The sequence below is a fragment of the Nuphar pumila genome, chromosome 2 (assembly GCF_984573655.1).
Source record: "Nuphar pumila chromosome 2, dmNupPumi1.hap1.1, whole genome shotgun sequence".
Taxonomy (NCBI): Eukaryota; Viridiplantae; Streptophyta; class Magnoliopsida; order Nymphaeales; family Nymphaeaceae; genus Nuphar; species Nuphar pumila.
Window position 1 is genome coordinate 28,873,773 of NC_143250.1, and position 144,179 is coordinate 29,017,951.

The following is a 144,179-nucleotide window of genomic DNA, read 5'->3' on the forward strand; positions in this document are numbered from 1 at the left end:
TTGCACATATTTTTACAAAATTTGCATATATAGAATGAACTTCACAAAAATGTATCGGTGAACTTTTTGTAATTGAAATATGTCAAAACTTTACAAATAGTGCACAAGAGATTCACAAATTTACTGAAGATTTAAATGCAAACCTCCTCATATTTTTGCGAAAACCCTACCAACATTAACTATGGTGTTTCAATTTTTATGTTGCTTCGATAGTAAAAAAGCGATAATTTGTATTTTAGGGTTTGTTTTTGCCTTTCAAAAGTGACGGTGGAGAAGATTTTGGAACAACGAGGGGAGGATGTCATGATTGAGGTGGACAAGATTTTGGAGAAGATGGTTTATTCTTTGGCTTCTTAATGTCAGTCAGGTTATTGTCTTTGTTTTCAAACCTATAGAAAAAAAAAGTTCAGAATAAAAATAACAATATGCACATATATTGTTCGTATAAAACTCAACTTTTGACCTAACTACGGAAGTCAATGTGAAGGATGATAATGCAACCTCGACGAAATGTAGCAATTTTTTTTTACAGGACTCACCCCAAGGGGAGAAGGAAAATGCTTAGGATTCTAGAGGAAAAAAGGTTATGGTTTTCTCTAGAAACAAACAAAAAATAGAAACAAAATGAACAAAAACAAACTTTATATATGATTCAACAAAGCATGCAAAGTTACGCAAGTTCACATGCCAAAAATTTGCACATATTGATATGTATTTGTGAATATCTTGAGAAAAAATTAACACATTTTGGAGAAACTTCTTATATTTAGAGGAAGTTTACATATTAGAAGAAACTTCACATATTAGGATAATATATTTCAGGACTTAGGTATTTGCGAAGTTTTGAGGTTTGGGCTTAAAAAGATGTTCACAAATATTATTATACGAACTTTGTGATGCTTGCAAAAAAAAATGTGTGAACCTTATTTTAAAGTAGGAGTTTGCGATACCTGATGAATAGAGATATATATCGTGCAAATTTTGTGACTTTCATACATGTGAAAGGTAAAGAGGTCCTAACAAAGTTGACAATTTACGATTTTAGTCATCGAGCATATTTTGACAAATTATGAGGATTTTAAGGAAACACAGAATTTTTACCGTACACTACGATCATTTTTCGTTATATAAATTTGCTGAACTTGGGTTGGTCCACGGGTTATTGGGCCAACCCAATGACTTTGAGCTATATAATAATTGACTAATTAATAATATGAAAATAAAAAAGAATTTGTGTAGGAGGACTAAGATTCTAGATTGTGCTTATATTATTTTAGTATGTATGGTTGGATATTTTAGACATTCTCTAATATAGAATTTTAAATTTTATGAATTTTTAATTATTTCATATGAATTAATTTATTAGCTTAGCAAGCAAAGATCTGAGTTAGCCAAGTCTTTTTTTTTTGTAAATTATTTTATTAACTTAGGCACCCGATTGTAGAATTTGAAACCTTAGGCAGATCTTTATAAATAGGTTAAAAGCCAGGTGGAAAATTCCCAAAGTGCTCCTCACTTCCACAAGTGTGATCCTTCCCCTCCTCACGCTCTACACGTGTCGCGACTTGGGGCGTTGGATGGCAGCCTTCGTTCGTGTTAAAATGGTCTTCCTCGCACGGCCGCACACGAGGGAACCCTAGAACTCGCAGGCGTGCACAAGAGGACTTTCTCTCTCCTCCCCGCCCTCCCAAAGCCCGCCGGAAAACACCGTTTCCCGGTCATTAAGTGCCCCGCTCCTCGACGGAGCCCCGACCTCCGGGCCCTGGATCTCGCCGGAAAACCGCGCTCCCGGCCGGATTTCGCGCTGGAGAGCCTCCAACCCGCCAGATTTAGGCCGTCATATGAGTGAGAACGATCGGACGATGGAAATGACGGCTCCAAGGGGTTAGCCGTCGCCGGAGAAGTCGGCCTCCAGCGGGAATTGGGCGCTGGAGAGGTGGCACGATCGGAGGGGCGGAGGTTGTGGATGGGGTTTTTCTTCATCTTCTTCTTCTTCGTCTCTTTCCCTTTCGTAGTTTCTTTCTGAGTTTCGAGAAGAGGGCGAAGATCCTGCCCTTACCCCGCCGGAGGACGTCTAGCGGTGGCTGGGAAACTGATAGGTTGAGCGAACGGGTTGGGGACGCAGGAGACACGCTGGAAGCCCGCCGGATAATTGAATTACAGAGTATCGAACGAGATTTTTTAGCAGGAGTGCATCTTTTGAAGACGCATTTAGCTTCTAACCTTCGCCGGAATTGCTCGAGATTTAGTTTTAGATGCCGGAGCCCTAATTTCTGGTGGAAGTAGCACACTCGGAGCTCGGTAAAACTGTAATTTGCTGTAGACTTCTCCATGAGATGCTCTCAGGAGCCCCGTGAAAACCATATTTTATGCATCGTTCTTTCTCTTAAACCCTAATTGCGTCGACAGAACCCAAAGAACACCACAATCTCGACCCCTAGGACCTAATTCTAAGGAAGGATTCGAATTGGGATTCGCCGAGATGTCACCGGAAAAGTAACGGGTACGAAGGTTTTGACAAAAATCTGAGGGAGGACAGGTTGCTGCGAAGTGGAATGGCTCAGCAGATGGACAGATTGAGGGGAGGGGAAGGGATGACGCAAGAGGATGAGGATGAGGACGATATGGACATGGGCATGAAGGAGGAGGAGGATGACGATGAAGATGACGATGACGGTGAAGACGAAGAGGAGTTGGAGAGGAAGAAGAGGATGATGATGATGGGGATGGAAGGGATTAGTGGGGCAGCAGGGCAGCATCATCACCACCACCACTTCCAGCAATTGCATATACAGTCTAGTGGTGGTGGAGGTGGGAGGAGGAGCAGGCCCAAGGAGGAGAAGGAGAGGACGAAGCTGAGGGAGAGGCACAGGCGGGCCATCACGGCGAGGATCCTGTCCGGGCTCAGGCGACACGGCAACTACAACTTGCGGGTACGGGCGGACATCAACGACGTGATCGCGGCGCTGGCGCGGGAGGCCGGCTGGATGGTCCTGCCTGATGGCACCACACTTCCCCCGCCCAACAGACCCTCACTTGTATGTTCTCTCTCTCTCTGGTTAAAGGCTTAAAGCTCCAGCCTTTCCCTGCTTTCTAGGTTAATATTTCTTCTGGTTCTTGTGTGTGTGTCCGTGATTATAGTGTCTTTCGACTGATCGTCATACAAAAAAAAAAAAGACTATGACATGCTGATCGATGGAGTGGAACTTCGAGTGCGACCCACCTTTTTTTTTGTTAGATTTGGTGAGTTCGAGTTGGCTCAGGAAAGTGATCGCGAGTCTCTTGACGACTCGTCTCACCAAGTTATCGAGGAGAGTGGGACCCACCTTTCCTCGACCTTTTCTACGTTGCTTTCATGATTCATCCAGTCGTTGAACTTTGGCTAAACATGAACTTGGTCACTATTGGCGTGAACCTCCAAACGGGGCCTTTACTGCATCTGATAGCAATCTTGGTAATGATCTCTTCTAGTTGTAAGGGTTTCCAGATTCCGGGATGCAATTCTCTCCGCAGCCGGTTTCGTTGACGGATTCCGGTGTTTGGTCACTTGATCTATGATGGGGTCTTGTGATTCTCTGTAGTCCTTTTCTCCGTGCCCTTTTTGTAAATCTTACCTCTGTTGGTTGCCCGTGATTCATTTCTTCCCTCCCTATCTTGCTACCCTCTACATCTCCTCCCTCGGGCCTCTGTTCTGCTAGTTCTCCGACCACCATCTTTTGGGTTTTCTACCTATTTTTCGAGTTCTCATGTTCTCCTTTTCCAGAGCGTGAGGCCTGCTGCTCCTGCGCAGCCGGCCACAACATCGCCACTCGTGGTTGCCTCGCAGGCGCCTCCTGCTTCTTCTCTGAGAGCGGTGTCTGGATTCAAGAATTCAGTGGAGTACCGGCCATGCCGGTTAAAGGGTGTTTTTGTGCCAATGGCAGTCACTTCCTTTGATGGATCTTCTGGTGATAGGCCTAGAATAGGAGACATGATGGAGGATGGAGGTGATGATTCCTTTCTCGTAGGGAACTGCATGGAGGGCGATGAGAAGCAGGTAAACTGGCCATACACTTAGCTTTGTTTCATTTGGGTTTGAGCTTGTTTCTAATCTTTACTACTGTGCACTTCACTCCAAAGACTTGATAGTTATTATTTGTGCTATCCTCATATCATATGTAATATGAATTGTTTTATGTAGTTCCTTTACTGTACATTGTCATTATTCAGTATTCACTGCTCATCTTGAATCTGGGGCAGATATTCTGATCTTACTGACTATATCACATGGATAGGGCTGTGGATACAGGGATGCGACCGTTTTTATGAAGGTTTCAATGAGACTAGTATATAAGGGGACATGATACACAGGCCAAAATGGAGTTTCCATGTGACATAGCACACTGGTCCATGTGATTATTGTTTCTACCTTACCTGATAGGCAAATCTGGTGTTTTCCAGAGGTTCAACAACTTTTGCCCAACTTTTGATAATTGGTGGGCTTCTGTGCTTTACCCGGCCTCAAAATCCTCATTATTCGTTGTAACCTTTATTATCCTGCAAGCATACTGGTCCATGTGGTTATTGTTTCCAGCTTACTTGATAGGCAAATCTGGTGTTTTCCGGAGGTTCAAGAACTTTTGTGTAACTTTTGATAATTGACGGACTTCTGTGCTGTACCTGTACTCAAAATCCTCATTATTCATTGTAACCTTTATTATCCTGCAAAAGAACTCTCATCTTTTTCTTTGTCAGATATGCCGTTAATTGAATTGAAGGTTTTACTAAGGTGTATTGTCATTCAATGTTTTAGTTGAGTGGTCACACATGAAACTATAGGCTGATTGGACTCTTACACAGAACCTGTTGACATAACAGCAGGGTTGCTTTTACTACCTGCAATTGAACTCAAATGATGCCTTCTGTTTGCATGTAAATCCGCATATGGGGCTAATTGCAACCAGTTTGTGTGCATGTCCTATGGAGATAAAACATTGAGAGAGTGGCTTCTGTGAATAAACATAGCTTGATCATCTGTAGGCTGATTTGACCTCATCATTCACTGAGACTGCTGCAGTAATAAAAATTTTCAGTCACATAGGGATACAGAACTAGCACTTAATGCAGTTAATATTCAATTTGTTGTTCTCCAAATAGAAAATCTGCTGGTTGAATCTTGGTCCCGTCAGACAAAATGGTGCATAAATACAAATGATCTGCTATTCAATACACTGACTCTAGGTTGAAAATCCTATAAACTCAATAGGTCTACAATTGGATGCACTAAGGCTTTGTTTGGGAGCCGTTGTTGGGAGCAGTGATGAAAATTGGTGGATTTGTCAACAACATCCTCCTGAGGACGTTTTTGAAATCCACCCATTTATAACACCATCTCCCCCTCAACATCATTCCCATCTCCGTCTCCCCTCCCAAAATGGTGACTCCAATCAAAGGAGATGCTTGGGATTTAGTGAATTCCCCCATCACCGCTCCCAACTACGACTCCCAAACAGAGTCTAATTTGTACTTGAAATGGTGTTGCCAAAGCATGCGGCTGTGCGCATGTGGATGCATGTGCATGTGTGCATGCATGCATGGGTGTGTGTGCCTGTGTGCATGTGCATGTGTTTGTGTGCATGCATGGGTTTGTGTGCCTGTGTGTGCAAACACATGTGTGCGCCTGTGCATGTGGATACATTTGTGGTGCATGCAGACATGCAGGGGTGCATGTACACATGCAAAAGACACCTGTTAAGGGCTGCCACAATGCCCTTTTCTACGTTTGACATGTATAGAAGTGTAATTTCTTAGCATAGTTTCATCAAAGAAGTATTCGTCAGTTTGCAAAAACAATAACTGTTTATCCTGTATGAGCTATCTATCAGTTGAAGCCTACCACGTGAAGGATTGTTCCCTAAGAATGTGTGGTTGGCTGGTTACTCTTGTTTGACTATATTGCTTTCTGAAAGCTTACTTTGGTAAGATATGATGTTTCAGTTTATCAAAACAACTATGAGGTGGTGTTTACTGCTAATTTGTTTTTGTAAGCGTCGAAGTATTGAGGCATTGTACTGTTCCTTATTATGGCTTTCTTGATGTCAAATAATTGAGTAATAGCTACTTGTAATTTCTGTTAATTGGTTTTTAAGTTAAAGCTTGGATGATCTTGCCAACTTGTGGGTGGACTCATTCCTTTGCTAAGATATGCTTATATTTTCACTGGTGGTAAGGCATACATGGTTGTTCTTATTGATTTTACACTTAATTGATGATGTCTTGTTTTATATATCAATACCATTGTGAAACTGCATTGTTCATCCACACTTCGGACCTAGATGTTTATCTTTAATACCATATTCTATGTCCATAGCTAGTTAATCTTATCATGTAATTCATTAATCTGTGATGTTTTATGATAAATAGTATCATGGACTAGTAACTTTCGCATGAAGTACTGTTTCATTTCTCTATTTTTCCATTTATTTCCTTTTTCTATTTTAGTGAGTTTATGTGCATTTTTTTTCTAGATTCTGGAGCTGCCTCCAAGGGTAAAGGAGCGTGATTTCACTGGCACACCATATATTCCAGTTTATGTGATGTTACCTGTAAGTTGCATATGCTAAGAATATGATGAACTGTAATTATACCAAGGTTGTAAAAAATGTATTGTAACCCGGACCGGCCGGGCCCAAAATAAGATACGTATCATATCTGGAAAAAATCACATGTTTTAAATAAAAAATCAGAAAAATATAAAAAAACACAAGAAAAAATGATGAATTGGATAAGATAAAACTGTAATATCATATATCAAAACAATTATGTGGTATGAATGCATACATAAGACATTGAACATTCAATAATCATGATAATATGATATAAATGACATGCATATCTCACAAGAAAAATGCAAATTATAAAATAATATGCATATTAAATAACAAATCTAAGCTAATAAGTCACAAGATTCAGAATAATATGTGATTACATAAATAAAAAATATCATAAAGTGTTTTTTCAATACTGAAAATTTTTACATAATAAAAAATTTTCAAAATTCAAATAAAAATGAATTAGATAACGTCAATCATGAGTATCATCATCATCATCTTTTTTTTTGCAAAAAATCTCCTAAATCACTCTTAAGCTCTTTAGGGAAGAATATGAACTAGCCCCAAGGGGCCTTATATGTTTTCGATTTTTTTTTAAATGAGTGCACTTAAACTGCATTTATAGTGTATCTTAAGATACACTCTGTATCGGAGTGTATGTATCTTAAGATATAGGAGCATATCGTAAGATACACAACCATATCGATATACATGTGTGTATTGTATCAGAACACCCCATAGATATGATACATATAGTATGATACACTACGATACTGACTACATTGGTTCATACTATAAAATATTTTGAGTTCTGATTTCCTGTGCCTTTTGCTAAATGACAGCTTGGAGTTATCAATTTGAAGTGTGAGCTGGTTGATCCTGATGGTCTAATAAAGCAGCTGAGAACTTTGAAATCTGCTAATGTTGATGGTGTTGTGGTTGATTGCTGGTGGGGTATTGTTGAAGCCCATTCTCCACAAATGTACAATTGGTATGGTTACAAGAGGCTCTTCCAGATTGTACGTGACCTGAAGCTTAAATTGCAGGTTTGATCTCTTCCTTGCATTCAGCTGCTGCCTTCAAAAAACACAATGAACAAATTAACAAGTGCTCATGGTAAACAAACCACTTGGTTGCTCTTGTTTTCAAGGGAGCTATCCATGAAGAAAAATCATTCAAACACTTGGTCTTCCCTATCAAGTATCAAACTATACATTAGTAATATTCTTCTTGATGTATTCTCTATAATGGAATATCTTAGGGCTTTAGAAAAAAATTTATGATTTAGAACAATGAGGAAAAGTCAAGAAAAAAAAACCTAGAAAGCAGTTCTTGTCTTCTTTATCCATTCATTCTTTGTTTTGTTCATCTATAATTTCCTCTATTTACTGTATATGCATCTCTCTCTCTATATATATATATGTATGTATGCATGCATGTATGTATGTATGCATGTGTGCATGTATGTATGCATGCATGTATGTATGTATGTATGTATGTATGTATGTATGAACATTGCACATGTATGTATATATTGTAGTCACAAACATCACATATATTTTGAAAATATCATGTTTTAATCCAATTGCACAAAAGAAATATACTCTATTTTTATATGAACTAATATTTTCTCAAGATTTTCTAAACAAAAACTAGTTTTTTCAAAATATCGATATATTTTGTTTCACTGATATTTTCTTGAGAATGAGATTTATGTGTAATATCCTAATTTTTCTAATTTTGGGCCGTCATTTTACTTTAATTATAGCGATTTATATAAAAGTCAAATCCGAGCCCTTATCTGTTCAAGTGCTGTAACGGGTGTTTATACAAGGAAATCATTTTTACTAATTAAATTATGGGAGATTTTCTTTCGAAGATTTAAAACAAGGTAATCATATATAAATCTTCTGAAGATTTAAAAGAAGGTAATCATATATAAAGAGAGAATTTAAAAAAATATAAAACCAAAGAAAATCCTTAGATTTAGAGATGATTTTGGGCTCATTCATAAAGTTTTGTAATTTGTACTAGAGCACATGAGATGGATACCTGAGGTCCTTGAAGCCTTGAGTTGAGGTTGTTCTATACACACATCTTCCAATAAATGACCATGTAGAAATGCATTATTAAAATCAAGTTGTCTAATGGGCTACCCTTGACTGACAGCAAAAGCAAGAGCTAACTGAACTATAGTAGGTTTCACCACTAGGCTAAAAGTATCAAAATAGTCAAGTCCCTCTTATTGGGTGTAGCCTTTCACTACCAATTGAGCTTTATGTTGTTCCAACATACAATAAGCTTTTCTCTTAACTTTGTATATCCATTTGCATCCAATAACCTTTTGAGATGGATGAGGAGGAACAAGTTGCCACGTGCCATTATGAATAAGATCCTTAAATTCGCTTGCATAGCTGAGTGTCAATAGAAGTGCTTATTAGCTTGGATGAAACAGGTGCATTCTTGGTCTTGGATAAATTCAGCTGAGAATGCCATGGGAATGGGATATCTGTTTCTTAAGAAGGTTTTTAGTTTAAGGGTTCTGTCATAGAGCCTAGTAACCATAGATTGTGTGTGGATTGGGACAAGAAGAGGCAGTGTGGGTGATGGAGAACTAGAAGGGGAGATCATAGGATTTGTCGCCACATTAGCTGATGAGGCACTGGGGTTTGGGGTTGGTTGAAAGAAACCAACATTAGTACTTTGACGCGAAAGGGGAAGCTGCAAGGACAAGGATGTCACCAGGGTTTGGGTTGGCAGGGGCGGGGCAACCATTGGAAGAGGAGGAAGAATAATAGGTGGTGTAGATGATGTCTGAGAGGGAGGCGTCTCATTTACCAATGAGGGTTTTAATTGAAGCCAAGAGGATATTTTAGTTGCTGTGAGAGGAGGATGGGAACTGGCAAAAAAGGAACTTATTTTCATAAAAAATAACATTACAAGATATATATGTTCTATTTTTGATAGGATTAAGACAAAGGTATCCCTTGTGGTTAGCATATCCTAAGAAAAAATAGGCTTTGGTTTTTGGTTGAAGTTTATGGGAGTTGTAAGGAACTAGGTGAGGGTAACAGGTGCAACCAAACACTTTATGAAAGGTGTAATAAGGTTTTCTTTTAAATAAGATTTCAAAGGGTAATTTTTTTTCTTGGTTAAAAGAAGGTAATCAGTAAATGAGGTAGATGGTAGTATGAAAAACATCAACCCAAAAAGGCACTAGCAAACTAGAACATGACAACAAGCTTAAGCCTGTTTCAACTACATGACAATGCTTGTCTTCAGCAAGCCCATTTTGCTACTGCCTATGATGAGTGGAAATGCAGTGCATAATACCACAAGATTGTAAAAAGTCTTGCAAAAATCTGCCAGTAAATTCTCCACTACCATCACTTTGAAAATGTTGAATACAAGATCCCAATTGTTTTTCTACGATAAGCTTAAAATTCTTGAAGCACATAAAAGCATCAGATTTTCACTTTAATGGAAAAATCCAAGTAAACCAAGAGAATTTATCAACCAACGAAAAATAATATCTATATCCATTTCTAGAGATCACAGGAGATGGACCCCACAAATCAAAAGGCGATCTTGTGACTTTGCAATAAGACAATGTTCACATAACTTATTTAACAAATTTTTACTAGAGAAACTAAGTTTCAAATTTCAATAAATGCAACACTTTAGATTTGGGATGATCCAATCTTTTGTGCCATTGATCCAACAAAACTCGGACACCAATAGAAGTAAAAGCTTGAGTTGATAGCCAACCCTTATTCACCTCATCTATCTCGATAGGATATAAGCCATGCTCAATCGCATGGTTCGCAAACTTGGCGAGTCAACTTGTGACTTGGTTGAGTTGTCTTGTATCGGCCAGTAGCCGAGTCAAAAACTTGATAAGACTTGATAAGACTCGATAGAGACTAAATTGAGCTCAGCCGAGTCAATTGAGTCTCATCTACCTTCTTTTTTAGTAATGGCTAATTAAGTTCATTCTTAACAAGCTTAGCACTGCCCTTGCACCCAATTAGAACATGCCTCTTTTAATTTATATTGAATGTAGTTCTCATTTTTTAAGGTAGATTTTGCTTTCTAATTGAGTTTAACTAAGTCCATTCTCTTTTAAGCATTTAGGCACTGTTCTCGGACCCAATCAAGTTGCCTTATTTAACGGCTTAACTCTTTTTGTTGCATGGAGCTCACTAATTTTTAGGCATTTTTGCATTCTAATTAAATGTAATTAAGTCTATTGTTTTTTAATCACACTAGCCGTTACATCCAATTAAGCATGTTTTCTTTAATGGTCCATCACTTCATTTACAAGCTCAATATATAACGTCACTCCCATTTTCTGTCATATTTATTTCCCATAAATATAAGTTTTTTTTTTCTTTTAATTAGTGGAGAACTATGTCATATGGGTGCGGCAAAAAAAAGTATATATATATATTATATAATTTTTAAGTTTTATTAGTTAACAACATTAATGAGCCATTCACAGTTTTACAGTCTGAATTAGTTCATACTTACACATGCATGGCTTAATCTTTGAGATAAGCATATGACTACTGGCAGGATCAACCAGGTAGCATCCCTCGTAAACGTCGCAGCACTGGCTCGAAGGCCGGGCAACTGCGAATCGTCAACCGTCGATTCCGACATTGAAAATATTAGTGCAGGAAGGAGAGCTGTTTCGACTCCCCACCTGAGCCAACACATACTGAACATCCGAAAGCCCACATAGCGGCAGGGGAACCAACAATGACAGAACGTTGAAGTGTGGCCTGCCAAACCGCATGTCCAAGCCCTCTGGCAAGATGCACAAGAAACCTTGTAGTTGAGTCGTTAGCATCGAGTAGGGACACAATTCCGTTGCGGCAAAGGGAAAACAAACACAGAGACCCAAAAAAACACAAGCCGTGCGCACAACCATGTGCACGATGGACATGTTGAGAAGCCGAGCACCCAAGCACCTTGTGGCAAATTAGCACCGCTTGCAGCCACGACGACGTCGGGCCCCTCCCGGACATTCTAAGAGGGAGAGAGGGAAGACAGAGAGGAGAGGAGGAGAGCAGAGGGAGTCAGAGAGGAGAGGAGGAGAGCAAAGGGAGTCGGGGGCATACCTGAAGAGGTCCGGCGGAGCGGTCGGTGGAGGCGGCAGGGTCGGCGGAGAGCAGAGGGAGTCAGAGAGGAGATGAAGGGAGGATTAGGGTAAAAAAAAATTTCTCTAATCCTCCCCTCTGCAGCCCATTTCATCGGGCAGATTTTTTTTAATCTAAAAACTGGACCAAAATGACCCTAGGTTCATTGACCGCACCGAGGGTCGGGTTAACCGCACCGGGTGCTGCACGCGCACCCGCATCGCGTCGCATCGACGCAGGTGCGGCACCTGGTTGGCTGAATCCCTGTGGCATAGGTGGAGAAGCATGAAAGTTTTGAAATAATAGGTGCTTGTCCTATATATATATATATATACCTATAAAATGGGCACCGTGCTAAATGAAACATGCTATTGGATTTCTGGTGTTTTTTTTGAAATTCCGACCCCATAAATGTGTTCAACATGATTGATTTACTAGAAATCGACACTTGGATCATGTATTTTAGATGGATAAAATAGTATTTGGAGCCTTGAAAATTTTAGTCCATTCATTGGAATCAAAAGTTCCAAGAAGTGATTCTTATAAAAACAAGCATATAGAAAACATCAGTATGCTCATAATTTAAAAAAAACACCGAAAATCCAATAACATGTTTCATTCAGCACTGTGACCATTTTATAGCTTTTCATTTCCCTATATATATTACAATAAATCCGTATTTCAAGTAAATATATTTTTGAAAAAAGTTTTTATATTTACATAAAAAATGACTCGCCCAAGTCACCAAGTCAAGTGTGGCCGATCTGACACCGAGTCCCACGAATGCCAACCATTCTCAATTGGCCTTCTTAGAAGATCCTTCCTTGTTAACATGCCTACCAATTGGTCATATGCGTGATGTGGGTAAAATATTTGTTACTAATGAAGGTATGGGGCTAAAAGTCATAGATGCAAGTTGTAACAACTCAATCTGACTGACCACATTAATGTGTTCAATGTAGTTTTTTTCCTAAATATTGGACATTGGATTTCATTTTTCCAATGTAAATGCATTGATTTTTTGTCATGAAATTTTGGCACATTGTGAGCTATTGATTTTTAAAGCACTTGAAAAACCTGTTTATGTTACATCACATGATTCAGAACACATTTTCTACTTAAAAAAGCTTGTAGATTACATTTGTAAGGACTGCTCTACAAAAAATCAATAAAACAAGAAAATGAGGCGATCTCTACTCAATAGTTCCATGCATACATGCATACATGCATACATTCATACATTCATACATGCATACATGCATACATAGTAGATAGGTAGATATTGCACAGGGCTATGTCTTTCTTCCAATTCATTCAAATGTACACACAGACTCGCGCACACTCACTATCACAGAAGAGGCAAATCGTAAAAATCAAAATCTGAAATTAGATATAAAATGAAGTTTTTCAATATAACTAAGAACATGTATATAGCAAGTTTTCTTGTATATACCTTCTAATCTTGCTTAAAGAAAAGCTAACACAGAGTTTCTGTAAAAAACAGACCTCTTTCCGTTTGTATAGTGTGACTCTTTAGTGGACTGCATTTTTTTATCTGTGAAAACAATTACAGAGTTGAACGTTGGTGGACCGGCTTGTCATCCTAGGCTCTGAGGTAATTGTTACACCACAGAATTGTGAAACTGGTTTTGTTTATTGGTTTGTGGAAAAAATCAAATTAAAAAAGGGAAATTAGGAGGCTATCATGGGTTTGTTGGATTTTTTATTGGGAGTTTTTTCCATGTTCTTTATAACTTTAATCATTGTTACTACTATTGGAGGTCAGCATGCCTAATTGATGATTCCATTACTATGTGCATTGTTCCAAGGGAAAAAGAAAATGAAGAGTATTATCTTATTTCTTGACTGTCATAGATGGTTTTCCCTTTTTAAAGAAATCTTTACATAATGTTCCAAGTCTTTAGACACACCTTTCTATTCTGACATTGCTGCAGGTGGTGATGTCCTTTCATGAATGTGGGGGTAATATTGGTGATGATGTATGCATTCCCTTGCCTCACTGGATAGTGGAAATTGGAAGGTCAAATCCAGATATATTTTTCACAGATTGTGAGGGAAGGCGTAATCCTGAGTGTCTCACATGGGGAATTGACAAGGAAAGGGTTTTAAGAGGGCGATCAGCAGTTGAGGTATCGATATTCAGCAGTTTCATATATATGCTGACTTCTTGATTTATAGTCCTGGCATTATATTTTTATAAACACGTTGCTTGCAATATGCTTTCTTCATTTTTTCTAACATGAAAAGTGATATCAATCTGCCGATTTGACTGTTATCCTACAGTCTCTCTCTTAATGCTTCAATTATGGCGTTCTTAATTTAATGGTATGACTTCCCTTTTTTTGCTTTGTTTATGACTTGTGCACTTCTTCCTATTAATTTTTCAATGTATTTTGTTTCTTCTAAATGAAAAAAGTTTATTAAGCGTTATGGTTTCCTGCTTCTTGAAAATATGTTCTGGCCTTTTGAGGTTGTTCCGTTTTTCTGTTTTGTTGAAAAGCTGCATTTCATATTGTTATGTTACATATATTCCAAAATCTTAATTTTCTCACTGTAGCATAGTAAAATTTCTCCATTGATGATCTCACATTGTCATCAATATATTAGAATATTTTTTGTTGCAAACTGCAATCACTTGGTTATTCAAGCCATATGTAGGATTGATAGGGTCTGATCAGTGCATTCTGTCTGGCATATAACTATTCATACCAAGTATTTTGATATTGTTGATTGGTGTCATGTAGGTTTACTTTGACTACATGAGAAGTTTCTGTGTAGAATTTGATGAGTTTTTTGAGGATGGTGTCATTTCGGAGATTGAAATTGGTTTAGGTCCCTGTGGAGAGCTGCGTTATCCATCTTATCCTGTGAGGCATGGTTGGAGATATCCAGGGATTGGGGAATTCCAGGTAACTTGCAGCTATTTAGTTATATTTAACTCTTGCAATGCTATTATAGTTGTGCAACCAAGATGTCTTCCATGTCATCATTGGGGCCTCTACATGTAGTTGTTTGCTCTATTAGTTAACGTTCAATTTTCATTTGCTGATGTCACATAAACCATTGGAGCAAGGATGCTAGTGAGCCCCTTCAAGCTTAGTACTTCATTTGATTTCACTCCAATAGGGGACACCATTAGGATGTGAATCTTCATTGAAATTCGTGCAATACCCATGGATTTGATGAAGGTGGGAGAAATGGAAGAGAAGCTTGGGAAAAAGAGCCGCCACCTCTACTTTCTTTTCTTGGGTAGAGTTGCTTCCATTAGAAACTTTATTAATACGGAAGCCCTAAAAGTGTAAGATACAAAAGTGATAGGAACAATAAAGAATAAGCTGAAAATGTCCTCAATCAAGAAAAGAGAAGCTTGGGAAAAAGAGCTGCCACCTCCACTTTCTTTTCTTGGGTAGAGTTGCTTCCATTAGAAACTTTATTAATATAGAAGCCCTAAAAGTGTAAGATACAAAAGTGAAAGGAACAATAAAGAATAAGCTGACAATGTCCCCAATAAAAAAAATAATCACAAAATACAATGTATTATCCATCTTACAATATCATTATGTAAAACCAACTTTGTCAGTATCGTACTGTATCGTACGATACGGTATGATACATATCGTTATTATTTACTTTAATGATTTGATACACACTCGTATCGTGATATGAGTGTGTATCGTACGATATACCCCTGTTACCCTGTATTGTATGATACATGGTACGATACACTTCAGGTGCACTTTAAAAGGCCTTTTTTTTTGCTTTGGGTTTTAAAGACCTTCCTATGGCCGATTTCTCCACTTGTGTAGATGCCATTATAGGGAAATCCATGCACTCATAGGAGACTTGAGAGCGTTTTGGAGTCCGATTCTTGTGCAAGGAAGAGGCCTTTGTGGTTTTCTTGCGTAAGAGTGCATTTTCATCTAATTTCCACTCAAGGAAGTGAGATAAGTTAAAAAAATCTTCATTTTTGCTTCATTTGTATATGCTTGAACTTGAAGGAGGGTAAAGTCCTTTCTTTTTTTATGTTTTTAGAATATATTACTTTTAGTTTTTTACCCTTAATCCCATTTTTATGCCCTTAGAATTCAAAAATTGTCCTAAAGTGTGTTATTGAACATTGTTTTACATCTTTGTAATTATTAGATTTGGTAATCTATGCTCTAAGAGGTTGATGGAGGGTGGAGGTCTTGGAGGATGCCTCTCAAAGGATCCTACATTGAAATATTGGACACCAATTGACTTGAAAATGTGTTTGAAAGAAATAGTGAAGTGTAACTTTTGTGGTTTTATAATACATGAAGGATTGTATAGATTTAAATGACATATTGTGGGTCATAGCAACTCCATCATGAAATTATGTACACATCGCATTTCTTTTGATATTCGTGTTGAGATTTTTACTAGTCTTATAGAAGATGATAAAAGAAAGGCACGAGAACATGCAACATTTATGAGAGAGAAATTGTCAGAGGTGATCCCTGATTCAGAAGTCGAAAATGACCTATTATCATCTCAAGCCACTGAACAATGCAAGAAATGAAAGAAATCATTGAGCTGAAGTTTGATACTGAAGATGACTTTTATATATAGACATATGTTTATGATCTCTAGCTTGTATGCCTTTCCCTTTAGCATGGCATTCTGTAACTAAAAAATGTAACTTTAATTTTGTAAGGAGTTATGAAAACCTTTTGGCTTTCGAATGTATCATTATTTTGTCTTAGCTTATTGTATTTGTGGTGATTAGATTTATTAATGGCTCGACATCCCCAACGTGTTGATTAGTCAGTGTGGTCATCATGTGAGATTCATGACATTTATAGAGGGTGTGTGACTTGGAAATGTAGGTTTTGCCAAATATTGCTGCAAGAGGACTTGCACTGCATGCACGAGCATATTGCAGCAATTGGTAGAGGAACACCACAATTCCCATTGGCTACAAATGAAGCACACACTGAAATACGTGCTGTTATAGGAAAATTCAGAAATATGAATATTAGATTAAGGGAGTGAGCAACACAAGCAATGACATGCTACGTTAAGATGCATATCTTACTTTGGGCCTGACTGATATGGGTTATGATATGCTACTTACAACCTTGTGTAAAACAATTAAAAATAACAATCCTTTCCTTCAAGTTGGCGCTCTAGCATGATGTAAAATGATCGAAATACCTTTGCATGTGAAAAGTCCATTTTGTCCTTAATGTCTCAACATGCCCTCTCAAATTGTACATGATTTTCAAATATGTACAACTCGTACTTCAAGAATTGATGCCTTTGTTTTAAAAGTCCCTTTGTTAAAATGTTAACCATTTTATATTCTAAGTTAATGAACTTTGCTTCTATTTCTTTTGACTCCATTCTTTGACAAAAGTATAATCAATCTGAAAATGCTCGAACCTATTATGAATCATTGGATTTTGCACAAGAGCCAATGCACTTTGATTATCACAATACTTACAATCTGTTGGTACTCCTCACATCACCATTCTGGTTCTCTTTGAGCCACTTTGAGGTGTTGATGAGGTAAAAGTAGAAGAATAGAAATGTAGAGGACAAAAGGAGAAGAGCTGATCAAGAGAGAGTATTAGGGCACAACATAAAAGCTGCTTTCTCCTTCTACCTTCTACAACTTATACACATCATTTACAAAGAATAAGAGATGTGACCAAAATGCCCTTATAAACAAAAGTAAAGCCTACTTTACACAAATGTTAAAAAAGGAGAACTATGCCCTTTATAAAGAAAATAACTTCTTCAACACTCCCCCTCAAGTTGGGGAAAATATATCAAACATCCCAAACTTGTTGCTAATATCTGCAGTGTTGATTTATTTACACCCTTAGTTAAAATGTCTGCTAGTTGAAATTGAGTGCGAATGTGGCAGAGAACAACTTTGCTTTAACTTTCTCTTTTATAAATGACAATCCATCTTAATCTGCTTGGTTCTTTCATGGTAAAGTGGGTTGTCACAAAATAAAGAGATAGGTTAACTAAGTTCAACCTTCAACTTGAAAAGTAGTGATATTAACCATAAACCTTCACAAATACCTTCTACCATAGCATTATATTCAGCCTCTACACTTGACCTGACTACAACAGATTGTTTCTTGCTTTTTCATGAAACTAGATTTCCACCTACCGAAGCATAGTAGCCGGAAGTAGATCTTCTATCCTCAACAATCCTGCCCAATCAACATTGACATATATCTAAATATTGAAGTAATCATGATCGGAATACAAAATTCCTTTTCCTGGATTTTGCTTCAAGTATCTCCATATGAGCTTTTGTGGATGCTGTTAAAATGTATATACATATAATATGTATATATACAATATATATGCATGTATCTATATGTATACATACTTAAGTATGTATACATATTTGTATACGTATATACTGTATATGTATGTGTATACATATATATTATATATGTAAATATTATAACTAGTAACTAATTTTCTCTTTTTTCTTCTTTTTCTTTTTGCACTAGTCAACATACTGTTGACTAGTCAAATAGAGTTGGAACAGTCCCAACCAGGGTTTCCGGAAGCGCCTAGCTAAAAGGGGAAGCGCGCTTCGGAAGCGCGAAACGTCGCGCTTCCGAAGCGTGGGGGGAAGCGTCCCCCTTTTTTGGGAAGCGCGTTTCCCTTTAATGGGGGACGCGCTTCCCTTTAATGGGAAGCACGCTTCCCATCACGCTTCCCCCACGCTTCCCCCTCGCTTCCCCTGTTTTTTTTCAATTTTTTTGTATTTTTTATTTTTATTTTTTTCGCTTCCCCCTCGCTTCCGAGTCGCTTCCTAGGTCGCTTCCGAGACACTTCCCGAATCGGTCCTAAGTGGTTCCACGCTTCCCCGCTTCCTAAAATTTTGAAAGTGCCTCGCTTCCCGCTCCCACTTCCTCAACTGGCAACCATGGTCCCAACCGCTCTATTCGTAGCCGTTGGACTGTTCCAACAATTCTATTTGAGACTACCTCTTGGGTATAAATAGGGGTGAACCCCCTCATTATTTGCAATGATTTCTTTGCATTTTGGTGATTAATAAAATATATTTTGTATACTTTGTTGTGGAGAACCCCTTTTGTGGGTTTTTGTGCGTGTCCTTAGTGACACTTTTTGTGCTTGCCCATTTGATTTCTTGGTGAACATTTTGGTTCAGAATTGGAGGATCGTATTTTCTCACATGGTATAAGAGCAAGGTGCTCTTTGAGATTGAAGAAAATTCCTTGGCTCGTGAAATCGCGTCTCTCTCATGCTTATGTTGGTGGTTGCAAGACAAGCTTTCTTTCTTTTCCGTGAATCATCTCAAGTGTTTGTGTGATCATGTTGTGCTCTCTTAAAAGGTTGATTTGTTCATTGTGCTCGTTGATCTACTCAAAGTTCGTGAAAGTGGTGCTCGTACTTTTTGTGTTCTCTTTCTTGTCTCCTCTCTTTCTATCTCTTCTTACCTTTGTAAAAATAGGGATAAAAGTGTCACCATGATGCCCATGAAACTCAATGATACGAATTATGTTATGTGGTCTTCAATTATGAAGCATCATATTTGGGAAAAAGGGTTGTGGGGATTAATAGATGGTTTCAATCGAGAACCTAAACTAGTTCTCACTAAGGTGGACGGAGAACGAAAAAGAAACCCCTCTTTCCGATCTAAAGATATAGCTAATTATGAAAAAAGTGGAAAGAGTGGAGTAGGGTATGCCAAGATTATGTCTTGAATCATCAACAAAGTTGACATCAAAAAGTGCTATAGCCTTGTGAAATTAGAGCATGCCAACAATGCTTTGGGAATACCTCAAGAACATGTTTTCCCTTAAGGATATTGCACATGTGTACAATTTACATGACAAAGTTCAAACTATGACTCAAGGCAACAAAAATATTAGAGAATACTATAACGATTTATTCGAACTATGGGAATAACTGACCCTACTTGAACCAAAGTGTCATTCTCTCGAAGATATTGGGCTCTGCCAAAGGTAAATTGATGTATAATATTTTTACCAATTTGTGAATGGTTTGAGACTGGAATTTGAGTCTACTAAATCGTCTCTTTTGCATAGAGACAAAGTTCCCTCTATTGTTGATACAATAGAGGAACTAAGCATGGAAGAAAATAGGTTTAAGAAAAATTCTCTTAAGAATGATGAAGAATTCGTGTTGGCCGTCTTTAGGCCCAGATCTTACGCTCGTACTTATAGACCACCTCCCTTTGGAAAATAGACAAATGACTATGACAACAAAAGAAAATCATTTGTCATTATTGTCATGAACCAGGGCACATTAAACTTGTGTCCCAAGCTAAGGAGAAGGGATGAAACATACTATAGAAGAAAGTGGCTATGGTTGAAACACTTCAAGAGACTAAGGATGATGAGACCTCTCTGAAATGAAATGGGGATCTTCGAAACACGAGCTTAGATTAACAAGAGCAAGTGTCAAGAATGACACTAAAGCATAACCCTTAAAAAGGGTATAACTGGAAACAAAATAAAAATAAAAATGTATTCTTTATTGATATGAAAAACCAATTGCTTAAGAAGCATTGGAGTAAAATACAAGAGGGGCTGCACCCCTTTATATACACAGCTGAAAGAGGACTCAATAGAGCTGTTGGGCACAGTTCAACAGCTCTATTTAGAGCTGTTGGAATGTGTCAGTCCAACAGCTCTATTGCTAGTCAAGTCTGGACAGGACTTGACTAGCAACAGTCATTCTAGTTCAAACTGAACTAGATAACATAAAGACAAAATAAAAATAAAGGAAAAAAAATTACAGAAAAGAAAGAAATGAAAAATGTATTTATATATATATATATATAATATTATTATATATACATATATGTACAGTTTTACATTTTAACACTCCCCCTCAAACTTACGGTACAATGAGCGAAAGTTTGTCTAAGAGAAAGTAAAATCGGGGAGCAGCGAGAGGCTTTGTAAAGAAGTCTGCTAACTGATATTCTGAAGTGACATATGGCAGATCAATTATCCCGTGTAGATATTCCTCTCTGACGTAGTGACAATCCATTTCGATGTGTTTGGTGCGTTTGTGGAATGTTCTGTTACTGGCAATGTAGATCGCACTTTTGTTGTCACAACACATTTGTGAAGCCTTTGTTGCTTCAACTCCCATGTCAGCAAGCAGTCGTCGGAGCCAAACTACTTCCATGGTCGTGGTTGCCATGGCTCTGTATTCAGCTTCGGTGGATGAGAGAGATACTTTCTGCTGCTTTTTACACCTCCACGAGATTAATGATTCCCCTAAAAAGACACAAAAGCCAGTGGTTGAGTGTCTGTTATTGGGATCACCTCCCCAATCAGCATCAGTATATGCAATTAAATCAAGAGAAGAGGAGGAAGATAAGAAAAGTCTTCGTGAAAGAGAGGACTTGATGTATCTGATAATACGCATGACTGCTCCCATATGAACAGAAGTAGGAGCATGTTGAAATTGACTTGCTGTATGAACAACATGTGCTATATCTGGTCTGGTAATGAATAGATAGGAAAGTGCCCCGACAAGCTGTCTGTAAGGAGTAGGGTCTGCAAGAAGTTCTCCATCATCAATCTTCATTTTAACATTAACAACTTCTGGAGTGTCGACTTTCTTATCATCAGTAATACCAGACCTGAAAACAATATAAAAAACAAATTTAGTCTGAGATAATAAATATCCTCTAGGAGAATAAGCAACTTCAATGCCTAAAAAATATCTCAACAAGCCCAAATCAGTCATTTCAAAATGAGATTTAAGAAGTGTTTTGATTGTTTCAACTCCCTGTTTATCGCTTCCGGTGATGATCATATCATCCACATAGAGAAGAAGCACAATGATTCCTGCATCAGAATTCTTAATAAACAAAGCAGTGTCAGTTAAACAGAATTGAAAACCAATATCAATCATAACACGACTAAACCTATCATACCAAGCTTTTGGTGCTTGTTTAAGTCCATAAAGAGCTTTTTCTAAGCGAAGGACTTTACCCTTAGGAATACTTAGACCAGGAGGGGGTTCCATATATACTTCTTCAACTAGCTTTCCATTTAAAAAAGCATTTTTGACATCCATTTGAAAAATAGACCATTTTTTGATAGAAGCTAAGGCAATTAAGGTTCGGACAGTAGTCATACGAGCCACCGGAGCAAAGGTTTCTTCATAATCAATCCCATATTCTTGGGCATAACCTTTGGCTACTAAACGGGCTTTATATCTTTCAAGAGTACCATCACTCTTGGTTTTAATTTTATAAACCCATCGACATCCTATAGTTTTCTTCCCTGGAGGAAGATCTTGAATATTCCATGTAGAAGCCTTTTCAAGTGCATCTAATTCAGCTTTCATGGCTTCTATCCATTTGATATCATTTTTTGCTTGAAAATATGTGGATGGTTCTTCATATGAGTGAATTAATGCAATAACTGCCCTATATGTGGGTGAGAAAGACTCGTATGATACAAACTTTCCTGGAGGCCTCGAGATTCGGGTTGATTGTCTAGTTGGAATGTTAGAATATTTCTCAAGTGCACATGGAGGATTAGACTCTTGTCGCCTGGAATATTGAATACTAGTATCTCTATGAACTTCTTCATTTTCAACATTAAGATCAATAATTCTTTGATCATCATCAAAGTTACAGTCAAGGTCATATTCATTAGATGTTGATGTTAGATCTAGCAAAAAGGAGTACTCAGTGACGTCTTTTAATTTTCTAAAATCAAAGAAGCTCTCCTTTTCAAGAAAGGAAACATTTCTAGACACATATAGTTTATTATTTTTGAAGTCAAAACATTTATAACCTTTCTGGTTTTCAGCATATCCTAAAAAGGCACAGGGAATCGCACCAGGGGAAAGTTTATCATTTTTGTCAGTAAATATGAAACATTTGCACCCAAATATTCTTAGTCTAGAGTAGTCTGGAGAAATGTTCATAAGTTTTTCAATGGGAGTGATATTTTGTAACGAAGAAGATGGCATCCTATTAATGAGATATGTGGCAGTTAAGGCAGCTTCTGCCCAAAAGTCTTTCGGGACTTGATTTGCTATTAATAAAGTCCTAGTGGTTTCTATAATATGGCGATGTTTTCGTTCTGCCAGTCCATTTTGTTGAGGTGTATAAGGACAAGATCTTTGATGTGTGATGCCATGCAATTTAAGATAATTTTGAAAATCTGTGGATAAGAACTCTCCCCCTGAATCTGTGTGAAAAATAGTAATATCATTTTGAAACTTGTTTTTAACCATATTATGAAAAGTTTGAAAGTATGAAAATACTTCAGACTTATGTTTGAGAAAGTACATCCACGTATGTCGGGAGAAATCATCGACAAAAATAACATAGTAAACAAATCCTCCTTTAGAAATTACTGGTGCAGGACCCCAAACATCCGAGTGTATTAATTCAAGTGGTCTTGAAGAGAAAAAGGTTCTGTTCTGAAATGGTAATCTTTTCATTTTGCCGAGAATACAATCTTTACAATCAAATGATTCAGAGTTACAAAATTTTCCTAGATTTGGAAAATGTTGGATTTTGGCTATATGTGGGTGACCAAGTCTCTTATGCCACAGTTCCAACTCTATTTTTTGAATATTATAACAAAAAGCTTTCTTCGGCATTTCCAAAAAATCCATGTAATAGAGTCCTCCTTCTCTATGGCCTTCCCCAATCAGCTTGCCTGACTGACGATCCTGTACCCAACAACCATGAGAAGAAAAAGAAATATTACACCCATAATCAGAAATTTGAGATACAGATAAAAGATTTAAATTTAATTTGGGAACATGTCTAATTTCTGGAATAATTTTTTTTTTTGTTTTATAAATTTTTTCAAAATTTCCTATTTCTTCTATTTCAAGAGAAGTCCCATCAGCAGTAAAGACCTTTGACACACTTGTTTTATTTTTAACACATTTGGATAGACTTTGATTATTTAGGGTCATATGAAAAGATGCACCAGAGTCAAGAAGCCAAGAAATTTTACCTAGATCAGAAAAAGATGAGGCTGCTGCGCCGGTTGAAGCTTCAGATGATGAAGAGGCACCTTTGATGAGAGGCTGAAGAATCTCCATTAGTTGGGCCAGGGAAATTGGTGCATCCTGATCTTTAGGCTCCGATCCAGCAATTGCAGCTTTTTTTTCTCTCAGCTCCTTAAGTTTGGGACATTGTGGCCTATAGTGTCCCGGTTCATGACAGTGATGACAAATAACTTTCTTCTTATCATAGTCACCTTTTTGTCGGTTAAAGTGAGGAGGCCTATATGATCGAACATGATTCCCTGGTCTAGACACGGCTAAAACGGAATCATCTTCAATTTTTAAAGAACCTTTCCGGAGACGATTTTCTTCCATTGTTAACTCTTCAATAGTTTCAACAATAGAAGGAATTTTTCCCCGGTGAAGTAGGGCCGATTTAGTGGTTTCAAATTCCGGCCTTAATCCAGTGATAAACTGGTAAAAATGTTTGGCATCGAGTTGTTTCTGACGAAGCTCGATGTCTTCGGCACAATGCCACTTTGGTTCTAAAAGAGAAAGTTCTTCCCAAAGTTCGGACAACCCATTGTAATATTCACGAATAGTTTTGTCTCCTTGTGTCATCATTCGAACTTTTTCTTGGAGGTTGCACACGTGTGCAATATCTTTAAGGGAATACATATTCTTAAGGTATTCCCATGCCTTATCGGCATGATCAAATTTAGCAAGACTTGAGCATTTTTTAATGTCAACGCTATTGATAAGCCATGACATTATCTTCGCATGAGATATTCTCCATTCTTTCCATTTCTTCTCGTATGAGGCAATAGCCTTGATTTTCTCTTCTTCCGATAGAGGGACCTCTTTATCTCCCTCCTTTTTAGTAAGAGATAGCTTAGGTTCCGAATTGGAACCATCCACAATCCCCCATAAGCCTTTTCCCCATATATGGTGCTTCATGATTGAAGCCCATGTTACATAGTTCGTATCGCTTAGTTTCATAGGCATGATGGTGACTTTATCATTGTCATCCATCGATTACAAGGAGAGAATGAATAGGGATAGAAGAGAAACAAGAAGGAAAATGAAAAAGAAAGAAAAAAAAAACAATACAACAAGATGTGAAATCTTCTCCAATGAAGTGATAAAACACTTCTCTTCAAGTGGCGAACACTTTTGCAAACGGGCACGAAAACCGAGGCAGCTTTTCTTCAAGATTTAGTACTTCCACGGCTCTGATACCATGAAATGAAATGGGGATCTTCGAAACACGAGCTTAGATTAACAAGAGAAAGTGTCAAGAATGACACTAAAGCATAACCCTTAAAAAGGGTATAACTGGAAACAAAATAAAAATAAAAATGTATTCTTTATTGATATGAAAAACCAATTGCTTAAGAAGCATTGGAGTAAAATACAAGAGGGGCTGCACCCCTTTATATACACAGCTGAAAGAGGACTCAATAGAGCTGTTGGGCACAGTCCAACAGCTCTATTTAGAGCTGTTGGAATGTGTCAGTCCAACAGCTCTATTAAGAGCTGTTGGACTGTGTCAGTCCAACAACTCTATTGCTAGTCAAGTCTGGACAGGACTTGACTAGCAACAGTCATTCTAGTTCAAACTGAACTAGATGACATAAAGACAAAAAATAAAAATAAAGGAAAAAAAATTACAGAAAAGAAAGAAATGAAAAATGTATTTATATATATATAATAATATAATATTATTATATATACATATATGTACAGTTTTACATTTTAACACTCTCAAGATACATTCATTGGAATAATTAAATCCTTATCTCAATTAGTGGAAGCTCTTCAACCTTTTATAGGATCTTCTTTTTCAACTGGAGCAACGATCTCATCCTACACCAACCCCGGTAAATTTTATTGGTTTCTTGATTTTGGTCTATCTTTTCACATTACCTCAAATCATGATATTTTATCCAAATGTTGTAATAACTCAAGCATGCCAAATGTTTTCGCTGTCGATGGTACATCTCTTGAAATCAAAGGAATAGGAAATTTTGAGAAAAATCTTTCAAATAAAAAAAATTCAAAAATTAAATACATTCTCAAATTAAATTTAAATATTCTATCTGTCTCCCAAATATCTGATTATGGTTGTAATATCTCATTCTCTTCGAATGAATGTTGGGTGCAGGATTGCTAGTTAGGAAAGTTGATTGGGTAAGGCCATAAAAGAGGTATCTACTATGTGGTTTTTTTGGAGATACCCAAAGATACATTTTGTTGTAATGTCCAAAAATTGGATTTAAATTTATGGCATATAAGATTAGGACATCCCAATGTATCAAAAATTCAATATTTTTCAAGATTAGAAAAAAAATGTAATACTAATGACTTGTGAAGATTGTGTTCTTGGAAAGATGATGAGATTACCATTTAATAATAGAACTTTTATTTTTTCTAAACTACTTGAGTTAGTTCTTTCGGATGTTTGGGGTTCTGTGCCAGTTATGTCTAAAAATGGATATGCATATTATGTTATATTTGTGGATGAATTCACTAGATATACTTGCATTTACTTAAACATAAATTTGAAGTTTTTTCTTTTAAAACTTTCATATGTTGGTTAAAAATAAATTTAGTAATGATATTTATATATTTTACTGCACTTGGATGGTTTGTGCCTTGTGGTTGTGATATTTCTTAAGACTCATGGTTCCTTAATGAACATTATCTTGTTTTTTATATCATGTTACTTCATATGAGTTTTAATTTTTGTGCTTTTTGCATACTTGGTATTAATAAAATTTGTGTGTTTTTTTAGAACCTTCCCTGTGTTTTCCCTTTGTGGGTTTTGAAAGTATACTCTTTGTGGTTCACTTTTGTCCTTGTCCATTTTATATCTATTGATGGACATTTTTGTTAGACTTTCATTGGTGGGACATTTTCTCTTGTCATATGATTGCATTTATTGCATACTTTTACTAAACTTATTTGAGGATTTCACTTGACTTGAAATTTTTGTCTAGGTTCTTGTTCCTTGGAATGTGTCTTTCAAGGATTTCCTATTTGCCTCTTTATATGGCTTTGTTAGTTCATCACTCTTGTTTTGATACATCAATTATTATTTGTTCGGCCTTATTGAGGAGAGTTGTATGCACTTCTGTGTTGTAGAACCAGAGTTAATTTTTGAGGTGAGTTATGTCATATGTGTGCACCTCTGTCTTGTCAGTATAGATTGTCAATATTTTTGGCTCTGACTGATAGTTGATTGACCTTTGGTTCTATGAGTGTGTTGTATCACTCAGTTGTTTTTTTTATGCACCTCGGTGTTGTGGAACTAGAGTTGTTGAGGTGAGTTATGTGTGCGCCTTTGTCTTCTTGTCAGTATAGATTGCCAATATTTTTGGTTTTGAGTGACAGTTGATTGACATCTGAATCTGTTGTATCACTCAATTGTTTTTGTGCTCGATGTTGTGGAACCATAGTTGGTTGTTGAGGTGAGTTATGTGTGCACCTCTATCTTATTGTTAGTATAGATTGCCAAATTTATGGATGTTGTATTGACACTTGTCTTGGTTCTGACTGATAGTTGATTGACCTCTGGTTATATGAGTGAGTTATATCACTCAATTGTTTATTTGACCTTTATTGTTTATTGGATGCTCGTATCACTTTTTGTTAGTGATGGCTCTATTGTTATTGCTTGTGACCATTTTTTGATCTTTGGATTAAGTCTCATATTATTGCAAAATTTATTGCTTTGATTTGAATATTGTTTTCAAATCTTGTTCCTTATTGACATCAATTTGTCTTCATTACAATATATTTGCCCATCTTGCTTTCTCCACTCTTCCCTTTTATTTGAGTGATGTTTTTGGATAAGATATTTTTTTATCAGTTTTACAACCATGGTTGTGGTGAGTTATGTGCACCCATTGTAGCTGAAGTTATTATTTGCGGTTTTACAATCATTTGTGAGGTGAGGGATGTGCACCTCTTGTGGTTGTAACTAGTTTGTATTGTCAGATAGCCAGTGTTGCTGGTGCATGGTCACTGGTATAGTTATTGTTGACATTTGTGTTTGATCTCTTGTCTTATGTGCTGATACACTTGAATTTTGGGTTGGAGGTCAAAGAGGTGGTTGCTTGTGGTGAGCTAATTGGGGTTTAGATTTGCAAATATCATTCATTTTGTTATAATTTATTGAATGTAGGATTTTAAAAATCTCTCCATGAACTTTCTAATCTTTTTGGCTGCTTGTTTTTCTTGTATGGAAAATATTTATTTATTGAAAAAAATTTCATGCATTATTATGTGCATTGAATATGCTTTAATTGCATATTGGATATATATGTTAAAGATATTTAGATTTGTTTCATGTTGGTTATCTTGCATTTTTTTGATGAATTTAATTAATTCTTGTTTTTTGTGAGGTCCTTTGAGTTGTTATATTTAATATATTTGTTGTCGTATGAGTTGTATCTTATTTGAAATATGTTCAAAATTTATGTTTTCTTGAAAAATATGGTGTTCTTATGATTATAGTTGTCTAATTGTGAAATTCTTAAAAATTGATTTTGAAGTATATTCTTTGTGTTTATCCCTAATGGCTATTGGACCTTGCTTGAATTGTTACTAATGTTTGTAAAATCTCAAAATTATTGCTTAAGGTACATATCTTATTCATTTTTAAAATTGTTTAATTTTATATTATCTGTATGTTTTGTTGAGGAACTTAACCATCCTCTTTTCATATATATGAATTAATCATATTTATTCTTGCTCAAAATATATATATATATATATATTTGTTTTGAATCTAAATACATGTATTTTATATATATTTTTAAACGGTTGGGTTAAAACGTTTTTTGTTTAATAACGATTTGGTAAGAATATCTTCCTTTGTGTAGTTAGAACCTTTGTTTTGTTCTCTCTATGGGTTGAAAAAGAAATTATATCTTTGATGCATCATGAAGATGGAGATAGCTGATGGAGGCATTTAGAGAAGATTGTCATTGAAGACTTGGATCTTTCAATTTGTTTTTTTTTGTACTTTCAAACTTTCGGTGTTTACACCGTAAGTTTGAGGGGGGTATATATATATATATATATATATATATATATAATTTTGTTGTATCAAGTCATGCCCATCAGGGGCATTCTAGTTTTTTTACTTTTGGTATATAGGTCTGTCTTATAGGGACAATTTTGTTTTTATTTTTATTTTTTATATTTTTTGTAATTGCCTTGGCTTTGAGGTGCTCTTTTATTTAGGTTCTTTTTGGACTAGTCAACATAGAGTTGACTAGTCAATAGAGTTGTTGGAACCATAGTTTAAAAACTTGTCGGGTCAACCCAGTGACTCGGTTGACTCAGCCCGGATCACCTGGGTAAAAAATGAGTACAAACTCGTTTTGTACAAAACTCGGTCTAGTCACTGAGTTGACCTGGCTGAGTCATGGACGAGTCAGCCGAGTCATGAGCGAGTCATGCATATATACATATATTTTATATACAATTACATATATTATATGAAATATACTATAAATATTATGTATATTATATATAAAAATATGGTTATACATATATTAATAAAATTATACATTAAATACATTATAAAAATATCATATAATGCATATTATATAACATATTGATAAAATACTATAAAATATACATGCTATATACATATATTTATATATTTTATATAAAATATAAAGTTAACATGACCCAACCGAGTGATCGAGTTGACCCGGCTGAGTCACGGGCCACTCTAGAACGCGCTGAGTCGACAAGTTTTTAAACCATGGTTGGAACAGTCCAACAACTCATTTTCTAGTTGTTGGACTGTTCCAACAGCTCTATTGAGACTATCTCTTGTGTATAAATAGGGGTAAAAAACCCCATTTGTTTCTAATTCTTTTCTTACGCATTCTACTCAATAAAGATAATATTTTTTTTATGTTCTTGTGTTGTTATTTTGACTCTTTGAAGTCTTGTATGTGCGCTTTGTGCCTTAGTGTTTTTCTTTTTGTTCTTTATTGGACTTGTAATAGTGCTTGTGCACTTTGTATTTGTTTTTCTGCATATTTAGGATGGTATTCACAAGAATGTCATGGTCGCTATTTACTTTAAATTGGGCCAAGCTTCTTGTATTTTTCATAAATCATTTGGTCAGTTGATGTTTTTAATGACGAAGAAAAGATCCATCTGTTAAAATTCAAATCATCAAAACGAGTTGATCCATGAATAGATCGTAGTTTTTTTTCTTTTCTTTTGGCATCTTTTATTTGTGGTAGACTTTATTTGTTGCAAATCTCTGTGGATATGTCTATTTGTCCTGTTTTTATTGATTTTCTCATTGCCTTTGCCTGCAGTGTTATGATCAATATTTATTAAAAAGTTTGAGAAAGGCTGCTGAGAAGAGGGGTCATTCTTTCTGGGCAAGAGGACCAGACAATGCAGGAACATATAATTCACAACCACAAGAGACTGGATTCTTCTGTGATGGAGGTGATTATGACAGCTACTATGGGAGATTCTTCCTTGGTTGGTGTTCTCGAGTTTTAATTGATCATGCAGACCATGTACTGTCTCTTGCAAGATTGGCATTTGGAGGCACCTCTATTGCGGTAAAAGTACGTAAATTTTTGTGCTAGTTTTTCTTTATACCCATTCAAACTTTTTATTTTGTGAAGTCTTCTTTGGCTAAGATAACTAGTTGACTATCTTGACATTTTTCTGATAAGAGAAAAGATATATTCCTTCATCATTTGTTCTGGTTGTCTGACATTCCAGTGTGTAGTAAGTCCAATGGATCGGGTATACCGAAACTCACCCAAATAACTAGTTGCAGGATTCAGGTTTGAGTTCCAGTTTTGTTGGGTCAAGAAAATGAAATCCCAAATCCGGTTCCATATAATTTAAGGAGCCTGCATTTGCTAAAAGTACATATAAATTACTTGGGTCAAGCCGGGTTGGGTTGGATATCTGGAAAGAATCTGAACTGAAGCCAGACCTGCATAGTGCATATTACTCGGGTTAGCTTCAGGTTAACCAGGATAATATTCTGGTCAGCATTTTTCATGCCCCAAGTCAGTGGCAGCTTTGTCTCTCTCTCACAGACACACACACACAATTTATGTGGCCAACACTGTGCACTTTGATGAACAGCTATCCGGTGTCCATTGGTGGTACAAAACTGCAAGCCATGCTGCTGAGCTGACTGCTGGGTTCTACAACCCTTCCAATCATGATGGCTATGCTCCGGTTGCACAGATGCTGAAGAAACATGATGCCACACTTAATTTTACATATGTGGAGTTGCGCACACTGGACCATCAAGATGACTTTCCAGAGGCATTGGCAGATCCTGAAGGATTGATCTGGCAAGTGAGTAGTTGCATCCTTTTACTATTGCATAGTTCCCTTGTTAAAGCACTAAGGTTGCATTCTTTCCACATTCACCTAATTGGGGAATGATGATGACTTAAGATCTCTCAGCTGGAGTGGGGGGAGAACCCCATGACAGTGGAGATTATAAACTTGATCAACTTGGCTTTGTGAGACCCTAATTTAATGTTGTGAATTTTTTTTGGGTATTCCACTTTGTTCGATTTTCAAGTCTTCAGTTTTAATCATTGGTAAAGATTTAAACTTTATCTTGGAGGTGCACACATTTAATATTTTTACATTCATTTTTTAAAGGTAAGTTTTTCATTGCTGACGAAAACCAGAACTATTCTTTTCATCATAGTTTGAGGAAGAGCTAAGCATTTTAGGTCTGTCCTTTTTTTGTTTTCCTTTCATTACTGCAAGAGAAGAATGTGTATTTATTGTTATGAGTGTTTCAGGTGCTGAATGCTGCTTGGGATGTTAGCATACACGTGGCTAGTGAGAATGCTTTGCCATGTTATGATAGAGATGGTTTTGACAAGATTTTAGAGAATGCAAAACCTCTAAATGATCCTGATAAAAGGCATTTGTCTGCATTCACCTACCTTAGACTGGGCCCAGCTCTGATGGAGAGACACAACTTCTTAGAGTTTGAGCGCTTTGTGAGGAGAATGCATGGTAAATACTATTTTGTTATCTTCCCTTTACCTTTAACCATACTGGTGTGCAAAAGTATTAAATGAATACGGAACATGCGCTCTTGAGAGGAAGGAGTTTAGTATATGTGGTAGTTTTTTTCCTTCCTAGTTTACTCTCAGGCATCTTATTCTCTAGGATGCCAGAAGCCACAGTTGCTTCTTGAGGTTATATATATATATATATATATATATATATATATATATATATATATATATATATATATATAGAGAGAGAGAGAGAGAGAGAGAGAGAGAGATTTTCTGGCTTGTGCATGCGTGTGTGTGTGCCCATGTGTGGGTGTTTTCGTGAGGTTCTGGGTTAAGTTTAATAAAGTTTACCCTTTTTTCTTGCATGAAAGGCTTATCAATAAGTTGAGTGATACCCAATGTAGCTGTCATCGCAAGTGCTTGATTGCTTGCTGCGTCTCTGACTGATGCTGCTATCAATTTCTGTGCTCTTGGTAGGTATTCGCTTTCTGAATTACTCTTTTGTTGTTATCTTGTGCCTTTAATAGTTTTCCCTGTTTGCACATTTTGGGAAAAAGCAAGTCCTTTTCATTCATTTCATTTTCAGACTTTTCTTGCTTATTTTGCAAGCAAACCAATTATCTCTCATTAAGTACTTTGATTTTGCTTCTGAAAAACGAAAGCTGACTCATGATGGCTTTCTGATTTACAGGGGAGCAGATGCTTGGCCCCAACCATAAACAGAAGGGTACGAGGTTCCCCACATACGCTAAGTCAAATTAGAGGATTTTTTTCCTTTTATTTTCACCCTACAAGATGCTTGAGAATCTTAATGACCTCCCATTTGTAAAGAAATTTGCAGCCTCAATAGAAAAGTTTAATTTTTCTGTCAGTAAATCCCAAACTTTGTCTAAGATGGTATATGACGATGGTGCGTACGTGTGTTGGACCGCTAAGTGCTGCTCTGTATTCCTGTGTTCTCTCTACTGTTTCTTACCGTTCCATGCGCTGATCTGGTGGTATCTCTGTAATCCTATCCTTCTCCAACATCAACTGTTCTAAATAGTACGTATGAAGCCAACAAGAACGACCACGGAAAAGATACAGAAAAAATAATAATACAGTAATACTAAAATTACAAGCATATTGAAATTTAGGCTCTCAGGGAGCCTTCAATCAGAGGTTGTGTTGCGGTTTCCGCCATGCTCTCACACTCTTGCTATTTGGGATCTGTGGTGTTGCTGAAATAATGAGTTGGGACTGGTGTTGGCAGGTCCAACACCACATTTCAACCCCTTTCACGAGGATGTTTTTGGCAACTCCATCTCAACATCACGTCACGCATTGACAAATCGATCTTTTGGTAACACACTGAACCGTGTTTCATCCCATTGCAAGGCACCCAAACATAGCCTTAGTGTAACGCCCCAAAAATTCAGGACTTGTAACTTTTAGAATAGTTTAGAAAGCTTTGAAATCATACAATAATCAGAGTTTAAATAGTACTTCAGCGGAAAATGATATTTTTAAAACCACAAGTCAATGGACCTTGAGCGCATTACATCGTAAACTTTCTTTTGCCGAATTCCGCACAACTATTGAAATCAAATGGTTTTGAAATGCATTTTCAATAATTGAGAATTTGTTCGTGGGATTTTACAACTCGTTATATTTGTTGAAACCAGAAGAAGTTTACTAAAACAGTTTTAGTAACTCAAGGTTTAATAAAAAAAGAAATTTTGAAATACACTTTATACCAAATTTACCAACATGTCCTCAGGAGCGAAACGTCAGGGAAAGAGCTCTATTTTGATCTTATCACGCCATCGTGTCATCGCAGAGTGTATCACTTATACATCACCTGCCCATAAAATGGGTCAGTTTCACTAAAAACTGGTAGGTGCACATACAAGACAATATTGAACATAATTAGGCAAAATAACTTAATATGTCAAGTAGACAGGCAATTATATAGCAATTTAATTCCACCAGATTCACGGAGCAACTATCATGATCACAATGCTAAAATTAGTACAAGCATTTTACTGGCTCAAGGAGGCTAACTATTACAAGCAAAAAATTGCATAAGAAATTTAACTAGCAAAATACAAGGCTTCATCAACCACATACACACACAATTCCATAAGTATTGAACCTGTTGTACACTATAATTTTCATACTCATATAACTCAACAAATTGTGTGATCGGATTGAAATTATGTTTCGATATTAACTGGCCAAGTGGGTACGCACAAGGCACGACTCTAGAAACAGCCTAGACTGATCCGGGGGTTTATTATGCTATGTATTTTAAGATAACCCGGATAGCTGACTTAGTTCGCACCTAAGGGGACGATCAGTGACCAAGAGAGAAAATCCCCAAAGCAGCATAAACAATGGATGCATCCCAAACATGGAGAGTTACCACCTAGGATAATTATGGTAGTCCCATTCCCCTAACTCCGATGACTGGGGAAGCCAAGTCTTTTGCTCGTAACTGCCATTAATGGCTTGTCCATCGAAGTTTTTGTACATTCCCGTCCTCTCTCCTAACAGGAGTCAGCGGTTCAAATGAGTACATCAGGGGTAGTTAACTGAAGACCCATTCTACATACTCTGGTCTTTCGACCAAACTCGAGTATCTTTCCGGTGAAGGCAGAATCATCACCTATTTAGGTGCTCTTAGCATTTTGTTATTTGCACTCATAGAGGTTGCCACAACCTACTCATCCAATCATTGCAACGTAAGAAGACGTACTTGTCAAAAAGTACGATCGTACATGTCATAAGTACGACTACGATGAAAGGAATACGGTTTCACCACAAAAACCCCAACAGATATTATCTGCATAAGAAGTAACACAACACATTTTGGCAAGATAAGTCTTGAATTCATTTCAACAATATTTTGCATATTTCATGATACAAGGTCGTCTCAGACCTCTCGTCCGATCAATAAAGTACTTAACATGTCGTGCATGTCTAAAAGTATGCTATACTGAACAAGGGAGGTGTGTGGGCTTCTCAAAAGGAACACCCAACACACAACTTCATAACGATCCAAAGAATATAGGAGTGCTCATTTCGCACGATTCATCCTTAAAAGCCATAATGCCACATTAAGTAATTCACACGAGGCACATCACTATCAATCTTGCATCCAAAATTTATCTTAGTATCAACCTGATTCGCACGACACGCGACACTAGGTTTAATAAATAAAGAATGAGTCCTTTTACAGAACCCCACTCACTCATAAGCTCATGACTACATTTATGTAAGAACATATTTACCATACATATGAGCATATGCAGGTTATAACATGACAACAAGCAACTCTCGACTTGCGACGCCGCACATCGAGCGAAAAACACATAAGTAACACACGAGGTGCCAAAACCATACCTTGACCACTTAGATAGGCAAACACATAAGGTCATAAGTAATTCATGAGACACGAAGTCGTACCTCACTCAAAAGAAACATGCAGGCAAAAATGTATACAAGCAAACAAAGGCATAGGTATTACACAAAGTACGAAATCACACCTCAAACTCATAAGCAACTATGCAAAATAATGATCGAAGAATGAAATTGTACCTCGACCCATGAGCATGTAAACAAGAAAATACGCAATACAGAAGCAATATAACTCTAAGCATGTCTAGCATGGGCATCTTAATTATTTCAACTTAAATAGGTTCATTTATTACCCTTTGTGCTACTTTACCCTACCTCAGAATGTTATGCAACCGCGTACGCATATGCGTGAGGATAATACGAGAGTCAGGCCGCGGAACACGAACAGGACCTGTTGCAAAAATCTGCAAGAGTGTGAAATATTCAATTATGCTAATATAATTAATGGTGAGACGGGGGAAAGGGTAGGATTAGGCGACCTGGAGTGATCCCCCGACTGCTGACGACAACAGGGCGGCAAAGAATGAGGCATTGTCAAACATAGCGAGGCAACAGGGGGCGAGCCCCTGCAGACAGTACTGAAGCGGCAGGGGTCGCACCCCTGCTGACGGCACTGAAGCGGCAGGGGTCACACCCCTGCCGACAGCACTGAAGCGGCAGGGGTCGCACCTCTGCCGATGACAGTGAAACGGCAGGGGCTAGCCAATGCCGACAGCACTGAAGCGGCAGGGGTCACACCCATGCCGACAACATCGAAGCGGCAGGGGTCGCACCCGTGTCGACAGCATCGAAGCGGCAGGGCTCGCGCCCCTACCGACAGCACTGAAGCGGCAGAGGTCGCACCCCTGCCGACGACAGCGAAGTGGTAAAGGGCTAGCCCATGCCGACAACAACGAATCGGCAGAGGGCTAGCCCCTACCGACAACACTGAAGTGGCAGTGGTCGCGCCCCTGTCGACAGCACTGAAACGGCAGGGGTCGCACCCCTGTCGACGACAGCGAATCGGTAGGGGTCGAGCCCCTGCTGACGACAGCGAATCGGCAGGGGTCGAGCCCCTGCCGTCCGACGAAAGGACGATGGCAGGGGGACAAACCCATGCTGCAGAGAGAGAGAGAGAGAGAGAGAGAGAGAGAGAGAGAGAGAGAGAGAGAGAGAGAGAGAGAGAGAGATCGGGGCGAGGGGGTGTCGCAGGGGCCATTGGCCCCCTGCCGGCACTCTGGCGAACCCTTCCATGGAGGAAAAAGGGTACGATAGGGGCCCGTAGGCCACCTGTCAGGCCTCCGATGGGCACAAGAGAGGTGGGAGGCACGACAGGGGTCGTGCGGCGCTTGTCAGCCTCCCGACGAGGTGATAGAGAGAGAGAGAGACGAAGAGGGAGGAGACAGCGTACCTGGGAAGAAGCCGACGACGATGGCCGACGTCGTCGATCGGCGTCGGCGTGGGTTGCAGCAGCGGCGGCACTGGAGGCATGCGCAGGGAAGAAGGAGACGCAAGGGGGAGGTGTGCCTCCCCTTGTCCTCCACTGGTGCTCTTAAAGAGCTCGGTGGAGGAGGCGTGAAATCGGGAAACCCCGATTTCCATCCTTATCGGGTTGAAAAAGGGGGGGGGGGGGCGCACAGAGGAAAGGGTTTTTCTCAAAACCCTTTCTCCTATGTCGGGTTTTAAAACCCTAACGACGATGGGCTCGGGTCGGGTCCCGACCCGACCCCGCCCGGGTCTGATAATTTTTTTTTTAAATGCGGGTTTTACATCCTACCCTTCTTAAAAGAATTTTGTCCGCAAAATATCATTAAAAGATTATCTGCAACAATCTGGTTATTAGTTAATCGTTGTTAATGAGGATGCACTATATGTGTGAATGATCTGAAACACGTATGCTATTAAAGTAGTCAGGACAACACATAATAAATTCCTGAGAAAGGTTCGAAGCCAACAACTCGATCGAAGAAAATGTGGGCAATTTTGTTAATAATTGATGTCTTCGCAAGAGTTTATATGGAGCCACATCAAGGGTTTGACAGAAGACTGTAAGAATTTTATTCATCACCTTCTACTAGATTCGATACGAATGAAGAGACACAACAAGATATTGCTCTAGTTTGTTTACGTTCCTTGAATGGGGGTTTCTGTACTTTATCATAATCAGGTTGTCGTTCGTTACCCTTATTATTTCTAACAGACTCCTAGTCCGGAATAGCCTCAACTTATCCCCATATCTTAAGGCTTTACATGGCCAGTTGTCCTATCTTCGCTTAAGTTATCCTTCTTAGAATGGCCCTAACTTTCATAGAAGACGAAAAACATAACCTCGTATCAAGATCTAGATTTAGTAAGGATCTGATTCTCTAATCTAAAACCAGTATATAATCATGCTACAACAGAAAGCCAAATTTAAAGATTCATAATTGGTTATATCAAATGCTCTCAGAAGAGCATCAAAACACACCATAATTCTCTACGAAATCAAAATCTACAAGTTCCACGCTGGATCACCTGGTCTGGGAAATGTATGACCTCACAAGGAATTACCGCCCTAGGTGGTTTACCTGGTCTTGGACAATATACTTCCTTACAGGAATTCACCATCTTTGCGGCTACTCGATCTTGGACAGTGTACTTCCTCACAGAGATTCACCACTCTAGTCGGATTACCTGATCTTGATCATATATTCCCTCGCAGAGAATCCTTTGCGAACAAGGTCCTCAACTGGTACCCTAATCAATGATGCATGCATCAAAACAAACGACCACTCTCAGGGTCGATAGCCACCAATAATGGGCACCAGTGTATATATCATCAATGAGCATCACATCACTTCATCTGGCATTCAATTCATAAAATCACTCATTTCACCAATAAGGTTTCATGAACCATAGCTCACTTAAACATATAACACATACTTTCAAAATTTCAGATCACATGTATTTCAATCATATCATACAAAAGTATATTATCCTATGCATTATATCATTGCCACCAGGAGCATTGCATTATCCAAATCTAACCTCAAAACATGAGTTCTATACAATGTGATCATGTATATATTAAGAATCTTACTAAACCTCAAGATACGTAACTTGCACACAAGATTCAAATCATATATGCATCTAAGACATCCAAATCAAGGCACCATCATATGCATATTTTTTTTTACCTCAAAGCACATCGCATTCGACCATATCAGTGTGAAACACACGCACAGATCTACAAGACATTTTAGTCCAATATGATATCCATCAATCATGCTATACAAGTATGATATATTCTCACAAACAATCATAATGCAAACCTCTGCAACACAACTATGTAGGCGTGATGTATCATAAAAAACTAAGTATTTGTAGTCGTGAGGTGTCATTCCTCTAAATAGTCTAACTAATGATTTGTAGGCGTATAAGTTAACCACCTAAAAGTTAATCATTTGTAGGCGTAACAAGTCAACTACTCAAAAACTAATCAGTTGTAGGCATAACATGTCATTTACCTGCATAAGCATCATAATCATAAGGGTCTGGGTTGGACAAAATTCATACATAATTTCATTAATAAACTTTTACTACAAGATCCATACTAGAAAATAAAGTCTTACCCGAACTTATTAAAGTGTCTATTTGCTAATTCTCTACCTAACCCGTCATGACGAAAATAAATATGGTTCTCTACTTTCATTGCTACTAGTGAGACAACTTGGGTTGTTGCTGACTTTCCTTCGCGGTTCGCTTCTTCAGATCTGCTTCCTTCTTGAGACAAACTCTGGCGAAATGCCCCATCTTTCCGCAATAGAAACAACCTCCAGTGTCTCGAGGGCATAGTTGTTCAGGATGATCATAATTACACTTCGAGCATTTACGACTAGACAATCGATGTAGCTTGATTCCTTTGCCTTGCTTTTGTTTCTTAGGTGGGGATCCCTGCATTCTATCATTGGCAAGTCGGCATTTGCTAACTTCCTTACTACCAACTGACTTTTTGTTCTGAATATCTTTAACTTTCATCCCTTGCTCCAAGCCTTGTGTGGCCAGTAGCCACCCATCGTACTTTCGATTATGGCGGCATTCTTTCACTGAATGGTCTACCTTACAACAGAAAGAGCAAACACCAGAATTTTGGGGGTACAATAGATTCGGGGGAACTTGATGGTTATCCATCTGATTATCGCACTGACCCTGGAAGGTGTTCTCGCAAGTCACACTATGACTCAGGTTCTGGACCATAGATTGGAGATGAATAACGGCTCCGGTCAAAACATTTATTGCCTCGCTCATCTCATTATACGACATCTAAATCGAAGTAAAATATTTTAATCAAATTAAGTACAAAACAACAAAATCAATAGTACTTACTGTGCGATGCAGATGTCAGATGGTCAAGAATCACTATTTTCCCTGTCGCTCTGAATTCAAGTTGTAACGCCCCAAAAATCCAGGACTTGTAACTTTTAGAATAGTTTAGAAAGCTTTGAAATCATACAATAATCAGAGTTTAAATAGTACTTCAGCGGAAAATGATATTTTTAAAACCACAAGTCAATGGACCTTGAGCGCATTACAGTGTAAACTTTCCTTTGCCGAATTCCGCATAACTATTGAAATCAAATGGTTTTGAAATGCATTTTCAATAATTGAGAATTTGTTCATGGGATTTTACAACTCGTTATATTTGTTGAAACCAGAAGAAGTTTACTAAAACAGTTTTAGTAACTCAAGGTTTAATAAAAAGAGAAATTTTGAAATACACTTTATACCAAATTTACCAACATGTCCTCAGGAGCGAAACGTCAGGGAAAGAGCTTTATCTTGATCTCATCACGCCATCGTGCCATCGCAGAGTGTATCACCTATACATCACCTGCCCATAAAATGGGTCAGTTTCACTAAAAACTGGTAGGTGCACATACAGGACAATATTGAACATAATTAGGCAAAATAACTTAATATGTCAAGTAGACAGGCAATTATATAGCAATTTAATTCCACCAGATTCACGGAGCAACTATCATGATCACAATGCTAAAATTAGTACAAGCATTTTACTAGCTCAAGGAGGCTAACTATTACAAGCAAAGAATTGCATAAAAAATTTAACTAGCAAAATACAAGGTTTCATCAACCACATACACACACAATTCCATAAGTATTGAACCTGTTGTACACTATAACTTTCATACGCATATAACTCAACAAATTGTGTGATCGGATTGAAATTATGTTTCGATATTAACTGGCCAAGTGGGTACGCACAAGGCACGACTCTAGAAACAGCCTAGACTGATCCAGGGGTTTATTATGCTATGTATTTTAAGATAACCCGAATAGCTGACTGAGTTCGCACCTAAAGGGACGGTCAGTGACCAAGAGAGAAAATCCCCAAAGCAGCATAAACAATGGATGCATCCCAAACATGGAGAGCTACCACCTAGGATAATTATGGTAGTCCCATTCCCCTAACTCCGATGACTGGGGAAGCCAAGTCTTTTGCTTGTAACTGCCATTAATGGCTTGTCCATCGAAGTTTTTGTACCTTCCCGTCCTCTCTCCTGACAGGAGTCAGCGGTTCAAATGAGTACATCAGGGGTAGTTAACTGAAGACCCATTTCTACATACTCTGGTCTTTCGACCAAACTCGAGTATCTTTCCGGTGAAGGCAGAATCATCACCTATTTAGGTGCTCTTAGCATTTTGTTATTTGCACTCGTAGAGGTTGCCACAACCTACTCATCTAATCATCGCAACGTAAGAAAACATACTTGTCAAAAATTACGGTCGTACATGTCATAAGTACGACTACGATGAAAGGAATACGGTTTCACCACAAAAACCCCAACATATATTATCTGCATAAGAAGTAACACAACACATTTTGGCAAGATAAGTCTTGAATTCATTTCAACAATATTTTGCATATTTCATGATACAAGGTCGTCTCAGACCTCTCGTCCCATCAACAAAGTACTTAACATGTCGTGCATGTCTAAAAGTACGCTATACTGAACAAGGGAGGTGTGTGGGCTTCTCAAAAGAAACACCCAACACACAACTTCATAACGATCCAAAGATTATAGGAGTGCTCATTTGGCACAATTCATCCTTAAAAGACATAATGCCACATTAAGTAATTCACACGAGGCACATCACTATCAATCTTGCATCCAAATATTATCTTAGTATCAACCTGATTCGCACGGCACGCGACACTAGGTTTAATAAATAAAGAATGAGTCCTTTTACAGAACCCCACTCACTCATAGGCTCATGACTACATTTATGTAAGAACATATTTACCATACATGCGAGCATATGCAGGTTATAACATAACAACAAACAACTCTCGACTTGCGACGCCGCACATCCAGCGAAAAACACATAAGTAACACACGAGGTGCCAAAACCATACCTTGACCACTTAGATAGGCAAACACATAAGGTCATAAGTAATTCATGAGACACGAAGTCGTACCTCACTCAAAGGAAACATGCAAGCAAAAATGTATACAAGCAAACAAAGGCATAGGTATTGCACGAAGTACGAAACCACACCTCAAACTCATAAGCAACTATGCAAAATAATGATCGAAGAATGAAATTGTACCTCGACCCATGAGCATGCAAACAAGAAAATACGCAATGCAGAAGCAATATAACTCTAAGCATGTCTAGCATGGACATCTTAATTATTTCAACTTAAATAGGTTCATTTATTACCCTTTGTGCTACTTTACCCTACCTCAGAATGTTATGCAACCGCGTACGCATATGCGTGAGGATAATACGAGAGTCAGGCCGCGGAACACAAACGGGACCTATTGCAAAAATCTGCAAGAGTGTGAAATATTCAATTATGCTAATATAATTAATGGTGAGACGGGGGCAAGGGTAGGATTAGGCGGCCTGGAGTGATCCCCCGACTGCCGACGACAACAGGGCGGCAGAGAATGAGCCATTGTCAAACATAGCGAGGCGACAGGGGGCGAGCCCCTGCAGACAGTACTGAAGCGGCAGGGGTCGCACCCTTGCCGACGACACTGAAGCGGCAGGGGTCGCACCCCTGCCGACAGCACTGAAGCGGCAGGGGTCGCACCTCTGCCGACGACAGTGAAACAACAGGGGCTAGCCCCAGCCGACAGCACTGAAGCGACAGGGGTCACACCCCTGCCGACAGCAGCGAAGCGGCAGGGGTCGCACCGCTACCAACAGCACTGAAGCGGCAGGGGTCGCACCCCTGCCGACAACACTGAAACGGCAGGTGTCGCACCCCTACCGACGACAGCGAATCGGCAACGGTCAAGCTGCTGCCGACGACAGCGAATCGGTTGGGGTCGAGCTCCTGCCGTCCGGCGAAAGGACGATGGCAGGGGGACAAACCCCTGCCGCTGAGAGAGAGAGAGAGATCGGGGCGAGGGGGTGTCGCAGGGGCCATTGGCCCCCTGCCGGCACTCCGGCGAACCCCCCATGGAGGAAAAATAGGACGACAGGGGCCCGTAGGCCACCTGTCGGGCCTCCGATGGGCACAGGGGAGGTGGGAGGCGCGGCAGAGGTCGTGCGTCGCCTGTCGGCCTCCCGACGAGGTGATAGAGAGAGAGAGAGACGAAGAGGGAGGAGAAGAGGGAGGAGACAACGTACCTGGGAAGAAGCCGACGATGATGGTCGGCGTCGTCGATCGGCGTCGGCGTGGGTTGCCGCAACGGCGACATTGAAGGCATGCGCAGGGAAGAAGGAAACGCAAGGGGGAGGTGTGCCTCCCCTTGTCCTCCACTGATGCTCTTAAAGAGCTCGGGGGAGGAGGCGTGAAATCGGGAAACCCCGATTTCCATCGTTATCGGGTTGAAAAAAGGGGGGGGGGGGTTGCGGCGCATAGAGGAAAGGGTTTTTCTTAAAACCCTTTCTCCTGTGTCGGGTTTTAAAACCCTAACGACGATGGGCTCGGGTCGGGTCTGGACCCGACCCGGCCCGGGTCCGATAATTTGTTTTTAATGCGGGTTTTACACTTAGTATTGGATTTCATAAAGAGAACATTTTTTGGCAATATAAACCCTAACCATTCCTCGTGATTATGAATATCCTTGGAATTAAAGTGATTTTTTTTTCATTTACGTGAAGATCAACGTCTATGCCACAGGAAATACTATAGTTCGCAACTAAGAAGGCTTGTGAAATACGTTGTTCTTTGGATGGGGTTCTATTCTGTCATCTAATGAGGTATTATTATTATCACCAGGCCTATATGGTGGAGAGAGAAAGAAACCATGTAACAAGAAAGTCAATCATTTTATACTCATGGATATTGTACACTCAAGTCCAATTAGCGTACTTTGTTAAATGGTCCAATCTATTGATGATATCTTGCTCTTCTTAATGTTGAGTTGAAACTTAGCTACAAGAGACATCTCTAGCAATAAATGAGAGAGGTGTTGACAGGACGCATACCATTCACCAGACAATCAATGGCAACAGTCCTGCTAAGAAATGTGACTGCATTTTGTTGTCTAGGATATAGTGTCAATATGTTTCATGCTTATTTAAGTCACAATTAGGTCTTACTTGTTCACCACCAGATCACTTGGATGGTTAAGTACTCTCTTCAAAGGAACAATATTGCTATGTCAACTCAATGTTCTAGGGGAGTTGTCTCAAGTCGGCAGTGGCGGAGCCAGAAGTTTTTCGTTGGGTGGGCAGGTGGGCAGACTTCGGGTCTTAGGGACAATGCCAGAAGTTCCCGGTGATGACTCCATCGTAGGTGGGCTTGTCGAAGGTGGGTTTGTCCGGGTCCTCGGCGGAAGGGAGGGCCGCCCTCTTCGAAGATGGGTGGTCGTTGATCTCCATGGCGAGGGGCTGACCACCGTCGTCGGCAGACGATCTCTTCCGCTTGTTGCTGTTATGGTCTCCCAGCCCTTCATCTAGACGCCGAAAATTGATGGTGCAGGCCATCGGTTTCAGAGAGAGAGATGGTCGTCTTCGCCTGTTCTATTTCGGCCTTGGCGGCAGAGGGAGAGCGACATATAGAGAGGGCGAAAGAGAGAGTCTAAGGCTGCATACAGGTCGGACTACAGTCCAGACCCGCGTGAATTTAGGTCCCAATCAATTCATTTATGGGCTAATCAAAGACTCTTTTAAGCTAATGTATGTAAAAATATAAGGTAAAGTAACAGAATTATTGGATAATATGCAAAAAACTATTACTGATATTATACCTGACACTTGTTGGAAATTTTTTTTTTCGGTTTCTAATTTTGGGGTGGGCGACCGCCCACCCCTGACTCCGCCACTACAAGTCGGGGTTACTTATTTTTTCAGAAAATGATCATACTGTACAAAAAAAGGACATGTTTCTAAAAATGCCCTACAATTTATCAACTTTGCCAAATGGACAATATCGCAAGTTCCCAATTTTTTCTTGATGCTTTTACCTCTCATAGGTGTGAACTTTCGATTTTCACACATCATGACGCTAAAATAATACACCCATGAAACTCATCAACAAAATTGCATATATAGATCTTAATCCTACAAACACCTAAAAACATTTTTGAGATAAACCCCAATTTTGGCATAGATTCAAGGATTTTCCCAAAATAAATGGTGGATCAGATTTGTAAAGATTGAATTAGACCTATATATGGTTGTAAAGAACCATACCAGTTCCATGGACTGGTCGATTCTTATAAAAATTCAATTTGGAAGAGAAAGATTAAGTCGTTTAGGTGTCAGATTCATATATCAGGCTTACACGATTAAGCAGTTTCATTGATACAAATATGAATAGGGTCATGAACTGATTTATTCGTAGATTGGTTCTGATCCAACTCCATCTATGGTTTAGTTTAGTCCTAAGGTATTCTAGATGAGTTTGGTTTAAAAAAAAATATACATGTGTTTCACAATTTGCGAAAAAAAGAAAAAGTTTTCGAAAACTCTACTTGGGAAAAATCGGGTAAGGGTACTTGGCCTTGTTCATATCGAGGGATGTGATGCAAGGGGGTGGACCAACCCCAAGTTATTCCTAAGTGTTTTCTCGACTTGAACCAGATTAGTTCAGCCCTGATATACATACGAGATTGTTGGTTTTCAAAAAGAGATATTTTCTAAGAAATTCATCATAATTTTTGCATGTTGTTGACTTATATAGATGCACAATTCCATTATAGCATGAAAAACTCTGTTTTAGTATAGATATAAGCAAATTGCGCAAACTGGTGGTCCCCAAACCCTATTTTTGCAGAATCTAAAGCTTCTTATGGTCGTCAAACTGTAACGGCCCAAAATTTTAATTTGTGATTTTGAAAACATTGAGGAAAACCCTTTCAAAGTTTAGGATTTTGACTTCTTTTTTTAAAAAGATTGTCAACAGAAGCAATTTAGAAAGAAAAACAAATTGTCATATTTTGGACATGTTAGCTTTAAAATCGTCACCATCAATAAAATAACTACTCTAGGAAAGTGAGGAAAAAACCCATAGATTATTAATAGAATTTTTAGTTTATTACAAAAATGAGCATTTCTTTCATAGTCCAAAGATCTAATAAAAACTCAAAATACAAAGCTAGAACGCCAACAGAAAGAAGGAAATCTCGAGCCAAGTTGCATCGCGCCGTCGACCATCAGTAAGGTCCTACTTGTCACCTGCCTATGAAATGGGCCAACTTTATAACAAACTGCCAAGTACACGAACGAACAATGAAGATTAAATAAAGTAGGACATTCATGAGATAAACAAGTTATTAAAAGCAATAATTAAAATGTAAGAAAGTAAATCTATTATAGCATGAGCAACATATGCAAAGAACTATTGTACTGAAAGAGATATTCATCACAAGATATAAGCAACATCGTAAGCAGTATGAATCTCATTAATCTAAAACTATCGTGAATAAGATATTCTTTAAGTTCTGATATTAACTGGCATATGGGTATGCACAGATGTAAAACATAGAAACAACCGAGACCGATCTGAGGGTTTATTATGTCAAGTATTTTTCATTAACCCGGGCGACTGACTGAATCCGCTCCTAAGGGGACGGTCAGTGACTAAGAGAGTAAATCCTCAAAGGCATTCGTAGCCCATGGATGCATCCAATTTCTGCAGAAGTACCTAAGAGCTACCACCTAGGATAATTTATGGTATTCCCATTCCCCTAACTCCGACAACTGGGGAAGCTGAATCTTTTAACAGTGGGGTAGTTGTTAACAACCTGTCCATCAGAGTTTTTGTACTATCCATCCTCTCTCTTGATTAATCGTGAGAGTCGAATGGGCACGACGAAGGTTTCTTAACCATCACCCCATTTTACATGCTCTGGTCTGCTAGACCCACTCGAACATTTTGCCTGTGAAGTCGAGTTATCACCATTTATGTGCTCTCAACATTATGCTATAAGCATGCTTCAAGGTTGTCACAACCTCATCATCCAAACATCGTAACACCAACGTGACATACTTGTCCAAAAGTATGGTCATACATATCTAAATGTATGACTAGGATGAGAGGGTAACAATTAATATGTTGAAATTCATTTGGTTCAAACTTGTCATGCATTGCTTTTTGAGCATTTGACCTATAGAGACGAACATCAATATCTTTATTTATTTTAATAGAGTGCTCATTGCATAGTTCGAGGTTCTCAACGACCTCTCAAACTACTCATCGTAGTGTACATACCGTACATGTCTAAAGGTCCGGCTATGATCTTTGACCTCAAGAAGTGGAAGTGGGGGGCAAGAGCGCAGCCCCTGCCGATCAAATGGATTGGCAGGCTAACTCCAGCTAGAGCGACATTCGGTAGGGCAAAGCCCTTGTCAGGAAAACGAATGGCAGAGGGCAAGCCCCCTACCGGGTATTAACCCTAGTAGGTATGTGGATCCAGATCCGACCCATGTTTGTTTGTTTTTTTATTGTGGGTTTTACATCCTACCCCTCTTACAAGAATTTCATCCGCAAAAAATGTAATTGCATTCAAGACTTAAAGTACAATTCATGGTATTTTTCTCTAATATCATTTTCAGGTTTCCAAGTGCATTTGTCAATCCTATTATGTTGCCATCGAACCTTCATAAAAGAAATGGTCTTTGATCTCAGCACTTGGTCACAACGATCGACGTTCTTCACTGGTCTTTCTTCGAATGTCAAATCTCCATGAATGTCCACATCATCGTAGTGAATGATCTGCGATGGATCATGAACGTACTTCCTTAGCATGGACACATGAGAAATATCATGGATCTGAGCGTACAGAGGAGGTAACGCCATATGATAAGTTGCTTCTCTAATTTGTTCCAAGATCTCGAACGGTCCGACATATCTAGGACTTAGCTTTCCCTTTTTCTCGAATCGGAATACGCTCTTTGTTAGAGATACCTTAACGAAAACCATCTCACCAATCACAAAGGTAAGCTCTTATCGGCGTCTATCGGCATAGCCTTTCTGCCGGCTCTGAGCGGTATGGAGTCGTTCTTGAATCATTTACACCTGTTGAGTATAATGATGCAGAATAATAGGGGCCTCTAGCCTTCATTTGCCGACCTCGTCCCAGTAGACAGGTGATCGACAATGCCTCCCGTATGAAGCTTCGTATGGAGCCATCCCGATGCTGGTTGGGGTTGTCTCTTTTGGCAGGGGGCTTGCCCCTTGCCATTCATTTTCCTGTCAGGGGCTTTGCCCTATCGACTGTTGGTCTAGCAGGAGTTAGCCTGCAGATCCATTTGATAGGCAGGGGTTGCGCCCTTGCCCCCCACTTCCACTTCTTGGGGTCGACCTCAATGTGGTCAACGTGTCTTACTTTTTAATAATCACCTTTATTTGTTTACAACTCACACGATGGATCCCGCTCATGCTCCGCGGTATGAGTCCTACATCACCTACACTCGTAGGCACTCGCAGTAACACAACCTTCTGAGGTAGGAGAAAGTTGCACGAGGACTTTTGATGAATTAAATAAAGTATTAGGATCCTGAGATAGAATAATTGACATTTCATGCATGCGTATATGTAGATAAAAACGACTTGTGACTGCTTGTTTTTATTTTCCTGTAGTCTATATGTTTCTCTGTATTCTACATGCATTGGCTTGCTCTATAGTAAAATCCTGTTACTACTTTCCTGTACTTACTTTTTGTTGACATCACACCGTAGTTACTTAGTTTTTCTAGTACATGTTTATTCTTTTTCCACCCTCAAGCAAGCCTCGCAGGGTGTGCAGGTGCACATACAACATGTGGTACCTTTCAAAAGGGGTGCAAAATTGAGTACATACACTATAGTGTCGAGAAGAGAACCTTTTTTATACATGACTCAACTTCTTGAACACGAAAGTCTACTTTTAAAGTTGGTGTTCTCTCTGTAAGTTGCTAGATGCAATTATCTGCACCCCGAGTTGGTTACTTGGGAGAGATCCTTAGACTTGTGTTATTGTTTCTTAGAAACTAAGCTTGCTAACTGAAATCACTTATATTATATCCTACAGAACACAGTGTAGGGTTATCCTTCAAGAAACCCATGATGTACCATCATAGCCAAACCTTTAGACAGGTGTGATATGTACACTACGATAAGTAGTTTGAGAGGTCATTGAGCACCTCGAACTATGTAGTGAGCACTCTGTTGAAATAAATAAAGATAATGATGTTCACCTCCATAGGCCAAACACTCAAAGAGCAATGCATGCCAAGTTGAACTAAATAAATTTCAACATATTAATTGTTATCCTCTCATCGTAGTTGTATCTTTAGATAGATATAACCGTACTTTTGGACAAGTACATCATGCTGATATTATGATATTTGGATGATGATGTTGTGGCAACCTCGAAGCATGCTTATAGCACAATGTTGAGAGTACATAAATGGTGACAACTCGCCTTCACAGGCAAAATGCTCGAGTGAGTCTAGCAGACCAGAGCATGTAGAATGGGGTGACGGTTAAGAAACCCCCATCGTGCCCATTTGACTCTCAAGATTCATTAAGGGAGATGATGGATGGTACAAAAACTTTGATGGACAGGTTGTTAACAACCATCTCACAAGCAAAAGACTCGACTTCCTGAGTTATCAAAGTTAGGAGAATGGGACTACCATAAATTATCCTAGGTGGTAGCTCACAGGTACTTCTGCAGAAGTTGGATGCATCCATGAGCCATGAATGCCTTTAAGGATTTACTCTCTTGGTCACTGATTGTCCCCTTAGGAGCGAATTCAGTCTGCCGCCCGGGTAGGGATGACAATGGATCGGGGCAGGGGATAGGGTCTCTACCCCTGCCCCGTCTCAAGATTAGAACCTCTATCCTCGCCTCCATCCCCGCACGAAGGTGAATTTTAACCTCCACCCTCCCCTTCATCCCCGTTTCATGTCCTCCATCCCCGGTTCAAATGGGGATGAGGCAGGGCGGGGCCCCGTTTGCCCGTAGTCTATTTCCATCCTTTAGAAGGACTGGGGATGGGGCGGGAGAGGGCTAGGCAGAAATCGTGGCAAGGACGGGGCAGGAAAAAGTGTAAGTCTATCCCCGCATTCATCCTCGAATAGGGATGGATTTTAACTTTCGTCCCTGCCTCCATCTTCGTTTCATACCCTTCATCCTTGGTCCAAACGGGGCAAGGCGGGCCCCCACTTTCCCTTGGTCTACTACCATCCCTACATCCGGGTTAATAAAAAATACTTGACATAATAAACCCCTGAATCGGTCTTGGTTGTTTCTACGTTTCACATCTGTGCATACCCACATGCCAGTTAATATCATAACTTAAAGAATATCTTGTTCACAATAGTTTTAGATTAATGAGATTCATACTGCTTACAATGTTGCTTATATCTTGTGATGAATATCTCTTTCAATACAATAGTTCTTTGGATATGTTACTCATGCTATAATAGATTTACTTTCTCATATTTTAATTACTGCTTTTAATAAAATAACTTGCTTATCTTATGAATGTCCTGCTTTTATTTAATCTTCATTGTCTGTTCGTGTACTTAGCAGTTTGTTATAAAGCTGACCCATTAAATGGGCAGGTGATGAGTAGGACCTTACTGACGGTCGATGGCGTGATGCAACTTAGCTCAAGATTTTCTTCTTTCTGTTGGCGTTCTGGCTTGGTGTTTTGAGTTTTTATTAGATCTTTGAATTGTGGAAGAAATGCTCATTTTTGTAGCAAACTAAAAATTCTATTAATAATCTATGGTTTTGTTCTTCACTTTCTTAGAGTAGTTGTTTTATTGATGGTGATGATTTTAAAGCTAATGTGTCCAAAATATGACAACTTATTTTTCTTTTTAAATTGCTTCTGTTGATGATTTTTTTAAAAAAAGAAGTCAAAATCCTAAACTTTGAAAGGTTTTTCTCTATGTTTTCAAAATCACAAGTTAAAATTTTGGGGCGTTACAACTTGGTAATGGTAGTCTCCTAACCTCTTCCTCCCTAGCAAAATTTTGGGTGATTATTTTTGACAATGACTACTTTCAGCGACACTTGATCGATAACTGTCTCCACTTCATTTTGTGGTCCCCAAGCGGTGGAATCCTTTGAGTTTTTATGGTTAGGTCATTTTTTTGATACAGTGCCAATATTTGCATAAATAGTTGTAAGGTTTTGATGTGTTTTCCTGGTAAGGTCATTTTTCTGAATTTAGGATTTTGTTATGGTGTTTTTAGAATGACATAAATGGTTAGTTTATGGTTCTAAGGGTTTTTTGGTGTATTTTTTAATTACCATTAAATACAAATCGATGAATATTGTGTTATTTGATTTTGGTTAGAATTAAAGTTTTTTATTAATTAATATTAATGAATAAATTTTTATGCTTGTTAGATTTCAGATTTTTTTGTGTTTTTTCTCTAATTACTGTTAGGCATGAATCCATGCATATTGTATGATTTTATTTTGGTTAGAATATTAAGAGTTTTTTTTTATCAATTAACATGCAAGCATAATGGTGATGTTTAAGTATATGAACTATGTAAAGCATAAACATAATTTTTCTATGTTTGTAATCCATGATTGTTTGTAGAAATTAGGATTGTGTGTGTAATATTTTTTGCAAGATATACAAGTTTCAGTTAATTATGTTAGTACATGTTTATATAAACTGATAGTTTATAGAAGCACTAAACAACATAATCATATTTTAAAAGAAAATTACAAAACATAGCTTGTTTGTACAAACCATTCTAAATGAAATTTTATGGTAGTTGTTTGTACAAAATAAGAGTGCAAGTTATTCAAAAATAGGTTATTAGTCCTTAACCATTTTAATACATGATCTATTTTGAAATGTTAGGTCAGATATTGTCCTATGTACATAATACTGTAATTGAATTTGGTAAATTTAATTATATTTTGTTCATTTCAATATTGTTTGTCAAGTAGGAGAAAATGAAATTATGTTCATTTCGATACTGTTTGTCATGTATTTTTAGTTGACTATTCCTCATTTATGTTATTATAGGAATATTTTATTTTGAGAATTGCAATATGGCACCCAAGAAGAGAAAAAACTCAACCTACAATAATAAGCTTTGCAAAGAAGAGTAATTGTACTTGATAATCATTATGCAGTGGGTCATAGTTCCTATATAGAAATATTCAATAAGCTTGTCATCTGGGTAGAAAGGGAGTCAGCTACGTGGCCAACAATGTGGATATTAGATATAATGCATAGAAAAGACACCCTCACCAGGCTTGAACATAAAAATCTTCACTCAACCCACCAATTGGTAGCACTTCTAAAAACACAACTAGTTTTAGAATGATCCAAAGATGTTAAAGCTTCAAAAAGGGTTGATAAGGTTGTTGCCAAAATATTGGATGATAGTGAGGCTAGGTTGCAGAGTGCACAGAGGGTTCCTCCTTCCCAGAAGAATGCGAGGGTGGGGAGTAGAGTGGAGGAGAGTTCAGACCCGAAAGTGGGTGAGAGTGCATAGAAGATTCCTCTTCCCTAGGACCCAAAAGTGAAGGAGAGTGAGGCTCCGAGGAAGAGTGTGGCTCTTAGGAAGAGATCACAGCGACCAATAAGGTTTGGTGCTTGTCTAGAGGTATATTTCTCCATTGTGTAAACACATGACTTTGACTTTAATCTTATTCTTTTGTTAGCATATATATATATATATATATATATATAAACTTGTCTGCTCTTGTACATTTCATATTGTTTAAAGGTATCATACAATAGATGATTATATTGTTAGGCTTGGTTGAAGTTTTTTATTATGAGTTGCACATCAATTGCTGCACAAATTTTTATTATTTCAATGTTTTGTATCCAAAGTCCAAATAAACTTATGAATTTGAATCTTTAAAATGTTATATTGGTTTATGTAAGCATAGATACTCAAACATACTATTATTCGTACTCTTAACATGACAAAAGTAATTATGAATGCAGGACTCATAGGTCCTAAAAGATTTAGAGGGTCTAGCATCCCTCATGCACTGATTCTACTAGTTCCAAACCCACTCTTGACTCTAAACACTAACAGAGAACACAAAAGATTGGTTGGATCAGATGCACTTTTAAAAATTCTTGAAGATAGAACAATGGTACACTAGTCACAATCTCCTAGTGTTCGTTGTCATATTCTGGAATCTATCAGCAAATACATTCAAGTTTGAAAGTAATGAGATGACCATTACATTGGAGGACATGATACAAATCATTGAATTTAAGTTCCACGGGAAGCCAGTGACAGGACGTTAGTGGGTAGATTTCAAGCACTGCTCCTAGATGCAAGGAATGATGCATTCATAGGTGACAGGTTCAGGTTAGTTTGGTTGAGGAGCCACTATGACCCTGCCATTTCACAAGGTTCGAGTGCAAAGCTACCATGTTTTGGAGGGAAGGGCTATAGTCTGGACAAGGAGGTGGGAGCATTCTTGCTCTACTTTTTTGACACATGTTTATTCTTCGACACTGGTGGTAAGATGATCCATGAATCATACTTAGAATGCTTGTAATCACTGGATCAGGTCAATGAGTACGCATGTGGAGCTGCCACACTTACACATCTATATGCAAGTTTGAATGAATGCATGAATGGCAGAAAAAACCTTACCAATTTTTTGGTATTGTTCAAGGTATTCATTCTTTCATTTTTTATTAACTTTTTTAATTTATATTCGAATATTACATAGAAATTATTGATGTACTTGTGTGTTAATTAATCCTCGTATTGATCCTTGCAGATCTGGATATGAGAGCACATATCCATTGGAAGCCCCCTTAAATGTGAACTTTTTCCTAAATTTTCTCGTACTGCAATGTGGAGACATGTTCGGAAAGATGAGGGTACAAATGCGCAAAGACTATTGGGTCATCGTATTAGCAAAGAAGTTAGCGATAAAGAATTACACAAAATTACCATAACACATGTAAGTATTCTTGAAACAATTTTTTACTTTTTTGCTATAATGTAATATAAGACCAACCATGAATGAAATGTTATCATAGATAACGTGGTGCTCTTATGTAGACGTGGTGGATGGGGATAATCAGGATGTAGTTGTAGAATCGAAGGCCTCACAAGGAGGGATATTTGGTTGCACAATATGAATGAAGTTGAGTACCAACTAGCCAGTCGACTGGTCTGGCAATTTGGTTATATTCAACAGCAACCACCCGATCGCCCTAGTGTAGTCAGAAAAACCGTCCATGGCACATACAAGGATTTAAATAAGGATTACATGACGTTGTTTCAATTTGAACTTAAAGGCTGGTATGATGGCGGAGAAGACATCGACACCATCGTACCTGATGACAAGGAAGTTAAGGTTCAGACTGAGGAGGAAGAAGTTAGGGCAAGGAGTCTGAATATTCTTATTGAGATGGCCCTTTTAAGGGAAGAAAACCAAAGGTTATGGAAGTTGCTTAAAAAACATAATGTTGTAATAATAGGTCAAACTTTTCTTATAAAAAACAGAGAGAATATCAACATGTTAAGGTTGTGCCCAAAGGAGTGATTTTGAAGTTGTAATTAATTTGTTGGAATGTATTGGACTCTTATGTATATTTTTGTATATGAAGTTGTAATTAAATTGTTGGACGGTTTTGGACTATTGTGTAATAATTTCTACGATAATTGCTGAATTGTGTGTAAAATTGCTGTAATAATTATTAATATGGATTGTTTTTAATTATATATGCTTGGTAATTTGAATTGAAGAGCAGTTTTTGTAATAATAGAGAAATCTGAAATTTGAATTGAAGTTTGAAGTGTGTTTAAAGTATTCTATAATAGCAGAGTTTGAGGTTTGTTTGGAGTGTATTAGAAATTTTCTGTAATAGCAAAGTTTAAAGTTTTTTTGAAGTATTATATGTTTCTGTAATAGTTGAAGAGCCATTTAGGGAAATTCACATGATTCCATGCGAATTTCTCAAGAATTGAGTGACTTTTCATATAACTATGCAAATTTTTTATAAAAATTTACATGATTCTATGTGCATTTTTTTCTAATTGAGTGGATTTCTGTCAAACTATGTGGAAGTTCTATGCAAATTCACATAATTCCATGCAATTTTCATTCTAATGTAGCAAATTTCCATGAAACTATGGGAAAGTTCTATACAAATTCTAACTATTCCATGTACATTTCCTTCTAATTGTGTGAATTTTCATAAAACTATTTAAAATTTCTAATCAAATTTGCATTTTATCATGCACATTTCCTTTTAATTGTGCGAATTTCCTCAAACTATGTGAAATTTCATGTATCCACCTGTTTAACAATTTAACTGTTACAAAACTGATCCATTTAACAAACAGTTGAAATTTACATAGCAACAACATAAAGGACTTTACATCCAAATTCATCATCTAAAATAGAAAATCTAAGATTTATAATTAAAATTAATGCACAAACATAAATAAATAAATAAATATAAATTTCAACCACGAATAAAGTTTACATCAAAATTACAACCAAGTTTTTAAATACAACCATGAATGAATTTTATATCAATATTATATCCATTATATATCAAATTATATCCAGAGCCCAAATAAGTTTTCGTCACCATCCGATAGCTCATCATTCGATGGCCTCTCTTCCTCTCCTTCATCATGATCTTCCTTAAGGTTGTTGCCTACCTTATTTTCCTACCCCTCAACCCTCTCTTTCTCCTCATCAACATGATCTTTCTTAAGGTCATTGCCTTCTTTTCCTCTTTTCCAGCCATCACTTTGGCCCATTGCTGCCAAACCTTCTTTCTCTCACGTTTGTACAATTTCATCATTTGCTTCCTGTATGTGCCTGCATCAGTCTGCAATAAGAGTTATATTAGTAACTTTCTAACAATAGCTTAAAATATAAAATAAAAATAACAAATATTCTACAATCGATGCATAAGCCATAATAAAATAAAGGTTATTAGTAACCTTTGTAAAATTTAAATCTTTGCTTAAGCCCAAGCAATTTATGTGTATGAGGAAAAATATTTCATAATCATAGCTTAAAAATCATATAGAAAGATAATAACATGAGCACATATCAATTGAGTTAACAAACATGTGCAAAGTCTTTATGAGTATGCTTGCTTAGGGATATCTTTCATGACAGTGGCCTTCTAGTTAGTATAAACATTGTAGCCAAACCACCCTGTAAAAAAATGAACCTGCAATACAATATTTAACCCAACAATTACTTGAGAAAAATAAGCACATTATTGAATAAGTAATGTTATCGTACAATATCTCCAAGGTTTTGATCATCAAGATCTATAGACCTCATGAAGTTATATAATATAAATTCATCGCATTCATATCCATTTCCCAAAGAACCTAATGATAATTGCCCAAGTTGATAGAAATCAAGGTGTACAACATAAATCAAGTTTAAGGTCATTGTGCAGTTGAAAATTTATATTATGTAAATATAAACATTAAGCATACCTTGTCACATTCACTTAATGGATACAATAACTGGTTAGTATCAAAGCAAATGTGTAATGACCCTAACTGACCCTAGAAAAAAAGTAGATTTTTTTTTTAAATAATTACAGAAACAACCCAAAGATCCGAGGCCTCACATATTTAATATACCAAACCACAAACAAACTGTGTATTGAATCAAAGATGAATAAATCAAGCTTTATTAATCAATAAATAAATGTCAAATACACTCAAAACAAAAATCATCTATCGTATAAGAGCCCCTCCGTCAAAGAACCCATAAACTAGTCACAAAGCTCGCAGTCTCCAGTAAGTCAGTCGAGACATTATTGAGCATATAATATTATAAAACAATTTTATGAAAATGGGTAAGAACAAAAGTTCTTTGTACGAATTCCTCTAAAAATCCAAATAGTAAAGAAATAACATAAAGAAAATTCATGCATAAATTTCAGAGAAATGTCACAATAACACTTTACCATAATCAACTTAGTATTCAAGCATTTAACAAAATATCATGCAATAATAAATATAATGCGAAACAGAATAAGCATGAATGCATGAACCAATGCAGAATAATAAATATGCATGATTCAATGCACATACATGAATAACTTATTAAGTTATTTATCAGAGTTGCTTTTGCATGGATGTCCTTATTAAATGCACACAAATTTAGTTTTTGCTTTTTCTTAAACCCACAGATACTCAAAAAGGAAAAAAATTCTCAAAATCCAAGTTAGGTTCTCAGTTGTAGCTTAACACACAATTTATATTTTATTATTGGGTTTTATACTTGTTTCTCGACCGATATCAGAAATTTTTACCTTCTATCAGAACATTAGGAATCATCACCTAATGCTAGGACATCAATAAAAATCCTCAACCATTGATGTAACTTTCTTGGTATACTAAAAACTACATATGAGTTAACAACAAAACCCCCAGGCAAAGTAGCTAAAATCTTTTTAAAACCGTGGCCAGGAGGTGAACCACCACATCGGGTTTAAAGGCACAATCACACACAAAGTTTTAGTATCCTCACGGAAGATTTCTATCCAAGATTCTCACACTCTGAAAAGGACATCAAGGAAAATATAAATTACACAGTTTGGTCTTTTTTACCTTTTCAAATAATTTCAAGTTTTTTACATAAGAATCGTTTTGCAAATCTACATACAAAACCAACTTCGGGCCCTAGTCTGCACAAATTTTAACAATGCAATTAATTTTTTGAAAAACCAATAATTTACAAAAATAAATTTTGCAATGCATAAATAAAATAAATGCAAGTAGAGCAACACATGCTTCTGGCCTACACGACCCACAGTGGTTCATATCTGACCACCAACAAATTTCAAAAGTGATTTATGCATCTTTTGCAAAATTTTAGTGAACATGCAACATACACCATGTTCCAAAATATATTCACAATGCACATTCAAACATACAAAATGAATGCACATAACGCCAAACATATGTGCATGCGAACAAATGCTTGCAACATACATTATCATGATAAATTGCATGCATAAAAATACAAACATGCACATGATCATATTTATGCAAACATCAACATTTGCAACATGTCATTTGACTGCATGAGCATATATAACCAAATCAAAACAAATAATCAGATACATAACCGTGCAACCAACATGAATATGAGCCAAACATGACAAAACTATTCAGAATTACAAATTATAAGATTTAGCAAATCTGGTCAACTTTATATATATCACGAACTTAGCAGATCTAATCAGATTTGCACACAAGCAAAACTCTGCAAGTCGGATCAAATTGCATACACCCAGTCCATCGACATATCTGATCATAATACTCACTCATAGCACACTAGTAAATATGATCAGATTGCAAGCACACAACCCACTAGCAAATCAGATCAGATTGCAAATATAATACTCATTGGCAACTCTGGTCGGCTTGCACACAGCACACAATGGCAAATCTGATCATATTGCTCACAAAACACAGTGACAAATTTGGTTAGATTAAACACACATGACACATCTACCAATCTGATCAGATTGCACACACACCACATATCGGTAATCTGATTAGATTGCACATGCACAACATATTGGAATACTAATCAGATTACTCATACACACACATCGATAGTCTGATTTGATTGCACTTAAACACACACACACAGATTGGCAGTCTGATCAAATTTTATCGGCACACACACACATTGACAATCTGATCATATTACATATGCATACACATCGACAATCTAATCAGATTGCACCTGCACACACATACATTGACAAGCTGATCAAATTGCACATGCACATACACACATCGACAATATGATCAGATTACACATGCAAAACATGGTAGCAGATCTGATCAACTCACACACATAACATATAGTGTAGATCTGATCAGATTGCACACACATAACATAGTATAGATTTGATCTGATTGCACACACTCAACATAGTGCAGATCTAATCAGATTGCACACATGCTAGATAATGCAGTTGCACTCATGCAACACAGTGCAAATCTGATCATAGCATAAAAAAATAACCTATGGGCACATCTAATAATAGCAACAAAAAATATCATATTGGAAAGTCTGATAACAACATAAAGAAATAACATATTAGCAGGTCGGATCACAATATCAAAATAACATATAGGCAAGTCTGATCAAAGCATCAAAATAACATATGGGCAATTCTGATTGAACTGCACACACATAACAAATCGACAAGTCTGAACAAGCTGCTCACACAAATATATTAGCAGATCTGATCAGACTGCTCATAAAAATATATCGACAGGTCTGATCAGATTGCGCATATGCTAAAATTGACAACTCTAATCATATCAAATTCGATCCAATCAATGTTGTTTTTTTCAGAACATGAATAAAAAATCATCAAATCAAGAAAAATCGATATCTATGAGAACCAAAAATCATGATATTTCAGAACTTAATATTCTAGAGAAATCGAAACCTAAAAAAATATTCACATATATGTATATATGCATGAAAACAACACTTTATATATATATATATATATATATATATATATATATATATATATATTGAATCAGATTTCCCTTTTCTATCTAAACTTATATATGAAATTAGTTCACACATATTTTTTTCCTTATGAATTTAGAGAAAAACCCATACCTTAATTGTAGCGTAGAAGGATCAGAAAAATCGATGAATGTATGGTAAAAAATGAATTTTCTTCTTCTTTTCTTTTTTTTTCTTTCTTTTCCCTCTTTTGTTCCTCTTTCTCCGACACAAGTTTGTGTATCTTTTTTTTTAACTAACTCTCTCCCTCTCTCTCTAGAATCACGATTTCTAGAGAACGGGAGAGATCTACCCTTTTTATATGTTTTCTAGAATTTTTATCTTTTTATTTTTATTCTTTTAACTAAGATTTATCTAGAGGGTGACATCCCCTCTAGAGTACTTTTTAGAGGGTAGAGTTCTACCAAAGGTAGAACTCTACCTCTCCTAGATAATACCCCTTTTAATTAATTATTTTAATTATTTATTTATTATATTTTTTAAAATAATATTCAAAAGAATATTTCAGAGGGGTCACCCCTCGTCTGGAAGTCTCTCTAGAGTAGAGTTCTACATACACAATTTAAATTTTAAATTGATTTTAAAGTTTTAAATTGACCATAGATGGATTTTGGATCCATGTCTAGATCCAAGACTCAAATCCATATGGATACTACCTGGACCATATCTTAGTTAATATGGGTCCTGGACTGTATCCAGATCCATATTAACTTGGATCAAACTGAGTGTATTCAATCCAATCTAGAAAAAAACAAAAAATAGAGGCAAGTTATTTTTGAAAAATGCAATTGTTAGGCCAACCATAACCCAAATTTAGAAAACAGGACACTAACGTGCTCAGAATTACGAGACGCATCTAATGGTATACATACTTGATTTTCACCTATGAATTTCACTTAAATTTAACCTAATTTTTGTTCAAGTTTAAATGTTAAAAATGAAAAATTTCTTAAATTATAATTGGCTCATCTAGGTCTTATCAGTGGGCTCTGACGTCACCTATATTTAAATATATTTTTTATATTTTGTTATTATTTTAATTAAATATTAAATTAAAAAATCATATTTTTTAATTTAAAAATCATAAAAAATATAAGATATTACAAATTGCGAGCTCCTTCTCATTTTTTTGGCCTCTTGAATATTTGTTGTGAATTTTAATGTTTACTGATTAGTTTCTATTAGACGATAGAAAACCAACAAAAACACTGCTTTCAAGACTTATAAAAAAGAATAGGGTAAGGTAAATGGTCTTTAGCAATCGTGCATCATTTTTGGAGTTCTCCATGTACAGCTTTTAGAGTCTCTATATGAATCTATCTAGGTGTTGCATCATCAAAATAAGTGATACATTGATGTTAGACTTAAATGAATCCACATACAAACATAACAACCAAATGACATGTGATATACTTCACTAACCAACAATATTTCTTCTCCTAACAAAAGCACTTAACTAATTTTTGGCTTATGTATACCTTTCTCATTCTTATCACTCTATTTTCATCGCCAATTGAAATTCAATATCAACATATACATGCAAGTACCATTGTTTGTATATACATATAACTCGAGATATTAATAATTATACCTCAACTACCTCAATTAAAACATTGCTTGAGGGTAGCATTGGGACCAATGACCTGTGCTTGTAGGCCTTTCTTGCACCATGACTATATGTAGCAGACATTGTGAGATACCTAAAATATACACAACATACATAAGTCATTAGAGAAGTTCATTCCCTATATAAATTATGAAGCAAATTTGTAATAGATATTCGTTAAAAATTAATAGCTAAATATTGACTTTGAGGATGTCATGGAGGTCAGGAAGGCTCCCAAGGTACCAGAGGATGTCATGGAGGAGGGATTGCTCTCTGATGTCTCACTCATGCATGTAATGACTCTCTCCTTATACCCTTATAGTTTTTTTTCTCTTTTTGTATGGTAAATTTGTTATGAGATGCTTAATTGTCTGTGTTTCAAGTTTTGAAAAAAAAATCTGTTTTGAGATGCTTAAATGCCTATGTTTTTTTTTTATTTTTGAAAAAAAAATTTGTTATGGGAAGCTTAATTGCCTATGTGTATTGATTTTTGGAAAAAATCTATTATGAGATGCTTAACTACCTAAGTGTTTGTTTTGAAAGAAAATTTTCTATTATGAGATAACCATGTTGTTCAGATTGATCTAAGTTAGAAAAAAAATATTATCTATAGCATGTGTGCATTGTTCCATATTGTTCTAAATTTGGAATGTACCTTATTCTTACGAAACATGTTATAGAAAATTTAGAATTTAAGTATTGATTGCTTTTTTATTTTGCTAGACGTTAATTAAACTAAATGCCCAAAGGTTGTGTCATTTAATGAATAATAAACACATTTCTTATGTTTGAATGGGGATTGAACTTAGTTTAAAGTTTTTGTTAATATGCTATTTTCTTTTGGGTTATTGAATGGATTATGGGATGATCTTTTGATACGTGAGCCTTAGTAGGTCACATATGTTGTCTTGAGATTCATGAACTTGAGTTTTATGATGTTTCTTAAGTTTTCTTTTAGTGTGAATCATGGGAAATGATTTTCCTAGGTGTGAGTCTATTGTAGGATGACAGTGAGACCTTAATGAAATATGATGTTTTTGGTGCACAAAGGTGATCTCATGAGTGCAATAAAGTGATTGTGGGAGCTAGATAATTAATCTTATAAGCTAAAAGAACTTAGTGCAGCTTGTTGAGCAAGGCTTGTGTACCTAGAAGGTACATTGAAATCTAAACTAAAATGAAACTTTAATTAAATATGAAACAAGTTACATGAAGATATTTGGTTACACCCTGAAAGATGGGGTAACCTATTCGTCTTGTGAGCGAGTTTGCACCAACCCCATTGAATTGAAACTTGAAGTTTAATAATAAGTAATTTATAATTATAATTTAATAAAATTTAAAAAAATATAATATGAATTTAAAATTTTTTTTAGATATGGGTTTTAGTAAATGGGCATGGATATAGAATGGATTTGGGTTTCTTAAATGGGTTTGGATCCCAATTGGATTTTAAATCCAAAAAAAATCCATATAAGAATTAATTTTAGTTAATTGTCTTATTGTGTACACATAGCCATAGGAATATTCGAATTTTAAGAAAGGAAAAAATTTCCAATTACTTTTCTATTTCCAAACTTTGCCTGAAAGTGAAAGATATTAAGGCAAACATCTAGAAATTGATCAAGAAAATGACCGGTTTAATTATCACCTAGGCATGATTTCTCATAAAACATCAGTCACATTAAGTAACTAGATACGAAATAATAATCCAGAAGTTGGGCCAAGTACCCTTCTAGGGTAGCAGTTACTTATAAAATGTATCTAGAAAATGCAAATTATTTTTCATAAAATGATAATATCTAATCACATATAAACAACCAATTTTTATGAACAACATATATCTACACTACATAAGCACTTAAACATTTATGAGAACCATAACTAACATTGCATATTCATTTAAATAAAAACTAATACTACATATGCATTTAAATAAAAACTAACATCTACCAAAGCATCTATATGCATTTAAACTACATATGCATTTAAATGTGGAACATCTTCATAAGCATCTACATAAAACAAAATATCTATATATGAATTAGACTTGAGGAAAGTTATAAAATAAGAAATATAAACCAATAACTTCATATGCATTCTTAGCTCACAAAAAAAAAATCTATTGAAAGTATAAAAAGGATTTGTATGAGCTTTCTCATATACATATATGTTACAAAAATACCTATACATATGAGTAGATGGATGTCATAACATCCACAATCTAAAAAAATGCAAGTGATTTTACTTACTTCTTTGATAAGATAAACATCACTAACAACAAGAAAATAACCTCCCTCGAAGATATGTAGAATGGAGTTCCCAATAGGCTCTCCATACTACACAAATGAAGGAAACGATAATGTTGTCACAACCCAAGTTTCTTCAAGAAAATAGGTTGGAGCTTGAGGAAGCTCCAAGGAATTTTCGATGGAGAGGGATAGAAGAGAGGAAAGAGTCGAGATATAGGAATACCAAAATGAAAATGAGAATGAGAGGGGATGGGTTGACCCCTCTCAAAAAAAAATAATGAAATAGGGGGAGGGTGTGAGTAAGTGGAGATGGATAGGTGAGAGCATTTGAGGGAAGATGAAGGGTGGTGCTTAAGTCAAGCCCTTCTCTCAAAAAATTGAACTTCAAGAGGATCTTCCTTTTTCATCTTCCAAAAACCTTTTTTTTTCTTCTTTCACTAAAATAGAAACAAACTAAAAGGTTTTGAAAAAGAGTTGTACATTTTGGTTCTTTGGAAATGTGAAGGGTCCCTTTTGAACCACATGGAAATTCGTATGAGGGGGATATTGGGTGAAGGGTCCCCATCATGTGGGCCCCACCTTCCTTCCCCCTCCTCCATATGGATTCCAAGAATTCCTCCTCCCTCACATGCGCATGGCACGGGGGAGGGTCCTACCTTGGATTCGACCCAACCCACTGGAAATGGGTTGGTCCAATCCAAACTCAAAACACAAGTCCAAAAATATTTCAAAACAATTTCCTTGTTTATTTTTTTTATTTATATTTATTGTTTTTATTTTTGTTTTAATCTCTCAATACTGAGTCAACTCATATTGGATCCTCAATTAGATCCAAATCCAATTGGGTCCAATCCAAACTAGTAAGACTAAGTAATTCCATTTATTCATCACTTGGCATTTATTTTCTATTAACTTGCATAGTTAATTATGATTTAACATTGTAGTTAGCTACCCTAACCAAATTAATTTGATCAAATAATTATTAAATTACTTTACTTGATAATTAGTCAAAATTCTCAGTTTATTAGTTAGTTAACTCTACTGTACTAAAAATAAACGAATAGCAAGTTAACACAAATCAATCACACACATCGATTTAACAGAGAAATAAAATTTTTTGCATTGATTATAAAAATTTTCATTTAAATTCCTGAAATGTTGCAGGTCTGCCTGCATTGCTATAATGATTAAATGAAAAAAGAAAGAAAGAAACTATAAAAGGGGGAGCTCACCCCACCTTTTCTATTTGGCTTTTCTTTTCCTCTTCTTCTTCTCCCCACATATGGAGGATTTCAGCAAGGGTGAAAGTGTTGTTACCAGGAAGAGAGGACCAACAAAGCTAATCTAGCCCACCCAGCCAACCTAACTATGCAAATCGGTTCCGACTTCGGTTTTTCGACAATTCGAGGTTCTAAACTGATTTTTGTAGACTAGGGTTTGTATGCATGAGCATACTTCGAGGTTATAAGGTTTACGTTAGAACCTTATATCAGTCCTAAAGTCGTTGGGACTGACATAGGTCTCGATTCTGCAAGTACCTGAAATCGGTTTTGAGAAAAAAACTTGATTTCAGTATAGAGACGAGGTTTATTTCAAAAGCGATTAAGGAAAGAACATGATATTAAACACTAGCAGACCTAAATTCCATCAGGTGAACCGTAACACCCAAAAGATTTTTCTCTTTTGAAACCAAGATTTTGAAAAACTCAAGATTTTTCCACGTGGACTTTCCTAGATGACCAATTAAAGTCATGGGATTGGAAAATGATCTTAGAAAAAGATCCCACCATGGGATTTTCCTTAGATCAGAAACCTGTTTTCCAAGATTGGTTACAATTTTTCAAAATACAGAAAAAGAATCACATAGACTGCAAAAGTATGAAATTCCGAACACTAAAAGAGCAACAAAATGGACGTATTCTAATACACATGCTTGTTTCTGGTCTCAAAAATTGGACTGTGTTGCAGAGGTTTCTGCAGTCTAAAAACTGGTAGCAAAGGGTTTATAGCAATCTCGAGGAGAATAAAAGCAGAATCTAGTCATGCACTAAAAAGAAAAGAGAAAGATGATTTTATTATATTTCCAACGATACTAGGCTTGCCAGATATTGAGCAACAAGGAAAGAAATATGCCCCTAGGAACACGACTATGACAGGAAAATTCCAGGTAGCAGAGCCTGCCTCTATGTGACAATCAAATACACTTTTGAAGCCAATAGAAGCGGAAATGCAAAATTTAGTAAAAAGAATAGAGAAAGGGTTGTATCTCATATTTTCAGCAGCACTAAATTCACTAGACATTAATATATGACTGTAGTGAGATACATAGCTAGAAAGACGGACTATTATGAGAAAATAGAATCAAGTGACAAGTTTTTATTTATTTTTAAGTGTCAAAAAAGTAGAAAAAGATTCAAATCTCAACTTTCCAACAAGATATAAAACACAGATTTTAAAAAATAGAGGTTGATATATGGATCCCATAAACTATAACAGAAAAACGATATAGTTTTTGTATGTTTTTTAGCCTTTTGTGCAATTTTGGAGAACCCAACTTTGCACAAAGTTCAGAATGTCCCCTTACCAACGAGACTTAGAAAGCAAAAAAAAAATGAACACCTAGATGCAAAGATATGGTTGTATAAAGTGTGCAGTCTATCTCAAGACAAACAGATTTTGGATTTTAGGTGGATCCAGAAACGTAAAACTCATGACAATAAAAGACCAAAAATATTGCTAACCTTGCCTGCCAAATCCAAAACTTCTGATTTCTCCTCCTCCAAACATGGATCGACCTTGTCAAAAACTCTAGCTCTTTGATTTTGGCTTTGGCTTTTAATGCTACATACCTAGGGATGGCAGTGGGGCGGGGGACAAGGTTTCCACCCCCGCCCGCCTCAAAATTTTATCCTCCACCCCCGCCCTGCCTCCGCGGCGGGGATGGATTTTATCCTCCACCCCCGCCTCCATCCCCGTTTCATACCCTTCATCCCCAGTCCAAACGGGGATGAGGCGGGGCGGGGCGGGGATATTGCGAGGAAAAGTGGTCGGGGCGGGGTTGGGGCGGGGATGAGGCGGGGATCGTGGCGGGGCGGGGAAAAGTGCACGTCCACCCCCGCCCCGCCTCCGCGGCGGGGATGGATTTTATCCTCCACCCCGCCTCCATCTCCGTTTCATACCCTTCATCCCCGGTCCAAACGGGGCGAGGCGGGGCGGGGCCCCGCTTTCCCCCGGTCCACTGCCATCCCTATACATACCTTAAACGTGATCCTATAAAAAAACGAGAGCGTGATGGTGTAGACACCACCAAAACTTGAAAACACATGAAAGAAGACATTTAAATCGTCAGAAAAATCCACATTTTTATTAAATAAAATAAAAAAAAAAGCAAAAAATGCTTAGGTTTCAAATAACACATCCGGCTTAGGTAGCCCTTGCAGAAATTCAGCTAGGCGTAGGCTTGAGGAGGCTTAGTGAGATAAGGATCTAGATCTAATTTGGGTCAAGCTCCTGCAGCGTTCTGGTATGGGTGTAATGGGCTAGACTCACACTGGAAGAGTCTAAGAATGTTGGAATAATGAAACTAGACCCTTATTTATAGGTTTTGTATTGGGTCTTGGACCTCGATTTAGGTGTTTCTGGGCCAAAATTTTCAAATCAAAGTTGTCTTCTCGTAACTTGAATATGATTGAACAGAAAACTAAAGTGTCAAGCTCCAATTGGCAAATTGGTTTGTTTAAAGGATAAACAAAGGGTCTTGGAAAGCTAGAGGGGCCTCGTCCTAGGTTTTGGAAAGGTTGATTCATGCAAATCTAGGTTTTTAGTAAGTTGGTTTGGCAAAAACACCTTCATTGTATGAAATGAGTTCAAAACAACAATATAAGCATGTGATTGTGAAATGAGTTTTGAATCATGTAATTATGAAATGTAAGCAGGTTTTTCAAGGGCTTCACAAAAATTAACGGCCCACAATGCAATAAAATTTTGACTCAAAAAAAAATTATATTTTAGATTAAAATGACACAATCTAACGTTCGATCCGTACCAAATATATCATGTTGAACACATCTATGTGGTAAGATTGAGTCAATAAAGCTTGAACCTATGATTTTCAGCTCAGTATATATATATATATATATATATATATATATATATAGAGAGAGAGAGAGAGAGAGAGAGAGAGAGAGAGAGAGAGAGAGAGAGAGATTGCATACCAAAGTTAAGAGTCTACACCGAGCAAGGGCATGCATCATGGTCAATTTGCTAGAAAACGACATTTGGTTCGTGTTTCTTTGAGGAAGCTTAAGTATTTATGAAAATTATATACCATTGATTTTCAAACCATATAAAAACCTACCCATATGTCAAAATAGAATGATCCAAGAGTCAATTCTCATAAAATCAAGCATGTAGAAAACATCTACATGGTCATATTTAACAAAATATGAAAAAAACAGTTTTATAATTACCCAGTGAGCTGGCAGGAAAAGGTATGGTGTATCATGGAACACCCCAAAAGTTCTACCAAAGTTGAACTTGTATGCACTGCTGATCACACGAGCGACCGCCACTAAAAGTCTCAAAAAATAACGCTTGTGTCGTTTGGCCTTACACTTTTCTACACACACATATAAGAGGTAAATAATGGATGCATATTTGTTACTATCTCCAATATGTACAATCTAATTGAAAAAATCATATGTGCAAGTTTTGTACACTCAATTTGACCCCCATACATGTGTTCAATATGTTTTGCTTGCTAGGAAATGCACCAACGTAAAAATATGACTTTTGATACTTGAAACGTTAGCATATTGTGGGCTGTTGATTTTTAAGTCCTTGGAAAACCTGCTTACATGTTGGAAATGCATGGTCTAAAACCTATTTTCTAGTAAGGAACTTATATAGATCACATCTATAAGGTTATATATATATATTATATTATATGTACAAACGATATATATATATCATTTGTACATAGTTTGCTTAGTAGAAAATGTCACAAAACATGTATTTGCAATATATAAGTAGGTTTCTAAGGGCTTAGAAAATCAACAACCTATAAAGTGTAAAAATTTCAAGAATAAAAAAAATCCTATTTTTTTGTCAAAAACACATGATTTAAGGTGTGTTTTTTAACAAACAAAACATGTTGAAATTTTCAAGAAACTAAATCTGATTTTTTTCATGTATGCTTAGATTTTAAGGGTTTTTGTATCTTCATTTATATTTCTGCGATTTATTGAGTGAATGCATACAAAATCTAATTTATTTATTCTATAGATTTTAAGGGTTTTACAATTTAATTCACATCTTTTCACTTTATTGAGTGAATGATGTTAAATTCAATTTTGTTTTTCAGATATGCTTTAGATTTTAGGGATTGTGTATTTTATTCCCTAATTTTACAATTTACTAAGTGATGTTAAATCTGATTTTTTGGATATGCTTTAGATTTTAAGGGTTTTGTATTTTAATCTATTTTTTGTAATTTATTGAGTGAATGATGCTAAATCCAATTTTGTATGCTTTAGAGTTTAGGGATTTTGTATTTTAATCCATATTTTTGTAATTTATTGAGTGAATGTATATTAAATCTAATTTTTGTTTAGATATGTTTAGATTTTAAGGGTTTTGTATTTTAATCTCTAATTTTATTATTTATTGAGTGTACTTTAATCCCTAAATTTTTAATTTACTGGGTGAATATATGCTAAATTCATTTTTTTTAGATATGCTTTAGATTTAGGGGTTTTGTATTTTAATCCCTATTTTTATAATTTATTGAGTGAATAATGTTAAATATGATTTTTTTGTATGCTTTAGAGTTTAGAGATTTTGTATTTTTATTCTTATTGTTATAATTTATTGGGTGAATGATGCTAAATCCATTTTTTTATACACTTTAGATTTTAGGAATTTTATATATTGTTTTTTATTTTTATAATTTATTGAGTGAATGTATGTTGAATTTGATATTTTTTCATATATGCTTAGATTTTATGAGTTTTATGTTTTAATCTCTATTTTTGCAATTTATTAAGTATATTTTAATCTTATTTTTATAATTTATTAAGTGAATACATATTAAATCTAAATTTCTTTTTTTATGCTTAATATATATATATTTTTAATTAAAATACATAAATTTTAAATATTTGTGTTCAAGTTGTCCACGATGATGAATCAAACATGGGATGCATGGACAGGAGTGTTCTAATGTCATTAATGCAACTGCTAAACAAAGACACTATGTGATTGTCCTTGAGAGGATCAAGTCAAGACTGGACCGAGCAAAGTGTCCTTGTTCGGCATTGTTTGCCAATCAAACATCCTCCGAAATTCCACTAGTGCATGTGGGTTGCTGTTGCTTTATCATGGTTGGGGCACGTAAGGTTGGGTGGTTGTTAGGGGTGTCAACAGGTCGGGTTTGCTTTAGATTTTAGAGATTTTGTATTTTAATTCTTTTTGTTATAATTTATTGGGTGGATGATGTTAAATCCATTTTTTGGGGTATACTTTAGATTTTAAAGATTTTATATTTTTATAATTTATTGAATGAATGAATGTTAAATATGATTTTTTTTCATGTATGCTTAGATTTTAAGGGTTTTGTGTTTTAATATTTATTTTTGTAATTTATTGAGTGTACTTTAATTTTATTTTATAATTTATTGAGTGAATATATGTTAAATCCAAATTTCTTTTTTTTGCTTAAAATATAAATTTAATTAAAATATACAAATTTTAAATATTTGTAATCAAGTTACCCCCGATGATGAATCAAACATGAGATACATGGACACTAGTGTTCTAATGTCATTGATGCAACTGCTAAACAAAGACACCATTTGATTGTCCTCAACAGGGTCAAGTCAAGACTGGGCAAAATAAAGTGTCGTTGTCCAGCGTTGTTTGCCAATCAAACACCCCCTGAAATCCCACTGGCGCATGGGGGCTGGTATGGTTGGGTGGTTGTTAGGGGTGTCAACAGGTCAGGTTTGGTCCAGACCCAGTGAAACCAGACTTGGACTGGAATTTCGGGTATGATATCGGGTTTGGGCCAAGCTCTAATGAGGTCTACTATAAGATAAACCATACCCGGACTTGATAAAAGCTACATAAACTAGATCCAAACCGTATTCGATAAAAATAATAGTTTTTATTATTTTTACATTGAAAAATTGCAGGTCTTAATCGCAACTCAGGTCGGGCTTGAGTTTGGTATAAAATTTCACAAACTATACCCAGGTCTATGTATTCATGTATTCATTAGACCTTCAGGTATGGACCCGGGTTTTAATTGGGTCTTATTTGTCACCATACCCGGACCCTATAGGGTTTGGTCTGAGTCTGTCAGGATAAACCCGACCCGTTGACACCCCCTGTGTCAGGATAAACCTCGAGTTGCCAGCCCAATAAGTGACATGGTTCTTGGTGAGGGTTTTCCTTCATCATTAAAAAAAATATTAATTATCTTACAGGTGGCCGCCGATGAGTTGGAAGGCTTATTTCTTAAACTCGTTAGACTTTTCAACAGCTCCCGAACTTCGTACCAGGGCCATGAGAAAGAGCGAGTTATCGATCGCATGTTGACGGTATTTCCTTCCTCTGTGGACGACCACGGTGATGAAAAAAATGTGAAGGTTTTCGTCTCTCTTTCTCTCATTTATTCATTTATTCGTTTATTCATTATGTCGGATTTTGCTTTTGCATGGTTCATTTTTTTTTATGATTAGGTGGTGTTTCCGAATCAGGTGTTTATTGTTATCTTGGTTAGGATTAGGACTAGAGCTAATATCTTTTGCTCTCGGGTTCCAATTATTGTTCCCATTCATTTTGTTTGTATTCGTAGATTTCTTTTGAGATATTGGTGATTTTTCGTGTTTAACACACCGATGATCCTGAAATTAGGGTTTTCAATTAGGCTTCATTAGTGGCGGTCGGTTCACTGTTTGGGGGTTTAAAGGGTAAAGAAGTTGCTGAGGAGGAATCTCAGTGTCAGTTGAAATATTTGCAGTTGGGGCATTGTGATGGGGAGACGGTTAAGATTTCAATTTGGTTTTTGCGATTTTGAGACATGGGGAGAAAAGGGTTTAGGAGAAAAGATGGATCAAAGGAAGGGGAAAAGGAGTAAACCAGCTTGAAATAGTGAGTCAAGTCGAGTAATGTTGAGAAATTGGAAGATACTTACAATTGGAGTTGCTGAGGGGCTAATCTGAGTTACATCAGATGTGCACAGAGAGAAAATTGGGGAAAATTTCGTATTTGTGAAAGCTAATTGAAAGGGGAGTAGGATATCTATAGGTGGCAATTTTAGTATTTGGTCATCAAATGAATTCTGGAATAACCATGAAAAGTGAAAGCCACAAAAGAAACTACAAGAGAAAGGCTCTGGCTTGGGGCATTGTAGGGTTTCGAATGATATGGACTTTAAGGATGATTTTTGGTCAAAAAACCTTGGATAATGCTGTTTGGGAGAAGGATGTGGAAGAAAAACTTCAGATCTCAAGAAGCAACTTGGAGAGGTTTGCTTTTTATTAGCCCATATAGAAATGGTACTTTGCAATTATCTCCTATTAGATATTTGGAAATCTCAATTACAACTCCCTTTGAACCTCTCTAACAGCCTTTGTAAAGCCCGTTTAAAAAAATCCGTATCGGACACGTGCACGTGCTGGTCACGTGTCGAGGTTGGTTCATCATGTCGGACCCAGATCCGAGCTCGGCCCCGAGCCCGGGCTCTAGAACCTTCGAGAGTCTGCGTCTTTAAAAGATGTAGGCTGAGAGCGGCAAGGGGAAAAAACTTCTCGCCACTCTCTCTCTCTGGCTCCTCCCGTTTCCCCTGGCCGTCGACCCGTTGCTGCCACCTCCGGCCACCGGATGTCAGTAGCTGCCGCCGACAACACCGCCTTTGCTCTCCTCCCTGTTCCGGCACCCTTCTCCGATGACAGGCCCTGTCGCTCCCTTCTCTCTGTGTCCGTCGGCATCCACCTCAGCGACCACCCGTGACCGGTAGCAGGAAGACGCCGACGACAACGTCGCTATCCCCCTTCTTCCTCTTATTCTCTTTATTTCCCCCATCTCTTTCGTTGTACCCTCCGACCGTGCAGAGCCTGTTCTTTTGGTTTTCGCCGGCAGCCACCCTGTCCTTGCTCCCGCACCCCCTGTAAAACCCTAAGTAAAAAAAAAAACTTTCGGACCCGGGTCGGATCCGACCCGGACCCATAACCCATTAGGGTTATAAACAGTTATCGCGAGGGTATAAACCTTTGCCCTTATTTCTTTTCTCCCCCCTTGCAGTTGTGTCCCCACTCGTCCCCATCATAAACGGGAAACCCTTTGGGGTTTCCCTGTTCGACGTCCCCGATCCTCTTTAAAAGCACGAGAGGGGAGGGAGGGTTCCCACCGACTGTGCCTCCCTCCTCCTCTTCCACCTCTCCTCCTTCTCTGCGTACGGTGGCACCAATGGCGTCGACACCGACCTCCTCGCACAGGTAAGTCTTCTATTTCTCTTTCTTCCCTCTGTGCCACACAACCCATCTCCCTTCTTGTGTCGACAACCTCCCCTTGAACCGGTCCTCGAAGCATTGTCAGAGCTGCGGTGCCACGACCGACCACTGCTCCTGTCGCCTTTGACTCGACTCCCACCTGCTTCCCTCTTCGCAACGCTTTTTCTGGCAGGCCCTAACGGCGATTTCTGCCAGCGACCCACTGCCATCTGTCGCTCCCGTCAAGCAGGGGCCAAGGCCCCTGCCGTACGATTATTCCGATAGGCAGTGGCCTCAGTCCCTGCCATTTGGGGGTTTTTTATCAGGCATGGGCCTCGACCCATGCCGTGCATCTTATTTCGGCAGGCAGGGGCCTCGGCCCCTGTCGTTTGATGTTTCTAGCGAGCAGGGGACTCGACCCCTGCCATGCACCCCCTTTCGACAGTGGGCTTTGCCCCTGCCACTCGCTCTCTGGCAGATCAACAGGGGCTGAGTCCCTGCCGACTGAGTCCTTTCGGTGGGTCGATTGGGGTTGAACCCTTACTACCTCCTATGACTTCCAACTATTCGCAGGATCTAAGCTCTGCAGTTTTCTGCCTTCTGGCAGGCAACAACCTAGCCCTTTGCCCCTGTCCGCGATGTCAGAAGATGGGTGGAGGGCCGGGCCCCTACCACCTTCTGTCACCGCCAAGTGCCCTAGCGGACCGACATCCCTTGTTTAATGTCGGGTTGGATCAGGATCACAACTGAGTCCACCAAGCCCCTTCTTTTTCTTATTCGAGTTGCTATTTATTTGTTCTTCACAGATTTGCACGACGGAGCACCCTCGCGTCCTGCGGCCCGAGATGTACATTACTATGTTCAATGATGCGTGCAACCCTGAAACCCTCAAGGTAGGGGAAAGTTGCGCAAAAGGGCAGTATATGAACTGAATTAAGTTGAAATAATTAAAGCAGTCATGCTAGATATGCCTAGTCATACTTTATTTCCTTCCTGTACTTATCCGCCTTGCGTATTTACTTGCTTGCACGCTTATTGGTTGAGATATGGATTCGTATCGTGTTCCCTATTTGCACATTTACTTGCTTGCTTAGATATGTGACTGATGTATGGTTTCGTACCTTATGCCTTGTTTGCATAATTACTTGCTTGTTTAGATATATTCAATCGATGTATAAATTTGTACCTCGTGCGTTTTGCTTATACTTCTTTCGCTCAATGTGCGATTTTGCATGTCGAGTATTGCTTAGTACTTTGCTATCACGCTATAATGTTCTCATGCTCGCAGTTATGGTATACAAGTCGATGCAGCCTTCTATATATCCTGTTCTTGCTAATTTTTGAAGGATGCGAGTTGCGCTTCTGCACAGCAGTTCCTTTTAAAAGGATTCCTTATGCGAATCCAGTTTTCAGATGCACCATTTTGCAAAGGCGAAAATTGGAAGTCTTGCAGGTTGCGAAAGTGCAACTAAGTTTTTTCAAGACAATACTTTCGAATAAAATGTTTTACAACTATAATGTGATATTTTAATATGATTCAGAAACTCTGAAAAGGGTCACAACTTATCAAGGGTGCAACCTTGCAAAGCAAGCTCGAAGGTGTTGGGAGTTTCAATATATATCAAGCAAGTCTCTCAAATTGCCGTGTCTTTGGAGAACGGAAGCTAGACCCGCAACGATCTCCTGCATGCAATGTGTATCGTCACTTCAAAAGAGTGATTCGAGGCAAATCTCGTATCGTACAACATGCCATTGTGTTAATATAAATTAAAAGACTTGATCTTATGAAACAGAATAATTATTGTATCACTTCTCTTATAAAGGATAAATGTTGGGGTTTCTTTTGAGAAACCGTTTCCCCCGTTTATCGTAGTTGTATCTTTCAATAGGTATGGTCGTACCTTTGGACAGGTACGTCACGTTGGTGTTACGATGATCGGTTGAGAGGTATATGGTAACCTCGAAACGTGTTTTGGCACCTTATTGCAATCGTGTAATGTTGATGATCGCCTAACAGGCAAAAGGCTCGTGAGGGTCTAAAGGACTAGAGCATGACAAATATGAAATTGAATGATTATATTGTGTACTTTTACAAAGCAGATGTGTTGGGGATTTCATATGAGAAATCCATTCCCCTTTCATCGTGATTGTACTTTTGAACATGTACGTTGTGTATTACGATGAGTAGGATGAGGGGTTCATGTTTACCTCGAACGTGCAATGGTGCGTATAACACACATAATGGTGATGGTTTCGCCTTCACAGGGAAGTTGCTCGAGTGGGTCGAAAGACCAGAGCATGTAGAACGGGGCGACGGTTAAGAAACCTCCGTCGTGCTCGTTCGACATGGTTCGTCAAGAGAGAGGACGAATGGTACAAAACTCCGATGGACAGGTCCTTTAATGACAGTTACGGGCAAAAGACTCGGATTCCCCAGTCATCGGAGTTAGGGGAAATGAGCTACAAATGGTAGCTTACAGTTGGATGCATCCACATACCACCTATGTCTTTGGGGATTTACTCTCTTGGTCACTGGCCATCCCCTTAGGAGAAGACTCAGTCAGCCATTCGGGTTATCTAAAACACAGCATAATAAACCCCTGGACTGGTCTCGATTGTTTCTATGTTTCGTGCCTTGCGTGTACCCGCCTGGCCAGTTAATATCGAAACATAATTTAAATCTGATCACACAATTTGTTGAGTTATGCCCATATGAAAGTTATAGTGTGTAACAAGTTTAATACTTATGGAATTGTGTGTGTGGTTGATGTAGCATTGTATGTTGCTAGTTAAATTTCTTATGAAGTTCTTTGCTTGTAATAGTTAGCCTACTTGTGTTAGTAAAATGCTTGTAAAAATTCTAGCATCGTGCTCATGATAGTTTGCTCCATGATACTGCTGAAAGAAAATTGCTATTTAATTGCCTGTCTACTTGACATATTAAATTATTCTGCTCAATTATGTTCTATATTGTCATGTCCGTGCACCTACCAGTTTTTAGTGAAACTGAGCCATTTTATGGGCAGGTGATGGATAGGTAATACAATCTGCGATAGCACGATGGCATGATGAGATCAAGTTTGAGCTATTTCCCTGACATCTCGCTCCTGAGGACATGTTGGTAAATTTGGTATAAAGTGTATTTCAAAATTTCTCTTTTTGTTAAACCTTGAGTTACTAAAACTGTTTTAGTAAACTTCTTCTTGGTTTCAACAAACAAATTCTCCATCATTGAAATTGCATTTTAAAACCATTCGATTTCAATAGTTGTGCGGAATTCGGTAAAGGAAAGTTTACGCTGTAATGCGCTCAAGGTCCATCGACTTGTTGTTTTAAAAATATCATTTTCCGCTGAAGTACTATTCAGACTCTGATAATTATATGATTTCAAAGCTTTCTAAACTATTCTAAAAGTTACGAGTCCTGGATTTTTGGGGCGTTACAACTTGGTATCAAAGCGACAGGGAAAGCAGTAATCCTTGATCATCCGTTATCTACATCGCACTGTGAGTATTATTTCTTTTAAATTATTTTGCTTTTATTTTAATTGAAGAATGTGTTTTTGCTTAGTTGTCGTTTAATGAACTGATCAAATCTATAGACGCATTAACCAGAGCAGTTCAACAGCTCCAAGCGATGGTCCAGAACTTGGATCATAAGGTGGATAGGTTGGTTTGCAAAAGCACCAATCTAGAGCAAGGTGTTAGCCCTCATGTTCTTTCGGGTTCAATGTGCCTCCGGAACCTTGACGATTGTGTTTTTTTGTGTGGAAAGGTCGGTCATTCTGCTGAAGAATGCCACTTTAATCAGGGTCGCTGTAAAAAGTCTGATGAAGATAGTGAGAAAAACAAACGTCGACCTACTAAAAGACAGAAACAAGGTAGAGAAAATGAGCCGCAACAACTGTTAAATCCAAAATGTTTGAGATGCAATCGTGTTCATCGTGGACAACCATGCCCCCGAGACTCTGGTGGCTGTTTTTATTGTGGCAAAATGGGCCACTTTATCCGCGATTATCGCAAGAAGAAGGTCGATGACCTCCAACGAATGAACGGTACACCCCAATCTCCTCAGCAACAACAACAAGAACAACTTAAGTAGTAACATATGTCTACTAACCTATGACAGAACACATAGAAAACATCGAATAGATACTTTTGTAGTCTTAGTTTAAGACTTTTTGTGTGTCTTGTTACGTATTTTTGTTAAGTAAAAGCTTATCGATGAAATTATGTATGACTTTGATGTCTCGGTGATCTTAATGATTATGATGCTTATATAGGTAAATGTTATGTCACACATACGAATGATTAAGTTCTGACTTATTAGGTGGATGTTATGTCATGCCTACAACTGATTAGTTTTTGGGTAGTTGATTTGTTACGCCTACAGATGATTAACTTTTAGGTGGTTGACTTATACGCCTACAAATTTTTAGTTTAGATCATTTACATGAATGACCTCACGACTACAAACAGTTAGTTTTTGATGATACGTCATGCCTACATAGTTGTGTTGCAGTTTGATTGATTGTGTGAATATATCATACCTGTATAACATGATTGATAAGTACCATGAATATTAGATTAAAATGTCTTGATGATATGTGCGTGAGCTTCATGCTTGAAGGGTCGAATGCGATGTGTTTTGAGTTTAGAAAGTGGGAATGCATATGATGATTCAATGATCTGAATATTTGCACATATAACTTGAATCTTGTGAATTTATTGAACTACGTAGGAGTTACGTATGTTGAAGTTTAGTTGATTAATTATACATTATGTGCGTGTTCCTATGTGTATAGAATTCATGCTTTGATTACGCATGCTTTGAGGTCCTATTTGAGGAATTCAATGTTCTTTGTGGCAATGATACGATGCGTAGTGTAAAATGCTTCTGTATGAAGTGATTGTTATGCCACACGATAAGAATTATCAAGAGCATGCAATAAATATTTAAATTCGATATATGATTATGGTTTCTGGAACTTTATTGGTAGAACATGTGATTTTGCGGTTTGTTTTGCCATGTGAAGTGATACGATGCATATTGCTGGTATATATGCTTGTGCCAATATTTGTGGATGCTGACCCCGAGAGCGATCAATTGTTTTGAGCAGTCGATTGTATTGATGCATGTATCACTGTGTATGGTATTGGTGGAGGGCCTGATCTTCAAAGGATTACCTGCGAGGGTGTGTATGACCAAGATCAGGTGACCCGACTAGAGTGGTAAATCTCTGTGAGAATATACACGCTCCAAGAGCGGGTAGCCGCGAAGACGGTGAACTTCTATGAGGAAGTGTATGGTCCAAGACCAGGTATACCATCTAGGGCAGTGATTCGTTGTGAGGTCGTATGTTTCCCAGACCAGGCTATCCGACGGGGAACTTGTGAAATTTTGGATCACAAAAAAAAAAAAAATTATGGCGAGCCGTGATGATCTTCTGAGATTGATTGAAATAGCCAGTTATGAATTTGTAGATTTGGTTTTCTGTTTTAGCATGATTATATACTGGACCTAGATGTGAGAATCAGATCTTTTTCGATTTAGATCGTGATCATGTTTTGGACCTTCTATCGAAGGGTGGGCTTTTCTCGGAAAGTATGACGCCTTAATTGAGTCATGACAGGTGGCGGTTGGCCGAGTAAGGCCTTTAGAGATGGGAATAGATTAAGGTTATTCAGGACGAAGAGTTTTTATAGAAATAGTGAGAGTGACAAACAACATCTTGATAATGATTCAAAGCCCTCGTTCAAGGAACGTAAATAAGTTAGAGCAATGCCTCGATGTGTCTCTTCATCCGTGTCGAATCAAGTCGAAGATAATAATTAAACCTTTCTATGGTCTTCTACTAGACCCCTTTTTCTTTTATGACTCGTGTCTCTTCATCCTTGAAGATAACGAATAAACGTTCTTATAGTCTTATGCTAAACTCCTTTTTCTTTTTGTGGCTCCGTATAAACCCTTTTTATGGCCCGATATAAACTTTTACAAAGATAAAAGTTTAATGAAATCGCACGTTCATTTTGGGTCAACCGAGTTGTTGACTTCGAACCTTTCTCTGGGACTCATTATTGTAATGAAATGGTGGTCTTCAACAAATGCACAAATAACTCACAAACAAGTGTCTATTGGAGACACTACAAGCATGACCCTTGAAAGGGTATAAAAGGAAGAACACTTGAAAAATAAATAATACTTTATTCATGAACAAAATGCTTAAGAAGCATGGTAATATACATTGAAGGGGTTCACCCCTATATATACAAAAAAGTGGGAGAGAGGAGAGCTCATTTTGAGCTCTCCAAAAGAGACGTTGGATTCCAACGTCTCTTAATATAGCTGTTGGACTACAGTCCAGCAACATTTATTATTATAGCTGTTGGACTATAGTCCAACAACATTTATTATAGCTGTTGGACTACAGTCCAACAGCTATTTGCACAGTCAAGTTCCAACAGGAACTTGACTGGATCAAATATCTAGTTTCTATTAAACTAGATGCTAAAAAAGAAAATAAAGAAAAATAGAAAAAGAAAATAATAAAAGAAAATATAATAATATTAAATAATATATATATATATATATATATATATATATATATATATATATACAGTTTACATTTTAACACTCTCCCTCAAACTTACGGTACAATGAGCGAAAGTTTGTCTAAGAGGAAGTGAAATCTGGGAGCAGCGAGAGGCTTGGTGAAGAAGTCTGCTAATTGATATTCTGATGTAACATATGGCAGATCAATGGTTCCATGTAAGTATTCCTCTCTGACATAGTGACAGTCCATCTCAATGTGTTTAGTGCGCTCATGGAATGTCCGGTTGCTTGCAATGTAGATCGCACTTTTGTTGTCACAACACATCTTTGAAGCTTGCGTTGCTTTAGCTCCCATATCCGCCAGCAATCGTCTGAGCCAAACAACCTCCATAGTGGTGGTTGCCATGGCTCTGTATTCAGCTTCGGTGGAGGAAAGAGAGACTTTCTGCTGCTTCTTGCACCTCCACGAAATTAAGGTTTCACCTAGGAACACACAAAAACCAGTAGTTGAGTGTCTATTATTGGGATCACCTCCCCAGTCAGCATCAGTATATGCAATTAAATTTAATGAAGATGAAGCAGACAAGAAGAGTCCTCGTGAAAGAGAGGATTTTAAGTATCTAATAATACGCAAAATCGCTCCCATGTGTACGGAGGTGGGAGCATGCTGAAACTGACTGACTGTATGAACCGCATGAGTTATATCTGGCCTAGTAATGGAAAGATAAGAAAGAGCTCCAACAAGCTGTCTATAAGGAGTAGGATCATCAAGAAGTTCTCCATCATCAATTTTCATTTTAACATTGACCACTTCTGGAGTGTCTACTTTCTTATCATCTGTAATTCCAGACCTGGAAACGATATCAAGAGCAAATTTAGATTGAGATATCAAATACCCCCGAGGGTAATAAGCAACTTCAATGCCTAAAAAATATCTTAATAAACCTAAGTCAGTCATTTCAAAGTGAGTTTTAAGAAGAGATTTGATATTTGCAACTCCCTGTTTGTTGCCTCCGGTGATGATCATATCGTCCACATAGAGAAGAAGAATAATGATGCCTGCATCAGATTTTTTAACAAACAAAGCAGTGTCAGTTAAACAAGGTTGAAAACCAATATCAAGCATAACATGACTAAATCGGTCATACCAGGCTTTTGGAGCCTGTTTAAGACCATAAAGAGCTTTTTCTAGACGAAGAGCTTTACTCTTAGGGATACTAATACCAGGTGGGGCTTCCATGTATACTTCTTCAACGAGATTCCCATTCAAGAAAGCATTTTTGACATCTAATTGAAAGATAGGTCATGTTCTAATGGAGGCCAAGGCTATTAAAGTTCTAACAGTGGTCATACGGGCCACAGGAGCAAATGTTTCTTCATAATCGATGCCATACTCTTGAGCATATCCTTTTGCTACTAAACGAGCCTTATATCTTTCCAGGGTCCCATCACTTTTGGTTTTGACTTTGTATACCCACCTACAACCTATAGGTTTCTTACCCGAAGGAATATCTTGTATCGTCCAAGTATTGGCCTTTTCTAGTGCATCCAATTCTATTTTCATGGCTTCTATCCATTCTATATGATTTTTTGCTTGAGAATAGGATGATGGTTCAACATATGATTGTATTAATGTAATGGCGGCCCTATACGTGGGTGGAAAAGATTCATAAGACACAAATTTTTCTAGAGGTTTAGAGATTCTAGACGTTCTTCTCGGTGAGACTTCAGAGTATTTTTGTAATGCACATGGAAGATTTTGCTTTCTACGTCTTGAATATTGTAGACTAACATCCCTATGGATTTGCTCTTCATTATCATCATTTTCAACAACAATAGGACTTTGATCATTGTCAATGTCACATCCAACATCACATTCATTGGATTTTGAAGTTGGATCAATTAAAAACGAGTATTCAGTGACATCCTTGGATTTTTCAAATTCAAAGAAGCTTTCTTTTTCCAAAAAAGATACATTTCTTGACACATATAATTTGTCATTTTGAAAATCGAAACACCTGTAGCCTTTTTGATTATCAGCATATCCTAAAAAGGCACATGGGATTGCACGAGGAGAGAGTTTGTCATTTCTGTTGGTGAAAACAAAACATTTGCATCCAAAGACTCTTAATCTAGAATAATCTGGAGTTAAATTAACAAGCTTTTCTATTGGAGTTGTATTCTTTAATGAGGAAGATGGCATCCTATTAATGAGGTAGGTGGCAGTTAGGACTGCTTCAGCCCAAAAACTTTTTGGAACTTGATTTGCAATTAACAATGTCCTAGTAGTTTCCATAATGTGCCGATGTTTGCGTTCGGCTAGGCCATTGTGTTGTGGAGTGTGTGGACATGATCTTTGATGTGTAATACCATGTAAATTGAGATAGTCTTTGAATTCGTTGGACATAAATTCTCCCCCTGAATCAGTGCGAAAAACAGAAATATCATTTTGAAACTTATTTTTAACCATTTTATGAAATATTTGGAAGTTAGCAAAGACATCATATTTATGTTTAAGAAAATAAATCCAAGTATGTCTAGAAAAGTCATCAACAAAAATGACATAATATGTATAACCACCTTTGGAAATAACTGGTGCGGGGCCCCAAACATCCGAATGTATTAACTCAAGTGGCCGTGAGGAAACAAAAGTTCTACTAAGAAATGGTAACCTTTTCATTTTGCCAAGAATGCAGTCTTTACAAGAAAAATTTTCAGAATTACAAAATTTTTCCAAACTTGGAAAATATTGAATTTTAGACATATGAGGATGGCCAAGCCTTTTGTGCCTTAAATCCAATTCTAATTTCTGAATATTATAACAAAATGCATTCTTGGGTAATTCCAAAAAGTCCATGTAATAAAGTCCTCCTTCTCTATGGCCTTCCCCAATCAGCTTCCCTGACTGGCGATCCTGGACCGGAGAAAGATGCAACTGCCGCTCCAGTTGAGGCTTCGGTTGAGGAGGATACCTCTTTGAGAAGAGGTTGAAGGATTTTCATCAGTTGAGCCATAGACACATGTGCATCTTGATCTTTTGACTCAGATTCAACAGATGCAACTCTTTTTTCTTCTCTTCTTTTTAACTTTGGACATTGAGGCCTATAGTGCCCCGGTTCATGACAATGATGACAAATAACTTTTCTTTTATCAAAGTCGCCATTTTGCCTTCCAAAATGAGGCGGCTTGTAAGTACGAGTATGATTTCCCGGTCTAGATACAGCTAAAACAGAGTCATTATCAACTTTTGGAGTATTTTTTCTAAGTCTATTTTCCTCCATAGTGAGCTCTTCTATAGTATCAACAATAGAAGGAATTTTTCCACGATGTAAAAGGGCCGATTTGGTGGATTCAAACTCCGGCCTTAGACCATTCACAAATTGATAGAAATGTTCCATATCGAGTTGCTTTTGGCGAAGCTCGATGTCTTCGGCACAATGCCATTTGGGCTCAAGAAGCGCCAACTCTTCCCAAAGTTCGGACAACTCATTATAATATTCTCGAATAGTTTTATCTTTTTGAGTCATTGTCCGAACTTTATCTTGTAAATTGCATACATGTGCAATATCTTTAAGGGAATACATGTTTTTGAGGTATTCCCAAGCCTTATCGGCATGCTCAAACTTAGCTAGACTAGAGCATTTTTTAATGTCTATGCTATTGATGAGCCATGACATAATTTTTGCATGCCCTATCCTCCATTCTTTCCATTTCTTTTCATAAGTGGCTAATGCCTTACTCTTCTCTTCTTCCGTTAGAGGAACCTCTTTATCACCCTCTTTCTTGGTAAGAGATAGTTTAGGTTCCAAATCGGAACCATCCACTATACCCCATAAACCTTTTCCCCAAATGTGGTGCTTCATAATCGAAGCCCACATTACATAGTTAGTATCATTTAGCTTCATAGGAATGATGGTGATCTTATCATTGTCATCCATCTTTTACAAGGGTAAGAGAGGAATAAATAGGAGGAGAGAGAGAGAAAAATAAAAAGAAAAGAAAAAGAGTAGACAAAGGAATAAGAGAGGATACAAAACCAAATTTTTTTGTAGCACAAGTTCGCCTTTCTTCAAATAAATCTTCTTGAGCCAAGAACAAGGTGATGAAACACCTTTTGTAAATGTGGCACGGAAATCGAGGCGGAAGCACTTCAAGATCTAAGGATTTCGTAGCTCTGATACCATGTAATGAAATGGTGGTCTTCAACAAATGCACAAATAACTCACAAACAAGTGTCTATTGGAGACACTACAAGCATGACCCTTGAAAGGGTATAAAAGGAAGAACACTTGAAAAATAAATAATACTTTATTCATGAACAAAATGCTTAAGAAGCATGGTAATATACATTGAAGGGGTTCACCCCTATATATACAAAAAAGTGGGAGAGAGGAGAGCTCATTTTGAGCTCTCCAAAAGAGACGTTGGATTCCAACGTCTCTTAATATAGCTGTTGGACTACAGTCCAACAGCATTTATTATTATAGCTGTTGGACTATAGTCCAACAGCATTTATTATAGCTGTTGGACTACGGTCCAACAACTATTTGCACAGTCAAGTTCCAACAGGAACTTGACTGGATCAAATATCTAGTTTCTATTAAACTAGATGCTAAAAAAGAAAATAAAGAAAAATAGAAAAAGAAAATATAATAATATTAAATAATATATATATATATATATATACATATATATATATATATATATATATTACAGTTTACATTTTAACAATTATCTGTTGTCCTGATCCCTTTAGAAGCTTCCTTTAGAAGTATGTGTTTGGGATCATACAAATGTTGTGTATCCTTGTTAACACCGATTAACTTAAACTACGATCTTTGCATGTAACTTTCACATGAAATTTCGCGGACGAAATTCTTTTAAGGGGGCAGGATGTAAAACCCTAAATAAAAAAAAAAAAACTTTCGGACCCGGGTTGGATCCGACCCGGACCCATAACCCATTAGGGTTATAAACAGTTAGCGCGAGGGTTTAAACCCTCGCCCTTATTTCTTTTCTCCCCCCTTGCAGTTGTGTCCCCACTCGTCCCCATCATAAACGGGAAACCCTTTGGGGTTTCCCTGTTCGACGTCCCTGATCCTCTTTAAAAGCACGAGAGGGGAGGGAGGGTTCCCACCGACTGTGCCTCCCTCCTCCTCTTCCACCTCTCCTTCTCTGCGTGCGGTGGCACCAACGATGCCGACACCGACCTCCTCGCACAGGTAAGTCTTCTATTTCTCTTTCTTCCCTCTGCGCCACACAGCCCATCTCCCTTCTCGTGTTGACAACCTCCCCTTGAACCGGTCCTCGCAACATTGTCAGAGCTGCGGTGCCACGACGCCATGACCGACCACTGCTGCTGCCGCCTTTGCCTAGACTCCCACCTGCTTCCCTCTTCGCAACGTTTTTCTGGCAGGCCCTAACGGCGATTTCTGCCAACGACCCACTGCCATCTGTCGCTCTCGTCAAGCAGGGGCCAAGGCCCCTGTCGTGCGATTATTCCGATAGGCAGGGGCCTCGGTCCCTGCCATTTGGGTTTTTTTTATCAGGCATGGGCCTCGGCCCATATCGTGCATCTTATTTCGGCAGGCAGGGGCCTCGGCCCCTGTCGTTTGATGTTTCTAGCGAGCAGGGGACTCGACCCCTGCCATGCACCCCCTTTCGACAGTGGGCTTTGCCCCTGCCACTCGCTCTCTGGCAGATCAACAGGGGCTGAGTCCCTGCCGACTGAGTCCTTTCGGTGGGTCGATTGGGGTTGAACCCTTACTACCTCCTATGACTTCCAACTATTCGCAGGATCTAAGCTCTGCAGTTTTCTGCCTTCTGGCAGGCAACAACCTAGCCCTTTGCCCCTGTCCGCGATGTCAGAAGATGGGTGGAGGGCCGGGCCCCTACCACCTTCTGTCACCGCCAAGTGCCCTAGCGGACCGACATCCCTTGTTTAATGTCGGGTTGGATCAGGATCACAACTGAGTCCACCAAGCCCCTTCTTTTTCTTATTCGAGTTGCTATTTATTTGTTCTTCACAGATTTGCACGACGGAGCACCCTCGCGTCCTGCGGCCCGAGATGTACATTACTATGTTCAATGATGCGTGCAACCCTGAAACCCTCAAGGTAGGGGAAAGTTGCGCAAAAGGGCAGTATATGAACTGAATTAAGTTGAAATAATTAAAGCAGTCATGCTAGATATGCCTAGTCATACTTTATTTCCTTCCTGTACTTATCCGCCTTGCGTATTTACTTGCTTGCACGCTTATTGGTTGAGATATGGATTCGTATCGTGTTCCCTATTTGCACATTTACTTGCTTGCTTAGATATGTGACTGATGTATGGTTTCGTACCTTATGCCTTGTTTGCATAATTACTTGCTTGTTTAGATATATTCAATCGATGTATAAATTTGTACCTCGTGCGTTTTGCTTATACTTCTTTCGCTCAATGTGCGATTTTGCATGTCGAGTATTGCTTAGTACTTTGCTATCACGCTATAATGTTCTCATGCTCGCAGTTATGGTATACAAGTCGATGCAGCCTTCTATATATCCTGTTCTTGCTAATTTTTGAAGGATGCGAGTTGCGCTTCTGCACAGCAGTTCCTTTTAAAAGGATTCCTTATGCGAATCCAGTTTTCAGATGCACCGTTTTGCAAAGGCGAAAATTGGAAGTCTTGCAGGTTGCGAAAGTGCAACTAAGTTTTTTCAAGACAATACATTCGAATAAAATGTTTTACAACTATAATGTGATATTTTAATATGATTCAGAAACTCTGAAAAGGGTCACAACTTATCAAGGGTGCAACCTTGCAAAGCAAGCTCGAAGGTGTTGGGAGTTTCAATATATATCAAGCAAGTCTCTCAAATTGCCGTGTCTTTGGAGAACGGAAGCTAGACCCGCAACGATCTCCTGCATGCAATGTGTATCGTCACTTCAAAAGAGTGATTCGAGGCAAATCTCGTATCGTACAACATGCCATTGTGTTAATATAAATTAAAAGACTTGATCTTATAAAACAGAGTAATTATTGTATCACTTCTCTTATAAAGGATAAATGTTGGGGTTTCTTTTGGGAAACTGTTTCCCCCGTTTATCGTAGTTGTATCTTTTAATAGGTATGGCTGTACCTTTGGACAGGTACGTCACGTTGGTGTTACGATGATCGGTTGAGAGGTATATGGTAACCAGTGTTTTAAAACTCGCCGAGTCAACTCGTTGACTCGACTGACTCGGCTCGGCTCGGCCCTCCAGCGAGTCAACCCGGCAAGGCAAACTCGGTTTGCCAAAACTCAGGCTTGACTTGGGCTTGACTCGGCCTGACTCGGCTTGACTCGGCTTGACTTGGCCTGACTCGGGCGAGTTCTGGGATGTTTGAAATTTGTTTTTTGAGTTTCAAATGGTAATGATATATATACATATATGCAGTCTACTGTCTGTACAATCTAGTTGAAAAATCATAGGTGCAAGTTGTATCTAAGCAATCTGACCTCATATATGTGTTCAACATGGTTTATTTGCTAGGAATCACACCTTTATCATATTTTTTTATGTAAAAATATGTTTTTTTGAGTCATGAAATTTTGGCATATTGTAGGCCATTGATTTATGAAGCCCTTGAGAAACTTGCTTACATGTTGACTAACTATTTGAAAAAAAAAATTGTGTTCTAATAGATTGTATGTACAATTGACTGTGTAAAAACATACATTGAAAAACTTACTCTATTGGCAAAACCAGGAGATTTTTGTATGCATTTGCTTTTGTCAAATAAAAAATGGTCTATTTTGCAGTTTCAGACCTTGTTTACCTCAAAATTGGGATTGATATGAAAAATCAGATAAACTGTTGAAATGGAGAACCAGGTCTTGAGTAAGGCTAAAAGAGTCTAGTACTTTCTGCAAGCTGATGAAATGGTTTGGGAGTCGGGACTTATACTAGCAAAATTAATGAATTTTTGCTTGTCGAGACCAACTGTTCTACATCTAATAAACTTTTAATCTTTAAACTCCCCGATTTCTGTGGCACATGACAAATTGACTGTCAAAGTGCTTGTATAGATATCAAATTCAATTATTCAAGCAAACCTCTATAGCTCTTTGCAGTTGTTTTTATATTCTTACATACATTTGGAGACTATGTTTACTCAAAAACATGGTTTCAGACAAATTATATATTGTTTTTCTTTTAAAATCAAAAGTTAACAAAACCCGGTCCGAGTCACCGAGTTGACCCGCCGAGTCACGAGTCAATAAAGAACGAGTCGAGTTCCGAGTCACGGGTTTTAAAACCTTGATGGTAACCTCGAAACGTGTTTTGGCACCTTATTGCAATCATGTAATGTTGATGATCGCCTAACAGGCAAGAGGCTCGTGAGGGTCTAAAGGACTAGAGCATGACAAATATGAAATTGAATGATTATACTGTGTACTTTTACAAAGCAGATGTGTTGGGGATTTCATATGAGAAATCCATTCCCCTTTCATCGTGATTGTACTTTTGAACATGTACGTTGTGTATTACGATGAGTAGGATGAGGGGTTCATGTTTACCTCGAACGTGCAATGGTGCGTATAACACACATAATGGTGATGGTTTCGCCTTCACAGGGAAGATGCTCGAGTGGGTCGAAAGACCAGAGCATGTAGAACGGGGCGGCGGTTAAGAAACCCCCGTCGTGCTCGTTCGACATGGTTCGTCAAGAGAGAGGACGGATGATACAAAACTCCGATGGACAGGTCCTTTAATGACAATTACGGGCAAAAGACTCGGATTCCCCAGTCATCGGAGTTAGGGGAAATGGGCTACAAATGGTAGCTTACAGTTGGATGCATCCACATACCACCTATGCCTTTGGGGATTTACTCTCTTGGTCACTGACCATCCCCTTAGGAGCGGACTCAGTCAGCCATCCGGGTTATCTAAAACACATAGCATAATAAACCCCTGGACTGGTCTCGACTGTTTCTATGTTTCGTATCTTGCGCGTACCCGCCTGACCAGTTAATATCGAAACATAATTTAAATCTGATCACACAATTTGTTGAGTTATGCCCATATAAAAGTTATAGTGTGCAACAAGTTCAATACTTATGGAATTGTGTGTGTGGTTGATGTAGCATTGTCTATGTCACACGGACTCGACTAAGGAGGTGCCGCACCCGAGTCGACACGCCCCGACACGGGTGCAGACTCGGGTGCGGCTTCGGACTCTGCCAGGACTCGGTCAACGCCGAGTCGGACTCGGTCAACGAGTCCAGGCCGAGTCCGTCCACATTTTGGACTCGGTCAACTTTGATCGAGTCCAAAAATGTCCCTAAAAAACCAATTTTTTATAGTTTTTATTTAAAAAAATATATATATAAAAAGAGTGTCTGTGCTGCAGTCACAGACTGTGACTGTGCTGCAGTGTGCACAGTGCACAGTCTGTGCAGTGTGCACAGTGCACAGTGCACAGTCTGTGACTGTGCACAGTCACACGGACTGTGCTGTGGCATTTTAAAAATAAAATAAAATTCCCCGTGTCCAAAACTTTTAAAATTGTGCCGCACCCGCACCCGCACCCATGTGACATAGGGCATTGTATGTTGCTAGTTAAATTTCTTATGAAGTTCTTTGCTTGTAATAGTTAACCTACTTGTGTTAGTAAAATGCTTGTAAAAAATCTAGCATCGTGCTCATGATAGTTTGCTCCATGACACTGCTGAAAGCAAATTGCTATTTAATTGCCTGTCTACTTGACATATTAAATTATTCTGCTCAATTATGTTCTATATTGTCATGTCCGTGCACCTACCAGTTTTTAGTGAAACTGACCCATTTTATGGGCAGGTGATGGATAGGTAATACAATCTGCGATGACACGATGGCGTAATGAGATCAATTTTGAGCTATTTCCTTAACGTCTTGCTCCTGAGGACATGTTGGTAAATTTGGTATAAAGTGTATTTCAAAATTTCTCTTTTTATTAAACCTTGAGTTACTAAAACTGTTTTAGTAAACTTCTTCTTGGTTTCAACAAAAAAATTCTCCATCATTGAAATTGCATTTTAAAACCATTCGATTTCAATAGTTGTGAGGAATTCGGTAAAGGAAAGTTTACGCTGTAATGCGCTCAAGGTCCATCGACTTGTTGTTTTAAAAATATCATTTTCCGCTGAAGTACTATTCAGACTCTGATAATTGTATGATTTCAAAGCTTTCTAAACTATTCTAAAAGTTACAAGTCTTGGATTTTTGGGGCGTTACACCCCCCGACATCTCTCTCATCTTCCTCGAGCTCATTAGAGTCCGTTCCGACGACCTCCACCCTCCGCAACCCTCGTCGAAACTTCGGTGAGCTACCTCTGTCACTGCCTCTTCCTCTCGCCGCCTTTTCGTTTCGTTGTCGTCGCCTGCAAGCACAGCCGCCGGTGACCTCCATGAGCCCCCGATCGTCGCCGTCGGCGATCGTCCGGCCATCGTCCGACCATCGTTGCCTCGCCATCGGTAGCCCATCAAAGGAGGTCCTGACGCCGTCACCATCGCCTTTGCCTGTGCCGTCCCCGGACTCCCCCGTCTCCGCGGTCTTCCCAGGTAACACCCCCCCTCCCCCTCCCACCCCTACCCCACCCCCTTTTTTTCCGATTGTTGGCGGTTGACCACAACCACCATCGTGGGTGGCTTTGGGTCTACCAGGAGGGAGGTGCCGAGCACCCCTCCTTCTCACTGTCTGCATCTCTCTTCTTCGTCTCCCTCGAGCCTCCTGTTCTCGGGTTGGTGGACCAGAGCCACCATTGTGGTGGCTCTGGGTCTGCCGGGGGGGAGGTGTTGAGCACCTCCCCTCTCTTCTCTTGTTGGGCCGTCGGTCTCCGACCGCAGGCGACGCCGACCGGGTACTCAACCCCGGTCTCCCCCTTTCCCTTCTGGCAGGCGGCAGGGTTGTCGCCTGAGTCGCCTCCTCTGTCTGGTAGGGGGCTTCCGGGTGGCCCTTGTGCCTTGGTCGGCAAGGTGGCAAGGGCCCCCTGCCTGCCTCTTGTTCAGGCAGGTCGGCAGGGGCCGAGCCACTGCCACCTCCCTGAGTCTCGGAAGGACAACATGCGTCGTCTCCCTCTCTTTTTCTCGATTGGGTGGGTAGGGGTCGAGCCCCTGCCACCTCCCTGTGTTCGAATGGGTCGGCAGGGGCCAGCCCCTGCTATCTTCTTGCGTTCCGGTTGGTCAGTAGGGGCCAAGCCCCTGCCACCACCTTGGGCTTTTCGAGTGAGTCGACAGGTTCGGGTAGAGCCTTGTCGCCTCCCTGTTTGTCTAGGTAGGTTGGCAGGGACTAAGCCCCTGCCACCTCCTCGACCATCAGTGGAGCATTAGGGGCTTATTCCTGTTGCAACTTCTGTTGAGCCGGCGGGGGTCAAACCTTGCCGACTTAGACCCCCCCTCCTTGTCTCCCTGTTTCGGCCCATGTTCCCTCTGTTGCAAGGGAGGGGTTGAACCCCTCCCTGCGTTCAAGTTGGCAGGGAGTGGTCGAGCCGTCCCCGTTCCCTTCTTTGCTCCCCTTCTCACGCTTTCGGCATGTCTGCTGCCCCTGGCTTGCTTGTTCACTCGTTCAGTCGCTGTGCCAGATAGTGGGTAGAGCTTTGGGCATGCTACTCATGCTTTGGGCATGAGTAGTGTTGGCTCTGATGCCTAGCATCGTCGTGGTTGTGAGCTATTCTGGTCTGCCACAAGGTGCTTGGGTGCTTGGGTCTTCTGCAGACAGGGAGCAACTGCTCCTTGTCTCTGTCTTCTCGGGTATGGCAGGAGTTGGCCCCCGTGCCTCTACAACCTGTCTGACAGAGAGCAGAGCCCCTTGCCCCTTTTTGTTTCCCTGCCCTTGCTGCCTTTTGTTTGCCCTTTCCTCTGTGCCTTTCGCAGGACTGGCATGGGATCGAGCCCCCTACTCCTCTCTGTTGATCGGGCATGCAGGGAGCAAAGCTCCCTGCCTCTGTCGTTGCCTGCCCTCTGCAGACAGCAAGGCCCTGTCATGAGGCCTTTCTGTTCCAACAGGCAGGGGACCTAGGGTGCCCTACCTCTGCTACTTTTCTGCATGGAGTTGAGCTCCTTCCTTGCAGGGTTCGGTACCACTGTTGGTATTATCAGATCCCTCTTGTTTTGAATCATGCCATGCTAACACCTTTATGACTCGCAGGTTGCACGATGGAGTTGACTCGCTCTTCGTACTTTGAGCCCATGCTTACTTACGCTGCAAGAGTACGAGGACCTACAACCCCTCAAGGTAGGGGAATGTTGCGTAAAAGGACAATGAACGGATAAATGTTAAAATAAGAAAAGATAATTAGAAATAGAAGAGGACAATGATATACGTATACATATAAAAGATATACGTATGTCTTTTCACTCAAGGATGCGGTTTCGCAATCCTTGTCTTCTTTACTTTCCTTGAACTTTATTTTTTTGTTGTCGCTGCACTATATGTGCCCAGGCTTTTAATTCCTATCTTTACATTTTATGTCTTTTAACTCAAGGACGTGGTTTTACGATCCTTATCCTCTTTACTTTTCAGTATTTTCTTTTCTGCTGCCCGCGTTTTATGCGCCATGGCTTTTTACTTTGCCATCACGCTTTATGTGCCCAGGCTTCTGTTTCACATTTTGCTTTCTGTACTTTCCTTTCTGTTGCTCCGCGTTTTATGTGCCACGGTTTTTACGTTGTCTCTTTTAAATTTTTGCGCTTTACCTTTCTGTTGTTTTGCGTTTTATGCGTCAACGCTTTTCTTTCTGTCCTTGTTGGTTTTTAAGTTATTGATGCTCTTTTGCCTTGAGTATTACTTGTTTGCATATCTGTTTAGCCGAGGTACGGTTTCGTACCTCGTGCGCTGCCTTGTGTCTTCACTTGCTTGCGTGTTTGTTTGGTCGATGTGTGGTTTCGTACCTTGTGTATTCTTTTGAGTATTCACGTATCTGCTTGGCTGTTTAGCTAAGGTACAGTTTCGTACTTGGTGCACGGCCTTATGTATTTATTTGCTTGCTTATATGGCTGTTTAGTCGATGTATGATTTCGTACCTTGTGCTGTTGCTTGCGAGGTTTTGCGCTCGATACGCAGTTTTGCACTTTGGGGATCAATTATACTTTACCGTCACACTGTAACGTGCATGGGCTTGCTCCTTATTAGCTTGCACTCACTGAGTGCAGTTTCGAGCGTATTAACTTGTTCATTTGTCTCAAAAGATATGATGCACACTTATGCACTTGGTTCTAAAAAAAGGCTGACTTTTAGGTACAAACCTATTTTTGAAACGTATAGTTTTGTAAAGCAGATTTCGAAAGCCTTTTATGAGATAGTGACTGGATTTTCCAAATGGATGTATTTGGGAAAAGTGTTTTACAACTTCAGTTCGTGTATTCGATGCAACTCGAATGCCTCCGTTTAGGGGCATGTGCATGGGATGGGCGAAGGTTCTCATTAGGAACTTGCGCCATCTCCAGACCAGTGTTATATCACCTCTGATGCGAGACCTAGTCATTGGGTTTTCTAGCCAAACTAAGATAGTTGGCACTTTTCCTTTCTTCGCAAGATTATTGTTGATGGTTTTCTTTTGAGAAATCTATACCCCTCTCCTCGTAGTCGTACTCTTAGTCATGTACGATATGTTTGGGCTACGAGGAGCAGGATGAGAGGTCTGTGGTAACCTTGAAACGTGTTTGAAAACTTTACGGTAATCATGTAATATCGATGTTCGCCTAACAGGCAAGAGGCTCGTGTCGTGCAGTCTAAAGGACCAGAGCATGGCAAGTTGGACTCGAATGATTACACTGTGGACCTTTGCAAAGCAGATGTGTTGGGGATTTTCTGTGAGAAATCCTGACCCCTCTCATCGTGGTTGTACTTTTGAACATATACGTTACGTACTATGATGAGTAGGATGAGAGGTCTGTGTCTACCTCGAACATGCAATGACACGTGTTTTGAGACCACAAATGGTGACAGTTTCACCCTCACTATAAGTTAACCCCTCTCATCGTGGTTATACTTTTGAACATATATGTTGCGTATTGCGGTGAGTAGGATGAGAGGTGTGTGGTTGCCTCGAACGTGCACTGACACGTTTAATCACCTAATGGTGATGGTTTTGCTTTCACAGGCAAGGTGCTCGAGCGGGCATAATAGTCTCGAGCATGTAGAATGGGGCAGCGGTTAAGAAACCCCCATCGTGCTTGTTCGAAATGATTCATCAAGAGAGAGGATGGATGACACAAAACTCTGATGGACAGGCCATTAATGGCTATTTCGGGCAAATGACTCAGCTTCCTCAATCTTCAGAGTTAGGGAAAACACTGCAAAGATAGCTTTTAGGCCACTTATGCAGAACTTTTGATGCATCCACGTGCCACCAATGCCTTTGGAGATTTACTCTCTTGGTCACTGGTTGTCCCCTTAGGAGCGAACTCAGTCAGTCATTCGGGGTATCATAAAATACATAACATAATCAATCAGAGTTACCGGAAGCGCTTAGGCGTATGGGGAAGCGTGCTTCCTCGATACACGCTTCGGAAGCGCAAAACATTGCGCTTCTAAAACGCGTGGAGAAGCATCCCCTTTTTATAGGAAGCACGCTTCTCCCACGCTTCCCCCTCGCTTCCCCATTTTTTTCATTTTTTTCGCTTCCCCCTCGCTTTCGGTTCGCTTTCTAGGTCGCTTCCGGTTTGCTTCCTAGGTCGCTTCCAAGACGGTTCATAATTTTCTTCTAAGTGGTCCCCCGCTTCCCCGCTTCCTAAATTTTTGAAAGTGCCTCACTTCCCACTTTCGCTTCCTCGACTGGTAACTCTGTAATCAACCCCCGGATCGATCTCAGTTGTTTCTACGTTTTTGTCTTGTGCGTACCCACAATGGCCAGCTAATAATCAGAACAAAATATAACCTACTCACATTATTATGAGATGTGCGTGCTGCAACATAACTTGCTTGTTTGCTTTGTAGTTCAGTGTACTACTCGTTGATCCATGCACGCATGTTGTGGTGTTGCGCTTGTTGGTTGAACTGGTTACGCAGTCTTTTGCTAATAATTAGTTGCTCGTGCTAGTCAAATGCTTATGATGATAGCATTGTGCTAGTTGCAATATATTAGCATGTGACTTGCTTTACTACTTGGGTGAACTATTTATGCTTGTTGTAATGTAACACTTGTTGACTTGCGTTTCTTATGACGAATGTGACTGCTTACGGTTTGTAATCTACGAACTGGTTGCAACTAGGACCAATGTAGCTGCTTGTTTTACAAGCTGCCTACATCTTGTGGTTAATATATAATTGTTGTCGTGTGATTGCTTATCACGTGTAGTTTATAAACTGCTTGTTGTGCAATGACTTGCACCGTATGATTAATACACTTGTCGATGAATTGAAGAATTCAGTGGTAATTACATGCATTGTGAGCTCCGTTATAAATGCTTATTCAATTACCCTGCTTACTATGCTTGAGTGTTTAGTGAAGTTAGTTACTTTCTGCCTATAGAATCGGTTGGATTGCTATATATGCTTATTTTGCTTGTTCATCACTTTGTTCCTTACTGTTTTCGTATTTAGTTATTTGCTTTACTGGAGTTTTGCTTTCCATACTCGACAACATGTATGGTTAGCTCTGTTTTGTTTCTCCTGTTTAGTTTAATAATTATCTTGCTTATTGTAGTCTTTGTTCCTCCTTGTCTTTTGCACTCCTACTAGTTTTTTGCGAAACTGACCCATTTTATGGGCAGGTGGTGAACATGTTGATACAACTTGCGATGACACAATGACGTAATGAGATCAAGATGAGATCATTTTCCTGACGTTACACTCATGAGGACATTTTGGTAAATATGGTATAAAGTTTCTTTGAAAGTCTCTCTTTTGTTTAAACTTTAAATTATTAAAACTGTTACCAAAACTCCGTTTCTTCTTTTTATTTCAATAAATATATTTGAGTTGCAAATCTGTTTGAAAAAGAGAATTTTGTGTTGTAATGCGCCAAGGTCCAGGGACTTGCTATTTCAAAATATGATTTTCCGCTTAACTTTTGTTTCGAATTCTGATAAATGATCGACTTCAAAGCTTTCAACCTTTTTCATAAAAGGTTTCAAGTCCAGGATTTTGGGGCGTTACAACCTTCTTGTAAAAAGAGTCTAATTTCAGTACTAATTGATGCTTGTTTTCACTTTTAGCCTTTAATTTGGCAATCAAACTAATTATTGATGATTTCTCAATGGGAGCCTCTTTGCTGATATAAAGAGACTATTTCTGATGCATTTGGGAGTCTGGAAGTTTCTAGAAGCATGACAATATGAAAGCTCCCAAAATTGATCTAGGTGCAAATAGCATTCCTTTGTCACTTCTTGTAGGCATGAGATGACCCATTCCTTAAATGGAACCTCAATTCTGTTTTTAGAAATGAAGAAGTATTGTGAAGGCCCACATTTGCTGTTTTCTATCAAAATCTTTGTAATGGTCTCCCATGGTTCCTGTATTGGAGCAACATCAAATAATTTTTTATCAAATGGTGTAAACAAAATATAGCGATGGATTAACATACTTGCATCATTCTAGTGTAGTAGTCTCTTTATCCACTCACAAAGCTTTGTGATCTTTTTCATCAATTCATTTATGAGCTTAAAGAGGCTTATGAATACATCCAGAAGTCCTCGATTGAGAATTTATATTTATAGCCATTCTTTCCTTCATGCGAAAAAAAAAGAACTTCCTGGTCATCAAGGCTCCTAATAAGTTAGTCATAATGCTAAGTGGTGTTAGGGAATCGTCCAATATGCACCAACTAACAGAAAATTTTCCACACCATCACATTTGATGCTTTGGCATGACATCCAATGGATCCAGATATCATACTACTGGGGATCTGATCTCGATGGTCAGTGTATAGCTTATGCTGGAAAAGAAATACAACATAGTCACAGTTTTTGCATGTTAAACTGTCCTTGGAATTGTTAATCGGTTTTACTAGAAGTGCTACTTGTTAAGCTATACATATACGTGTATATATATGTATATATACATATACGTATATGTATATGTGTTTATTGTTAACCGAAATACCCATTAGGGGTATTTTGGTCTTTTCTCTGTAATAGGCGTCAGCCCATTAGGGGCTGACATTTCTGTATTTTATTTCATGTATTTATTTTTGTCTTTTTCCTTTTTCACCTTTTTGTCTTTTTCAGATTTGATGGGACCACTCATATAGCTGTTGGAGCTGCCCCAACAGCTATATTTATGACCGTTGGGTGCAGCCCCAACAGCTATATGGAGCTGCACCCTATTGGCTCCATTGTATTATATATTGGCCTCTTGTGGCCTTGTATTCTTAACTCATTCTTGAGTGCTTCTATGCAATAACAAGTTTGTAGACCCTTGTGTGGGTGGTTTTGTGATTCAATCAAGTATTTTTACTTGATTGAAAGTGTGTTCTTGCATGTGTATCGGATTCAATCCACTTCATTACACTACCTATTGGTATAACAATTAGTGTGCAAAGAAGGGAACCATCTTCTTCAAAGGGTGTCCTTGCATGTGTATCGGATTCAATCCACTTCATTACACTACCTATTGGTATAACAATTAGTGTGCAAAGAAGGGAACCATCTTCTTCAAAGGGTGTCCTTGAAATCTATAAGGAAGAAGGAAACCATCTTCTTCAAAGGGTGTCCTTGAAATCTATAAGGAAAAAGGAAACCGAAAGAAAGATGCAAGTGATTGATTTAAATGAACTTATTGCACTTCTGTTTATTGACTCAATAGCCTAGTTAGGTAACAATCCTTGTAGGGCCTATTCTTATCTAAAGCTCCTACCATGTCATTATCTCCACTTAGAGTTTATCATTAACTACCTTCTAGAAACTCTAGAAGCTACTATAGATTATCTCAAATTATTTTTAGTTGGCTGCATTTGGACTTTTCATCTATATTTTACCTTATCTGGACCTTCCATATGAGATGAGGCCAGGGGTTCTACATTACCTACCTGTGGGAAGTTAGACTTTGAAACATAGGGAAGCAGTTGAGAAGAAGCTCTTGAGAAAAGCTGGTGAAATGTATGGGAAGTGTGCTCTCTGTACCATGGGAAGTACATTTTTCTTTATTAGAGAATGATGGGATCTTATTGGGAATAAATAAATATTTTTATTTGAAAAGTTGAAATGGATACTTTTATTTAGTTCTAATTGACAAAATTTTATATAAATTCTTTAAGTGAATATTGTAGTGAGATAAATGCTATATGTGTAAAAGCCTGTTTCTATAGTGATGGAGCAGTGCTAGTGAAAAAAATGTTTTAAGTGACATTATCATTCTTTTGATGTTTGTAACATTAGAAACAAAAAAAGAAGTCCATCTTTGTGTTAAATTGTATATATATATATATATATTTGGTTCATATTGTATATATATATACATATATATATATATATATATTCATATATATATATATGTATATATATTTTATTTATAATGATGTAATAAGTAAATACCCATTAGGGGTATTTTGGCTATTTCAGTCCTTGTAATAGGTTGTGCCCATTAGGGTCACATTAGTACTTTTACTTTATTTCTTTTCTTTTTATCTTTTTCTGTTATTATAGTGACTATTTGGTCAAATACCAAATAGAGCTGTTGGGTTCTTTTTTGACTAGTCAACATAGAGTTGACTAGTCAATAGAGTTGTTGGAACAATCCAACAACTTTATTGAGGTCTTCCTCTCTCTTGTATCTATATAAATAGAGGCTTTTATCCCTTTTCATTTCTTAATGCTTTTCTTAAGCATTCATGATCAATAAGATGGATATTTTTTATATTTTGTGTTCTTCTCTTTAGTTCTTTAATGTCTTGAATGCACTTAGTGTTTGTGTTGTGGCTTTGTGCTCTTGTATTGTCCCTTAGTTGGACTTATATGTGTATGTGCACTTTGTGTTTATGATCTTGTAAGCACTTAGAGGCCCTCATTTTGTATTTTTGCATATTTCATTACATGATATCAGAGTCACGAAATCCTTCTTGGCATTTTGCCTCTTTTAGGTCTTGAGTTTCTTTGGTTCGAGTTTGCTTCATGAAGGATTTATGATTGTTGTGTGGCTTGGATTTAGGAAAAATCTTGACTTGGTATGTATCTTATATCTTGAAGTGTTTCTTGTGTTATCTATCTCATGCATTATACACGAGAAAACACTCTTTTTCCTTATCTTTGAAAAATTATTTGTTATTTTTATTAAAAACTAAATTTTTTAAATGTTTCTTTTTAAAATTATCGTTGGATTTATTTTTTATAAGGTTTATAATATTTGTTGGATCTTGTGAAATTATATGTGTATGCTTTTATGAGATCTAGTTTGAATCTTAGTTTGTTCAAAACTTACTTTATTTGATATGTACGTATATGATCTAGCATTCTTGAGCATGTATTGTTGGCAATTAGATGCTTTATTTGAACAATTCATGATTATAAATATCAAATCATGTTCGTATTTATTATTGAACTTTGCTTTTTTTTTCTTTTTGAAAAATTATCATATATTTTAAAATAATTTGAAATGGTGTTGTGTGTCTTTCACAAGTATGATCTTTTGAAATTTTACTTGAGTTTAATTTTTCTCTCTTTTAATGGATGTGCTTGTCCATTTAGATCTTTGGTGGACTTGTGTGTTCTTGATTAAACTCTTGATTTATTGCATATACATGAGTTTTTTATCTCTTTGTGAGTATCCATGATTGGTTGTACTTGTGTATGCATTTGGTTTTCTATATGTTTTTTTGAGAATCTTTATAAATATAAATATTGAAGCATCCAAAAATTGTGTTTTTCCTAGCAAATTAACACAATCTACATGGACAGATTTACTTGGCTTTGCACACACACATTCATTGGGTGATCATTTTTAGGGCAGGTGAATGAGTTGACCAAACTGGACAGATGATGTTCGAGCTCAACTTATTTTTGGAGTGAGTCGAGCCAAGCTCAGCTCATGTCAAACCCAAGTAAAGGATAGGTGTGCATCGACTTAAGCATGCACAACAATTTTAACTATTTTTTATTTCATTAACATCCTGATTCTGCAGATATGTTTTACAAAGGATCTGAAGGTCGGGTCCGGTATACCGGACCCAATTACATTGGCACAAAAAACCGCAATATTTAACGAACCGATATTTTCAAAACATGGCGTTTTTCTCTGCACCTACTACTGAAAATACCCCAATAAATCGGGGTATTTTCAAGATAAGTCGGAATCCTGCTCTCTCTTTCAAACGAGGCCATCTCCCATGAGGGGCCCTGCTTGCTGACAATGAAGGAGAGGACGAAGAGGGGAGGGGGAAGCGACGCAAAGGGGAGGTCTCGGCCCCTCCCCTGCGTACAGAAGGAACGGGGAGGCGAGATGGCAGGGAGGGGCTCGGCCCTTCCTCTGCGCAAACAGGGAGAAGAAGAAGACAACGAGAGGGAGAGAGAGAGAGATTACCTGAGAGGTGGCCGAAAAAAGGAGTCGACAACGTTGGGAGGCGCACAGGGGGTGTTGGCGTCGGCTGCCAGAATACGACGAGCGGGAGGGGGGCTGTTGGCACCGGTTGGTCGAGAAACGGGAGAGAAAAGGGAGGCTCGAGGGGTGGTGGCAGAGGGTCGTCGGCGGCCTGCCAGAGCTCGGATGAGAGAACCCTAAAAAGAATTCGGGGGGTATTCCCCTGCTCCTCTTAAGGGTCGAGCACCGACCCTATTGTTTTGGATCCGGGTCGGGTCCGGATCCGGATTCAGACCCGACCCGAGTCCAAATTACGTTTTCAAATTGGACGAATATAGACTCGGTCAAAGTTCACCGAGTCTATAAAGTGGACAGACTCGGCCCAGGTGCGTTGACCGAGTTTGACACTTGTTGACCGAATCTGCCCCGTGTCCGAAGCCACACCCATGTCGGGGCGTGTCGACGCGGGTGCGGCGACCCCCTGGCTTAGTCCGTGTGACATAGGTCATATGCTATTATTGTCTCATAGTAAACTTGTAATCTCGATTGAGTTATCTCTCTGTATAGCTTGCTTATATTGACTATGCATATGATTAGATTGCATATGATTGCATCAATAGACATCTTGTTCTGCATATGATTGCACTATATTCATTCTAAATTTTCATCTACCGTTATTTGATTTGATTTGAAACTGTCTTTTCAAATCAGTTCTTATATATGATCTCACTTATTTAGAAATTGATTTTTGTGAGTATTTGTTGCCTTTTTATGACATTTGTTTTCTCTATCACAAATTTTTTGTATGATGCATCTTTTGTTTTTGGCCTTGTTGTTGAATCAGAGTTGGCTGTTGAGGTGAGTTATGTGTGCACCTCAAGTCATCTTATCAATTTGTAATTATCAAAATTTATGAGTGTCATGTTGACACTTGTCTTGAATCTAATTGATAGAAGATTGGCCTCTAGATCGATGTTGCTTTTGTTGAACCAAAGTTGTTTTTTGGGGTGAGTTATGTGCACCTCGGTTTTGTCAGTTTATATTATTGACTAATAGTTTGGCTCTAACTGACATTTGTTTGATCTCTGGTTTGGTGAGTGTATCATATCACTCATGGCCATTTGTATTATGGATGCTTATAATTATGTTTATTTGTTGAAACAATGGTGTTTCGAAAGGTAGTGAAATTTAATATTTCTGCCTTGATTTGTAAATCTTTCCTTACCTTCTTGATGGCATTAGTTTGTTTTTATTACAAGCTCTCTTACCTCATGTGTTTTCTCCTATTATGCTTCTTATTTAAGTGTCATTTTATGTAGACAAGAAATGTTTTCAAATGTGGTGAGTTATGTGTATCCATTGGTCATTCACACTTTTTGTGTGTTTGTTTTGCCCACATGTGGCATTGTGATTATGCTCTTATTCTAATAGTTGATACACTTGTTTAAGTGTCATTTTATGTAGACAAGAGATGTTGTTTATTCATACTTTTTGTGTATTTTTAGCCCATTAGTGGCATTGTTATTATACTCTTGTTCTAGTAGCTGTTTGAGTATCATTTTATGTAGACAAGAAATGTTGTTGGTTATTCACTTTTTGTGTATTTTTTAGCCCATTAGTGGCTTTGTGAATATGCTCTTGTTCTAGTAACTGATACACTTGTTTAAGTGTCATTTTATGTAGACAAGAGATGTTTATTCATACTTTTTGTGTGTTTTTAGCCCATTAGTGGCATTGTTATTATACTCTTGTTCTAGTAGCTGCTACACGTGTTTGAGTATCATTTTATGTAGACAAGAAATGTTGTTCGTTATTCACTTTTTGTGTGTTTTTTAGCCCATTAGTGGCTTTGTGAATATGCTCTTGTTCTAGTAACTAATACACTTGATTTTTGAGGTTTGAAGGTCTAGGGAGGTGATTTCTTGTGATGGTCGAACTATTGTTGGTTATATATATATATATATATATTAAGATTGATGTTTGGTCCTTTGTGCTTAAACTCATTCTATGTTGTGTCAATGAATCCTAATGGGTCGTGATTTGTTAGATTTCTCTCTTTCATTATTATGTGCATTAAATATGCTTTAATTGCATGTTGGATATTTGTGTTTCATATTAATTATCTTGTTCACATTGTTGTATGCATGAATTTAGTTATCTCTTATTTTTTAGGGCTCTTTTGAATTGTTATATTTTATATGCATGTTGTCGGGGATTTGTTATTTCATTTGAAATGCTTTTTTAAAAATCCTTGAGATATTATTTATGCATAATTGTTTATCTTTTTTTATGATTTATATGTCCTTTAGTGATCAAATTCTCTTATGATCAATATTTATGTTTTTCTTGAAAAAAATATGTTGATTTTGTGTTTATGATTTGATTTCATAAAAATTTATCCTTGAAGTATGCTCCTCTTATCTTTCTTAATGATTATCTAATGTTTCTCTTGTTCAAAAATATATTTATTTTAAAAATTTAAGATATTTTTCTGTGTACTTGGAACGTTTGTTTTGTTCTTTATGGAGGTTTTAAAAGATGCAATGGATTGAAAAATGAATATCTTTGATGCATTATATCATGAAGATGGATATAACTGATGAAGGTGTTTGGGGATGATTACCAATGAAGACATTGAGAGACTTGTATTTGCAAAATTCTCTGATGCGACATAACGATGAAGACTTTCAATGAAGACTTTCAATGAAGACACTTGAAGACTTTAATCTTTCTCGTTGATTTTTTTTTTGTATTTTCAAACATTCAGTATATCACACCATAAGTTTGAGGGAGAGTGTTAAGTTATATATATATATATATATTAGTTTGTATTGTACATATATATACATATATATATTTTACTTATAATGATGTAATAGGTAAATACCCATTAGGGGTATTTTAGTCATTTCAGTCCTTGTTATAGGTTGTGCCTATTAGGGTTACATTAATACTTTTACTTTATTCTTTTCATTTTGTCGTTTTCTGTTTTTATAGGGACTATTTGGTCAAATACCAAATAGAGCTGTTGGAACAGTCCAACAACTCTACTGAGGTCTCCCTCTTTCTTGTATGTGTATAAATAGGGGCTTTTATCCCCTTTCATTTCTTAATGCTTCTCTTAAGCAATCATGCTTAATAAGATGAATATTTTTTGTTTTGTGTTCTTATCTTTAGTTGTTTAATGTCTTGAATGCACTTAGTGCTTGTATTGTGCCTTTGTGCTCGTGTATTGTCCCTTAGTTGGAGTTATGCATGTGTGTGTGCACTTTGTGTTTATGATCTTGTAAGCACTTAGAGGCCTTCATTTTGTATTTCTACATATTTCATTACACTTTGATTATCAAAGGCTTCTTGATATGCTTCCTTTTCATTTTCTGCTTCTTGCTTCATGGGGTCCCTGAACAAAGTTCACTTCCCACTTCTAATTGCCTTCCTAGCAACCTTGCTGCAAATATTGTACGAAGAAGCTTGATAGTGCTAGCTGTTAATGGTTAATTGCGATCCTGCTTCTTTGTTTTTGGGTAGTTCATACGTCAAAGACATGGAATCCTGTTGGTACATATCATATCTGGATTACGAAAAAGAAAGCAGAAGACAGAAGTGAGAAGCCAATTTCATGAGTGTTCTAGCATTCAATTATTGTAATCTGTCAATATTACAATTATAAGATCATGATTACTTAGAGAAGCCTGGTAATTTATGAAAAAATTGATGAAACCTATGTCACAAGGATTCGCCAAGCCAGGCGCCGCACGACGCGGGTGCACGTGCGGGTGCGGCACCCGGTGCAGTCAACCCGACCCTGGGTGCGGTCAACACACCCAGGGTCATTTTGGTCCATTTTTTGGATTAAAAAAAATCTGCTTTGGAAAATAAAAAAAAAGAGACCCTTGCTTTAAATTCATTTAAAATGCATTGAACAACATTATTTTCAAGTGAATAAATTCTCATTAAACTCTCTCTCTCTCTCATTTAATAGTAATAAAACTTCCTCTCATCCACCAAAAACATAAAACGAGTTTCTCAACAAGGCAGCTTTGGAAAGTGTTGATAATAGAAAACGGTTTCCTAAAATCTATCTTGGAAATTAAAAGCTTTCATTGAGAATAGGAAAGGTCTCCTAAAGTCCAACGTGTAAATTAAACCCATATTTTGAAGTTTTAAATGATTTTATTTAGATTCTTGGAAATTAAAAGCTTTCATTGAGAATGGGAAAGGTCTCCTAAAGTCCAACGTCTATATTAAACCCATATTTTGAAGTTTTAAATGATTTTATTTAGAAGTTTCAATTTTGGACCCCCCTTCTATATATATATATATATATATATATATTCTGCACCCCCGCACCCAAGGTTTTTGAAAGTTCCGCACCCCCACCCCCACCCCCAGCCCCGGCCCCGCCCCCGCCCCCGCACCCGCACCCGCACCCGCACCTGCACCCGCACCCGCACCCATGTGACATAGGATGAAATTGTGTGGAGAGTTATATAGCTCAAATATCGGTTTTAAGAGACACTCCAATATGCCAAGTTTACAAGAAACCTTAGTTTTTTAATCTTTTTCATAAAAGCATTGGGTGATTGAGAGAACCAGCATTTATCCAAGAATGAAGCTTTTTGCTACATGTTTTAAGTCTTATGGCCATTGCTTTGCTGCATGATTAAAATTGTGGGTCGGATATCTGTGCATGTATTGTTGGTTATATCCAAGCATGTTCTTCATGATTTTGGATGAATCCTTAATTTTATCTGGAACTAGTTTTCCCTATTCTTTATTTTGGTGTGTGATAACATATACTTTACTGACTTTGTCTAGTTCCTCTACTGATAATGGAGCTGGAGGAATCTTATGGTAGCATACCTGCAGAAGATGCTCATACACCATTAATGCATGGTCTTCCTGATGACCTTGCTCTTCTCTGCCTAGCCAGGGTTCCTCGCAGATATCATCATACTCTGAAATGTGTCTCAAAAAGATGGAGAGCACTACTTTCCAGTGATGTCTGGTACTCTTGTAGGCAGAAACTTCACTTGGTGGAGGCCTGGATTTATGCTCTATGCAGAGACTCTTCTGATTGTGTCTGCATTTATGCCCTGGATCCCTCAAGGAAGTGTTGGAAGAGCGTTAGAGATGTTCCAGTTCCATGCATGAAGAGATATGGCATGGCATGTGCAGTCTTGGAACAGAAGCTATACCTTCTGGGTGGCTGTGGTAGATCTGAAGATGCAACTGATGATGTCTATTGCTATGATGCTCTCACAGACACCTGGGAAAAAATGGCTTCATTGTTAAATGCAAGGTACCTTGTTGACATCGATATACAATTTTTGTTTTCTTAAAGGCAATTATGTTAACAATTTGAACTCTATGGAAATATCATAAACTTGTGCATGGATGGATCAGAAACTATTTGCATGTTTTTGCTGCGCCATAGAATTCATTCTGAAAATTTATAAACTCTAGAATCTAATATCCCTTTTTCAAACTTGACAAAAACATGTGCCAATGTAAAAATGGTAGATAACAATGCGCTAGGGAAGTCAACTGATTGACTTTTCTGATGTCTTGATCCAGCAGATTTTGCATTATATCCATGTTCATGAGGCTTATGCTAGCAAGACAAAGGGGAATATCCTTTCTTTGTGTAAAGAGAGCCAAAAATGCTTTTAATATTTTGAATATCCTATGAGTTTTCTTCTGGCTTTTTTATTTTTTTGTCCTAGTATATTCCCCTACTCTTGCTTGGTTCTAGTGATTGATATTTAGATGTGGTCATGGTACTGCAGTGTTGTGAAAAGCGTTGAGGCGTAGCGAGGTGCTCCACCAAAAGCGTTAAACTTAAAAAAAACTATAAAAATTATCTAAAATTATAAATAAATAAGAAATGCTTTATTGATGAAGCGCCAACCAACTCGAAATAAAAAATCTCAAATAAATACGAAAAAAATATGAGATTAACATGTAAAAGTAACATTAATGCAACAACTTGATCTATATAAGTATCTAATTGCATAAATATGAGCATTCATTCAATAAAAAACTAACATTAACAACAAAATGCATATTAGCACTAACAACATCATGTCATAATTAAAAAATGCATGTTAACATTAACAACCAAATGTTAATGTATTTGTCCAGAATTCTTCAAAATGAGAGTGTTAACATTCACAATTACAACTGAAAGTCCCAAAAAACATATAAATGGCCAATAGCTCTATGATATGAATTAGGGCCTAGGCTCTTGTTGTGTCTCATCATCATCAATATTTAAGTCTTTAATATCATCATCTGAAGAATCCATATAAATAGGTTGTTCTTCATCTTCATTCTCTGACTCTTCATCATCTACACTTTCTTCATCCACGTCCTCAATTACTTCTTTTGCTTTTCTTTTTCCTTCAATAAAAAATCATGTATTAAATATTTATGTTATGTAATTAAAAAAATATATTTATATTCATAGCTAGGTAAAAGGAATATAACTTTACCTCGATCTCTTGAAGACATGTCTTGCCTAGAACCACTTTGTGAAACATGAGGTGAAGTGACTTTTTCAATAGGCATATGCTCAATGGCATTTATGTCGAAGTTCGGATCCAACCATGAATCCTCCAACCAATTGGGATCACTTGGCAACACTGGATCTTCCTTCTCCACAATTCACTCATCGTCTGAGTCTATATGATCTAGACATATAGGGTCTTTGGTAGCCCTCCTCTTCATATTTCTCTCTTAATTTCATATTGTACATTACAAAAACCAATGCATTCATCTTCTCTTGTTCAAGTCTATTCCTTCGTTTTGTATGCACCTATAATTTCAAATCATTGATAATCAAATATAAGATAATTAAACTTATAAAAATGTATTTCAAAAATAAAATACAAAGTCACAAACCAATAAGAAAGTACTCTAATTCCTCTTACAGCCCGATGCACTGCATGTCAAACTTAAAATTCGAATTACAAAATTCATCAACTCAGGATTTTCGTGCTCAAATGAACTCCACCAATCAGCTGCATTCAAATAAAATAATAAAAAATTGATAAAAACATTAAGAATGTCATAATTAACAAAAACATAAAAAAATATTGACAAATAACAACATAATTGCAAACTTACCAGGACTTTTTAATTTTCTTGTTGTAAGAGTTGCCTCTCTGCCAAACAAGCCCTTTGCTTTTTTAAATGCATCGATTTGTGTTGTAATTTTCAACCGAATATTTGCATCAGAAACTAATTTTTCAACACAATCATAAAAGCCACTCATAATTTCTCCATCAAGGTTGAAGTTGTCAGCATAATGAAAATGTTGATTTAAATAATAGGCAGCTGCATGCAAAGGCTTATGAAGTTGCAAGTCCCATCGTCTATCAATGATATCCCAAATAGGTTTATATTTTCTTTCGACATTGTCAAGGTTTGAAGCAATTTCCTCATTCGCTCTATCCATTGCCTCATACAAAAATCCCATAGCAGGTTGGTCTGCATCAACAAGTCGCAACACTTTCACGAGAGGTAGTGTAGCTTTAATTGCATATGATATGGCATCCCAAAACTTATGATCATTAAGAACAATATAAGAAATGTTCTTAGCATCAAATTTTTTATAGTAATTAGATGTTCTAAAATTTGAAGATAAGAACATCGACTTTAACTCTTTCTTATGACATCCAATACTATAAAGCGTAAGACATGTTGTGGTAAAACGAGTGACGACTGGCCGCAGATGTTCTTTCTTCTTTGTGAATTTTCTCATTAAATTTAATACCCATGCATGACTATAAATGTATCTTGTAAATTTTTTTGCCTTTTTCACTGTATCTTTAAAAATTAATATATTTCCAATATCTTCTAACATAAGATCCAAGCAGTGTGCTACACATGGTGTCCAAAAACATTTTTTTCCTGCTGTTAACATATTTTCAGCTGCCACATAATTTGGTGCATTATTTGTAATGAATTGCACCACATTACTTTCACCAACTTCTTTAACAACTTCTTCAAACAATTTACACAAATTTGCACCAGTTTTTTCCATGTCGCTGATGTCAAAGGACTTCAAAAATACTGTCCTAGATGAGCTGTTCACAAGAAAATTAATTAAGTTTCTTCCTTTTCCATCTACCATAATACTGCAACCAACCTTTGACCATTCTTTTTTGAACTCTTTCAAAATTTCATGAGTACAATTTATCTCGTTCTTCAAAATCCACGTTCTGATCTCATGATAAGAAGACGGTTTGAACCCTCGCCTATAATTTGCAATAGCTTCTACCATTGCTCCAAAATATGGACTGTTGCAAATATTAAATGATAAAGCATTTGCACAAAAAAATCTACCAATGGCACGACATACATTTTTTCTTTCATCTCTTTTGAAAGCGTAGTTTCTCGTGCTTCTTTATTCGCAAAAAGCAGTGTTTTAAAACCCGTGACTCGGAACTCGACTCGTTCTTTATTGACTCGTGACTCGGCGGGTCAACTCGGTGACTCGGACCGGGTTTTGTTAACTTTTGATTTTAAAAGAAAAACAATATATAATTTGTATCAAACCATGTTTTTCAGTAAACATATAGTCTAAAGAGTTGACAATAAAAAATTGCAAGTTCAGAGTAGAAAAAGTACAAACTTCTTCATAACAAGGTCACATGGAAAGATCAAGTTATATGAAGAAACTTCTTCATAACAAGCATGTCTTTGGTATTCAATGAAGGCCCCATGTAACTGAGTCTAGAAACATACTTAAACTCAAATTTCTAAATAGAATGGTTTAGGAATTTCAGCTAAACTTCTCCAGAAGACACCCTAGCTTTTGTTAGCTTTCCTTTGATCCTTTCTAGTGATCTCACCTCATTGAGAACAGCAACACATCATCTTGCATAAAAAGCCAGATTGAATTAGTTGCAACAAGGTAAAACAACAATAAGAGAATGAATCACCAGAAGAAATTTCAATTATGACCAAGGGAAATGCTGTCACATGGATACATGTACAAGCATATTGTACAAGATCAGCACAACTGGTATGATATGGGTGTTTCTGTCAAAAAATAAAGATGACAGGGTACAAATTGTTATGCACAGGTGTGATACAGACTTTGTACAAAAATGTATTTTTATATACAATGAAGGATATGATATGTGTTCATAAAACAACACTCAAAGGCACCCAACACCAGAACATGAAGTACAAGCACCGATACGTGTATGCTTCACTTTTTTGTTAGATCTTTGAATCATTTTTTTTGCCAATATGTTAAATCAACACATAAAGATTGATAGATTATTGTATCTTTGAACTGGTTTGTCTTGTAATTTATTATTTATTATTAAACTGTTATTTTGAAATACCCAAAAAATCAAATTTCAAATATCCCAGAACTCGGCCGAGTCAGGCCGAGTCAAGGCAAGCCGAGTTTACCCTGCCGGGTTGACTCGCTGGAGGGCCGAGCCGAGCCGAGTCACAGAGTTGACTCGGCGAGTTTTAAAACCATGACAAAAAGGTCCATAGGACCACCTGTACTTGTTTTTGCATCACTACATGATCCACTAGTTTCTTTATTCACATTATCGCCTGTTGATGATCCAAAATAGACACTTCTCCCGATATCCAACTTGTTTTGTTCTAACTCTTCTTTCTTTTGCTTCTGATCCTTTAGATGATTTTGAAAAAATCTTTTCACATCAGGTGGAACCGCTTCGCACATGCTTACACCATGCTTTGTACCAGCTAAGTGATGTTTTAGCCTATAGATGCCTCCTGTAGTCTCTTTATGACAGTAATTGCAAATTACATGTCCTACGAGTTTGGAATCTTTAGTAGGATTTGAAACTTTAACTCTATGATCCCATCTTACATCTTTTGTCATTGTTCAACTGCAAAAATACATAACACAAAATATATATTAACATCATGCATTCTGTTGACCACATTACATGAAAACAAATGCAAAATAGGCAATCCTTGTGTATAAGCTATATAGGAATCCTAGAAAAAACATAATTGAGCAACAGGAGCTATGCTGCTCATGTGTGCCAAAGTAATAGAAACAAAACAATGACGGCATACATAACTCTTCTGTAATGTAACAGACTAATATGCAACATGCTAACAGAAGGCATAATAGTCAGGAAGTTGCAAATCTATCAAAATATAATGTGAGTTGAAAGGTCCTTTAAGTAATTTGTCCATCTTAACCAGGTTTGGTCCGTTGCAGGTTTTGTAAACCAAACCCATGATTGTGATCTCTTTAGTTCTTTTAGTTGAAAAAGCTATATGACGGTGAATTATGAGGGTGGGGTGTGTTACACTTGCACACAAGGGCTCTCTCTCTCTAAAAAAAAAAGACAAACCTTTCATCAGGATCCAAACCCAACCATGGAGGCCACAATGGCAAGGGTGAGGTCTGAAACAGAGCCATTTCTCATGCACCCGACCATGGAGGCCACAATGACAATGACAAAAGCTCCAAAACAGAGCCATTTAGCCTATCAACGCAGCTTGGCAAAAAGATCCCAAACAGTCATTCTCTCTGTAAATCCCCCGAGGGAATCCGATCAAGTTTCTCTAGCCGGTCATTCCGGCCAATGCAAAGAAGCAGCGAACATGTTCATCTCGGGCCTGCAATGCTTCCTTCTTGTTTAACCAACACTGGATATGTACGTAGTATGTTGGTTTTCATAAATAGGAAAGGATTGTCTTTCATAATTTTACCTGAAGCATGCAGCATTTTTCATGGAATGCAAATGCTTCGACTCGCAAGCAAAATTCCCAACTTCACAAAGATCACACTTATCATAACTTGGAACAAGCTAACAGTCGAACAAAGATAATTTGAAACCAACCACAAATATTAAAAATATACCCCTATACAATTTTTGCCAAACAATGTCAAAGCCTAAGATGTGATGCTCACCGCAAGCACGCATCGATGGCTGATTGGACCAGGAGATGAGGTTTAACTACTACAAATCACAGGCAGGAGCACAGGTGGGCCAGTCACAACTTGTGGCAATCATACACGAATTCTAGGAATGACAAGCAAACAGGCATCTCGGTCACGATTAAGCAGGAATATTGTGAATCATGTTAAGCAGGAGAATGAACAAGCAAGCAGGGGGTAACCCCCTGCCGAAGAGAGGCGACGACTGTCGGTTCACCCCTCACAAGAAAGGCACGGGTAACCCCCTGCCTGACGACAAGGTGAGCGACAGAGGGCGGAGCCCCCTACCGAAAAAGAAAGAGACAGGGGGCTTCGACCCCCTGTCGGTCGACCAAGAGAGAAAAGCAGAGGGGGGGGAACCCCCTGCCCACGAAAGGCGACGATAGGGGCTCCGCCCCCTTGTCGGTCGACCAAGAGAGAAAAGCAGGGGGGGGACCCCCTGCCCACGAAAGGCGACGACAGGGGCTTCGCCCCCCTGTCGGTCGACCAAGAGAGAAAAGCAGAGGGGGGGGGGGAACCCCTGCCCACGAGAGGCGACGACAGGGGGCCGCACCCCCCTGTCGGTCGACCCCAAAAGAAAGGCAGGGGGTAACCCCCTGTTGAAGAGAGGCGATGACAGGGGGCTCTGCCCCCCTGTCGGTCGACCCATCACGGAGAAGAAGCAAAGAATGTTTACCTGTCACCGAAAAACGCAGAGGAAAGGCGGCGTCGGGGATGTCGGTCGAGGTCGCCGGAACGAACGGCAGTAGCGGTGAGTCGCTGGCGCCCTCGCAACAGAGAAAAGACGGTGGTGGCTGGCGGGTCACTGATGCCTTCTCAGCCGAGGAAAGAAGAAGGTGGAAGAGGCGATGACTGACGGCAGTTGGTGGCCGGCGACAGCGGTCGCGGGGGACGAGAGGGGATGGAGTGGAGAGAGAAGGGGCGAGGGCTTTTGCCCCTCGCCCCGAGGCACCTGTGTCTTTTTTAAAGACACAGGTTCTCGATCCTTCGAGAATACGGGGTCCGGGTCCGGGTCGGACTCGGGTCCGGGCCATCGGATTTTTTAATGCGCGCCTCACGGTGAGGCGTGCCTCGCCTCAAGGCGTACGTCTCAAGGCGCTTGAGGCGTACGCTTTTACGGTATTGCGCTTTTTAAGTGTGCCTCAAGGCAAAAATGCCCTCGCCTCGAGGTGAGTCACGCTTTTTGCGCCTTGAGGCGCGTTTTTAACAACTTTGTGGTACTGTATGAGGTTGTGGACTTCCAATGAATGTACTTGTAGTCCTAAGAGCCTGACTCAAAGACTTGGCAAACTCAATCAGTGGTACCTGGCTTGGCTCTAACTCAACCAAGTTTAGGATTGGTTAACATAATCTGAGTTTTTGTTGGCAACCTTGTGTAGATCATGTCAACCGCCTGTTGGCATGAAATCATTTCTTATGGGTGATCTTTGGTTGAAGTTTATAGCTCGTGTCCTTGTTGGCCAAACAGGCTGATGTTAGCCTTTGTTGATTTTTATACGTGACTGCTGTATTTGTTGCCATCAGGAAAGGAAAAGATGGTTCTTTTCAATACCTCCAAGTACATTTGCTAAACTACACTAAATTGAACTCTTTAGATCTTGGAACAGGTGCCATTTTGTATGTGAAGCTCTGAATGGCCGTTTATATGCTGTTGGAGGCATGGGCTTGACTTCTGATTCATTACAGTCATGGGAGACATACGACCCACATCTGAAGTTGTGGCAGTGTTCCAGTGATCCTAATATTCCTTCTGATATAGGAGAATCAGTGACCTTGGATGGGAAAATATATATTCGCCATGTCAGCCCTGACATAATCCCAAACACATATGCAGCCATGTACAACCTCTCAGACAACAAATGGCACCTTGTGGACAATGAGATGATGATGGGGTGGCGTGGACCTGCTGTTGTGGTTGGGAAGAGTCTCTATGTTTTTGATCAGACCTCAGGAACCAAGCTGATGATATGGAAAGAAAGTCAAGAATGGTTTTTAGTTGGTAGGCTTTCCACATTGTTTACTAGGCCTCCTTGCCAAGTAGCGGCTATTGGAAAAAAGATTTTTGTGATTGGAAAGGGGCTCAACACTGTGGTTGTTGACACAGAGACGGCTGGAAGCATCAAAGGTATAATGATGAGCACTTCTATTGCAGGGTTGGCTCATTCTGATGATATGATAATCGGCTGCAAAACTATTGCAATTTGACATGATTAAGAAAATTGTTAGTGAAAGATGTTAAAAATCTCATGTATTTCTTGCCACAGTAGCATTTGTTCGTTGTTATTGTTCTACTAATTGAAGGAAAAAAAAATAGCAACTTGTCGATCGTTACATTACAGTATGACTTGATGCTATATGCCTGTCTTTTTTTTTCATTAAATAAGATTCCATCAGTTAAGCCATTATGCTTTCCAATCAGCCAATTTGGAGGCATTATTAGATAACACTCAGAAATGAGAACAGAAAAATGGAAAAGTGAACATGTTTTGTACTCAAGTTTGACATTTCGTAATCTTCCGTTGTAATGGTGAAATTTTGACACCTTTTTTTACATTAGCAATTTTCTTCTTTAAAAACAACAATGTTTGAGGAAATATTGCTGAGCCATGGAAACCGTGTCTGATACGGTGTTTTTCTTAGCATATGAGCACGAAACATTTGTTTGGTTTAGCTAATAACCTACTTATGTTACACTAGTTAAACCATAGCTCTAGTGTTTTTGCAATTAGCATTGAGACCGGTCAAAAGTTCAAAAACAGTAACACGTACCATTTATTCTCTGTTGAGATGACAACCAAATGCAATTGCCTTTCTTGATAAGGTTTTGACTTTGAAGTATTTTCATGTGGGAAGGTTGGATCATACTTCGTTTAGATGGCTAATATGATGGAAGAAGTAGGATAGTTCAATCCTGCCCGGCATAGTTTGTCCAACCACTTGGAATCAGTTGAGAGCTAAAACCTTCTTTTGCTCGAGGACCATTATCCATTTGGGAGCTAAAACCTTCTTTTGCTCGAGGACCATTATCCTCCAAGCTCCCCCTTGGTCCTATATCCATCGCCCCCAACTAAATGGGGAAAACTGGAAGTCTGCAAAAAAAATTGCATTTTCCAATGAACCATGTCCCTAGAAGTGTGAGATTTTTGTTTTTTTTTAGATGACAAGGAAAAGCACTATTATGGTTCACACGAGAGGTGTCATGTTGACTCTGGTCCTATTTCAATGTTTGTGCTGTAAAACTCCATGAGTATTCTCCCTCCTGCACATTGAAGATAGTTTTCTGTTGGCTTCGATCTCGCCTCAGATGTCGAACTTGTGATGTCCTTGACCTTGAATGCATTGAGCCGACCCACTTAGTCAGATATACAGAGCCTTTGTGGGCAGAGAGTGAGATCATTGTCACCAATACATGAAAGTGCAAATATTTGTTAAATAAGTAATACAAGGCTAAAAACCCATAAGAACTCCGCACATCTGGTTAGGCGGGTTGGCTTAAGGCATTCAAGTTCAAGGATGTCACGAGTTTGACACCTGGGGTGTGCATCCCTTGTCTTTGGCCAAAGCTGCATTAAGCAGAGGGAGTAGCCGAAGGGTTTTAACTAATTGGGGTTGGACCATACATCGGAACGTCGATCTCTTCCGACAGGCCCCACCACCTGCCCGGGGCTTCCCCTCTACAAATATCAAAAAAGACAAAGTAATGCATGGTTAAAAATGTTTTTGTATTAAAAAATCAGATGAAAAAAATCATAAAAAATTTAATTATATAAAATTCATATAACATTGTTGACTGGTTCTAATTGGCTTTAATTTTATAAAATGAGGTTAAGAAAAGGACATATATATGAGTTTTTCCTTTGGAAGTCAAGTAATTAGGTATAGAAACCATAAGTTCCAATACTGAGAACTGACAAAGTTGGATTCATATTAGAGTTTTTTTTAACTGTTTTGAATATAAATATTTGCGCCCTAAACTTTTTGATCAGGAAAATGAGTTTTTTTTCATATGTTTTTAAAAGAGGGAGTTTCATGTATTTCTTTCGGTATTCAAAGTTTCACTAAAGAATTGTTCTAAACATAGGTTTGCTAACCATGATTGAGGTGGTCTTCAAATATCAATGATCTATGACCGAGGCTAGAGAGAGTTCTAACAGCATGCACACGAAGAAACTGTGAGATCCAGGAGACTCGACTGAGAATATGCAATCAGACAAAGGAGGATGCTACAAGCAGTCTGGCAATAGCATATGCTGGTCAGATGTGTAGGGACGGGTAAACCTGTTGTAACAGGGGGTAATGCCATTGAATGTGAGATCAAATGAGGGAGTTCGAAGAGTCCCAAAAGCCCAGCCACGACAGTCAATGACCAAGGCTTCTTCATATCAGAGTGTCTCGATTCAAGAATTTCGCCTGACATACTAAAGTCGCTGTTATCAGAGAAGCCCAGCCATGACAGGAAGGGTATGGAAGATTGCAGGTTGAACCCTAATTAAATACTTAACTCAATGAGTAAGACAGCTAAGGTTGAACTAGGTGCGCTCAAAGGCACACATTATACACATTGTCTTTCAAGTGATAGTTGCCCCACTTAGGATCACGTCCTTGGTGCAATAGGTGTTCATGCAACTTTTGGTTGAAGGATACAACCGAGCTTTCGCCTTCTCACGGTGATCGGACTATGCCTTGCACTGGGTATGACTGAGTATCTCAAGACGGATCATGCCCTGCTAGGTGAAATTGAGTATCTCAAAATGAACCACCTTGAATAGTCTCTTTAAAAGGTAAGGTTGACATAGGCTCGACCCTAGGCTCAATTTGAGTAGGAACCCTGGGTTCAACTTAGATAGAAACCCTAGGCTCAGTTTAGGCAAAACCTTGACTAAGTCAAGGACTGGGTTAGTGACCTCAAGAGAGAGAGAGAGAGAGAAGGCTAGCTTGCACACATGAGAGAGAGAGAGAGGTCAGACGAGTTGTAATGCCTGTGATTTTTTGGTAATTATTAAATCGTTATTTATATTTCAAATTGATATAATTAGAAATTTATCTAATTTTTAACTTGAGATTGAAACTATAAATTGAATTTAGTCAGTAGTTGAAATGAAAGTTAATATTGAATTTAACTAGACGTAAAATTAAAATTTAATCCTACGTAGAAATTTAATTTAACTTGATAGAAATTTAAGATGAATTTGGACCCTCATTGGGATATGGGTTATATTAATTAAGTATGAATATGGATCTGATATGGTTTACTCTTATTGGATCTAATCTTAATTGCATTTAAAATCCAATAAATATCCAATTAAGGATAAATCATGGATTTTAATTAAAAATAAAATTAGATTTGATTATGGGTATGGAGTCCCATGGGTTGGACGTCCATTATGGACCCCACATATGGTCATGCCACTTGGAAAAAAATATAAAATATTATATGATAAAAAAATAAAAAGATAAAAAAAAGAAAATTTAGATTTTTGAGTTAATAGAAGATAAAGAGAGGAAGAAGTCCAAATGGTTTTGACTCTTGAGAGGTCTATCCACAAGGGGACGTTCTCCATAGTGGGCCCTCTTGTGTGGACTCTAATATAAAGCCAAATTAAGATATATATGTCATATATATTAAATATGAAAAAATTTATGATATATATAATATTAATTAAATTATTAAAAAAATAAATATAATTAAAAGACATAATGTCTAAAAGGTAGAATAGAGTCCTACACAAAGTAGAACTCTATCTACCTAAGGTCTCTAGATGGGATGTCACCCCCTTTTAGATCAAACTAAATTAAAAAAAAAGATAGAAAATAAAATATAAAAATATTATATTATAAAAAGGGGAAAGTTTCTCCTTCTCTCTAGAACTCGTGTTCTAGAGAGAGAGTGTGTAGAGAGGTCTAGAAGAGGCTCACGACCCCCCTCCCCCTTTGTTTCATAGTTTAAGAAAAAAAAGAAAGTGAAGAAAAAAAAGAGAGCTTACGTTTTTCCTTTCTTTTTCCTCATATCTTTTTCTTCCTCCAAACCATTAAGGTTGTCAAGACCTCCATTAGAGACCTGCAACTATCTTGGTGAAGGTCTAATCCAACATAGAACGAGGTGCGTGTGGAGAAAAAAATGACGGTATCATTGCAAGAAGCATAAATCTCTACTTTCATGGTGTTTAATTTCGAGATGCATTAGTATACCCTCTTTTTTATTCAGAGCTTAGATCTATATGTAATCTATACCTAGAACATCTATGGCAAGTAGATCTATATGAAAAAGATTTTCGAAAACTCAAAACAGTATTTTGGAAGATTGGTTTAGAGAAAATGATTTGGAAAAAACTAGTTTCAAAACCCTAAAAAGCAAAAACCGTGTGAATAGTTAGATCTGTATTTTATTGGATTGTTTAGCATGTATAATGAATATAGAATGATGTTTTTGAGTGTTTCTCAATTGATCTTGATGTTGTAAATGTGTCTCTTGCATAGATCTTTGTTAAAAGCACACACAAATTGTTTTAAAGAAGGTTTTGCCAAAATTGTTTTAGGATTTTGATGTTTTATGTTAAAGAAAGTTAATTTTAGCATATATGGTAGATTAATACATGTGTAGCATGATTAAAACATGTTATTGCATAAATAAACCATGATTTCATGTTGTGCAATATTTTTTGTAATTCTTGCATAAATGAAATTGTATTTGAGATATTCTATGAAGGTTTTATAATTCTTGAATGATGGATATTAATATTTTAGCAAGATTAGCATAAATATGATCAAAGATGTGTTGTATGATGTTGTAAATATGTTTAGAGCTTAAAAAATCATGATTATATGAATCTCATCATGATTCTTGTTCATGCTTAATAGATCTTGCATGAGTTTGAATCTTGGTCATTCTGTCCTTGTTTTTTGTTTCGAGTAGTTTAAAAAAAAATTAATATCTCTATGAAAATAACGTTAATAAATAAAGAGAAAAATACTAGATGTTCTACATATCCAGGGCTTGAATTTAAAATATTGTTTCATTATGTTTGGATCAGTTTTGAGGCTGAAACGCCTATTTCAATGGAGCATATATTTTCTACCCTGTCAACAAGACTATTCTGTCCAAATATTTTGAAAATTCTAAAACCCTAATCAAAATTGATCAAAATAAATTATGAAAAATCAGGATGAAAGGTAATATGTATAACAAGATCCTGTAAAAAAAATTTGTCAAAAGATTTTTCTATAAATATTGAGAAATTTCTCAATCAAGAATAAATTTCTGCAGTTGACAGGATCTGCGTGATATTTTTTCTGAACAGGGTTCAGTCCCAAAAGTTTCCTGATTTTATTACGATGATTTTTTCAGTTCTGTTTCTTGGACTAGGTTTCTGAGATGTCTGGGCAATCCCAGTAAAATTTTAAGAATGCAATTCGGTTCGTATGATTTTTGTTGGGTTTTCCAAAATCGGGTTAATAGAGATCTGAACTGTACAATATGGCATATGTTGATGCATAGTTATATTTTACTTTATGCAACATATTTATTGATGCTTAAATGAGATATTAGACTAATATGCATGCTAATTGGATGGATTTTATTATTGATTGAATTGGGCATGCATAAATATGAATGATTAGCCTACTTTGACTGTGTAAATGTATAATAATTGTAATATTGTATCAATTTTATGGTAGAGACTAATCAAACACATACATAGAGTGCCATGAATATTATTGCATATGAACCTTGAATGTGATTGCATGCTTGCATTGGCATAATTAACAAGAGAGTTAATTAAGAAATCAAAATAAAATTAATTTTCTTGTGGCTTATTGAGAGAGTAAGCATGTTACTGATGGTTCTGAGGGGATATTGTTTAGCACGAAAGGTTGCTTTGATCCCCACCAATAGAACCCGTAACTAGGAGAATTACCATGTTTTTTTCATGGTGTGGTAGGTAAGTCTCATGAGAAAAATCTGATATATCAGGTTTCAAGAGGTTGAAAACTCTCTCTAAAAATTATATTTTCCTCTCCAGAGTAGTCACTGTTGGGGTGTCACGCTGGTTAATAAGACACAATTGCTTGAAAATATAAACCTGGGTTGTACCTCTATACTGGGTGTGTTTGTATTGTACCCACAAATAAATATTGGTAAGTAAAACAAGAATGAGAATTGCATGTAGATAGAACATTGCATGCATTATATGAACAAAAAATTAATAATTGAAAATAAGAACTTACTCATGCATAAAGGACTTACACCACTAGAATGGTAAGTTCATGTATCTTGTATATCTTCATGCATTTTATAAATGTTCATGCATGTGTATAATTTATTATATTGTTTCAAATCTTAGCATAAATGAATATGCATTAAATTGACTTGCTAGCATAATTTTATGTTTATTTCCTGCTAAGATATGTCTTACATGATTAATATATGAGGTTGTATTTGAATCTATTATGATATCGTGCATTTATTGCAAATATGTTATTTCCTACCAGGCTTTCATGAGTCTGGCTTATTTTATGGGGTTTTAGGTAGATTATGATATGCAACTGCAGAGTGGATACGAAATGCTTAGGCAACATCGAGAGCCAATCTTTTTCTTTTCTAGGAATAGTTTTGAAAAAATAATTATTGTTATCATAATACTCTGATATGTATTTTAAATTATTGATACTGAATTAAATCTTAATGTTACTCACATTTTAATTCAGTTATCATAATTGATTGTATTGTAACCCGCCTAAAATATTTAACCCAAAGAAAAAGGTTGTTTTCGCTATTTTAAAAGGAAAAAAAAAGTTTTCTCTGAAATTTTAGGGTTAAAATTTTGGGGTGTTACAAAATGGTATCAGAGCCATCCTAAATTGATTAATATCAAGCCAAATAAGTCAGTCAAAGTCCATCATACAGTTAAGAATCTATAAATTGAATAATATTATTAATTTTAAATTTTATAGATGGTCGGATGTCAGTCTTAGGGTTAGACCGCAAAGAGAGACTTCATGATCAGAGCTCTCTATACACTAACACTGACATGCCAAAACCTCACCAATAATGGAGAGAATGGCAATGGACATGGTCATAACAAGGGGAATAAGAACCCTGGTGAAGGGGTGAACTTCAAACGGTTCATGGACATGGACCCTCTGTCATTCATGGGCAAAGAGGATCCAGACGCTGCTGAGAGTTGGATCTGACAACTGACCGAGATCTTTGAGATCTTGGAGGTTTTGGAGGCTAGAATAGTTAGGTTTGGTGCCTACCGACTGAAGGAGGATGCCAAGAACTGGTAGGACATGGTTCAGAAGGTTCGTTACACCGCAGAGCAGCTACAAGCCTTGATCTAGGAGCAGTATATCGAGGTCTTTATGGAGACTTAATTTCCTCAGTTTGCCCAAAATCAGAAGATGCAGGAGTTCCTTTATCTAAAGTAGAGCAGACTGTCAGTTATAGAGTACACCACGAGATTCAGGCATCTCAAGAAGTATTACCCAAATACTTACACCACCGACATAGACCATGTCAGGAAGTATATGCAAGGACTTAGAGACCATCTAATGAATAGAGTGCTTGAGAGTATACCCCAAAGTCTGAACCAAGCAATCGAGATGGCGACTTTGCTACAAGTGGATTGGAAGGCTACAAAGAAAATCCAGTCTCTGAGATCCCAGAAGAAGGGTGGCGATGGGAATAACATTCGTAGAGCGACTGGAGGTCAGAACCAGGGACCAGTTACCAAGCAGCCATGGTACTAGCAGGAAGGCGGTGCACGCCAATAGCAGCAACAACAATAGAGAGTAGAAGTATGCCCTAGATGCGGGAGATCGCATGGGAAGGTCAAGTGAAAAATAGATATCGGGGTATGCTTACACTAGAACAAGTTTGGGCACTTCGTCAAGGACTGTCCCAAATGGATGGAACAGGATGGTCAGAACAATACACCCAGAGCATCGAAATGATCACAATAGGGACAAAAGAAGGCCACAAGATGAGTCTACGCTATGATCATGACAAAGCTAGAGCATGATGTTGATGTCATCGAAGGTACTATTTATATCGCAAGATATAATGCAAAGGTGTTGTTTGATACTAGAGTCACACACTCTTTTATGTCTACTCGTTTTGTTGAAGTGATTGCATCATCCCCTATTACCTTAGATTATATCCTAGAGATAGTGATACCTTCAAGTGGTAGAACTATTGTTTGTACCTATTTACCAAAGGTAGATGTCATGATTTTGGGGTAGAACCTATCTGATAATCTAATTGTGCTCGATATGATCGAGTATGATGTTATCTTGGGTATGGACTGACTCTATGAGCACCATGCCTATATGGAGTGTCATGCACAGCGGATTCGGTTTAATCGTCTAGACCGACCTATACTGAAGTATTGAGCCATAAAAACAAACAAGGACAGAAGGATGATATCGGCTTTAAAGGCCCAATGCCTTATGGAAAAGGAATATAAAGTCTTTATGGATAGTATATCCCCAGTGAAGCCTGAAGTAACTCCGTTGGAGGACCTCAAAGTGGTCAAAGGATTCTCAGATATATTTCTCGAGGAGCTTCATGAAATTTTCCCTATGCGGAAGATCGATTTTGCTATAGATTTGGTGCCTGGAATGATTCCAATATCTAAAGCTCTATATCAGATGGCACCAGCAGAGTTGGAGAAGTTAAAGAAGCAGCTTGAGGAACTGTTAGACAAAGGATTTATTCGGCTCAGTGTTTTGCCATAGGATGCGCCTATTCTTTTTGTAAAGAAGAAGGACATATTAATGCGTTTGTGCATTGAAGGTCAAAATCTCATTCAATCATCTCATCGTACTTGATATGTGCATGCTTTCAAATGCAATAAGACATAATAGTCTATGAAAATGTAAACTTTCATATTATTTTTTTTAAAAGGAGCATACTCATGTCCAACTCATGACTATGATATGCATTCTTTCAATTATCAAATTTTTATATTCATTCTCAGGACATTAATATACTCTTGCATTAAGATATATTAGGAATATGTCATAACTCGACATTTTCTGTGTGTCTCACACACACAAGCACCTCATGTGCATCAGACAAGTTCGTGACTTACATCAACAGGTCAATCACATGACCACAAACATGTCTTTTTCATTCACATGTGAAATTTATATGCAATGACATCTGCAAACCTTATTAGTCCGTACATGTTCACATTTGTATGTTTATGCATATGATAGTAGTGATTCTAAAAAACACATTCATTGTTTCTCTTATTTATTCAGACTTATCTAGTACAAAAGAGGGTATATACATTCAGAAACAATCATAGGAGTATTTATTATTCTATGTACTTTATTTATCTTTTATGGCTTAACTGGTTCTTTCTCGAGCGATTTAACCCTACAATGCAACGATTGAGATAACAGACTCATGGTCCTAAGTCTTGTCCTATGACAAACCAAAATTGTCAACTCAAATCGGCCATGCATCCCAAATTCTATAGAGCTGTGATACTACCACCTAGGATTCATTGGTAAACCTATCTCCTAACCTCCGTGGGATGGGGATAAAAGGACCCTTTGGCCCTAAAAAACTCAATATATCCCACGAGGCATGTACCACCTTCCTTTTTATAGGAGGACAAAGAGATTGGAACAGATTCAACCATCTCATAAGATTGGGATATAACTTAGTCATCTCTAAGAGCCCAGTTTCACCAGCACCTCAAATGGACCTATGGTCCAGGGTTATCTTTATTATTAAGACACAGGTCACCTTCTAGTGTCATTATCTCATAGGATAACCATCTCATGCCTTCATGCATTATATCAATAGTTTATATCTTTATGCAATGACTAAACAATGCATGCCATATACATGACTTAATCTTACATGCTCTCATGTATGCTATATGTCATCTTGTAACTATGCCCTCATGCATACTGCATGACATATTCATATTTGCTTTTATGCATGATCCTATCATGTCATGCATGATTCATGTACATATGCTCTCATGCATGATCCATTTTTCATGTATGATTCGATTACAATATGCCTTATGCATAATTCAACCACATATATTTTTATGTCTAAAATATGTCATAGATTATTCAATTTCTCATGCATGATACATGACACATCATAATTCAACACACAAACATGATACATATAAGAACTTATTCATGTTAACACACATGATTCATTCATTTCAAAGCATACATCCATAATACATACTTTATGTACTTGATATAATTTACAAAATTATTATTTTATACAAGCATTCACAATAGTCATGTCAATCACATTAAGCATGCAACATTCATTTTACACAAATGCATGCTCAAATATATACCTACAGCCAACACACTCTATATTCTACTATATAAAATCATGACAAATATGATCTCCTGAACCACAAAAAAATATTTTTATTCTCATACATTCAAATCATGCTCAGCATGATCTCCGAACTACAATTACAATAGTTCTAAATATTCACAATTAAGTGTGGTGTGTGCACATAACAGTGTTGCATAAAAGCACTTTTATTCTCATACATTCAAATTATGCTCAGCATGATCTTCAAACTACAATTACAACAGTCCTAGATATCCAGAACTAAGTGAAGTGTGTGAGGATGAAGGTGTTGTATACAATAAAATAAATTTAATGTGTGATACATTTGCATCATATACTTACCACAGGTATTTACCTGATTTGCATTTTTGTGCATTGCATTCAATGTGCATGGCTTTTCTAGCTGCAAGAGATACTTAGCGATAAGTATCATTTGGTTTTTTTTGTAATTGCAAATCAATTAGCATAGTGCAATGTATATATATATATATATATATATATATATATATATATATATATATATATATATATATATATATATATATATATATATATATATATATATATATAACTCTAAGCATTTATGCTATTACAACTAAAACTGATAATTATATCTAAGCACATTCCAATTGCGAACACAAATTATGCATGTGCATGCACGAAGACCGCACTAGTGATGTTTGCGTTAACTACGCACATCCGCACACTCTCAAGTGCATGTTTATAATGCAAACTACGAAATCAAAAGCATATCTATAACATGTATAAAAATCTATTTCAAAATAAAGTTTCAAACATGCATATTCAACTTTTGAAAACTCTTTTGAAACCTTATTAAAAAAAATCATCTTTCAAACTAGAATCTGGTTGCACATAGGCATTTCACCGAACACTTAGCGTGCGGCAAAATTTCGATGACATCATCAAAATTTTAGAATTATACAACATGCTTAATAGTGTTAATACAATAAACTAATCATGCTAACAGCAAAATTAACACATTTGCTAATTTATTTCATGCAAAACCATCGAATTAAGCATTTTGAAACTTAATTCACTACATATAACACTACGCTAAGATACTTAAGCAATAGATCATTAAAATATACTAAATTAATACCAAACAATAAGAATATATTCTATAAATTTAGTTTAGGAATCCTACCTTTGTGAATTGACAAAAATAAGTAGCAAAACCTAAAAAACAAAGGCCCTACAAAATTGCAACGAATTTGTCACGTAGGTAAAACACCTAATACTTGGTGTGCAACACGCAACACCAAGCAAACCATAGGAAATAGGGTCAGCTGGGCATCCTCTCACAATGGGAGAGTGCTACAGTACTACACACATAATGATAAACTTGTCAGAATACACTTTCACACAAAAATGACAAAAATTACAATACAAATCGATAACCCGATCAACAAAAAACCACAAAACAATATACTAAAAATCCAAAACAAGGATGGACAGTTATGTTGGGCATCTCTATAGGTATTCATGTTGTCTAAAGCACACTCATAGTGTTTACACAAAGATCGAGGCAATCAATTCCAAAGAAATATCGAATTCCATTGGAAACTCAATCCAGAACAGAAATTATGAAAGAAATGATGGCTAAATGAATGAGACCCATACTTTCATGGTTGACAGGGGTGTCATCATCAGCCATGCATGATTCCCAATGCTGGGAATTGGGCACGTAAAATAATGCAAGCAAAAAAAAAGGCTAAAAATTTACTTAAACAACGAAGAATCGCTAAATAAGAATAGATACAATGGACATGATATACGACTGCACGCTACTGAATGTGGAACTGAGTCCAACCTAATGGGCATGGATCCCAATGTAGGGAAACAGGGAAACACACATATAGGAAGAACCCAAGTTAGGTCATACTACTAATGTAAAAAAACCACCCAAAAACATAATATAAATTGAAGAAAAGGGGATGGGGTAGCTTACCTAATTTATGGATCCCACGGGTTTTGTAAAAATAGGCATTGCATTGCTCGCAAATCCCAAAACTGGAGGGAGGTTGATGCTAGCACATATCCTAATCAATAAGGAGCAGTTGGATGTGTGGCATGCCAAACCTAAAGGAGAAAACAAAGAGGGGAAATGTGGCTACATGGCTCGAGCAAACAATGGCAGCAAATTAGGCATTCGGCTGGGAGTGAAAAGAAAGGGAGAAGAAAAACATGAAAGAAGGAGGGGAATGAAAGAAGAGATGGAGGAGTAGATGGGAAGGGAACACTCACTGAACTCCCATCGTGAGGATCAACTTTACTCTGAATGGAGGAAGATGGTCTTCATCGATAAAGAATGAGAGAGAGGTGTCGGTTGGGTGGGATTCAGGTGGCACTCCTGTGAAAAAGAGGTGGGCGGCGACTGGTGGCCATGTGGCTCCCGACGTGGGTGTCGCCCCTTTGGGGAAAGAGGATGGGAGAGTGGGTCAGTTGGGCAAATGTGAAGTGAGAAAATGGGAAAGAAGAGGGAAGTAGAGGGATGTGCCCTAGTGGCCCCTCCCATATCCTATTTTGTGTGAAACCAAATGGGTCTCATTTGGATCCAAATGATCCAAACCCCCCAAAACTATACTAAAATATATCTTATCAATTTTTTTTTTTTAAAGATCTATTTATCCAAAATATTGTCTAAAGCTAAATCTTATAATTAAATAAAATTTTATTTACTATTTAAAACCTTAAACTCTATATTTGGATCGATTCATTTGGATCTAACTCATATAGACTTCGTGTCCATACCAAAATCCATAATTTTTTTCTAAAAATTCATTTTCTTATCTTATTAACACCAAAATAGCTATACTAATTCTAAATAATTCATGGTTTTGGTACTTTATAAAATCATAAATTATTGATTAAAATATTTCTCATAAATTATTTTATGACCAAAATACTCTTTTTAAAATTTTTTTCTGAAAACCATAAAAATGTATCTAGTTAAGTTCAAAACACCTCAAAAAACACTTAAATAAGTTTGTAACTCACTAAAATCATTATTTTTTATGATAATTTAAATATTTAACAATAATTTATTTGAAATAATTCTTGAAATGATTGGTTTACCCTTATTGATTAGAAAAGAGTAATTAAGCATGTAAAATACCCATAATTGACATTTAAAAGATAGAAACATATTTCTATCTCAATAATATAGCAATCTTTTTATTTATTTATAATATCAAACATTTACAAGTTATTACAGGTTCTAAGATTTGTTGATAGATAAGATAATCCTATAATGGGATATCTTTATGAAGCTATGGATGAAGCCAAAGAAACCATTAAAGAAACTCATGATAGTGATAAAAGAAAGTATAAAACATATTAAAAGATTATTGATAATCAATGAGAACATCAACTCTATCACCCTCTACGCGCGGTTGCCTACTATTTGAATCCAAAGTACTAATATAATTCGCACTTGTGAAAAGTATTGTATTTATAAGTTTTGAAACATTTGATTATATTTTTTAAATAATATATTTAAATGTTTAGTATTAATTCATTTCTTTATTTTTTTGTGTTAAAGAGACCTGAGATAATGCATAGTTTAACAAAATCTATTGAATGATTAGAGTCAAATATGCATGCTAGAATAAGGGCATATGCACATATTTGTTTTTCTTTGTAGTTGCCATTGGTTATCATATTATGTTTCCAATGCCTAGTATTCAATTTCGATGCTATAGGCTTATATCTAAAATGAATTCTTTTTTACAAATAATTAATGTCCTTTGCTTGAGCTCTTTGAGGATGCAAGTGAAAATTTCGGTACTAAGATGGCCATTATCACCAAAGAAGAACATAAATCAGGTAATTGTGAAAATTTGTTGTTGTAATAGTGAAAATTTGTTTTGCTAGGCAGCTAGTTCATAAATATGAAATAGTTAAATTGTTATTTATTTATAATTTTATACTTATGTTGTCACTTGTAATTGTTAAGTTGTGAACATTTATGTATGCAGCAATGTGGTGGAAGATACATAGCATAGGTACACTTGAACTTCAAAGAATTATTATGCATGCTCAGTTGAACATGTTTTTCTAGATGTGAACTGGTGTAAGTTTTATGAAATAGATTTTTAAAAGAATTTTTTGATAAAAAAATGGTTTATGCAAGCCAGACACCAAATACTAAAAAATAGCTCACACTAGAGTGAGATTCGAGTCGAACTCAAAGAACGGGAGAAAACTTGTATTCCACAGAAATCTACTCTTTATTGCCTTGAAAATAAAAATAATTAATTAACTAATCAAAGGAGAGTACGGCCTTTTGCAGAGGGCTTAAACAAATAATAATTAGTTACAGGCCTTTTACAAATTTAAATTAATAAAACAAACATTCTTAATCTAAAAAAAAAAGAAAAAAGTCTTTAGTTGCTTGAGCTTCTAGTCCCTTAGTTGTCTTTGATTTATGCTCTTTCTTTCCTATTTATGAAGGGCTCCCTTGAGGGGCTCTCTGAAGGGCTTGAAAGGACTTTTTAAAGACCTCAGAGAGTTCTTCAGAGATACTTTTAAGGGCTCACCGCACGTTCAACCGCTTTCCTACAAAACACAAATGAACTAGACAAAAATTCAATGTTAATTCAAAGAAAAATCACAAAAACAAGAATCTAACTACTAATAACAAACTAACTACATGTAACAATTATGAACTAACATATAACAAACTAAAACACTAAATGACAAAATGGCAAAACTAACTAAATAACAATCAAGAAACTAATTTCTAACAACTAATATTAATCTAACTAAGAAATCAGGAAAATACACTACCCAAAAATCAAGATTTGAATTAAAACTAACACATTGACTAAGCACATAAAATAAATAACTAACAACTTGGTGCATGGTATCTAACTAATTCATTAACAAAATTTAAAACAAAACTAGCTAAACTATATGGTCTATGTTATTCAAAAGAATACTAACTAAAATAACAAGAATCATTGAAATAATAATTTGCTAACTTACTAACATGAAAATAATGAACTAACTGGAAGACAAGAAAACTATAACCGACTCACAAGAATTAGAATTTACTTGATATGCTCACTAACAAACAAATAACAAAGATATTGTACATCACTTTAAATTGACTATGAACATAATGATTATCTAAACTATAATAAATTAAAAAGAATATATAGAACAAGAACCAGTGAATGTCTTTTTAATTCACTAATCTAAACAAAATTAAAAGTCAAGATTGAAATTAATCTATCTGGCTGAACTAACGTAGCAAAAGAAATCTGCACTAACTAATTTAATTTTGGACTTAGTAAATAATTAAAGTAAATTATCTAAACTAATTAATCAATATCGATGCACAAAACAAAAAAATAATTAAAAATCGACTAATGCTAATTCAACTAAATCTAATTTAAGTAAATGCTCAAATTAACAACTAATTAAAATTAACATGAATTAAACAAAACTAAAGCTGACTAATAAATTAAAAATTAAAAATTAAAAATAATCTACAGCTTAATCATTAATATCAACTACACTTATTAAATAAAACTCGATACTTGAAGAAAAGAAAAATCGGCTAAAAAATTTTTTAATCTAATCTAATTAATAAATTAAAAACTTTTAGAATTAAACAAAATAATCATCTAACTGATAGAGGATGACAGAAACTAAATCTAATTTATGCAACTCAATTAAAATAAATGAAAAAGAATGAAAACACTAATCTATTGTCTATTGATTTTTTTATAATCTAACAAATAACTAACTAAAAACTAATTTAACATTAATGAAGGATCAAATGCATGTGTGGAACCATAAATAAACTAACCTAAGACTGAATTTAAGCAAAGAAAAATAAGATCTACTTGACACACATTAAAAAGATTCAGAAAAATCGTAAAAACCCCGAATCGGCTAATAAAAAAAACTAATTAACTGATCTAATAAACACTGGATAACCAAAAACCTAATGTAAATTAAATCTATATTAAATTTGAATCTAAACTAGTTAAAAATCATGAAGATCATAAAAAGAAGCTACTCTACAACTATCTAAATGTAACTAATATGCAATGAATATACTATGATTTATGCAATGAAACACTAATCTAACTAAAAGCTATGAAGAAACGAGGGAGAAGAAACGTACATCACGATTCATTTTCGACGGAGGAGTTGAGAAAAAGAAAGTGATCTTACTTTTGAGCTGCACGTGCCTCCATCAAAAGGGGGTAAGAAGAACCGATGCCAGAGAAAGGTTAGAAGGGAGACGAAAATAGGGAAGAAAGGAAGAGACCGAGAGAGAACCGATTGGGAACGAAAAGGAGGAAGAGAAGAGAAGAGAAGAGAAGAGAAGAGGGAGAAAATGCCTACATTTTCTCAAGAGGCAAAAACGTGCTTCTCTCCTTAAAAAGACTATTTTATATTCTAAAATTAGGGTGCCACACGATTTTTCTAAAAAGTCAATTAATTTTGAAATTTCAAATAAGCACTCTTTTAGAAAAATATATTTTAGAAAAAGACACTTTTAAATAAAGAAAAATACCATTTAAAACTCCTAAACTAATTAAAACCCTGAAAAATGCAGGGAAGAGCTTGAAATATGCGATTTTTTTCTTTATTTTTAATTTAAAGCAGTTTCTCAAAAACACCGATAAGAATGAATGTTTAATGTAATTTTTCACTAGATCATGTATAGAATAGTATGAATAAAATGCAAAATATATGCATGATTAAATTTTTCCATGCTTATCGTTCGCTAGTCCTCGAGCAAACTGACCCTGAACAAAAAGCAAAAGACAAACTAAACAAAGCAAAAACCTAACTCACTTTTGTAGGAATCACAGTTGAATTTAGCGTATGCAACAAGCTCTTTAAACTCCTGGGTTATCCCAGTGGATGAGTAATGTCTTGTGAGGGTTTGTAGTGATACTACCCACAAACATCTCTATCATTGCTAAGTCAATAGCGGCGACTTTTTTTGTCACCGTCTTGTAATGATAAAAGTGTAAATAAAATTGTATTGCACTAGTATTCTTAATCCATGCTTATGATCCATTGATCCATGATATAAACAAGTGTCTATCATTTGGGTAAAGGTTACAGCTATTTATTCAATAAATTTTAGTGACTGAATGAAACGAGTTGATTTTTTGTTACAATAGATCGAAGAAACAATAGCTGGTCCAATAGCTAATGGTGATAAGGAATATCAAGAAAACACCTTCCTTTAGTTGGTGAATATCAAATAAATCAGAAAAGGTTACGAGATTCATATTGACAGCATTCAGTATAAATTCAAGAAATAGTTTTTTTTGTCCAAGATTTTGTATTTGAATCTTGATTTGGATCTTGTGTGACTGAGCCTGATCCAGATCCATATACCTCATACTGGGGTTCTGGTATCAGGTCTTATAATTGAAAACTGGATCAGGCGCTCAAGAGTCAAGACGATGGCCCTGAGCAGCTACCTAACCAATGCCATGAGAGTGTTTGTTGTGGGATCCCAGCACAGCATGGGGCCCACATCCAACGCATGGTAACGGTGATTGGTTTGATAGGTGTTTGAGGTGAGCCTTGAGCACCTAATCGCGTCTTTGATGTTCGGGCTTTGCACCTCTGTCCTTTGCCTAGAGGACCAATAATGCATATCAGCCTGTTCAATATGAAATTATTGTTACAATTATTACTAAGATTGGCCCCGAGTGGGGTGGGGCATTGGCCGCTAGATGAGTGGTCAAGGATTGATTCCCATGATAGGCCCTGGGACGGCGGGGTCCTAGTCTCGGAGTTTGCCAACACGACGACTGTAGGTATGGCAAGCTGAACCAATGCAACCAGATCTTCTAAGTGGGTGTGGTTTCTTCAGATATATATACATATATATATATAATAAAAAGTATCACTAAGATTTTGAAATTATCATGATTTTAACACAATAAATTGACTTGCTATATGCTTCTTCACTCTAGTTAGCATATTGTGGCTGTGTAGACTATTTTCTTTTAGTATTGGAGTTATCAATGACTTCAAGAGTTATGCACTGGTAGAGAGTTAAATCTGTATTTTCAATTTGGAGTAAACTCTAAAATTTGGGCTTAAAATGAGATTTTGTTTTACTTTTGTTTAAGGGAAAAGAAAATTTTAAAACTATACGATACCATGACTTCGATGAAAAAATCATTTTTGCGAGGTTTAAATCTTTACATGAAGGCTTAAGTAGGAGGCGTAGGCCTTTTTATCTAACAAAGAGGCTTAAGCTTATGAGACAGATAAAACCTATGAGGTATTTGCATAAGCCTCGCCTTCTAAAGCCATGGCCAGAGAAAGAGAAGGGGAAAGGAGTTTCAAAATAAGATGGAAATTAACAGGACCAAGAATCAAAATACATATTTGGAAAGTATGCCTACCTCATTGACGACTATTTAATCTTTTAAATGGATGAAAACCTTATCAACAACTGTTACAATGACAATACAAAAAAACAGGGTTGTTTCTCAATGATTTAGGGGAAAACAAAAAAGGGGAGCTACTCAAATAAGGGCCTAGGGAATTGCACTCCAAGGACACCACCCAATTTTATGAAAAAAGATTATCAATCCCATCGATCCCATTCAGTATGATCTAAGTGTATCTAGTCATCGCACTTCTAGCCACATTAGATTATCCCCCACAGGATAAACAAACCAAGATAGTGGTTGTAATGATTATTATGGTTCTACAAGGGGCACAAAAGATGATGACTAATAAAACCATAATCTTTGGAGACTACGAGTATGATCTCTAACTCGCAATTAACAACTTTAACCCAAAAATAATAATAATAATAATAATAACTCACAATGAACCTGTACGGCTGAAGCAATGCAATCATACAAGAAGCGTGAACCTATAAATGACTATCAAGACAACATATTGGCAGTAAACCTGCAACTCACCATTTTTATGGCAATCAACGAACCTATTAGATGCTTGCTGGATTTCCCAGTTTCAGGCCAGAAAATGATGTTGGAGTGGCAAACTTTAGTCCAAACCAAACAGCGAGAAGCTCGTCACCAAACACAGCTTTCGGGCCTAACTTATGCCAGTCAATATATATTCAGACCAAACCTCTGCTGAAGCAATTAAATAGGAATCTATTCTCTGGTAGAGACTTCGGTAAAAGCATCAAAGAAAACTTTTGTTTTTTAAGGCTCATCTTTCCGCTGAACAAGGGTCAGATCCTGCTTGAACTGGTAAATCTAGACACAATGAAATTCATTTCCTTTCAAAAGACCATCCATACAAAATAGTGAAGACATTGGCAATCGGGTACAAAAAGAAACATAAGGAAAGCCCAATATGAATTTTATTCATGTTATTTCACATCCCAAACTGATAGACACACATATTACAACAAAAGCAGGCTCCCTTTCACAGTTCCATGTGCTTTTCTTTTCTTTATACAAATAACACAAAATGAAGAGAAATCTAATATGCCAAATTGGAGCCTTTTATGCTTTATACACATGTAAACGACTCAATAAGCCAAACGACAAACTTGTCAACTGCACACACCAGTTTCATTAAAGACCCCTCATAGTACTGCAGCTTTCATGGCAACCTGGTACCACGAGTTACAGACACGTCAGTAATTTTCAAGGGCAAAAGGGAGTGTCAAGACACAAATGCCAAGCTGCCCACAAATACATGGAGACTAATAGAAAAGCCAAGACTGGCTGATGTCCGTCCGGGGTATCTTAGTACTCGATGAATCTTAAGCCAATGAGTGCAACTTAATCCAGTCTGAGGCAAGAGTTCTTGATGATTGCATAAAGTTGACAAAATTTCTTTGATAGATGTTGAATCAGCCCGTCATCTAACATATTCCTAGCATCTGCACTTCACATAACCAATACATAGGAATCTAAGTGATGCTTTTTTAGGACCCTTTATAGAGTTCATTGTATAATCATGCTACAACAGAAAAGCCAAATCTATAGATTCATCATTGGCGATCTCAACTGTAATATCGTGTGTTTTCCATAGTTTTTAAATTCGAAAATTCTGAAATTTTGGCTATGTACTTTATGAATACGATAAATATCATGGAAAATATCTTTTTAAGTAGGTGACTGTAATGAAATATGCGGAAGAATCCAAGAATGCTAAAGCATTCACTATGTCCCACACGGACAAATGCAACAAGCATAAGAGAGAAAATCCACTAAGGGATATACGAAAGGCCTTATAAAAAGGCTACACACATGAAAAATAATATCACTATTATTGAAGAGGAGCTCTCAAGAGCAATACGACATACATGGGGGGTTCCCCCTATTTATAAGAAAAGGAGACCAAAGGGGCTCCCAATAGAGTCGTTGGGAGCCCCCAACGGTCACATATGTGACCGTTGGGGGCCCCAACGACTCCATTGTGGGGCCCCTTTTCGGTATCCAAAAAATACAATTTTAAAAATAAAAAGAAAAATAAAAAATAGTAAATTAAGAGAAACAAAATAAGTACCCCTATGGGGTACTTTGTGAAATTACCATAATACCCCTATCGGGTATTATGGTATTATTACATATGTTTTAACACCCCCCCTCAAACTTTACGGGGGAATGACCGAAAGTTTGCCAAGAAGGAACAAGAAGCGAGGAGCAGGCAGGGCTTTGGTAAAGAAATCTGCAAGTTGATATTCTGAAGTGACATATGGCAGTGTAACTGTCCCACGAAGATATTCATCACGTACATAATGACAGTCCATCTCAATATGTTTAGTCCTTTCATGAAAGGTGTGGTTGCTGGCAATATAGATGGCACTTTTGTTGTCGCAACAAAGCTTCGAAGCACCGGTAATTTCGACTCCCATATCTTGAAGAAGACTTCGAAGCCACACAAGCTCCATTGTAGTGGTTGCCATAACCCTGTATTCTGCTTCAGTAGAAAACAATGAGACTTTCTGCTGTTTCTTGCACCTCCAAGCAATTAGCGAATCTCCTATAAACACACAAAAGCCAGTAGTTGAGATTCGATCATTTGGGTTTCCTCCCCAGTCAGCATCAGTATAAGCTAGTAAATCTAAGGAAGAGATTGAGGATAGGAATAGCCCTTTAGTCAAAGTATTTTTAATATATCGAATGATCCGGAGCACAGCACCCATATGCACAGATGTAGGAGCATGCTGAAATTGGCTTGCAGAGTGCACAACATGAGCAATATCGGGCCTGGTGATAGTCAGATAGGTGAGGGAGCCTATGAGTTGCCTGTAGGGCGTAGGATCATCCAGCAGAACTCCATCCTCCAGTCGTAGTTTAGCATTGATAACCTCGGGAGTCTCCACCTTTTTATCATCTGAAATCCCAGATTTGGAACATATGTCTGCAGCAAGCTTCATTTGTGACAATATATACCCTCGAGGAGAGTATGCAACTTCTATACCAAGAAAGTACCTGAGAAAACCCAGATCAGACATATCAAAATTATGTTTTAACATATTTTTAACTTTAAGAATACCACTTTCATCATTGCCAGTGATGATCATATCATCAACATAAAGCAGAAGGATGATGATACTATTACCTGCATGTTTAACAAAAAGAGCAGTGTCAGTATAACATGAGCGAAATCTCAATTGTAACATGATAGCACTAAATCTATCATACCAAGCCTTAGGGGCTTGTTTAAGACCATATAAGGCTTTTAATAACCGAAGGGTTTGACCCTGGTTAACACTGATTCCCGGCGGAGGGTCCATATATACTTCTTCATTCAACTGACCATTAAGAAAGGCATTTTTAACATCTAATTGGAATATAGGCCATTTCTTAGATGATGCTACCGCAATTAAAGTTCTAACGCTTGTCATGCGAGCCACGGGAGCAAAAGTCTCCTCATAATCGATGCCATATTCTTGTGAGTATCCCTTAGCAACTAATCTAGCTTTATAACGCTCTAGGGAACCATCACTTTTTGTTTTGACTTTGTAGACCCATCGACATCCTATAGCTTTCTTATTTGGAGGAAGGTGAACTATTTCCCAAGTTTTAGCTTTATTTAAAGCATCTAGTTCAACTTTCATTGCTTCAACCCAATGAGGTATACTTTTTGCTTGATTATAATGGGAGGGTTCATAGTAAGAATGCAAGGCTATTAGACAAGCTCTATATTTAGGTGAAAGAGTTTCATATGAGACAAACCTATTAGGTGGAATTGATTCTCTAGAAGAACGCCTAAGGGAGGTTTCTTCTAGGGGTTCATTAAGCCGCAAGAATTTTTCTAAAGCACTAATAGGTTGGGCTTCCTCACGCCGAGTGTATACTTGGAGATTGTCACCATTAGTTGGTGATACATCATTATCATGAGAATCATGAGTATTTTCTAAAATTTTCGGATGACTCAAAGAGTCATCATTTGAATCTTCTAAAAGATCATTGATAAACATATAATCAATTTCATTTGATTTTTCCAATATGTCAAATCCATTTTCATCTTCTAAAAAGGTTACATCTTTGGAGACAAATAACTTATTGTTTTTATGATCAAAGCATCTATAGCCTTTTTTATTTTCACCATATCCTAAAAATACACATTCTATTGCTTTAGGTGACAATTTATCTCTTTTATGTAAAAGAACAAAGCATTTACACCCAAAAATCCGAAGACGATTGTAGTCGGGTGTCATATTAAAAAGTTTTTCATAAGGAGAGATATTATTCAATTTTGAAGATGGCATCCTATTGATTAAATAGGTGGAGGTTAACACGGCTTCGGCCCAAAAATTTTTAGGAATATTTTTAGAAATGAGTAAGGATCTAGTGGTTTCCAAAATATGCCTATGTTTTCTTTCCGCTAGACCGTTTTGTTGAGGAGTTCTTGGGCAAGATTTTTGATGACAAATGCCATGTTGTTTTAGATATGATTGAAAATCATTTGATAAGTACTCACCACCCGAATCAGATCTAAGAATGGATATTTGACTTTGAAATTGATTTTGAATTTTTGCATGGAATTCTTTAAAGAAGTTAAAAACTTCCGATTTAAAGTTAAGAAAATAAATTCATACATATCTAGTATAATCATCAATAAAAGTAACATAATATGAATAACCACCTTTAGATAGAACCGGAGATGGCCCCCAAACATCGGAATGCACCAATTCAAAAGGTCTTGTTGTCACAAAGGATCTAATAGGAAAAAGAGTAGACTTCATTTTGCCAAAAATGCAATCTTTGCAATTGATATCTTTTTCTTTACAAAACTTGTGTCCAAAAGAAAAAAGATACATTTTAGAGTAACTTGGATGTCCAAGCCTTTTATGCCAAGTTTCAATATTTTTGTCTTGGACATAAGTACAAAATGAGGTATTTGGAAGCATTAAATTTTCCATAAAATAAAGGTCTCCCTTCCTATGGCCTTGCCCAATCCGCTTCCCGGACCGGAGATCCTGCACAAAGCACCCTTGGGATGAGAAAGATATTTCACATCCATGGTCGGCTATTTGAGAAACGGAAAAGAGGTTAAGATTTAATTTTGGAACTATTCTAACTTTTGGAACAAGGAAATTTTGAACATTTTTAGAATCAAGAGTTCCAACACCATTTATTTTGAGAAAGGTTCCATCGGCCGTAGAGACACAAGACATTTTTGAATTGGTGTGCACATTGGTTAATGCATTTTCATGAGGAGTCATGTGAAAAGAAGCTCCGGAATCTAAAATCCAAGAGTACGTACCGGGAGGTGATGATGAGGCAATTGCGGCACCGGAGGTGGAAGAAGTAGCCTTTAGAATTTATTGGAGAGCCAAGGAAATTTGTCCAAGAGTATCTTTGAGATCCCCGTTCTTGCCGTCATCTTCTTTGGTGGATGATTCTTCAACGGAAGCCACCTTTGGCTTGAATGCTTCATTTAGCTTTGGGCAAACAGGTTTAATATGTCCCGGCTCATAACAATGATGACATATAATCATTTTTCTCCCACCACTCCCTTGCTTACCAAAATGAGGTGGTTTGTATGTTTTGACATGATTGCCGGGTTTAGATACGGCAAGAACTTCATCAATGCTTTTACCCATATTATGTCTAGTCTCTTCTTGAGTAATCTCGGCAATAGCCTCTTCTAAGGGAGGAAATGTGGATCTATGGAGGAGTGAGGATCTAACTTGTTCAAATTCGGGACGAAGCCCAAATAAAAATTGAAACAATCTATCTTGTTCCATTTGTTTTTGTCTTAGTACCACATCCTCCATAGATACCCATTTAGGCTCTAAAAGAGCCAATTCATCCCACAAAGGATTTAGAGCACTATAATAGTCTTGTATGCTCATGTCACCTTGTTTTGTGGTTCTCACTTTTTCTTGCAAAAAATAAGCTCTTGCAAGATCCTTTTGGGTAAACATACCCTTCATAAAAAACCAAGCTTCATTTGCCCGGCGGAATTTAGCAATATTTGCACATACCTTAAGTTCAACATTATTCATAAACCATGCTAGGATTTTTGCATGGTTACTCTCCCAATCTTCCATTTGATGATGATAGTCTTCAATATCCTTGAGACGAGCATCGCCTTCAAGTGCTTTCTCTTGATCTTCTTCCATCTTTGTGAGCTTAAGTTGGGGTTCCGGAATGGTCCCCATTACATAACCCCAAAGCTTCTTCCCTTTGAGATTATTCTCCATTGCGGATGCCCACATCATGTAATTTTTCCCATTGAGCTTGAATGATAGATCGATCTTGACTTCCATTGCTTAGAAGATCGTATGGCTCTGATACCATGTAATGAAATATGCGGAAGAATCCAAGAATGCTAAAGCATTCACTATGTCCCACACGGACAAATGCAACAAGCATAAGAGAGAAAATCCACTAAGGGATATACGAAAGGCCTTATAAAAAGGCTACACACATGAAAAATAATATCACTATTATTGAAGAGGAGCTCTCAAGAGCAATACGACATACATGGGGGGTTCCCCCTATTTATAAGAAAAGGAGACCAAAGGGGCTCCCAATAGAGTCGTTGGGAGCCCCCAACGGTCACATATGTGACCGTTGGGGGCCCCAACGACTCCATTGTGGGGCCCCTTTTCGGTATCCAAAAAATACAATTTTAAAAATAAAAAGAAAATTAAAAAATAGTAAATTAAGAGAAACAAAATAAGTACCCCTATGGGGTACTTTGTGAAATGACCATAATACCCCTATCAGGCATTATGGTATTATTACATATGTTTTAACAGTGACGTCAACTGGGTCTGGGCATGGCCTAGGACCCACTGACAAGACCAAAACGAGACGATTAGTATTTGTAAAACTTTTCGTTTTTAACCTTTAAAATCAATCGAAATTCAGGTTAAATTCAAGCAAAATTCGGAGGCAAAAATCAGGTATACCATTAGATGTGTCTCGTAATTCTGAGAACATTAATATTTCGTTTTTCTGAAATTGAGTTGCGGTTGGCCTAAAAACCATGTTTTTCAAAAATGATCCGCCTCTATTTTTATTATTTTCTGGATCGGATCTGATCAGTTTGATCCGAGTTGATATGAATTTGGACCTAGTCCAAGACCCATATTAACTAGGATCTGGTTCAGGTTGAGATCCATATAGATTTTGGACATGAATTTGGATCTTGGATCTGAATCAAGATATGAAATCCAAGAGTAACCAATTTAAAGGTTAAATTAAGAGAGATTCTGCTTTGAGAGGACTTCTAGAGGGGGGCGATACCTTCTGAAATTTTCTAAAAATAATAATTATTTAATAATTAAATATTAAATAATTAATAAAAAATATTAATTAATTAAATTTCAAAAATTTATTTATTTAGATAAGGTAGAGTTCCACATGGAGCAGAACTCTACCTAGAAAGATGTTCTAGAGGAGGCGTCACCCTCTAGATAGACTCCTAGTTAGTTAATTAATAAAAAAAAGGAGAGGAAAGTTGGTTGATCTATCCTTTCCACCCAATATCTGACAACTTTTCAGTTTATTTTCATTTCTAATCTAAGGTACAGGTTTCTCTCTAAGTTTTTACGAGAAGGAATAGGTAAAAAACTTGATTCATGTATAGGTTTGAGGAAAAAGGAAAATCTGGTTGCAAAACAACATATATTTAGGCACATGTATTGTCGATTTTAGTAGATTAATGTATTCGTATAAATTTTCATATGTATATCGATTTTCCTAATTGCGTAATCTGGAATACATGTAAAAATATTTTCAGATTTGTCGACATTCATGATTTTAAATTGTTTCATGAGAAAAATTTAATAAAGGAAGCATGTAGATAGACTTTTTGATATTTTGTTCATGTTCATGTGGACTTGTATAAAAATTTGTCATTACCGAGTGTTTTTCTTGCTTTGTGTGTGTGTATATATATATATATATATATATATATATATATATATATATATATATATATATATATATATATATATATATATATATATATATATATATATATATATATATATATATATATATATATGGAGTGCCTGCCTATTTTCGGGTGGATGTTATCACACTTATTTTTTTCAGACTGATATTATTCTCCGGCCGACCATTGTGTTTTTTTTTCTTGTCCTAATATTGATTTCAAAACTGAATATGAGTTCAAGGTTTTGACTGTCATCGGTTGTATGCACTTTATGTGTTGTTTTGACGCCACTTTGTGGACTGTCACCAGTATGATTTCATGAAGTTCTGTTTGGCACAGAATCAAGTGATGGATGTAAAACATGTCTAGGTGCCATGTATATCAAAAGTGTTATTGAATCAATTTTTATCTTATAGCTGTCCTATGTAATTATCATTAGCTTACCTTCACAAAAAAAAAAAATCTTTTTTGGAGATTCGTAAGTGGGCTGTTAGGTAAACTTAATTGTAGACTGAAAAAAAATCGGATTTAATATGCGCATAATTAGACTATTATGACAGTTTATTTTCCGGTTTGAAATTCAGATTTGGTTAACCATATCATGAACTGTTATTAGATTGATTTAGTTTGGTCGGTTGTCATCAGCTGAGCTTCACTTTATGAAACTCGGTTTTGACAATATTATGTGACTGTCAAGATAAAACTGTGACCAGCCACTATGCTGATCAGATTAGCATTATGTGGTAGATGTAAACTTTTTACTAATTTTGTATATCAAAAACATTTTCTGCTGTTATGTATATCAAGAGTTGATAAGATGTTTGCTTGTTAAATTACTTTACTGTTGTTATGTGTATCAAGAGTTTGATATGTTGTTTGCTTGTTAAATTGTTTTACTGTTATGAATACTAAACTGTCTGGCTGATTTTGGTTATCAAACTGTTGTTGTCATGCATATCATGTTATGTCATACATGAAGAATGTTTTTACTGTTATTTATAACAAATATGTTTTGCATATCTGCATATCATAATATTTGGCCGTTGTGCATATCAAACCGTGTTGTTGTTATATATATAGCAATCTGTTTTGTTGTTCAAAACTGCCTATGTTATGTTGTAGGTTGTCCACCATCGGCATTAACTCACCTCATTAAAAAATTGTCTTATGCTGTTTTATTGGGCTGCTTATAACCCTGCTAGATGCGGCCTATTTTCAGCTGCATTTGGCAGCAGTGCTGCACCCTATGTGCAGCCACATGGTGTTGTTCACAGCACCTTGATGTACATTTTGGCAGCACAGCATGCAGCGAGCAGCATGTTGTTGCTTGTCTTAGCACAACAGTTGCATGTCATGATGCCGAATGAAACAAAATACATATACGTGTGATGAATATTAATTGTGAATATTATAAATTCAATTATCATGTTGCAAGTGCTCATGTCATACGCATTGAAATTTCTGAAATTCATTTTGATGTTTGTATAAATATGATTATGTGCATGTTTGAGAGTTCGCGCATGAATTGGATTATTTGTGTATTCTTGTTGTGTGATTAGATGTGCATTGTGGATATGTTTTTGGCTATGTTTTGGACAAGTGTGTGCATGTTCACTAAGAATTTTGCATAAGATGCATATATCACTTAAGATGCTTATGTGGTCGGCAGGTCATGTGAGTCAGGAGCATGTGTTGCTTTAAAATTTGTTTTTATGTATTGCAAAATTTGTTTTGAGATTATTGGCTTTTCAAAATTAATTAAACTGTTAAAATGTGACAGGTCATGGCCCGAGTTGGGTTTTGCATGTTGATTTGCAAAACGGTTCTTGTGTTAAGAACTTAAAATTATTTAAAAAGATAAAAAAGACCACACAATATAATTAATTCTTCTTCGATGGCCTTTCCACAGTGTGGGCATTTTAGATGATAGTTTTGAGAAAAACGTGAGGATACTAAAACTCCGTGTGTGATTGTGCCCCTGAACCCGATGTGTTTTACCTTTCAATCACGGTTTTAGGAATTTTTCAGCCACTTTGCCTCGGTGTGGTGTTGTTGACACAACTGTTATTATTGATATACTAAGAAAGTGACATCAGTGGATGTTGATTTTCCTGATATCCCGACATTAGATGTTGATTTCTAATATTCCAATGAATGGTATTGATTCCTTGTATCGGTCGAGAAACAAGTGTAGAACCTAGTAATAAAATACAAATTCTGTGTTAGGCTACAACTGAGAACCTAACTCAAACTTCGAGATTTGTTGTATCCTATTTGAGTATATGCAGGTTTAATAAAATGTAAAAATTAAAATTGTTTGCATTTATTAGGAAAATACATATAAAAGAAAGTCTGATTAATAACTTAATAAGTTCTCCAAGTATGTGCATTAAATCATGCATCTTTATTGTTTTGCATTAGTTCATGCATTCATACTTATTGTCTCGTATGAAAATTGTGATTACATATACTTGTTTTAAATGTTTGAATGGTAAACTGATTATGAAATTGTTGTTATATTCCTCTGAATTTATGCATGAATTTGGTTTATGCTCTTTCCTTTATGTTTGGATTTTTAGAGGAATTCGTACAAGGACTGGTTCTTACCCTGTATTTCAAAAATGTTTTTCAGGACCGGGAATTCAGTGATGGAGTGATTTACTATATGGAGCCTACGAGTTTGCGTGACATGTTCTGATATTATTGACAGAGTGACTCTATGTTACAGACTATTTATTTATTTTTGCTATTATGACATTTATTCTATTGAGTAATAAAGTTGTTTATTTTCTTCATTGATTCAATGCACTATCTCTTGTGGTTTGGCAGTTATTAAATCTCTTAGACACCAAATCTTTAGGTTTGGTTTCCGTAATTGTTTCAAAAAAAAATTCACTTTTCAGGATGATGAGTTGGGGTCGTTACATCAATCAACTCGCAAGATCATTACAATGTATTATGCACAAGATCCACACCAGATGCCTGGTCTGAAAAATGTACAACCTCACAAAGAGTTACCGACCTAAATGGATGGCATGCCTGATCTTGGACAATGCACTTCCTCATAGGGATATACCGCCTTCGCGGGCTACCTGCTCTTGAACAATGCACTTCCTCACATAGACTTATCGCTCTAGTCGAATTACCTGATCTGGTCATGCACGCCCTCACAGATAATCCCTTAAGAACAATTTCTTAATGGTTACCTTATCCAGTGAATACTATTGTTATATATATCAATACAATTGACCACTCTCATGGTCGATAGCTGCCAACACGGGCACAAGCATATATAAAATCAATCGGCAAATCACAAGATTTTAGGTTATCACTTTGAGACACTAGCACATATCAACTCAATCGACCAAACACAAAGTCAGGAGCCACTATCCGGGCTTAAACATTTAATTGATCTAAAAAAGATCTACACATATCTCATTTCATGCATCAATCAATATACATCGCATCATATAGCATATTATAATATTACATCACAGGTTACATTTTATATTGTGGCATTTAAATCATAAAATCACACATTTTGCCAACAAAGTTCCATGAACCATAGCTCAATCCTGAGCCTCGACATTTATCGCATGCATTCATTATTTCACATCAAGTGGCGTTTCAACATCAAACAGAAGCATATATCATGCGCATCACAATATAACCACAAGAAATATTGCATTTCATAAATTGAACCTCAAAACATTTGTAAATAAGACTTGTAATTCCATGTATGCGTACGTAAACAAGCATATTTCATAATACGAAGCAACTAAACCTCAAGATATAAAACTCCTACGTATTTCGAGTTATGTACACAAGATTCAAGTCATATATACATTTTCACCACATGAATCAATATACAAAGCAAACATTTCATAAATAATGTGTTCCACACATAGTATATATATATATATATAGCATTCACACAAATCATGGTTCATCCATGAGAGCACGAGACATATATGTCCATGCATAACGATACCTGCATAATCCTATCATAACATGATTCTATTACACATGCTTTCGTGCATGATTCATTCATAATATATGGTGTAAATTTTATGAAAACTCTTTTTAAAACAATATTTTTAAATGAAATCAAGTGAAAGCCAGACACCAAAAATATAAAAACCGGCTCGCACGAGTGGTGGAGTTTGGGTCAATCTTAGGGAACGGGAAATACTTTGTATTCTAAAAAATAAAAATTTAATTAACTAAATAAACAGTAGAGTGCTGCCCCTGCAGAGGGCTTAAACAAATAATTAAAGTGCCTTATTACAAACCCAAATGAATTGAATTAAATAAAATAAAGCCTATTCTAAAAATAAAAGAAAAAATATTCAGTGCTATGAGGCTTTAGTTCCTTCTTGAATTGATTTGCTCTCCTTTGTCCTTCCCTCTTTAGGTAATGCTTGTTTTGTTGAACTTTTGATTTTCTAAGGAATCCCTGAGGGCTTGAGGGGACCTCAGAGGGTACTTTGAGGGCACAAAAAGGGCTCTACCGTACGTCCAACGCTTCCCTCGCAGATCGCCTCCGATAGATTAGATGAGAAGAAAAAGTGGTTGATCCCAGCTGTACACACACCTCCCCGACGAAAAAGGTAAGAAAAGCCGATGAAGACAAGGTTTAGATGATCGATGAAATAAAGAATAAGAAGAGGAAGAAGAAGGAGAAAAGAAATCGGTCAAGAATGAAGAAGAAGAGAGAAGGGAAGATGGAGGCAAGAGGCAAGGGGGGCAAGAGGGTTGCTGGAAAAAACATCTTCTCCAACCCGCTTAATCTTATTTATAATCCCTAATTAGGTTAAAATCTGAATTTTCAAAAAGAGTCCGCTAATTTTTAATAATTTTCAAAAAGGTCGCTTCTTGAAACGTGTTTTTCAAAGGAATATTTTTCTAAAACTAATTTAAAATAATTAAGTCTTACTCTAACTAAATTATAATTAAGAAAATTCTAAAACTAATAAAAATACTGAAAAATGCATGGCCAAATTGAAAAATGTAATTTTTTCTCAAAAATTCGATT

At 37.3% G+C, this 144,179-nt stretch overlaps 2 protein-coding genes and 1 long non-coding RNA gene across 7 annotated transcripts; 2 read left to right on the top strand and 1 right to left on the bottom strand.

Moving 5' to 3' along the window:
* The first annotated feature begins 1,626 nt into the window (after window positions 1-1,626).
* Window positions 1,627-32,653, top strand: LOC149845115 (beta-amylase 2, chloroplastic-like). Of its 2 annotated transcripts, XR_016430170.1 has the most exons (11): window positions 1,627-3,038; window positions 3,764-4,036; window positions 6,507-6,584; window positions 7,433-7,636; window positions 13,687-13,881; window positions 14,497-14,661; window positions 30,082-30,342; window positions 30,878-31,096; window positions 31,558-31,777; window positions 32,157-32,258; window positions 32,477-32,653. XR_016430170.1 is itself a non-coding variant. In XM_089995518.1 (10 exons), exons 1-10 carry the CDS (start codon window positions 2,556-2,558, stop codon window positions 32,545-32,547), a joined length of 2,169 nt encoding a protein of 722 aa, XP_089851644.1. In that variant the 5' UTR covers window positions 1,627-2,555; the 3' UTR covers window positions 32,548-32,653. The 2 variants fall into 2 exon arrangements, 1 of the variants encoding a protein (XP_089851644.1); XM_089995518.1 differs by lacking the exon at window positions 32,157-32,258.
* Window positions 32,654-70,498: 37,845 nt separating this feature from the next.
* On the top strand, window positions 70,499-112,838 carry SKIP4 (SKP1 interacting partner 4). Of its 4 annotated transcripts, none has more exons than XM_089995521.1 (4): window positions 70,549-70,630; window positions 94,748-94,852; window positions 104,304-104,787; window positions 112,032-112,838. In XM_089995521.1, the coding sequence occupies exons 3-4, from the start codon at window positions 104,318-104,320 to the stop codon at window positions 112,639-112,641; spliced, it is 1,080 nt and encodes a 359-aa protein (XP_089851647.1). In that variant the 5' UTR covers window positions 70,549-70,630; window positions 94,748-94,852; window positions 104,304-104,317; the 3' UTR covers window positions 112,642-112,838. The 4 variants fall into 4 exon arrangements, with proteins under 4 accessions (XP_089851645.1, XP_089851649.1, XP_089851647.1 ...); XM_089995522.1 differs by having other exon boundaries at window positions 94,748-94,843; XM_089995519.1 differs by lacking the exon at window positions 94,748-94,852 and having other exon boundaries at window positions 70,499-70,630.
* LOC149845117 (uncharacterized) lies at window positions 105,573-106,393 on the bottom strand. Its single transcript, XR_016430171.1, has 2 exons — window positions 105,980-106,393; window positions 105,573-105,887 (listed from the first exon to the last, which is right to left on the bottom strand). It is a non-coding gene; the product is annotated as an uncharacterized LOC149845117 (long non-coding RNA).
* Window positions 112,839-144,179: the final 31,341 nt, after the last annotated feature.

Excerpts from the sequence above, each read along its gene's own strand:
- SKIP4 (XM_089995519.1), top strand. The coding sequence starts at position 104,318 with ATGGAGCTGGAGGAATCTTATGGTAGCATACCTGCAGAAGATGCTCAT. Across the intron at positions 104,788-112,031 it reads GCTTCATTGTTAAATGCAAG|ATCTTGGAACAGGTGCCATT; the intron begins GTACCTTGTTGA and ends TGAACTCTTTAG.
- LOC149845115 (XM_089995518.1), top strand. The coding sequence starts at position 2,556 with ATGGCTCAGCAGATGGACAGATTGAGGGGAGGGGAAGGGATGACGCAA. Across the intron at positions 30,343-30,877 it reads GCACCTCTATTGCGGTAAAA|CTATCCGGTGTCCATTGGTG; the intron begins GTACGTAAATTT and ends TTTGATGAACAG. Across the intron at positions 31,778-32,476 it reads CTTTGTGAGGAGAATGCATG|GGGAGCAGATGCTTGGCCCC; the intron begins GTAAATACTATT and ends TCTGATTTACAG.